This window comes from Setaria viridis, chromosome 4 (assembly GCF_005286985.2).
Source record: "Setaria viridis chromosome 4, Setaria_viridis_v4.0, whole genome shotgun sequence".
Lineage (NCBI taxonomy): Eukaryota > Viridiplantae > Streptophyta > Magnoliopsida > Poales > Poaceae > Setaria > Setaria viridis.
In genome coordinates this window covers 3,475,479-3,614,322 of record NC_048266.2, presented here as the reverse complement: position 1 = coordinate 3,614,322, position 138,844 = coordinate 3,475,479, and the positions used below count along the sequence as shown (strand labels likewise).

At 46.5% G+C, this 138,844-nt stretch overlaps 13 protein-coding genes, 2 long non-coding RNA genes, 1 other non-coding gene and 2 pseudogenes across 19 annotated transcripts; 5 read left to right on the top strand and 13 right to left on the bottom strand.

The window, feature by feature from the left end:
• Window positions 1-4,596: 4,596 nt before the first annotated feature.
• On the bottom strand, window positions 4,597-10,692 carry LOC117852424 (ubiquitin carboxyl-terminal hydrolase 23). Its single transcript, XM_034734522.2, has 11 exons — window positions 10,210-10,692; window positions 9,812-9,926; window positions 8,390-8,500; window positions 8,107-8,279; window positions 7,699-8,025; window positions 7,450-7,575; window positions 6,333-6,932; window positions 6,126-6,251; window positions 5,406-6,000; window positions 5,203-5,296; window positions 4,597-5,065 (listed from the first exon to the last, which is right to left on the bottom strand). The coding sequence occupies exons 1-11, from the start codon at window positions 10,471-10,473 to the stop codon at window positions 4,888-4,890; spliced, it is 2,709 nt and encodes a 902-aa protein (XP_034590413.1). The 5' UTR covers window positions 10,474-10,692; the 3' UTR covers window positions 4,597-4,887.
• A 2,748-nt stretch (window positions 10,693-13,440) lies between these two features.
• On the bottom strand, window positions 13,441-17,435 carry LOC140222445 (uncharacterized). 3 transcript variants are annotated; one of them, XR_011897978.1, is made up of 5 exons: window positions 17,230-17,435; window positions 17,078-17,133; window positions 16,911-16,934; window positions 16,730-16,779; window positions 13,441-15,260 (listed from the first exon to the last, which is right to left on the bottom strand). It is a non-coding gene; the product is annotated as an uncharacterized lncRNA (long non-coding RNA). The 3 variants fall into 3 exon arrangements; XR_011897977.1 differs by having other exon boundaries at window positions 17,078-17,435; XR_011897976.1 differs by lacking the exons at window positions 17,078-17,133; window positions 17,230-17,435 and having other exon boundaries at window positions 16,911-17,071.
• A 943-nt stretch (window positions 17,436-18,378) lies between these two features.
• Window positions 18,379-22,104, top strand: LOC117854119 (formin-like protein 6). The gene is made up of 4 exons (XM_034736412.2): window positions 18,379-18,680; window positions 19,862-20,565; window positions 20,942-21,163; window positions 21,256-22,104. The coding sequence occupies exons 1-4, from the start codon at window positions 18,608-18,610 to the stop codon at window positions 21,859-21,861; spliced, it is 1,605 nt and encodes a 534-aa protein (XP_034592303.1). The 5' UTR covers window positions 18,379-18,607; the 3' UTR covers window positions 21,862-22,104.
• Window positions 22,105-28,190: 6,086 nt separating this feature from the next.
• Window positions 28,191-31,020, top strand: LOC117851280 (anaphase-promoting complex subunit 10). Its single transcript, XM_034733071.2, has 6 exons — window positions 28,191-28,836; window positions 28,934-28,994; window positions 29,081-29,173; window positions 29,636-29,706; window positions 30,264-30,368; window positions 30,590-31,020. The coding sequence occupies exons 1-6, from the start codon at window positions 28,631-28,633 to the stop codon at window positions 30,657-30,659; spliced, it is 606 nt and encodes a 201-aa protein (XP_034588962.1). The 5' UTR covers window positions 28,191-28,630; the 3' UTR covers window positions 30,660-31,020.
• A 3,214-nt stretch (window positions 31,021-34,234) lies between these two features.
• LOC117852471 (uncharacterized) lies at window positions 34,235-36,740 on the bottom strand (annotated as a pseudogene).
• A 14,944-nt stretch (window positions 36,741-51,684) lies between these two features.
• On the bottom strand, window positions 51,685-55,059 carry LOC117853232 (uncharacterized). Of its 2 annotated transcripts, none has more exons than XM_034735610.2 (4): window positions 54,820-55,059; window positions 53,024-53,954; window positions 52,274-52,586; window positions 51,685-52,180 (listed from the first exon to the last, which is right to left on the bottom strand). In XM_034735610.2, exons 3-4 carry the CDS (start codon window positions 52,571-52,573, stop codon window positions 51,827-51,829), a joined length of 654 nt encoding a protein of 217 aa, XP_034591501.1. In that variant the 5' UTR covers window positions 52,574-52,586; window positions 53,024-53,954; window positions 54,820-55,059; the 3' UTR covers window positions 51,685-51,826. The 2 variants fall into 2 exon arrangements, with proteins under 2 accessions (XP_034591501.1, XP_034591500.1); XM_034735609.2 differs by having other exon boundaries at window positions 52,274-52,602; window positions 54,820-55,041.
• Window positions 55,060-55,845: 786 nt separating this feature from the next.
• On the bottom strand, window positions 55,846-57,256 carry LOC117852761 (uncharacterized). The gene is made up of 3 exons (XM_034735003.2): window positions 57,132-57,256; window positions 56,641-56,947; window positions 55,846-56,544 (listed from the first exon to the last, which is right to left on the bottom strand). The coding sequence occupies exons 2-3, from the start codon at window positions 56,926-56,928 to the stop codon at window positions 56,185-56,187; spliced, it is 648 nt and encodes a 215-aa protein (XP_034590894.1). The 5' UTR covers window positions 56,929-56,947; window positions 57,132-57,256; the 3' UTR covers window positions 55,846-56,184.
• An 8,242-nt stretch (window positions 57,257-65,498) lies between these two features.
• LOC117852469 (cinnamoyl-CoA reductase 1-like) lies at window positions 65,499-67,072 on the bottom strand (annotated as a pseudogene).
• A 2,768-nt stretch (window positions 67,073-69,840) lies between these two features.
• LOC117852760 (cinnamoyl-CoA reductase 1) lies at window positions 69,841-72,979 on the bottom strand. The gene is made up of 4 exons (XM_034735001.2): window positions 72,655-72,979; window positions 72,368-72,522; window positions 71,506-72,050; window positions 69,841-70,304 (listed from the first exon to the last, which is right to left on the bottom strand). The coding sequence occupies exons 1-4, from the start codon at window positions 72,830-72,832 to the stop codon at window positions 70,118-70,120; spliced, it is 1,065 nt and encodes a 354-aa protein (XP_034590892.1). The 5' UTR covers window positions 72,833-72,979; the 3' UTR covers window positions 69,841-70,117.
• Window positions 72,980-74,760: 1,781 nt separating this feature from the next.
• Window positions 74,761-79,198, bottom strand: LOC117852759 (phototropic-responsive NPH3 family protein NPY1). Its single transcript, XM_034735000.2, has 4 exons — window positions 78,795-79,198; window positions 77,474-77,543; window positions 75,867-77,036; window positions 74,761-75,740 (listed from the first exon to the last, which is right to left on the bottom strand). The coding sequence occupies exons 1-4, from the start codon at window positions 78,854-78,856 to the stop codon at window positions 75,132-75,134; spliced, it is 1,911 nt and encodes a 636-aa protein (XP_034590891.1). The 5' UTR covers window positions 78,857-79,198; the 3' UTR covers window positions 74,761-75,131.
• Window positions 79,199-94,335: 15,137 nt separating this feature from the next.
• On the bottom strand, window positions 94,336-95,914 carry LOC117853952 (uncharacterized). The gene is made up of 3 exons (XR_004640157.2): window positions 95,595-95,914; window positions 94,711-95,232; window positions 94,336-94,613 (listed from the first exon to the last, which is right to left on the bottom strand). It is a non-coding gene; the product is annotated as an uncharacterized lncRNA (long non-coding RNA).
• Window positions 95,915-96,635: 721 nt separating this feature from the next.
• Window positions 96,636-112,456, top strand: LOC117853950 (ABC transporter C family member 13). The gene is made up of 36 exons (XM_072293038.1): window positions 96,636-96,818; window positions 96,988-97,028; window positions 97,151-97,238; window positions 98,238-98,402; window positions 98,505-98,636; window positions 98,850-98,950; window positions 99,732-99,801; window positions 100,367-100,621; window positions 100,937-101,006; window positions 101,413-101,473; window positions 102,018-102,105; window positions 102,745-102,863; window positions 102,964-103,061; window positions 103,431-103,497; window positions 106,149-106,266; window positions 106,348-106,464; window positions 106,552-106,632; window positions 106,718-106,972; window positions 107,248-107,349; window positions 107,435-107,502; window positions 107,659-107,790; window positions 107,868-108,015; window positions 108,201-108,487; window positions 108,586-108,733; window positions 108,853-109,028; window positions 109,124-109,235; window positions 109,327-109,380; window positions 109,818-109,940; window positions 110,114-110,212; window positions 110,339-110,431; window positions 110,556-110,666; window positions 110,742-110,903; window positions 110,981-111,168; window positions 111,285-111,474; window positions 111,661-111,828; window positions 112,164-112,456. The coding sequence occupies exons 1-36, from the start codon at window positions 96,789-96,791 to the stop codon at window positions 112,242-112,244; spliced, it is 4,398 nt and encodes a 1,465-aa protein (XP_072149139.1). The 5' UTR covers window positions 96,636-96,788; the 3' UTR covers window positions 112,245-112,456.
• A 361-nt stretch (window positions 112,457-112,817) lies between these two features.
• Window positions 112,818-113,586, bottom strand: LOC117853951 (low temperature-induced protein lt101.2). Its single transcript, XM_034736228.2, has 2 exons — window positions 113,262-113,586; window positions 112,818-113,167 (listed from the first exon to the last, which is right to left on the bottom strand). The coding sequence occupies exons 1-2, from the start codon at window positions 113,355-113,357 to the stop codon at window positions 113,036-113,038; spliced, it is 228 nt and encodes a 75-aa protein (XP_034592119.1). The 5' UTR covers window positions 113,358-113,586; the 3' UTR covers window positions 112,818-113,035.
• Window positions 113,587-116,497: 2,911 nt separating this feature from the next.
• LOC117854233 (PRA1 family protein B2) lies at window positions 116,498-117,445 on the top strand. Its single transcript, XM_034736534.2, has one exon. It carries the CDS (start codon window positions 116,774-116,776, stop codon window positions 117,089-117,091), a length of 318 nt encoding a protein of 105 aa, XP_034592425.1. The 5' UTR covers window positions 116,498-116,773; the 3' UTR covers window positions 117,092-117,445.
• A 1,294-nt stretch (window positions 117,446-118,739) lies between these two features.
• Window positions 118,740-118,826, bottom strand: TRNAS-GGA (transfer RNA serine (anticodon GGA)). Its single transcript has one exon. It is a non-coding gene; the product is annotated as a tRNA-Ser (tRNA).
• Window positions 118,827-121,486: 2,660 nt separating this feature from the next.
• LOC117851770 (putrescine hydroxycinnamoyltransferase 1) lies at window positions 121,487-123,080 on the top strand. The gene has a single exon (XM_034733669.1). The coding sequence runs from the start codon at window positions 121,575-121,577 to the stop codon at window positions 122,931-122,933; it is 1,359 nt and encodes a 452-aa protein (XP_034589560.1). The 5' UTR covers window positions 121,487-121,574; the 3' UTR covers window positions 122,934-123,080.
• Window positions 123,081-135,772: 12,692 nt separating this feature from the next.
• LOC117851630 (pentatricopeptide repeat-containing protein At2g27800, mitochondrial) lies at window positions 135,773-137,566 on the bottom strand. Its single transcript, XM_034733483.2, has one exon. The coding sequence runs from the start codon at window positions 137,564-137,566 to the stop codon at window positions 136,250-136,252; it is 1,317 nt and encodes a 438-aa protein (XP_034589374.1). The 3' UTR covers window positions 135,773-136,249.
• Window positions 137,567-137,792: 226 nt separating this feature from the next.
• Window positions 137,793-138,393, bottom strand: LOC117851631 (uncharacterized). Its single transcript, XM_034733484.2, has one exon. It carries the CDS (start codon window positions 138,264-138,266, stop codon window positions 137,913-137,915), a length of 354 nt encoding a protein of 117 aa, XP_034589375.1. The 5' UTR covers window positions 138,267-138,393; the 3' UTR covers window positions 137,793-137,912.
• Window positions 138,394-138,844: the final 451 nt, after the last annotated feature.

Genomic DNA, 138,844 nt, shown 5'->3' with positions numbered 1-138,844 from the left:
CATTGCACCGACCCGGACATCACTGTGGCAGCGGCGTTCCGCTCTGGTGCGCTGGTGCTGCCTATGCAGGATCGCCTAAGCGCTGCAACGGCTGATGAGCTTGCCGACCTGTCCTCCCGGCTCGCTGGGCTCTGCCTCGGAGGGGCGCCTAATGCCCGCCACCTCCTCTGGGGGCCAGAACGTGCCTTCCGCTCCAGGGCGGTCTACCGCATGCTGAAGCAAACCGGCTATTCCGTTCCTTCGCCAACATCAATTGGGCAAACTTCACCCCCGTCAAGGTGCGTGTGTTCTTCTGGATCCTGCAGCAAGGCAACACAAGGACAAGAAGCTTTCTCCATCGCCACGGTGCGCTAGGAGTGGAATTCTGCCCCTTCTGCCCCACCACGCCGGAGGATGCCGCATATCTTTTCTTTGGCTATCCCCGTGTTCTAGGCGACCATCTGCCCTAGGGTGCCCCTGCCGCACAACCTGGAGACGCTCGTGGCAAGTGTGACGTTGCCTCCGGGCACGCTCTGCAACATGGGCATCCTCCTCCTGCTCTGGGTCGTTTAGAAGAGTCGAAACCGCATGGTGTTTGATGAGTGCAACCAAGACCATGCGACGAGGACGGCAGCTGTGGTTTCCCATTCGCAGCTCTGGACCGTCCGCACTCCTCACCGGCTGAACTGCGCTCCACTTGACTCCTGGTGCTCTGCCATTGCTGTGTAATGTCACACTAGGGCAAACTTCTCCCTCCCCCTGCTGTACCTCTCTATCGTGTTGTGCCCAAAAGATCAATTGAGTTCAGGTGGGCGATCTCCGCCCCCCGTTGCCACCTAAAAAATTATTTTAACTAAACGAAACTATCCATCCTATTAAAATTTATAGGATGATCCGTGATGGACCATTCTATTGTGCATGAGTTTCTAATGGGCCAATGTTGCTTCCTCAGAAGAGACCCTAAAAGTTTTGTAGTCCCTTTGGTCACACTAGCTAAAAAGAGACGTTTTTGCTAATATTTTGGTTGTAACATATCTATAAGATATAGCAAACTACTCATATGAAACTATTTTTCGAGACTAATCTACCCAAATCATTTTTCAGACATCCAAACCCGACACACACTTGAGTGACAATTTGTAAACAAAGTTTAGAACGGGTTTACCACTCGCAATCTAAAGTATCACTTATTTTGACTGGGTGAGGTATTGGTACATGGGTCATGAAAATTGTTTTTAAAATAGATGATGCGTATATAGCTGAAGGCCTGAAGCAAAATTGTTTGTGTTTTTTGTTCTTCTTATCGTGGCCCAGTCGTTTTCCCGTGGCCACATGAATCGATTTGCCGGAGTAAAAGCTTCAATCATGCATGGCCATACCGAAATTAACCACACACCATAGCGATTAGACGTACGTACTCTCGTACTAACACCCCGTGTTGATTACTGTACCATCATGCGAATTCAAATTGAAACCCGTCGAAGAATTAAATGGAAGCCACGGATCATTTTACTCCCAGGTTAAAATACTCTAGGAGTAGAACGGAGGCCATCGAGGCTTTGACCGTTTGAGTTCAAATTCGGTCGCCAGCAACAGTAGCCAATGCCCAGTCAGCTGTAACGGCAAATTAAACCAACTGGTGCGTACTAAACGATTAGGGCGATAAATACCTGTCGTCTGACTGACAACAGTTATAGCCGAGGGTAAAGCACGCACTGCAGGTCTGCAGCCCCAAAAGTTACGGCGCATATTTGCCTGTCACAGTAAACAGATGAGTGGCGCATTACGTACACTCCTCCGTAACACGGAGTATCATCACGTAAACTCTCGATCAGTCTTGACTGTATCACTAACAGGGGAAATGCATTTGCTTTGGAAAGGGAGACCAGTTCACAGTACGTAGTTGCAGTTACATCTCTTTTTCAATCGCATTACAGCATACGACATGCAACCACTACAACTCGTACTTTCCTAGGTCGCCTACGCTACAAGAGGTGTGATCTTTCTTTCGAAGTGTTTTTTTTTTTGCGAAAGAGAGAGCTTAATTTATTGCTTAAGGGAGTTCATTACACACGAGAGTGTTAACACACTCAGGTGCAGAAGCGAAAGAAAATCAACACTGACCCGAGCAATGGCTAGATGAGCAGGCTCATGCGCAATTTTATTCTGCTCTCTTCTAATTTTGACGAAATATAGACTCAGCTGTCTGCTATCCTGCCGAATATCGAGGATGACATGGGATACAGAGAATTATACTAGAAATTATCGTGAGATTAGAGAATTTTAGACCATTGTTATATTATATACAGTAGCTATCCAATTATACTATATTATTAAAAAACTGTCGGGAGAGATTAACACTTTTGAAATGCTAATGATGGGGCATGTACCGGGCGTGCAGTGCAGCGTGTACCGGGCGCCCCCAATTAACGATGCCTAATCAATCAATCCGCGCGCATGCAGAGCGTACGTACGCGGGAGAGGGTTTCCATCCGTATGGCGCGACGTTCAAATTCCCCCCAGATGGATGGTGAATTGGGGTGACGCGTGATGGGCACCGGACCGGAGGACCCCCTGGCTGATGAATGCTCACTTCGTACTGCCGGCCGGCCAGCGCGGCGCCGCCGCCGTTGGCCACGCCACTCGCGCCGGCCGGCCTCCGATGATTGAAACTAGCTTGAAAGTCCTCTCCCCCCTCGCTCGCTCCGGATCGAGATCATGTCGGCCGCCATGGCTCCACCTCCAACGTGGAGTGCGTGCGTGCGTGCGTGGCACAGAGCGCAGCAGCGACACCGCGCGCATCACGTGCATGCAATTCAATCGTGAGGAAAAGCCCCTGGAGTTTGGAATGAAGCTCTGGTTTTCTGACGACATTTTAATTTTCAATCTTGCATATCGCGTTGCTCCGATCCGGCAATCATACGGCAGTAGCCTGCTGGCCGACTGGCGCCGTCGTCGGATGGATCGGTGCATGATCACTCATGCTAGCTGATCATCATCACATTCGCATCCATCTATGCGCGCAGCGTGAGCCCGTCGTCCCGAGTGTTTCACGACGCTCGCGGTATCTAGCTGTAGGATTGCCGTACACCCACGAAGCAGGAGACGAAGAACTAGCTGCCGTCACGGCAGGTGCGTAAAAATTCTGCCACCGCGCTAGCTACTAGCTGCTGTAGCTAGACTAGGAAGTAGTAGCTCTCTTGGGCCGGCCGTCGTCGCGCTCGCGCCCAGCTGCCTGTTGGGCCGGCCGTCGTCGCGCTCGCGCCCAGCCGAGGAGAGATGAGCCCGGCCGGCCGGCCGGTCATAGGGAACGCGTGACTCATGAGGCCGGGCGCCACATTTACTCGTGCACGGGCACGGGGCGGTTTAATAATACGCCCCCACCCGGGAAGGGGAGGGATACTTGTACTGTACATGCGCGTGCTATACGTATACTACTCCAGCTGCTTCATGATTATCGTAGCTGGTGAGCAATAAATCTGGGCGTTTTGCTTGGCCGGAGACCAGGGCGCGTGCGTGCATGCATGCTTGCGATTGCGAGCTCATCATCATCATCATCATCATGTCGAGCGTGAGCCTCTCTCCATCGAACGCGACCGCGGATCGATCCGGGCAGGATGCGAGCTGAGCTGCTGCCGATGGCGCCACGATTTCCAATTAGAACGGTCGGGTCCGGCTGTTTCCCGGAGGCGGAACACAGTTGTAGGAGCAGTACGTACGTGCACCGCATACATGTTCAGTGTACATAACAAGTACGTACGTGTGCTCGAGTAGCGTGTAACCATTAATACGTGCGAGGGCGGCGTCGAGGGGAAATGTGAAAACGTATGGTTTTTCGTGGATGGCGGGTCATTGGAATTGCAGTACATCAGTAGTGGACCTCAAGCGAGATTCAAGCAACAGAAGGCTGTTCTGTGTGCTACCTCGAAGGGCACGTGCACGTATATCTGCCGATTCACGTCGCAAGAATGATTGGGATCGAAGGAGATTAATTAAACTTGGGTCGTGTTCACAACAAGGCTCGTAATTCATATGATGCATTTCGTCACCATGAGTCTGGAAGCGCAGCCCAAAGGGACCTGTAGCTCCAAGTCTTCAGCCGAAACCGGCAAGCTCAAGCTCGCGTCGCGTGTCCGGTTGAAATTTCTCAAAGCAGAAGACCTTTGCCGCGCGCGCGCGCGCGCCACGGTGGCGGTGGCGTCGCTGGCGCGACACGGAGGCCCAGACAAGATCGCGCATTCAACGCCGCGACCCGAGCCACCGTACCGGAGCTGAATCCTAGACGGATTCCCCCCTCCCTTCCCTTCCCCCACTCGAAGCCGCAGGGACCAATCCGTCCGTCCGTCCGTCACGCGACCACCGTATCACTATCCGTTGCCGCAATTACTCCCCGGTCGACAGCGACACAGCATCCAGCTTGTGAACTGCCGCGTACTCCCCCTCGCCATTAACGAGCCAGACCTAGCACAAGCAGCCTCCGGTCTGGACCCGCCAAGATCAACGGCAAATAAGATCGCAGGATCTCGGTCGTGCAGGCTCTAGCCCAGGCAAATTTCGGCATCACAGCACCACCATATTTACATGCATATTGCAACAGGTATTTTCAGCATATAAAAATGGCATTGGAAAGCATTTGCATCATACTATAACTGATCATATTATTCGGTAAACAACAAACACAATAGGTATTGGGAAAAAGAACCATTGCCTCACTATGTTTGTTTTGCTACAGAACACGTTACTACAGCTGGCTGGGACACAGCGGTTCAAATGTCTGTCAAAATTGCTAAATTAAACAACATACATAGCCACGGGACCAACAATGAATGGTTTAACTTAATCTTCTTCACCAATGAATGGGGGCTACAACATGTAACAACAGCAGTCTGTGCGCCTCGGGGACGTCTCTCATATTCTCAGCCGTTCTGTCATGTTAGGCTTGTTCCAGGACTTGCCTTGGTAAGATTTTTGTTTCGACCTCCGCTGTGATAGGTAGTCTGCCTCCTCCTGGAAGGGGTTCGGCCCGCCGAAATCTTGCTTTGAGTTCCGGACTTTCTTCGTCTTCCCTCGGTCATACTCCTCGTCCCTGGAAAGATGATAGGCACAGTTAGCTACTTCCACTTGTTTCCTTCAACAGAAGACTACTACAAAATAGGGAACAAAAACCTGCAACATGGAAAAACATGACTAGTGATACACTGCGAATACCAAGTACAAACTAACCATTCATCTAAGACGTAACCAATGCTTTTGCGCTTTAAATATTGCTGCGCTGCAACCTTGGTATTTGGCATGTCTATGCCATCCCAGGACGGAACTGAAAAACAAACAAATAAGCAAATCACAGGTAAGAATTGATGGCTGGACAGTAGTTTCCATTTCATCTCTAGAACAGAATGTGCATCACACAGAGAAAATGTGCTAACCAGTAGCTTCCATCAGGTCTGACGCCCAAATACTGACAGGCTGGGGCGCTCCCAACTTAGCATCTACATTTTTCCTTGATTGTGTCTGATCTACGGAAGAGCTTGGACCGGACTTTGGAACGTCAGCATTAGCAGAAGGTGCACTTGTACCAGTACCAACACAAGCTCCATCAATCTTCTGCATGCTTTTTGAGGATTGAGGATCATCTTCAGGCCTGGAGCTAGCATGCGAGCGTTTCCGACGGTCGGATGTATGTTCCACGGTTTCAGATTGCGCAGTTGCCGATGTTGATGTCAGCTGCTCATTCATACTGTCACCTAAACAAGATATATTTGCCATGTCCTTGCAAACCACAGCACGTCTTCTAGTTCTCGTGTGTTTTGTTTTCTTCCCTGGCTTTAGTGAAGCAACCAATAGTTTTTTGGAACCTAACCACATGTTCACAACAGGATACCTCACAAACTTCTTTGACTTCAAATTCACCTTTTTAGCTGTGGTGCCATTGCATGAAGCAGCCACAGCAACCTGCACAGAACCACCAGAGCTGACCTGTTGTCCACAAGTGACTTGTGCAAGTTCTGGTGCAGTGTTGTCCTGCATATAGGCACATGTGACAAATATAGTAAATATCAGCTCATGTTTAACAAAATGATGGTACTATATGATTTAGTTCATCTGCAGAAGGAGCAAAGAGAGGAAGGAAAAGTGGGGTGTTATGCCTGGCTCATAGGAAGTGCCTTTGCAATGGCATTAGCTTGCTCCACAGATCCTGGCAAGTCCTTGGTTTTCTCACTGGAAGTAAGAGATCCACTGCCAGGCACGATGCCATTCGAAACAATAGGATCCTGAAATTTTTCACGAAATAAATAAGCTATGAACTATTCAACACTATTTTAAAAAAATGCAGTAAGCATCATAGAGCAAACCTTCTTTGATGGAGTTTGCACAGCAAACCCTGCAGATGTGTCATTTATATGGGCAGCTGGCTTCGAAAATGGAGTTGTTGGAGGCTGAGAAGTTAGTTTGTCTGCCTTGGACAATGTACCAACACCATTGACCATGGGAGAGGCAACAGAAGTATTCCCCCCCGCATCACCCTTAGTTTCCACTGCCTTCTGGCCATTTACAGAACACTGCATAGATTTGAGGGGCAAGGTAGCACCATTGTTTCGAGATTCAAGAGCTTGCGTGGAAAGCGGGGCATTGCTTTGGGAGGCTGCTACATCTTCAGCTTTGACTTCATTCTTCGAGAAATGGCCTGCTGAAGACTTGCCAAGATTGCTAGAGTAGCCGCTGCTTGTGTTGTGTGTCTTATCACCAAATGGAGATGAACCATTCAAATGTTGTGCTTTTACACTACTTTGGGTGATGCCATTAAGAGTTGAGATCTTTTCAGGGGTTTTCTTTGTGGGCAAATTAGCAGTGCTATTATCTCTGCGCACCACTGGGTTCCGAATACTGTCACGCACATAAAATAGCATATAAGCCTTCTGCTTCAATACGTCTGCCTCACGAACTTGGCGCACCTGCAGTGAAAGTAGCTAAGTATTAGCTAAGAATTAGTACGAGGAAGACTAGAGCCTGCCAAAAGAGCTAAGAGACACAAACTGAAAGTAGAATACATGACACATGTTAGCTCAAAACATGGTAGTACTACTCATTTTTTCTCTCTAGTAATGCAAAATGCATAATTCATACTTAATTTGTTGCTGATCTAGCCAATAGGTTCTTGTCATCATAGTGAACCCAAGGTAGTAATGTATGAAAACAGGATAGTAGGAATCCTCACTGCTGTAAAGAGAATTCTGAGGATTCGATGACAACTTAAATTGGTGTATTGATTGTGTAAGAATGAAATTGTGGACAAATTTTTTTGCAAGTCCACGAAGTCTTGCATATGAATATGTTACTTGAGTCATTGAGTGGTTTGAGAAACATTAATTACATGGATGCAAAATGAGTCCACAGGCTAATGTAGCAGTAGCACTGCGAACTACAAACAAATAAGTAAAGCTTAATGGAAAGACTAATGCCGTAGTAGACCTGGTTATCATCAAGATTGTGCCACATCCCACTGGACGTACGAACGAAGCAATAGTAGTGACCTGATTGAGTATTCCAGCCAGCATGAACTAAGACACCATAAAGGCTGTATTTGAAATCTGTACCCTGCACCAACAATGACAATGATGATACAAGAAGCTAACTGAAAATGCTAGCGAATAAGAATAGTAAGAAAAGCTAATTGAGATTGTACAAGGTAAAACAAGAATTCCAGAACAGGTTACTCACTTTAGAATCACTAACAAATGGTTTCAAGTCAAGAACTGGTTGGAAATCCACTTTTTTGTCAATCTTTTCTCGGGGATTGAAAGGGCTGAAGCGCTTAAGATGAACTGTCAAGACATTTGGAGCCTTATCAATTGTAAACCTCTTCTTTGCTACAACTTTCTGCCTGCAGCGGTCACACTGGTATTGCTTTTGACCCCCGTCTAGTAGCTCTTCCTCGGTAAAATTTTGAAGTGCACGCACTAAAGTTGTGGCCTTGGCAATATCAAGACTGAGATCCAAGAAAGGATCAAATTTATTGGAACAATGTGAGCACCGTGTGCATTTCACCTGTATGTGGCCAAGCACAGAATAAGGGAATGGGGTTTCTTGCACCAGTCCAGGTGTAACTCAACAATGCACAGAGCATACCTGACTTCTAAGCCGGCCACCAAATATTTTGTGAACTAAGCTTTTGTCATAAGCACTTTGCGACTCACTTGGTACCCCAGAAGGTAAGCAGCATTTATGCATAGATTCGAGCAAATTAACCATTAGCTCATGTGCATCTTCTTGCCTTGAATTACGGAAACTCCGAGAAATGCCTATTTCGCAGTCAAAGATCACATTCTGATAATACAATAAAAGCTAGATTGAAGAATTGCCAAAAATCTTATAGGTATTTTTAATTCATCTAGATAAGATAAAAGGATACAGCGTAAGTTTTTGACGATAAGTGATGGTGTCACTATTTTTCCGGTTGATTGTAGAGCAGTCTTGACATGTTTCTGCAGAGCACATAATGCACAAAATCCAGAGGTACGACCTGCAGGGGAAGAGAAAAGAAATTAGCAACAACGACAAGATAAATACTATGCAGTAGCAAAATAAGAGTAGATTTTTTCTTGTTTAACAAGCTTGATAGTAGAAAGAAGCTTTCAGTTTTCCTAAACAGCATACAAATGCATTACAGTAGCATCATTCTTGCTCCATACAGACATGCATCAAGGAACCAACAGCTTAATGGAAACAGTTAAGGTGATCTTAAATATTAGTAGATACTGCCATACAGTGGCGTTTTTCACTATACAGGAAACAATATGGTTTGGCATCCTGTGAGAAATCTGGATATAGCAGTAAAGATTAAGCATCAGAGAGCACGTTTCCTGTCGATTTCTGCAGTACAGGTACAAGGGCAAAGCATTGTCTCACGGCCTCACTATCTCGTAACCAAATGGAGAACAAGGTTTACAGCCAATAACGCGATTACATCATGTCCATAAAAAAACTACCTCACACCGCTAGTAAACACGCATACGAAGTACATGGTCAACATAAAAAAAATATACCCCATGTTACTGTAAACAGCATATTCGGAACTAGAGGCGTGTCTATAACTTTGGAAATACAGGAAGAGCAATTAATTCATCATACTTGAGGTCAGGGAAACTTTGAATCTCTACATTAAATACAGTTGACTGCTTCCCAAATCCTTCTAGAGGGTACACCAGAAAAGTAAGATTGCAGTATGAACTTAATGTTGGATCCATTGGATGCGGCTCGTCAGATAGCCAGAAACAACACATTTATGCGAGATTGGATGGTCTTGAAATGTATCAACTACTGTCTGACATAGTCCATAATATGTTCAGACTAGTGAACAACATCATGGTAATTTCTTTTTGATGAAGAGTGGACTTCTTATCCATCATTTTCGCTAAAATAAGGATTTTCCAATCCAAGCCACATAACTCATAGCTCTAGCCTCTAAAGTTGAAAGTAGAGTGAATAGCCTTTACACAAATTTTCCAGTATATGAGATGTCTCAGCTGAAGATGGGATTGGATCCCTTCATTGATGAACGAGATTCAATCTAAACAAATTGAGAATTGGCCAGGGGTGTAAAATAGAATAACCTTGACTCCCTTGAGTCTTACGAATGTATTATTTGAGGTATTGTTGTCTTTGGTATCACACCACTATTAAAAAAGAAAGTAGCATGTAATTGGTAATAGCTCAAGTGTTAGTTGTGTATCATAGTCAGCTCAGTACTTCTGAAATCCACAAGCTCATATGCAACATTATCATCTGATAAAACGCGCTGAACCGACCAGTTGACAGCAGCAACAGCACTTACATGAGGACCCATGCTTCCCGCTCTGCAAATAGGCCGCAAATGGCTCCGTGTACGTCAAACATTGCAGCACCGAGTTGAGGTAGCAGGTGTTCCCAAGATTTTGCAAACCAGCACCCTGCAAGACATCAAGGAACTGCAGTTTAACAAAGCATGCCCAATTGTCCACCACACTAAAACCTCATGAAATGTGAACAAAACAAGCAACTTATGAACAGCCAAATACACTGGCAAACATACTCGACAATGCCAAAATCGCAACTACTTTCACTTCAATTACCCAAATTGACAACTACACTGGCAAACATACTCGACACTACTACTCCAACGCCCAAAACCCCCATTACAAAACGAAACTTAAAAAGCTCAAATCCTCAAAAAGACTAACTTTGGGCACTCACAATTCTCCCGAGGTAGATCCTGGCGACGCTGAGCTCCGGATCGATCCCGCCGGCGTCCCCCTTCTCCGGCCTCCTCGCCTCCCCCTCGCTGCTCCCCGCCGCCGCCCCGGCCCCGGCCTTACCCGCGGCGTCCGGGTTCAGTGTCTCCATCCGGAACCCGCCTCCCCCCACGGTCACCGCGGCGTGCGGCCTCCGCGCGAGGTGGAACTCTATCCTCCGGTGCAGCACCCCCTCCGGCGCCGCCGCCGTCGACACCAACGCCATTCCTTAGGGTTTCTCACCGCAGCGGCAGCAGCACTTAGCCTCAAGATCGGGCAGGCGAGGGATTAGCACTAAGACTGAATTCCTGGACAAAATTGTCGGATCAAAGCTCGCGGGCTCGATCGATAGGGTAGGGGAGATTGGTGCGGCGCGCTGTTGTTTTTTTTTTCTTTTTTTCTGGCCGCCGCTCGCGACGCGATGGCGGAAGAGGGGGGGAGCTGGAGGTGGGAGGCGGAGCTAAAAACCCTATACCCCTAGCGAATGGACGGCCGGGATCGGAGGGGTAGGGGCGATGGGACGATCTGGAGCGTCCGGCTGTGGAGCACGTGTTTCTTCTTCGATGAGACTGTGCAGTGGCCCCCAGAGGAATGCGGAATGGGCGCCACTGAAGCCCTGCAGTTGCTGCTCGAACTGCACCTTTTGCGGTTGGACTGGTATGAACAAACTCGTGTTTTTTGAGCTAGAGTGAAGGATGATATTGGAGCGAATTCCTTCAATGCCACTGATTATAGTGCTCCCTTGTTACTATTCAAATTCTTCAATTCCCTTCCACGCAACTAATTATAATTTCGCTTCTCTTGGATGCATCTCCGTTAGCATGTGCTAAAAGTGTCACTCACTAAATGAGCCCACGGTTAAATCTGTCAGTTTGCAATACCTGTGATTTTCGTTAAAACGTGTGTCACTAACTAAATAGGCCCATGGTCAAATTCGGCGGTTTCAATACCTGTGACGCCCCTCCTCCAATGACAATATGACTCCACAACCCAACCTTATCTGTTTAGGCAAGCATCGATTCTCCCAAATGGACCTCTCTCGACTCTACCCGATCCACCCAAATTGATTCCCTGGAGGGAGTAGCTGGCCTCTGGGCGAGATTGCCGACATGGAGGACGGGAAGTCGGGGAGGGAGAGGCCGGGCGCAGAGGCTCGAGGTGAGCCTTACCTGGGCGCGCGCGTTGCGCACGACTAGCACCATTTAGGCACACGCGCCCGGCAAGCGCTGCTAGGATGCCGCCTCCACACCTTCTACAAGTTCCATGATACCTAGATGTTCAAAAAAAATGACACATAGCTACCAAAAAATTAGAAAAAAGTCTAAATTACTACCCTCATGTTAAAGTTTGCATTGATAGTTGCACAGAAAACTAGAGCTCTATGCAATAAGAATGAGGTAAACTTTCAAATAAATATGCAACATAACATATTCTCAAAAAAACTCCAGTGGTATAGAAATTGAAGTCTACGGAGCTTTCTCATTTTCTTGATATTTCAAGCATTGTGGAAGAGTTTTATGAGGTCCAACACTTTTTCACGTGTGAAGGGTTATTAATCTCATTGTATTCGCATTCAAAATGATTAGAGGGAACACCAATGATTTTTTTTCTATAAAGGTTCTTTCAAAGTACAATTAGCCTATGCATCAGAGCCTGAAAAATCAACCAGTTGTGATTGGATTTGACATTTTCATATGGCAAATGGCATTTTCCTTACGATGATTCACGTCAGACCAATCAATATGAGGGTACCGATCCAGTAGACAGGTGACTAATTATTGTTACAGCCGTACATGTTGTTTCTGCTTTTGTGTGTGCAAGGACATATGTAACATATATCGATAGGTAGGGGGTGTTTGGATCCTAGAGCTAAAGTTTAGTCCGTGTCACATCGAATATTCGGATGCTAATTAGAAGGATTAAACATGAACTAATTACAAAACTAATTGCAGAACCCCTAGGCTAAATCGCGAGACGAATCTATTAAGCCTAATTAATCCATCATTAGTGAATGTTTACTGTAGCATCATATTATCAAATCATGGACTAGATAGGCTTAATAGATTCGTCTCGCGATTTAGCCTAGGGGTTGTGAAATTAGTTTTGTAATTAGCCTATATTTAATACTCCTAATTAATGTCAAACATTCGATGTGACAGGAGCTAAAATTTAGCCGGGGGATCCAAACACCCCCTTACTCAACATCCAAACAGATATAGTATTGACTTATTGTCTTGTGCAACAACTCATGTCCGGCGCATCTGCTGTAAAAACTAGCCAAGTGTTAAGTGCTTGAATATATTTTTTTCTTAGGAATGTTAGTTAGAACAGTTTTATAACAATGGTGAAAAATATTCACCATCCATTGTGGTTTTTTAAAAAAAGACAAGTCTACGATGGATCCCATTTGCGATATAAAAAAATACCAAATTGTGATTTTAGCATAAAAATCGAGCAATATGCATCCCTACCCTGCAGTGATGGAGAAATGAGTGAAATAACCAAGTATTCAAACTAAGGCAAAGGCATATGAAAGATTTGGTTGTCTCTTTAAAGTTTGCACACCATCAAATTGGTGGAATTATCAAACATCGCCCTACGCCACGCCCACGTGCAATCGAAAATTGTAAAATATGTTGAATTTTACTTATACAACTAGGTATGAAGACGTAGGGATAAAAGTCTTTAATAAACTATGTAAAGAACATAAGAATATGTGGTCCTTCCACGATCAACTTGCATTGAACGATGAACTATAAAAATAGGGAAAAAATGTACTCTGGAATACTCAAAGAAAAAGAAAAAGGATTTCTCAAGAAAAACAAGATAATAAAGAAAAGGACACGACTATATTACAGCCGGATGTAATATAGTCCTGTCGGGCAGCCTGTCCTTTTTTTGGCATCTAGAGAACCCCCTTTCCCTTTTTTTGCTTCCGCTTCCTTGTTTCCTTGGTCGGCAATGGCGGAACGCGCGTTAAAAAGCGCGCGCAAGGCGCGCGTTCCTCCCCGATGTCGGTCCCACATTAACCTGTATTTACAGGAAAAAATATCTCGAAACCTAGGCTCCTGGTGGCGGTCTGCTCCGCCGACGAATCTCCCAGGAAAAACAGGGGGGCGAAAAAGCGAAAAGAAAGAGGGATCCAGGCGAAAAGCTGCAGGCAGTTTAGATCGACAGAAAAAGACGGTGCGTGTACATATTCACCTCATTTCGTTGATGAATTTCACCGCACAAATTCACAGATCTACCAGAGATTTTGAAACCCAGAGATCACCAACACATATCACAGCTTTATGATACACATATTTGCTTGGTTATATCAAACCCATGAGATCTGGATCTAAGAACCGAAAAAAAAACTACAGAACAATCCTCCAAATTCCCAACTGCCCACAAACACACAGGAACGCAAACCACAAATTTGGTATTTTTTTTGCCTGCACGATTTGAATGTTCTGCATACATCATCTGCTTTATGATTTCCTGTGCTGTTACCACCATCCGTCCCTGCTGGTTGTGTATTTAGCAAAAACAAAAATGTAAGACTTGAGTTAGTAAACACAATTGGTTAGTGCTGCGGAAAAAATAAGTGCTGGTTTTTTAGAACATGGAGAAAAATTGCTAGATTACTGGACTATTATGCCTTCATCTTGTTATATTTTTTCCTGTTAAACTAAATTAAGTTGCTTGTCATTAGGTACAGTCATTATGGATTTGAACAAGCTACCGCCAGACTTTGATTTCCTGGATGTTGACGCTGCAAATCCTTCCTTCTGTACTCAAGCAGATTTAGCAGGGGCTGGGTTGGGGTCCTGTGAGCAGGTTCAAATTGCAGATGGGAGAACCCTGCTAACTGCTGGTGATGCGCAAAACCTGGTGCAGAGTAGTCCATTTCCTGACACCAACCAAGTTGCTGCTGCTAGTACAGAATTTGCTGATGACAATCAAGTTTATGGTGTTGCTGATGAGGTTGTTGAAGAAGTTTGGTGTACACCTCCTGTCCCGTACACTGGACAGACTTTTGCATCTAAAGCGGAAGCAAAGTCTTACTACAACACATATGCAAAGAGGATTGGCTTCTCAATTCACATTAGTTCTACACGTCTGTCAGGTTTATCAAGGGAGCAGCACAAAGTGACATGTGTGTAACAAAGAGGGCTATGGTAAGAAGGCTAAGGAAGAGGAAGCAACTGCTGAGTCTGATGGGTACAATTCTTCTGAACATGATTCTGAACCTGAGAGCAACAATGATGAAACAAAAGAGAAGAAGAAAGTTGATGGTGGAAAGAAAAGGAAAAGGGGGAAGATGATTCACACAGGATGCAAAGCCACGATGGTTGTGAATCTCATAGATGAGAGGTGGCATGTGGCCTACTTTATGGCTGACCACAACCATGATCTAGTTGTGAAGCCATCTCTGAAAAAATTCCTAAGGTCTCACAAAGGGATCCCGCAGCAAGAGAAGGAGTTTATTACCCTGCTGCACGGATGCAACCTGTCCACAGGGCGTATAATGCAGCTGATGAATGAGATGTATGGTTCAGCACAGATGGTGCCATATGAAGGGAAAGATGTCAGCAGCTTTCGGTCCAAGATTAGGAGGGGAAAAAAGTACAAGGACATGCAAGAGGCTATAGACCGCTTTAGAGAGATACAACAGGAAGATCCTAATTTCTTCTGCAAAGTAAAGTTGGATGATGAGAACAGGGTGGAGAGCTCCTCCTGCGGGTCTGCAGTTCAATGTTCGTGTTTGGGCCTTCCAATATCCAAAGTCCGGGCCCAATTCCAACCTGTAGAAAAACCCTTCAATTATGTCGTATCTCCTGTGATTTTGCAATATGATCCAAAACACAACACATGCGAATATGGGGTTATTTCAGGTGCCAAGTGGCGGGTTAGTATAAGAATATGCATGAAAACACTAGTTAAATGGCACTAAAAGTGTGTCAATAACGAGCGTCAACACTCCCCCTTCCACCTCCTTATCTTCCAAACTGTAGCTCCCCACCTATGCTGCAATGATAGCAAAAAAAAAAAAAGATAAAAGCCGTTAGATAGCTCCCACCATTGTGCTGCTGAACTACACTGAATGATTTCTACTGCAAACAATATACTCCCTCCGTTCCAAATTATAAGTCATTCCAACTTTCTTGGAGAGTCAAACCATTTTATGTTTGACCAAAATTATAGAGAAGATCACAAAAGTTTATGGCACCGAATAGATATACTATGAAAATATATTTAATAAAGAAATTAATGATACCTATTTGGTATCATGAATGTTAGTACATTATTGTCTAAATTTGGTCAAACTTGAGATGCTTTGACTCCAAGAAAGTTGGAATGACTCATAATTTAGAACGGAGAGAGTAATTCTGAAAAAGAAATTGCTATGGGGCTGCACCTAACGCAATCACAACTCTGAATCCCCTCCTAGAGTTTTTAAGAGTTGCCTGATAATTGGTACAGGTATAATCGCCACTGGTATTACCACTGTGATCGGTGACCACAGGGCAGGTCTTAAATATAGTGCGTAACTACTATGTATGGGTGCTCTGTTTGTATGAATAAATAGTGTGGGAGCTACCTCAGAAAACAAACATGGGATTATCTCTGAAAAAACAAAAACAATTATTCAACAGCACACCGTGAACCTTAATATCCAAAGATACTAGGTAGAATGTGTCATGGATGCACTAGCTGCGCAGGAGATAAGCTAAGTCGGATCAATTAAACACCTATGTTTGTTTTAAGCCACAAACATCTTTGAGGCACCTATGTTTGTTTTTCTGGGTTAGATTTTTTTGTTATCAAGCATCTAACCCAGCAGGTGAGCAACTAAAAAAGATAATTAGATCCTAAAAAAATACCAACTAGACACAAAAAAAGATACATTGAGCAGAAGCAAAACCGAATAAAAACTCAGCCCAAAAGAGGAAGGATTAACACACAAAGTGTCTGACCATGGAATACCTACCTAGTTAACTGAAGCTAAAAATTCTAGAACATTGAAGAGGATGTAAGTTTTAACAGAACTAGGAATCTGCAATGGGTTTCAGAGCAATGTTCAGACAAGAACAAAAAACAGTGAGCGATAAAACTTCACACCAACAAGGTGAACCTAGCTCAGAAAAAATGACAGGGGTGCTGTCTCTGAAAAAATAACATGCATAATATTATGGTAGCTAGAACAGGCAACAAACATGGGGGGCTGTCTCTGAAAAAATATATACATGCATAGCTCAGAGGGCAGACAGGGTGCATGTGTCTGGATAAACATGCATAATAGTATGAAAATTAGCTCAAAAAGCAACAGTGGACTGCTCTGAATACAAGCACATTAGTGTAAGGACCACAAAAACACATTTGTGTTAACATGCATCACAGCAGCTGGGGGTATCTCTAAAAAATCCAACCTACATAACATGCATCCAAGCAAAAGGGGAAAAAATAGAGGGCACTGGTGGTGAAAAAAAACTCACCTCTATGTAGCTGACCAACTTATCAACCGCTCCAGATTTAGGCTCCCTACCTACCATCAAAATTAGGTGGAAAAAACAGTAGGCGAGAAGAATCCAAATCAGTTCGTGTTTTGGAGATCTCCCTCCCTCGCGAATGAAAATTCATGAAAAAATGGGAGCACGTGTCAAATGGATGCCTAACCTTGTGCGCGCAGATCATAAGCAGCTGGGTTTTCGACAGGATTGGGCACGCAGTTGAGAAATTCGCCAAAACCCAAATGAAACAGAGGGGGACGATCGCGAATCAGTCAGATTTCGAGCACCCATCCAACATCAAATTAAACGAGAACTCGAATGTAGATGTCTCACCTTCGTGCCTACCCCTCCCCTCGCTCCTCCTCTACCACCGAATCCTCAAGCCCCTCCTATGAATTGGAAATCCCACGAGGTGCCCACAAAAATCAGTACGCATCCGGCCTTCGTGGTGTAGAAATCGACGCATATGAGTAGAATGGGCTCACCTCCGTGCGCGCTCCATCGCTTCGCCGCCTTGGATATGCGCTTCCCTTCACGCGGAATCGTCGGATTTGCAGGCCTCGCCTAGAAATCGCCGGGCGGAAGAGAGAGAGAAACCCTAGAGAGAGAAAGCGGAATGGAGAATGGGGAACGATGCGAACCGAACAGGCGCGCATCCCGGTGATTTGAACAGTCGCTCAGAAAACCTGCCCGTTCTCTCTGACTAGTGGACCCCGCGGCGGAGGGGATGCGTCGTCCGTGAGAAATAATAGGTGGTGATCTGTGCCGTACGTTCCTGGACCGACGGCGGATGAAGCCGGCTGTACCAACCAACAAATTTACAGCCTGCTGCCATAGAGTCTTTACCTAAAGAAAAAGGGAAGAGGAACAAACAAGGAAATAAAGGCAATGGTTTGAAAGAAAAAGGATAACAATAATAATGAAATAATAAAGGAAATAAAGATTCAAATTTTGAACCCATTCCAACTTTTCTTTCTTTCTTTTTTTTTCCTTGAAGGCCGAATGCGGGCCTTCCTGTTACATTGGTGGAACCAACACATTACCCGCGGGCAGAGGATTTACAAACCCGCGCCTGCGAGGCAAACCTTCATCACCTGCGGGCACACCCATGCCCGTGGCGACGGGGGGCAGCGGGCGGCAGAGAGGTGGCGGCGGGGAGCTGGGCGTGTGGAGAGGCGGCGACGGGAAGGTGGCGGCGGGCAGCGGGAGAGGGTGGCGGGTGGCGGCCAACAGTCGGCGGGGAGCAAGGGGCAAGGGCGGGCGGCGGGGAGGTGGTGGCGGGGTGCGGGAGCGAGCGGGGGTGCGGGCGTGCGAGAGTGGACTCCGGGAGGATAAGGATAGATAGAAATGTATTATATACTTTATAAGGTCCACATGTCAGGTGCCGGTTCGCGGGTTCACGAGCATGGGTAAGATATTTTTATACTCGTGGGTACAAACTTAAACCCGCACACGTGCTCGCGGGCACAAAATAACACCCGTATCCTTGTACTACCGCATTTTTGCCCGTAGGCACGTGTGTAATTTGTGCCCGTCAGCGATCCCTGCTCCGCACCTGTCTCGTGCTACAGCGGTCGCACGCACGCGCCCACAACGACCTGTTAAACAAACCAAACGTCCAGACCATCACCAAAACCTCCGAGAAAACAAATCCACCGGCGCGGAGCTCCCACCGCTGCCAATATATCTCGCCACCACGGGCTGCCACCCCCCTCCTCCCCCAACGGTCTCCGCTACTGCTCGTCACGTCTCCTCCCTCTCCGTCCCCGTCCCCCTCCATCTCCTCCACCCCACGGTTCGGCTACCCGGCGGCGCGTCGCGCTCTGCGCCGGTTCCTGCGGCGGCGGCGGCGCGCGCGGGCGGATGGCGCTGTTCCGGCGGCTGTTCTACCGGCGGCCGCCCGACGGGCTCGTCGAGATCTCCGGCAACATCCTCGGTGCGTGCCCTTTCTCGGCCCGGTACTCGGCAATCTTGCTATTTTAGCTGGGTGCGTTTGTGCGAACCTGCTCGTTTGCTCGCGCTGGGGCTGGGCTTGTTGGACCTGTTCGTCGGGGGCTTCTTGGAAGTAACGCGTGCCACGGTACCGAGAATACTGCCCACACAAGCCACTTCGCACGCACCTTTTCTTGCTTTATTCCCCATTTCTCGAGGGGGGAAATTATGTAAAAAAAAAGAAGAGTGCGTTTATTTTGATCTCGAGGCGGGGATTTGCTTGGGGAGTGGAGATAGCTTTGCCCAGATTTTGTGGCTTTGTGCCGGTGGGTTCGGTTCATGCTTTGACTCGCGGAAAGGCCGTCGCTTAGCTGTTGTTAAACTATGCGCTTGACCAAAATAGGGGCACAGAAATTGACCAGAGTAGTTGGCTACCGCGTTGCCATTGTCTCTCTTTTTTTTTATATGAACTATCACATCTCCATTTTGAAGTGAAACTGTTTTAGTTGGGTGTGATTGTTTTCAACAGCAGTTAGTTTAGTTCATGGGATTTAGCATTTATATGATACTAAATTAAGTTTTCTATGCTTGGTGGATGGGATGGACCTTCCAATTGTTGGATTGGAGAGTGGATGGGATCAGATGCACATTTGCTCATTTATGTGAAAAATGGCAACCGTTGAGGCTTACATTCTCATATTAGTGCCAAATATGTATTTAAAGATAATATATCATGCCATTATTTGATCTTACTGTGTTTTTGGGGAAGTGATTTTATCGAATTGTTGACAAGTGTCACCTTGATGTTGTTGTTCAGGCTTTTTATAGACGAACCTGTTGTTCAGACTTCATCCACTACCTTATCAATTTGATTTGAATTTTTTCATGACTTCTTCTGATAAAACTAATTGCCCAAAACTAGGTTCATTTCCCCCATTTATCATCCACCTGTGCAGCTTAGGTAGTACCTACTACATTTCCTTTTCTCAAGTATACACTGATGTTTCATTGTCTAAGTCGACGCTACTTCAAATTGAACTTTATTCCCAACATTCTTATGCAAACATTCACCTATTTCAACTGGTCATCCTTTGTACATTATTTGTAATCATACTGTTTAATAACGAAAATAGCATTTGCTCTCTGTTTCTGATGCTGACTATTTATTGCTTCTTTACTTGCCAGTATTTGACCACTGCTTCTCCACGGATTTACTTGAAGAAGACGAGCTGATGCCATACATTGGAGGAATCTTAAAACAGCTACTTGGCCGCTACTCCATCGACTCATTCATGCTATTCAACTTTGAGGGAGGCAAGAAGGACAACCAAATTGCCAGCATTTTCTCTTACTACGACATGAGTGTGATGGGTTATCCACGTAACTATGAAGGATGCCCCTTGCTCACCATGGAGATGATTCACCATTTCCTGAGGTCTAGTGAAAGCTGGCTCTCATTAAGCCAGGACAATTTTCTGCTTATCCATTCAGAACATGGGGGGTGGCCAGTCCTTGCTTTTGCATTGGCAGCTCTACTGGTTTACCTCAAAAGGTGTAGTGATGAGAGGAAGGCTTTAGAGATGGTTTGCAGACACGCACCAGATGGGCTAGCTGAGCTATTCTCACCAATTGACCCAGTGCCTTCTCAGCTGAGATACTTGAAGTATGTGTCAAAAATGCACACATCACCAGAATTGTGGCCTCCTGTTGACAAAATGCTGAATTTGAATTGTATAATAATCAGGAAGGTACCGAATTTTGATGGGCAAGGGGGATGTAGACCAATATTCCGGATTTATGGCCTAGATCCCCTTGCACCTAATGACAGGGCTACTAAAGTTCTTTTTTCGATCCCAAAGACAAGTGATTTTGTCCAGCTTTATACACAGGTATAACTTTGTTTGGTTATCAACTATCATGAATCGCATATTAGTATTTATGGCATGTCTATGCTGTTTGTCCATAATGCTTTGGCTCAATAGTTTAATGTTTAAACTTGTACCGATCTATTTAAAATATACCATTGCAACCTTACAAGTTTAATTAAATTTATTTTCTATTGTTATGAATAAGTCCAAAGCTCAAATTTCGAAGTGCTTAATCTTACCTTTTTGTTATTTATTTTATCAGCCTCCCAATTTTTTTCCCCGAATTGTAGGATAGGTGTATATTTGATGTAAAACTATATATATGGTATCTTAAGACATTTTCAAGCCTGAAGTGATGAACTGATGCGTATTAAACTGTTCTTGTTTGCAAATTCAGGAAGAATGTGAGATAATCAAGGTTAATGTTCATTGTCCTGTGCAAGGAGACATTGTAATTGAGTGCATCAGCCTGGATGAGGACTTTGAACATGAAGTTATGGTGTTCAGAGCCATGTTTAGCACAGCTTTTATTGAAGACAATCTGTTGGTACTTGATAGGGACCAGATTGATATTCTATGGGACACAAAACACCGATTTCCTGTAGACTTCAGAGTTGAGGTAGTTGGATATTTCTTATATCTTATTGCATCAACTGCTCGCGCCATTTCACCTTTGTATACATTTACACATATTTTTCCTGATAATTGTAGGCTATATTTTCTGATATGGACATGAGTACAACAATTGGCAAATCTAAGTTATCAAGCGAGGAGAAAGAAAGCCTTGCAAAGGTTGATGATGCCTTCAGTCATCTGGATTGGTCAAGCAAAAATGATCACATCACAAATCATGAACCAGACCAGAAGGGATTACACAATGAACATGATGGCTTTGATGCAATACCTCTAGAGGAAACAGAAACCAGCAACAAAGCAGCTGAACATAGCTTGCTGGATAGCAGATCAGTTCAGATTCATCATATAGAACCAGCAGATAACCATTATTCTACGCATTCTTTACCAGAAGCAGAAGCTCCTGGACCAAACTCTCAAGGAGATCAACTGTTCAAGGATACATCAGCACGGGATGAGCCAGAAGTGGATGGCACTAAGAATGAACCCAATTCAGAAACACCTAAAGATGCAGAAGCTGGTGGTGCTGGAGCTGCAGAATGGTCTGACAACAACTCAGATGTGTTCCTGTCAGATTCACCCTCAAGCAGTGCTCCATCTAGCCCGCCAAAGTTCGACGAAGATATCCTGGAAGAAGCTGGAATGGTTGAAACTCGATCACAACTGACTGAACTGAAGATATAACGGGTGTGCCAATTCCTTCTACTGTAAATTGGGGCTCACCTGATCCAAGAATAAATGGATGATGGAGATACCGAAAATGTACTTGAACAGATACGTTTACACAACACTATGGGAAAAAGATGGTCGGTCAGACCATAAGCATGTACAGTTCATTTTTCTCAAACATGTATGAAAGATTTAAGATATCTTCAAATTTTGTTGAAAATGTGCGTACCGGAGTAGAACTTCAAATTCTTCCTACTATCCTTTATGGCATTCATGAATTCTTGATGGTTCGGGGGTTGAGGCGCAACAAATCTGGAGAAAGTTTGGCGCTCATCATATCGGACTCTACTCGCAAAAACAAAAAAAAAATCATATCGAATCGGGAGAAAACGCCGGCGTGCTTGGCCAACACCGTGGGCGGCATGGAGGCGGCGGTGCGGCGAGAATGGCGGTGAGGTCAGACGCAATGCTGATCTCCGTTCACTCGGCCGCGGCGCGGCGCGATGCTTACCATGCCAAACGGCGCGCTGGGTCTATAAAGGCCCAACAACGAAGCCCACCCACTGGCCACACACGGCCCACTGGGTCTATAAATACCTGGGATCGCAGCTCCGAGTCTGACAAGCCCGCCACGCCCGCACTGGGTTGTCTACAAAGCCCGCACTTTCCTCTCTCCCTCCCTCCACACAGACACGTGAGATGACACGAGAAACAAAACCAAAAAGGGCCACCTCCTCCAGATCACGTCAGCACCAAGCACCCTAGCTCGCGACGATGCCCACCATAACCGCAGGCTGCCATCCCGTCGGCGGCGGCGCGCGGAGCATGGCGCCGCACAGTGGCTCGGAGATGGCGGCGGAGGCGGAGGACCCCGAGGAGCGCAAGCGCAGGAGGGCCAGGAAGAGCATCCTATTTAATCGCCATCGTCGCGTCCTTGTTCTTCGTCGCGCTCCTGCTCCGCGGCCTCTTCATCCCCGGCCTCCCCCGGTGCCGGTGGGCTAGGGAAAGGATCTTCACGCCGGAGATCGCCGGCTTCTGCCTCTTGATGGTCGTCTTTGGCTTCGGCTTCGGCTTCGGTTACGTAGCACAGTTCGTGTCGTGATGGTTCTGTAGCTTCCTCGTGCGCGTGGACAAGCCGGTGGCCTAGGAACGTGCCGAATCCTATTTGTAATTCACAAATCACAAATTCACAATGTCTCAGTGAAAAATTAATTAGCTTTTATACTCGTCGAAGACTCCAACTTAGTAAGAACCCGAACAACCATTTTAAAATTTGGATCCGTCAAATGTACATGACAGTACCAGGATAACTTCAGATTTTTGTCATTGTATGGTAACAAGGCCCTGTTAATATAGTTGTGACGCTAGCTTCACAAATCTTGTATGCAAACGCTCGTATATATTGATAATATATCTTCAGGTTGGCATATCTAGCCTGTTGCAGTTCTTCTAAAAAAAAGTTGTGACATAGCCACGTGGGCCCGTGACAAGTATATTAGTATATACGTGTCGCAAGGACAAATATTGGACTTATAAAATTATAAACATTATACGAACTGAACTCATCGTAGGTACTTGTATTTTTCTATTTTTTCAAAATAAACTATTCAAGTAATGACCCCAGACATCAAACAAAAATACCTCAATACATCACATATACACAAGTTCCTGGCTCGTGAAAAAGATCATTGACATAGATAGCTTTGATCCTTGGGCTCAAAGTCGGCGTCTCCAATAGTATAAGTTTATAAATTAGTTGATAGCTCATAGTTGATGTGGGTCCCGTATACATGGCAACTTTGAAGATCGTACTGTGAGGAGAGCTGCATCGAAAGGTGAGCGAGATTAGCTCTTCACTCCATACTAATCTCATACTTATTGCATCGTTTAACTTGTAAAAATTGATTGAACTAGCTATAAGCTAGACTATTGGAGACACCCCAAGGCTAGATCAATCCACAGTTCATTCATTTATTACAGTTACGTAGTATTTTGATTCTCAATGTTCTTGGAAACATGGAGAATGGACATTGAAGAAAATTCTAACACCCAACGAAAGAACAAGAGAAACTTCGAAGGCTGAATTTGAATTCTTTCCGCACCGACGAATCTTGGGATGTACTGGTTGCCCGATGATTCAAAGGATGCCCTTTCATCAGAGACTTGTTGCCAGCAGCTTTATCACAACTTTCCAATTTCTTCCCTCCCCACTTTAGCTCACCCAAATTTTTACTGCGGAAGAGCGTGCAAAACCTCACATGTCAAGAACGCAAGCAGCACAACGCCTTGCTCCTCGCGAGGTGCGCAGCTTTGCCCGCTCTGGCCGCCTATGCGGTTGCTATGCGCCCGCTGCCTTCTCCCAGATGGCAACGGGCACAAATTACCCACGTGTCCACAGGTAAAAACCCAGTAGGATAAGGATACAGATTCTATTTTATACTCACGGGCACAGGTGCAGATTTGATTTTGTACTCGCGGGTAAAAAATTAGCGGATATAAAAATATCTTACCCATACCTGCAAACCTGCGAACTCGCCTGACATGTGGACCTCAATCCTCCAATCCTCCCAGCACCCATCCGCACGCCCGACCGCCCGCCCCATCCCCCACACCATCCCTATGCACCAGGTGGCCGCTGCCACCTCCTCGCCGCCCGCCCTCCGCCCTCGCTCGCCGCCGCCACCTCTCCGCCCACCCACCTCCCCACCGCCACCTCCCTACTGCCCGCCCTCGCTCCCCACCGCCCGCCTCCCGCCACCTCCCGCCGCCGGAACGAGATCCTCTGAAGTCGGTCTCCATGACTGCTGCTGGCAGTCACTAAATTGCTGCCGTTCATTGGCATCCAACGAAGCAAGTTGCGCCCAGGCACTCTACCTCATTCGCACATTGTGTGGCCCAACAACACGGCCCGTTAAGCGTAAAAAAGCAGCGGGCAGCCCCTGCCGAGAGCTCCCCATGGATAGGGAAATCGCCGCCGCCGTCTTCTGCTCGAGCATCGCGCCATCACCATCCCGTCATGGAGAGCCGCGCCGTCATCATCCCCTCGCCCAGAGCCGCGCCGTCGCCATCCCCTCGCCCAGAGCCGCGCCGTCGCCGTCCCTTCGCTGCAAGCTGCATCGTCGCCGCTCCCTCGTCGAGCGTCTCGGCGTCGCCGTCCTTCGCTGAGCATCGTCGCCATCATGGACGCTGCCGGCCTGCAGCGTTTCCACCTCGCCCATGTCCTGCACGCCTTCTACCCATGCAGAGCTCGAACTCGACTAGCTACAGACACGGCTGCTGACCTCCATGAGCTTTTTCAATCTCTAATACTCTATGTACAGTCTACAAACCATGCGTGTAAAGTGCAATTTGTGCAAGAGCTTGCAAACTATGTAAATTGTGGTTGTACCCAAAGCATCAAAATCAAAATCCATGACGGCGACGACGCTCGGCGAGGGACGGCGACGCCGAGACGCTTGATGAGGGAGCAGCGACGATGCAGCTCGCAGCGAAGGGATGGCGACGAGGCGGCTCTGGGAGAGGGGATGGCGACGGCGCGGCTCTGGGCGAGGGGATGATGACGGCATGGCTCTAGGTGAGGGGATGGCAACGATGCGGCGCTCAAGCAGAAGACGGCGGCAGCGATTTCCCCTATCCATGGGGAGCTCTCGGTAGGAGCTGCCCGCTGCATTTTTACGCTTAACGACCTCATGTTGTTGGGCCACACAACGAGCAAACGAGGTAGAGTGCTTGGGCTCAGCTTGCTCCGTTGGATGCCAATGAACGACAACAATTTAGTGACTGCCGGCAGCAGTCATGGAGACCAACTTCAGAGGATCTCGTTCCCCACCGCCTGCCCTCGCTCCCCGCCGCCTGCCCTCCTCCCTTTCTTCGCCGCCACCTCCCCGCTGCCCACCGCGCCTCCCTGGCCTGTGCCCTCCGCCCGCCACGGCCCTTCCCTGGGTGTCACGCCGCACCGCACCGCGCTCCTAGGTGCCGCGCTGCGCTCCCAGGTAGCCGCGCCGTGCCTCCCAGCTAGCCACGCCACCTGCACTGCAGCCTCTATTCTTCGCCGGCACTGGAGCAGGAGGCACCGGATCTATTGGGGGAGGCAAGCACCGGAGTTGAAGCGACAAGATCCTGGGGAAGCAGCGGCGGGAGGAGGAACGGGAGGAGCAGGGGCTCGGTGGAGGAAGAGGAACCGCTCGGTCGCTCCCGCACCCCGCCGCCGCCTCCACTGCCCGCAGCCCCCTCCACCACCCGCTCCGCCGCCCCCCGTCGCACAACCAGTGGCGTAGCCAAGAATTCAACATAGGGGGGGCGGTCAAACACGACCGATAGATTGTAACAACTAAAATCTCGAGAAATATATAACAATTAATGATTCCAATACAAAAGAGCAATATCATTGAAGTCTCTGACTAACTAATGATTCAACTAAATATGCAGATCTGATTATCTTTTTCATTTTAGTCTTACTCTACGGGTCTTTATATCATTGAAGTCATCAATAAGTGTGTCAGATGTGAACTCCATTGCAATCTTCTTCTCAATGTAGATTATCAAGCAATTTCTTAGAAACTCATCACCCATTTTATTTCACAACCTTGTCTTAACAAGTTTCATTGTCGAGAATGCATGCTCTGTAGTTGCAGTTGAAACTGGCAGGGTTAGAACAAGACGAATCAACCTGTAAAGGAAAATATTTAGTATTATTCATATACAAAAGGAATAGTAGTAAGAGAATAAGTAAACTGGGAGCAGCATGTTATATAACCTGTCGATCAAATGATAGTCATCCGATTTTCCAGTTTCCACTAGCCGACAACATAGCTCAGAAATAGTTGACAAATTCTGAAATTTTGGATTTGTGGGCACATTAAGTTCAAAATCTTGTAATCGTTGTCTTAAGTTATTTCTTTCCTGTTCAATAAAATCAGCAGGATAGAACTTTGAAGCCAGCAAGCAAATATCATCAATTTTAAACACATCTTGGAGTCCATTCCACTCTCCTTGCATGTTACTAGCACCGTCATATCCTTGTCCATGAATATTTTGAACATCCAATTTATGATAAGCTAAAACAGAGAACAATTCTTGTTTAAGAGTTGTAGAGAATGTATCATGAACATGAATAAGGTCAAGAAACCGTTCTCGGATAAAGCCTTCTTTATCTACAAAACGAACAATAACTGCCATTTGTTCTTTTCTTAACTCATCTCTTGATTCATCAACAACCAAGCAAAACTTAGCATCTCCTATTTCATTACGAATTGATTTCTGCACATTACAAGCCATAAGATCCAAGATTTCTTTCTGAATTTGTGCTGAAGTGTATTTAGCATTCTGTGGGGCATTAACTAGAACCACTACTTTGACCTCATCATCATATGAAGCTAGAAGTTTTACCATTTCAAGAAAGTTACCTTGGTTCTTTGAGTCAGCAGATTCATCATGTCCGCTGAAGGGGCAAGCCTAGAAAGCTAACCATCGGATTGCATAAATTGATGTTTTAAGATGGAGTCTATTATTCTTGATATCTTCATTGGTTTGCTTCTCAACGGCTTGCTCAATATGACATGGCTAGTTCTTCAAATTCTCGTAAAACTGAACATTGTATTTATGAGCTGAACCACAGTCTTTTCCCATGTGAGTCAAGAAGGCACATTCTTTTCCATTATTGACTTTTTCCAGCTTCTAAACCCTTTCATTGTAAAAGTGTTTGATCCTACTTTTCCAATTGGCTTTTTAGAAAACTGAAAGCATGGAAAGCAAAAGGCTGCACCTTTTGTAGGTGAGTACTCTAACCAAGGGAAAGATTTGAACTAATGAGTCTGAAATCTGCGTGGGTGTTTCTTCGAACCAGAAGAAGGGTACTCATTCTTAAGAGATTGGTATGGATCATGCTTCGTGTACGCTCTGACAACTTGGTCTTGTTCATCGGGAGGATAATCCCAAATTTGTTGATGTAAACCTGGATCTCGTTCCACCACTAGGGCACTAACACCTTTAGGATTGATTCTTTGAACTTCGGATGGTGATTGCCTTGGAGTTTCGTCTTCAACCTCTTCATTTTCATCCTCCTGTTGCTGTGCAGCAAGCCAGCTAGCATATGAACATCTGTCTCAGAGTCAGCATTAATCTGTTCAGGCACACTGTCTTCCCTTTGGAAAAAAGAATCAAGCATCTTTCTTTTTAGTACCATGATTATCCTTAAAAAATAATTGCTCAATTAGCATCTAGCCATCTACAAGTAACAAGCTATTGAACCAACTAAATCAAAGTAAAATTAACCAAACAAAATTATCAATGGAGTGTCGAAGTGCCACTATTTACCTCGGCAGTGTAAACTGCAAGAAATAAAATAAAGATCTTTCGAGCCGTCGGCTGCTGTGTCTTGATCTTGAGATTTTGTTGATGTCTCGCGTGATCAGGCGATGAGGCGTCGATCTCCGATGCTCGGGAGCTCGTTCGCGATAGGTTTAGAGATCTTGAAATTGGGGACTGGGGAGATGAGAAGGTGGTGCCGGTGAACAGAAATGAAACGACGGTCGACGAGCCTGGGCTTGCGACTGCGAGGCTGCGATCATAATTGAAGGTCTCGATCGACGAGACTACCGCGCGCGGCGTGCATGTCCTATCAGTTCGGACTTCGGAGCCCTCAGTGGACGGTGGTGGTGCGAACCGTGCGATTGACCGATTGCGCTCCTCAAGGGGTGCTTTTGTTAATTTTTCCTTTTCCGTTTTTGCTTCCCCGCACAACCCGTCCAAAAGCTTCCCCAACATTTCCCCTCCCACCGCGCCGATGGAATCCGACGCCGAGGAGGAGGCCGCGGCGACCCCAGCGGCGGCGCCGGCGCCGGCCGCGGGGCGGCTGAAGGGAAGCCCGGAGCTGACTGTGGAAGCGGACATGCGGGAGATGGCGAAGACGGCCGCGTGGAGCGTCAGCTCCTGCAAGGCCGGCAACGGCGTCGCGGCCCTCCGCGACGACAGCCTCGACACCTACTGGCAGTGAGTAGCAATCACCCACCACTCGTTTTCCTTTTTTACCTCTTTCATGGGAGTAATCGAAATTAGAAGCCTGATTCGGATTTGGCGACTTGGTCAGGTCGGACGGCGCGCAGCCTCACTTGGTTAACATTCAGTTCCAGAAGAAGGTGCAGCTGCAGGTGCGTGCTTCAGTAGGGATGCTATTCCTTTTGGCTTGTTTGATTCACGGGGTTCTGGATTAATTTGTTTTGTGTTGCGCGGGCAGCTTGTTGTGCTCTACGTGGATTTCAAGCTCGACGAGAGCTACACGCCGAGCAAGATCTCCATCAGGGCCGGGGATGGCTTCCACAACCTCAAGGTACTCTTTTTTCTCCAGGAAAAATCGTTTAGCAATGCTCAGATGCTTGTCAGGTATTGTAAAATTTAGGCAATTTTATACATGTTGATTGGTTGGTCCAACTTATGTGCAGAGAGCTGTGTGTGAACATACATTCTTGAGTTTAAAAGCCTGTGAAAGACTTCAATGATTCGCGGATCTCCTGTGTGTTCGGATAAAAGAAAAGCCTGTGAAAGACTATATTTTTCTTACTTTATCTTGTTATTTATGTTGGTCGAGAAACTGAAACTGATGGTAATACTGTAACTTAATTGTTTGTGTATTCCATGCCTTATTTAGGGGTTAGGTACAGTTACATGACCTGGCATTTCAGGAGAAAGTTGCTTCCGCATTGCAAGTACTGGTCCTCGGAATGTTGAGCATACTGATTGACAATATTGGCATAATATCAATAATTCGCGATATCTTTTCTCATGATTCCAGGAAATTAAAACTGTGGAGCTTGCAAAGCCAATTGGATGGGTCCATATATCATTATCTGGGGCTGATCCACGGTATGCATTTTAAGTTGAAGATGAATACTAGTTCCCAAAATTGTATTCTGCAATGGAAGAGTCTGACATAAGTTCTAGGATGACTTTTATCCAGTAAATACTGTTGTACAAATATATAGCTTACAACCATGTGCTCGCATGCTTATCTATTTAGGTTGTACTCCATAATTATGAGTATAATCTCTTTATTTATGTGGGAGGACTAAAATATGCAGACTCAATCTGGCATCCTTGGTTTGTTATTTTGGTGATAATGCTTATTTTTCTTGAATCTGTCTATTGACTTTGAAAAGATCTGGATATCCTGTCAGGTTTACCTGATACTGACTCATTTGAGTCAGATAACTACATCTGTGTTTTTGGTAGGCAATTAATCCAGCCAGCAATACTCTAAAGAATTTAAGATAGTTTAGTGAAATGGTACAGGAATTTTACCATCTTAATATATTAGGAGGTGAAACTATTTCAAAGTAGTGGAAGTGATGCTCTGTTTAAACATTGTACTACTCGATTTTAGTTACTTCACTGCTTACTGTCTGTCTTTCTTGTGTATGCAGAGAAACATTCATTCATACATTTATGCTCCAAATTGCTGTTTTGTCCAATCACCTAAACGGGCGGGACACTCATATCCGACAGATCAAGATCTATGGGCCAAGACCGTAAGTTGGATACCATCCAAGCACTCACCTACCTGTCTGCTCATTTTTAGTAATACCCGAGTACATTTGACTGGATTGAGTTTTACGTGCTTACGAAGTAACAGTCTGAGTTCATATAGAAGTTGACGTCTGTACCCATGTCGCATACTGTGTATGTTACATGGCCTAAATTAAATTTGTACTATAAAATTCTCCATCCTTACGTTTTTTCTTGTTTTCAGGAATCCTGTTCCCCTCCAACCATTTCATTTCATTTCCAGGGAGTTCATCACATACTCCACCATTAGATGACAATCAGCGAACCTAATTGTGTGTAGTCCTCCATGCTGGAGTTGTCTGCTGAAGATTGGAGAGTGTTTATACGGTTCAGAGTTAAAGGTTTCCTAGCGTGAGCTTTGATCCGTGCACAGGTTCAACACTGAAAGCACCTGTCAAAGCCTAAGCCTGAGTTGCCCCTGAATACCTGGACTGGAAAATTCACACTCCGTACGAGTTAATAATCTGTTATTCACCTCCATGGGCATGGGAGCTGCTCCGGGAGAACATCGTCCTGGAAACTCTCTTGCACTTTATTTTTAACAATTTCTGACACCTGTGATTCATTTGATATAGACTATTCATGACGATTTTTAAGAAAATTTTATTGTGGTTATTTGAGAAGCAGCTATATGGTTGTTATTTACGTGGGCCTTGAGCCCGGAAGGACTGCTGTGACACTTTTGGAAGCCCACGAACCCTGGGCTGGGCCATGCAATGCACGCTAAGAGCAACTCCAACTCCAAGAGTCTAAAAAAATTTCCTTCGAAGGTTTTGCTAAAAATTTATTCTTCCAAAATCATGTCATCCCACGTCAGATCTCCAGTAATAAATTTGTCAATACTTCAAAACTGATCCCATCAAAACTGGTCATGTCACCACGTGGACGCCTCTGTCATCTCACTTCACCGTCTCCAGCCGACCTCGCTCAATCTTGCTTGCAGGTTAGGTTCCCGTCGCGTCTCAGCTCCTCTCTGATGGAAATGGAGGCAGCGAGAGAAAAGAAGAAAAAAGAAGAATAAAAAAGGAAGATGGAATGGTCGCACACATACGCACAATGGTTCCAGACTTCCGGGACGTAAACCTATACCGCTTTTCAGCGTTGTGGCGAGGCCATCGTCTCCACCGCATGGATCCAGCCTGGTACACACGCCGCCCGAGCTTCCTGTCATTGCTGAACCACACGTGCCCCGCCCCCGGCCGTCGAAGCCTCGCCGCGCGCCGGGACGGTCCTTCAACCCTGTTGCCCGCAGGCCGCCCGCCGCTTGCAGGCTCGCCGCGGCCACTCACCGTCGCCCCCACCGAAGTCGTCGTCTCCGCGCGCCATCGGACCTGCCGCTCGCGTGCTTGCTGCCCCGCCGCCCCTGCGCGGAGCCCTTCCTCCGCACAGCCGTGGAGTTCGCGCCGCTGCCAGGCTGCGCTTCTCCACCCCCGCCTGGGCTCATCCGCGGCCCGGCTGCGCTCCGCCTCGCCACTGCCACCCGGCCGTGAACCAAGCCCGGGTCATCGTGCCGCGAACCAAGCCCGGGTCATCGTGCCGCGAACCAAGCCCGGGTTATCTTTGACATTGGACGAATTGGAATGGAAACAGGATGTTCCGATGGTCCTAGAAAGATGTTGGAATAAGCATAAGAGTATTTGGTACACCCGATAGTCACTTTTTTATGGCGTCGGACGAAAGGCTTGGAAGATAAAGAAAATCCAACAACACTGGATGATCCGATGGTATACGACAAGAGGAGCGTCGGACAAAATATATTTACTTTGATTCCTAACAGAAGGTTTTGAACTAAAAACCCTTTAGCACCGGATGTTCTGACGGTATCATTAAAAAAATATCGGAGCAATGACGTTAGGGAATTCAACGGCTACGTGCCGTGCCTAGTGGCACCGGATGATCTTGGTTTGGATCGTGTTGTTTCTCTGCTGCTTTTCCTCGTCCCTGGCTCGTTCAGGAATTAGGAACATTGGGCTCTACTGGATCGAGATAACCGGCGTCAGCGGTGTCGAGTACTTCGTGAGGATGTTCGGCTGCTCGTGCCTCCAACCGATCAGGAACAGGAGGATGCACCACCAGGTCGACAATGGCGATGATCTTTGCCCCAAGTTTGTAATCCTATTTGTAATTCACAAGGACAATTTTGCCCTATCGCGAGGACAAAAATCGGGATTAAAATTAAATGTTAGGCAAACCGAACTCAGGACATGTACTGTACTTGTATTTTTTCTAGAAGAAATTATTCAAGTAATGACCGCTGACATCAAACTAAAAACATCTGAATACATCATAGGTATAGAAGTTCCTAACTTGTGAAAAAGAATCATTGGCATAAGTAGCTTTGTTCCTTGGGCCCGAAGTTCTAATTAAGGGCCATATCAATCCACAGGTCATTCATTTGTTACAGTTATGGTGTATTTTGGTTGATATGGTGGTGGCAGGTAAAATTAGTGTTCTTGGAACATGGGGAGTGAATATTGAAAAAAAAACAACCAACCAAAAAGAGAGAGGAAACTTTGAAGGCTGAATTTGGCTTCTTTTCCCACTGATTTGTAGCCTGATGCTTGAGACGAAGCCCCTTCATCAGACTTGTTGCCAGCAGCTCCATCACAACTTTCCAATTTCTGAGTGTGCGCCTTCACCTCTTGTAGAATCTGCACCCCAACCTCTTCTTTTGAGCTGCTATTGCAAGTGAGAGAGTTCCTCCATGGAGGTGTTGCCGTGTTGGTGCCACTGGTTGTGCTTGTGCCATCCTTCTGGCCGTTATCTAGAAGGCCCAGGAGATCTTCCAGCGAGAACATGCGGCTCTCGTCGTACTGTTCAGCATCAGGAAGAATCTCTCAGTCCTCCTCTTCTTCAACTCAAGCCTCTTCAGAGACTAAGCTGCCTTGGAGGAGCGTCTACAATGTTAAGTGGTTAGCATTTTCTCCGACTCACATGAATTGCTTAAAATTAGTACAGGATATGCATTAGAGGGATATTCATTAGAAAAATTCGTTCAAAAAAAAAGATATTCATTAGAAAAGGTACACATGGCTACGTGTGTTGATTTCTCACCAAACCGTTCATTTAAGAGTAAATTACTTTTGTTTATGTCATGTGACCTAAAAAGCTATAAGAGCATCGTTAATATCCTGAAACACACTGTTCACAGTAGTAGACTATGACGGGCAACAGTTGCATGCCCTCAAAAAAAAAGGAACGGGCAAAAGTTGTAAATAAACTCCCATAATCATGTATGGTAAGTACAAAGAAACATGAAACAAGCTGCTAACAATGTAGCTCCAGATCTCATTATTAGCTTGCCAAATTCATACTTCACTCAACAAGTATAATTGGCAAACCAAATTCAAGAATACTGTAAATCACAAACTAATTTTCTGAAAGATCCCATCTACTCGTATCTTTTTTCTCTCCTATGCAATAAAATATAATGCCTACTTAACGTGGTTTAACCAAGGTCTCACAATTGACAGTTACCACCATCTACCAAAGCAATCTCAATCCGCAGTGGTAATAAGCATGAAATTTAAAAGCTAAATATTACCTCTTGAGTGTGGCGGAATACTAAAAATAGTTCCCGCATGGAGAGAAGCCACACACGCATTGCAACCTCGATGGTGGGGTAAGGAAAGTGATTAGGAGCGAGGGTTGAGGCTTTGATATTTATGATTCTGGGTACTTTTGGACAGGGCCGAGCCGGCAAAAATCGAGGTCCTGTACCAAATTCTAAAATAAGATCTACCGTCTAAAAAAATAGAACTTTAAATAAGATATATGATATATATCACAATAAGATATATCAAAAACCGTACCTATTCGACCTTTGCTTTCATAATCTTTCATTGAAGTACTTCATTCTTTTAGTATTCCTTAAAATGAAATCTTCAATGATATGCTCATAATCAATCTTCTCCAGTAATCCACTTTCAAGTGCTATTGTAGCCAAATCATTAAGTCTTTGTTGTGTCATTGTCGAACGCAAATATGACTTTAATAGTTTCAATTTTGAAAAGCTTCGCTCTGCTGATGCAACAGTCACAGGAATGGTCAACAGAATTCTATATGCACTACTTGCATTGGGAAAACAGTCATGCCGCTTTAGGAACTTTAGAATTTCAACAGGACCTATATTTTCTTTAGGAATGAAATCTTGAAGAAACTTTAACTCCACATACAAATCATTGGCATCAACATCAGATTTTCTATCTTTTGTAAGGATAGCCCCAAGATTATCACAAGAAGATTTCAAACTTGTGTCATCCAATGACTGTAATGTTTCAGAGGTAAATAGGAAACCAAAATTTTGTTGGTAACTCTGGTACTGTTCAAATCTTGTTGTAAGTGAGGAAATTGCTTGATCAACAACAGGTAAAAAATAGCTTATTCTAAATAGCTCCTCGGCAGACTGTGTAGCAGCATTTGTGTCATCTAGGTTCTCATCAAAATATTTCTTTCTTTTAATTTCTCTTCTTTTATGAAACATTGTACCAATATCCATCTAAAGTGCAATCCCTTTGGCAATCTCTAATGCTTCTGAGAAACCAGTTTCCCTATAACCCTTGAAGAAAGAAATCAACCCTTCCATTTTCTCAATGGCAACATCAATAAGCATATCTTTTGCTCGCAAGTGTTTGCTTACTAAATTAACGGCATATAATACCTCATACCAAATGACGATTGCCCCTATAAATTCATATTCTCCAAGTTCATTGTTTGCTAAGCCCTTAGCCTCACTGCTTATTTTTGGATCATTATCAACATCAGATACCTGAAATTGAAAGGAAGAAAATATGTGTTATAGTTGGAGATAGCCAAAATAAGTACATCATTATCAAATATCAGTACAACAATATTGGGTACCTGAAGTAGAGCCTCTCGAATGTCTATGCACTGAAATCTTATAGCTTTAACACTTTCAACACGACTCTCCCAACGTGTAGCTGATACTGACTTGAGAGTCAATCCTGATATGTTATCTTTCAGAATCTGCCATTTCTTGGTAGAATTAGCAAAAGTTATATAGATGCGCCGGATGATTCCAAAGAAATCCTTAGCTTTACCACAAGTCTTAGCCATATCACAAAGTGTTAAATTAATGCTATGGCAACCACAAGCAGAATAGAAAGCACGAGGATTTACATCCAAAAGTTTCTTTTTTTACCCCTTTATGTTTCCCTTTCATATTTGACCCATTATCATAACCTTGTCCTCTCACATCATCTATATCAAGACCAAGGAGCTTTAGTTCATTCTCTAGCACATCAAAAAGTCCTTGCCTAGTTGTATCATTGACATCCCAAAAATCCTATAAAGGATTCTTCTACGCGAACATCACTTGAAGATGAGTCAACATATCTTATAATTAAAGACATTTGTTCTTGGTGGCTTGCATCAGGAGTATAATCAAGTATGACAGAGAAGTACTTTGCACTCTTTATTTTCTTAATAATTTCAGACTTAATAGCAAAAGCAAGCAAATGTATCAACTCATTCTGAACCTTAAAATCAAGATAATGAGCTTGAGTTTCCTCACTTGTAATACGACAAACATGTTCTTGAATAATTGGGTCAAATTCAGCCAACATCTCTACCAATCCCAAGAAATTCCCATTGCTATCTTCATACATTTTGCTATTAGTCCCACGAAAAGCTAGATTATGCTTGGCAAGAAATTTAACAATGCAAACAATTCTGAACAAAACTTTTCTCCAATGGTCCTTTTCTTTCTCGAGTTGTTATTGAGCACCTTTATCAATAGTTTGATCCTTTTGCAATCTACTACGCAACTCATACCAAGTTGTCATACTCAAAACATGATTTGTACTTGTCTCATGCTCTTTAAGTCTAATACCAAGATGTATCCAATCATTAAACTCCTCATTTGCCAACTGACCTTTTCGATGGCCTTTTGTAAATAATTTACAACCAAAGCAAAAGACCCTGTCGAGTTCCTTAGAATAGACAAGCCAATCTCTATCACAATGCTCCCCATTTGAAAAAATTCTTGTATAGAATAGTGCAAAAAACCTGCTAGAATATCTATCCTTAGGACCTTTTGTAATTGATAAATCTCTTCTAGGTCCCTTTTGTGCTAAAATATCAATTTGTTTATGATCAAGGGAATCCCAATATCTAGGATCAAATATATCAGGCTGAAAGGAATCATTAACATCTGCAACAATATTGTCATCATTAACTTCCTCAACCCCAACAATATTTTCTATCTCTATCTGACCATCTGTAGGATCATTGTCATCATTATTATCAAGTGCAGCTCCCTGTCCCTGACCAAGTGATTGATTATCGGTGGACTCTTTTCTAACAAATTTATCCATAGCACCCTTTTGAGATTGAGTTAAATCCTCTATTCTTTGTTTTTTCTTACGCTTTTGATAACCAGATTCATACTTTCTAGACTGATTTGCAGAAGACATGACTACAACCTCAAATTGGAATACTAGATAATCCAGAACCTATACAAAAATAACCGAACACCTAGATTAATCAATATTATATTAGTCATCACCCATCAATATTGATGAAAATATTGAAAATTTATTGGATCAAATTAGTATACCTGGAGCAATCGATCACAATTGACAGACCGATTGACGAATACCGGTGTCGATCTCGATTCGTGACGCCGCACGATACACGCCCACACGCAGGACGCAGCGGTAGTGGGTACTAGCGCACCGGAGTCCAGAGGCCAGAGCTGACAGACGGACACGAGTTGCGGCCTACGGTGGCTGCGCCACGAGCGAACAAGGCAGGGCACTAGGGCAGCAAGCCAGGCAGCCAGCGATGGGCGACAAAGGGACACAGGCGAGGCGTCACGCTGTCACGGGACACAGCGACGGGCCACAATCTATAATCTATTCAATTTTTCACCTATCATCTATCGGAATTCGGATGGACTCTGTCAAGCAGCCTGGTAGGGCATCAGGTACTCAGGTTCCTAGAGTCATGGGCTCCTACGAAACAACAGGCCTGCGAAACAATTATGCCCAGGCCTGCTACTGCCTAATGCCTATACCTACAGAAGGTGCGCTCCTTGGGGGGCCTTCCAATTTTGGGGGCCCTGTTCATGCGCATCGCTCGCACATGCTCAGGCTTGGCCCTGCTTTTGGATTAAAAGGCTTGACCAAGAGAGTAAGGTTGATGGACACCATGGTGGGGTGTCGCCGGCTTAGGCGATGAACTGGCGGTGGATGGTCAGTGGGGAGGATCAGGAAGGAGGCTACTAATTCCTCCATATTAACATGGCGGTAGCAGATATGATGGCTGGAGCCATCACAAATAGGAGAAGGCTGAGGCAAGTGTAAGGGCTAGGAGAAGAAAGAAGACCGATGAAAGAGGAAGGGTAGCGGAGGAAGAATATATAGCGGTGGAAAAGTTTTGCTTGCATCAGATGGAATACATGCTAACAGCTGTGTCCAGGCAGTCCACTCGCGCCACAGTATGCGGGCTACCGATAGCAACACATTCACGCGTTAGTGTGGTTGTGTGGCACATGTAGGGCTGGACAAAAAGATCATTAGCTCGCTCGACTCGATGTTGGCTCGGCTTGTTTGATTTTACTAATGAGCCGAGCTAACTTTTTATCTCGTTAGGCCTCCTCCATTAATAGTTAGAGTCAAGTACTAGCTCATACACTTAAGAGATAATAGAAGAGACATGATTTAAGGATGTGTGTATGAGACTACCTCTTAAATAAGAGATAGCTTGGGCAAAAATCTAATGTGACATACTTATGAGCTAGCTAAGTTGGCACTATTGAAGGAGGCCTAACGAGCTGAGTTTGAGCTACTCATGAGGGGCTCGCGAGCCAAACGAGCCAAGACCTTTAGCAGCTCAGCTTCGAGCACGCCAATAGCGAAGCAGCTCAAGAAAGGCCCAACAAGCCAACCCTAAACCCCTCAGCAATTGTACGTACTCGGTAACGCGACATTGTGAAGCAGGATGAAAAGGAAAAAGGAAACAATGCCCAACAAGGCAACAACATTAAGGTCATGTGGATTGGCTTGTTGATTCACCTTAGCCTGCTTTTCTTGATTTTTTGATGTTGTTATGCGGCAGAGATTGGGGTTTCTTTTTGTTGTACCTTTATCATGTATGCACAAATTTATTGTCTTCCCTCTGATTAGTGATTTCTCTACAAATTGGATTATCAATTTGGATCTTTTCTTGTTCAGCTTTGAAGCACCTAGGTGCCATCTAGGCCCTTTCACACCTTTGGTAAGGGTGTGTTTCGGTGATAGATGACAATCTTATGCTTGCGACTAACCGTGTGTTTTGAAGCGGATATATCATTGGTTATCTCGTCATGAGTATATTAGAATGTGGACCCCTAATTTAAATTGAAATAACGGACATGGAGCTAATGCGATAAGGCTAAGGACCTTTCTAAAACTAAGTGTCACAAGGAGATGAAGGACACTTAGTGTAGTATAGGTTTTGCTAGTTTGTAGCTCATGAACCGTACTATTAAGAGGGGTTTCGATGATAGTAGCTTGATCATGTGAAGCTAGCCATAAAAATGATGCACACTCAGTACTCTCTGGCACTTGGTAGCTCAAAGAACTCATGGAAGAACTCAAGAAGCGAAGAAATCGATGAAAAACTCAAAGGAGATTGAATTGGATGAGTTGTAGAGGTAAAGGGACCGTCAGATGATCCGACGCCCTTTTTTTTAGTTGCATCGGATGAATTTTCAAGGGCTGGAATTTCTGGAGGGAGGCATCACTTGTTCTGATGCCACCATCGGATGAATTGGTACAGAGCATCGGACAACGCATATTTTCAATTCCAGTTGACAGAAGGTTTTTGAGTTTTGAGCCTTCATCACCGGTTTATCCAACACCCTGTGAATGACCGTCGGATGAATGCGTCGGAGGAAGCATATTTTCAATTGAAGCTGACAGAAGGTTTTGGGCCAAACTCTCTTCAGCACCGAATGATCCGATGCTTAGCTCAAGACCATCGGAGCAAACGTCGGATGAACTTTTCACTGTTACTTTTCTAACTGCTAGAATTTGGACATGTTAGTGACAGGATGTTCCGATGCCTCGGGGATGGAGACCATCGGAACATCCCATAGTGTGCTTTTTCTGCAGCACTTTTCTAACGGCTAGCTGGTGTTCTCGAGCATATTTATACCCCTCCCCTGGGTCATTTGAGCTGCTCTTGACACCCTGGAGCTTCAAGCAGCTCATGAGCAAATGAGAGTGTGCTAGAGCCAAAAGTGATTTGTGATATACAATATTAAGGACTTCTCTTAGTGTTTGAGAGTGATAAGTGTGCATCTAGTTCGTGGCTGAGCTTAGTGCTGGTCAAGTGAAGCATTGAGGCTTATTACTCTTGGTGGTTGACGTCACCTAGACGCTCTTGGTGATTCGAAGGTTCTTGGTGAGCTCTTGGAGATTATGGGAGCCCCAAGAGGAAGATCTTGTACACGGTTTGAAGTCTGTCGTTCCAGAGATGGAGAAGGGACATTCTTAGTGAGCACTCAAGTTTTGGTGGCTTGAGGGGGAGCAAAACCCTTAGTGGGTGCTCCAACGTGGATTAGGAGGGAGCATCAACTCCTCGATACCACAGGAAAAAATCCAGTTGTCTCGTGTCCTCTCTCCTTATGTTTCAGCACTTCCTTTGAGAATTTATTTCCTGCAATTTACTTGTTATTTTTCTCTAGTTCTTGTTGTGTTTGTTTTGCTCATATCTTGCCTAGGTTGCAATATATATCTTAGTGTGCTCATTGCTAGGTTTTATCCTTGATAATGTACTTAGTTCATAGGTTTGAACCTTGTAGTTTGGGCATCACTAGTTATCTAGGTTAAGATAACTAGTTTAAGGTTTGCTTTTCTTATTCTAAAAATTAGAAAAAAAAGTCCCAATTCAATCCCTTCTTGGACCACCGATCCTTACAAGCTTGCACTTTTATCTTTTATATTGCAATCTATCCGTCGTATGCACGGAGCTGTTGTGCTGTTCTGTGCTGCACTTGCTCGCGATCTGGCTCGAGCTGCTAACGAGTCAATCCGAGCTCAAGTTTTTGCTTGTTCTCTTAACGAGCCGAGCCGAGCTAGCTCGTTATGTTAACGAGTTGGACCGAGCCGAGCCAGCTCCTTAGATAAGCCCTAGGCGCATGTGCTTGGCCTGCAAATCGTGATATGTCCACGTGCGAGAGGCGATCGGTCCTCCCTTCCCTGCACAACGCACAACTTGCTCCCATGGACCCAAAAAATGCTAAAAAATTCACATCCTCCAGCTATGACAAGGAAAGTCATTGTATAGCTGGAGCTGGCCCGTGTAAGAGATTATGACACTTCTTTTAGACAAAACCATGGTGAAGGAGTGGGATGGGGGTGAAGGAGACGCTTCAAACGATGAAGTGGGATGCGAGGAAGAAGACAATTAAGTTCATACCGATTCCATTTCTAGGAACGTTTTGACCATTTAGAGAAATTGCCGCCAATGATTAATTGTTATATGGCCTTATGGTTATTGTCAAATTACTATCCAAAATTGTGACATGGACACATGGTAACAAGATTATAGCAACTAAGTTTAAACATAATGCTATGGTGGCAACTTATGTATCGTATACGTTATCTATTGTTGACATATCTGTAGTATCTTGCCACATTTCAGTTACCAATATTGGAGTAATTTGGCTAACGAGATTTTTAATCTTCTCCAAAACCTAGTTGGTGGCCCCTTTGAACGAAGAATTTCACATGAATATTTGAAAAAAAGTCAAATTTTAAGAGTACTAGCTTTTTCTTCTTCTAATTTGATTGCTACATTTTTATATTTCTATTATATTAGGCACTTAAGATAGATTTTATAAAAAACATCATTCCATGCCGCCGTAGCCGGCCCTGGAGTCGGACAGCACAGCCCGCCTCCATGAGCCACGGGAAGATCGCCGACGAGTAGGAGCAAAAATGTAGGCGGAGCCACCTCCTGCCACATGGGGATGACACCACCCAACTTGCCTTGCCTCTTGGCTCTTGCCCGTTACTTTTCAGGTACTGCTGCGCTCGTTGACATGTCTCCATTTAGCCCTGCTCACCGACTCACCAAGCTCATGGAGCCATGGAACCAGGCCACCAGTAGCAGCCCACCCCAGCGCAAAGCGAAGTCCTCGACCGCGAGCAGGCTAGCGTGGCATGCCACAACCTTCCCTCCCTCGCGCGCCACGCCCATGCCCCGGGCCAAGCGTGATCGGACGGACTCACGGACGGCGAGGATCGTGTGCAGGAGCGGGAAGGAAGAGACGGCCTGCACACCGCAACTACAAGTAGCAAGTAATTAGTCCACACAGCGTAGAGACAGAGGACGTGCGTCCGAGGGCACACCCTGACGTCCTCGCTGCTGTCACCGTGTTGCCGGAGTCTTGTATGTATAATCTCAGCGTTCACACGGTCTCTTCCACGGGGAAGAGCAGGCAAGATCTCCATCAGGTAGACCGGGAGATGCTGCCTTGCTATCATGATTTGCGGCTGGCGAGGCACATTTGTAAGGCCGTATATGAACTGTAGCAGGACAGATGTCGATCCACCACTCTACAGTGGAAAGAAAGCCAATTGAATCTATCATTGTTACTGCTTTCCAAAATTAAAATCCACCCACTAAATTTGTTGGAACTATAGAACCTCGGCAACTCTAAATTTGACAAAGAAAAAAAAAGGTTATTTGGACATGACCAACTCGGGCTTTTTCCCTTTCGAGACAATGAGTATAAGTAGGACATTTCAGAATGGCGTATCTCAAGATAACCGGGATCTTTTTAGTGGTGAATATGATACTTAGATGAATGGAACAATTTTAATGTAAAGATATTGTTAGGTCAACAACTATAATTAGACACTATTAAGTAAAATCAGGAGGGAAAAGAATATAACAACCGGAAGTATGACTTATCAGAAATTAGCTTTCTAAATATTGTGGGCAACTGTTGATTCAACTATATATTCACACAGAGGAACTAGAGGCAACTTGACCTTGTATTTTTAGCAATATGTATTGATAGATGTGCAATTTACTATTCAAACATATTATAGAAAGGGGTGTCTAGTGACTTGTATTTTCACCTTGTATTTTTAGCAACATAGTTTTAAGAACGTAAAGCCTTAATTGTATTATGCAAGAGCAGAGAATAGTGATACTGACGTACAACTTAGAGGTACATCTAGTGTCAGACTCCCTGTATTCTTTTAGGTGGCCTAGGTAGTTAGAATATGCGGGGAGTCCGTATACAGGTTGTAGTCATTCTCGTTCTGCAATTAAGGTAACAAATAGCTCTCTTTTGCTCATACAAGTTTTTACAAATGTAAGGCAATATCTAGCGGGTGGTATCCATATGAAATGTTTTGCTTTTGCCAAGACTTGAGCATTTATTGGTTTAGTAGTATTTTGTAATATTAGGAAGACCTATATCATAAAATCCTTAAAGCAAGGTTTTCCGAAAAATCTTTAAAGCAAAGCTGTCTATTTTTGTTGTGATTCACGTATTTATAGCTTTTGGCAGTATATTGTAAGTAACGGTGCTTAGAATGACGCTATCATAAGATCCTAAATTAGGTTATGTAACGTATACAAAACTTTACGTTACGCACAACCCGATGTCCTTTTTAATAGAGATGACGCTTTCATAAGATCCTGTAGATGTCCTTTTTAATAGAGATGACGCTTTCATAAGATCCTGTAGATGATGTACGGAATGTTACGTTACAAATCGCCATCATCTTATTTAATAGCGACGACACTACCATAATAGCTAAAAGCGAAATTTTGTTTCATATATCTTTCTGCTGCCTGGTTAGCACATGCAACTTTGTGTTTCTTGTATTAGGTTTATGTGTGACTTTGTGAGGCTTCCTATTCTTCAGAGTTGGTATCATGCAATCCATTGCATTAGCTCACTATTTCATTTGAAGGATAAGCTTAAGACATCTCTACTTTGTATATGGTGCGTGCAATCGATCTTATTCTTCCACGGATTTTGTTAGACGTCTTTCACCTGTTTTCAATAAGCGAAGTTTTATTAACTCAAGTTACTCAATTCATCGAGTTGATGATACAGTGATCTTGAAGCCATTGGGTTGAAGAAGCTAGCCTAGTCTGTTGTTTCACTACTTTTGTATGTCTGCTCGTGCTTGTTTTGTTATGTGTAGTGTGGGCGTGCATCTCAGTGGATAATGGTCAGTCCCAATCGTGTAGCAGATGCTACCTGACATTCTCAGCTGGGTGTAGATCAGCTTTGGACTTCCATGCACTGTGAGTTCAGAACAACCGGGACCAGCAGCCAATCATCTCAGATCACCTGAGCAGAAGATGTATATGAAACTCTCCCTGAAGTGTAGAAAAGTGTTCTCTCACAAAGACAACACATCAACTTAGAACAAACTTAGAGAGATACCACAAGAAGAAATCAATCTTCAGAATGCCTTCATTATTAGGGAAACGCTTCCATTCTCCACTGGAAAAGAAAATTTGGCAGATCTTACATAGAGCTCACACTAGAGGCGACTAGCTAATCAGAAATACATTAACAGAAACTCACAGACGCCATGAAATCCACGCGAATTCCTTTCTAACAGTGGACGGAATCACTACTCGCAGAGAGACGAAGTCGATAGCTAGCTAAAGCCTTGAGATAGATCTCTGCCCTCCACAAGGCACGCTCTTTTTGCCGTGACAAACAAGAACCCACCGCGCGCCCCAGGCCGCGTCACGGGCCCTCGACGAGGCGGCGGCCGCCGGTGCCGCCCAACGACGGCTTCTCGCCGTTCTCATCGCCGTTGAACTGGTCGGATGGCCCGGACGGAGGGACGGGCGGCCTCTGATCGGCCTCCGCCAACAACGGCTGCGCGGGTGAGCTGATCACCTCCGGACCCGGAGTGGCAGTGATGAACAGGCCGGCGGCTGCCTCCGCCGGGCCATGCTTCACGTGATCCTGGGCTCCCAGGACCAGGAAGGCAAGGCCGGCGACGAGGACGAGCTGGCCAAGCGAGGCCATGCGAGCACGCCGCAAGCAAGCACTTCAGACGCGGTAGACGAAGAGGACGAAGAACCCCAAGCAGGCAGGCAGTGATGTGAAGAACTGATGCGCGCAGGCAACCAGGGGCTGCCAGTGAAGCCCTTAAAAGGAGAGTGCGAGGAGCCATGGCATTTACTCCGCTTCTTGGATGCATGCTGCACCAGCATCTCTTTCTCCGATCCAGAGAGAGTGACGAAATCGAAGGCTCAGCTCCATTGCCACCACACAGCTAGCTCCATGGTCAAAAAGGTTTCAGGAGCGGACGAAACGGTTGGAAGAGCCATTGATGATTACTGACGCCACGCAAAGCCATCAAATTTAAGTGCTCTCGATCAATGGTCGGCCCCTGAAATCATCCAAAGTATTGATTGCGGCAGTGAGGGGGTTGATGCTGGATGTTCAATGAGACGTAGACATGTAGTGAGGAGGTGAGATCTTGGCTTCTTGCTTGGACAAGCATAAGAGGGTTTCATCATCAGAGAGGAGGTAAAGGGGGCATGGATGAGTGTATGTTGGATTATTCATTCATGGAGGGTCGAGGAGATAGCTGTTGAAGCAGTGGAGATTACTGGCACTAGCATTCAATTGCAACAAACATGTCATGTCAGTTACTTCGAGATTTCCAAGACTTGGTTCCCTTAGCCTGGTCAATTTTCTCTTCCTCTTTTCAAATATGAGGCGCCATTTGACATGGGTATGGCCTTGAAAACTAACTTTGACCCAGCAAAAATAAAAACATAACACTAAACTATGACAGTTTAATTTGTACACATATGCAATCTATAGCTCACAATGATATACACATATAGCGTTCAAGACCATTTGTTCCTTCTTAATTCTTCAGTCATGATTATAGCTGGGAAGTAATTTAACTTGAAACATAAACTAAATGACAATCTTTAATTTTTATATAGAAAATCCACATAATCTAGACTACCTGCAGATCAAAGATTGAGAAGTATGAATAGTATTGAAATGCATGTGCATCTTAAAAAGGACACAACACTCCTGCATGAAATAGCCTGCAGATATTTGAAAGAAAAAATGCCATGCTCCTCAAAGGTGTATATTCTTTTTTATATATAATAAAATAAAAATAGAAAACCAAAAGAAATGGTCCATAGATAGCTGGCTAGCATTTTGAATTCCAGACAGGACAATCAAAGACGGTTTGCTTGGTTGTAGTGGTCAGTGTAGTGCAAACAAGATGATGTCACAACTAAGAGGTACTTCTCTGTAGGAATTCTAATGCATGCCTCTGTTTTCAAGAATACAAAACTCTCAAGATGATGTAGATGGAGATCATGCGATCAACGATCGATGCATCGTGCCTCATAAAGATAAAGCACAGTACGTACGAACAAGTTTATAAATAAAACTGATGGATAAGATAGCTCATAGTGAGGTAAGCTGCACACATCGATTTTTTCAGGTGTGATCAAGCCAAATATTTGAATCCTCAAAGTTGAAAAGGTTTATCAGATTCGTAAGTCATGAACCCCAAATTTGTGCCACGTTACCCAATGATTGTATTAGTAAAATAAATATGCGAAAAAGATATAATGATATGAAATCAAAGTATGCCATAGGAAAATTCTAACATCATATAATAGGATTAATTTTAACATTTCGTGTATATATTAGTGGTCAAAGTTTCTCTATCTTACTATTACTAATTGGAGGCTTCTTTTGAAACCTCCAAAACCACCTAGTATCCTAGGTGGACACTCTAGAAAAAAGAAAAAAGAGAAATCCTAAAAATTCTCATAAAAAAACAAAACATCTAGCCATCAATAAGTAGACTCAAATCATAATAGCCATTGGATCTATTATATTTTGTAAAAAATTACCCACATATGCCATTAAGAAAATAGCTTAAAATAACCCCCTAAATCTATATCTAAATTACCCACCTCCGCCATTATATAAAATAAACTAAAATAACCCCCTAATCTTCATCAAAATTACCCACTTATGTCATTATAAACAATATTTAAAATAACCTCCTAAGTTTGCAACTAAATTGCCTACCATTAATACTATAAAAAATAAATTAAAATAAAACCTTAAATTTGCATCTATATTACCCACATATGCTATTATTAAAAATAACATGAGGTAACCCTACATTTGAATCCAAATAATCTTAATTAAAAATATATACCAATATATGATTTTAAATTATTTATTTATTACACTATTGGTATATGATATAATAATTAAGGTATATACTGTGTCACTATTTATAAAGATACAGAGGAAGTGATGGGAAAATAAATTTCTATGTTAAAATTATAGCTCAAACTTAGGGTCCATTAAAAAAATTCAAGCGCATATTTGTGATGCAAAGTGAAAAGTTAAATATTACAAATATGGATGAAAATATTATAGTGTAATTAATAACTAAAATCTATTATAATTGGATGAAGATAATAAGCAAATATCTTTATAAGTATTGTGTTTGAATATTTAATAAATGAGAAGTAGCTCAAGGTAATAGTTTTGTAGGAATGTGATCTCATTTTTTTAATTGGAGACTCCACGTTAGTTCTCACGAGTCATGCTAGAAAAAAAAAAGATGAATCCTCAAAATTCTCACAAAAATAAAAAACATCAAACATCAACTCTAATAATGAGAGTCATTGGTCTATTATATTTTCTAAAAAGTTATCCACCACTGTCATTATGAAAATATTCTAAAATAAACCTCAAACCTATATCTAAATTACTGAGCTGTCATTATAAAAATAATCTAAAATAAACTCATAATCTTCATCCAATTTACTCATGTATATCATTATAAAGCATAACTTAAAATGTCATTCTAAATTTGCATTTTAAGTTACCCACGTATGTTGTTATTAAAATAATCTAAAATAAACACCTAAATTTTAATATATTTATCATCATACAGAAATGTCCAAAAGTAAACTAATATATTATTCTAAATTACCTATTTATGTCATTGTTAATATATAAATACTAAGTTAAGGTATATAGGCATGATGAGTGTCAAAATGTAGATCATTTATACATGCATGTGAGGAAGTGATGAAAATATTGATTTTTATACTAAACACAATGTATGGAGGTACGATACAAAATGAAAAAAGCGTGAATGTGGATGAAAAAGTATATAGAGTAGGTACTAATTAAAATCAATCAAAAACTGGACAAAGATAAGTAGACATCTATATGAGTATTATGTTGCAGTATTAAAAAGGAGAGAGTATAAGGTAAATAATTTTGATTATTAGCTAGGAGTTTAATTTCTAAATAATTTTTAAATACAATAGCTTTTAAAAATATTGGGCAGTGCGGGAGCACGGGTTGATGGACTAGTTAATATAAACCAAGCAGAGCTCCTGCCCATTTTAAATGCTTCAAAAAAAATAAAAGCTTGAGTGCACCCATTTTAAAGCTAAATGATATATTTGAGGATGAATATATTTTTTTTAATTTGAGAGTTTTTAAAGTCTTGTCATTCCAAAACAAAATATATTTAAAAATTGAGAGAATATTTGATAGCATGTACTTGATGAACTACTCTGGCCTATACCTGCTAGTTCAGCATGCACACAGAGATGTGCAGCAGCAAAAAAGAAGTAGCTTTACATCGTGACAGCAAGCTAGCCAACTTTGCTGCCACACTAAGCCCTGTATTATATTGCTGAATGCAAACTAGTGGTGATTAATTCACACACTTGCAAAACAATAATATATCGCTGCTTAGCCGCATGCCGCATTTGGATAAGAGCTCTGTCGAGCACTAGCTGCTGGTGGTAAAGTTTTGGAAACCACGAGGTTTATTTTTTCTCGAACATGCAGGAGAGCTGCGTATCTTCAATTAATAAGAGAGAATAAAAGTTCAAATTACAGGACATAAAAAAAACGCACACAAGGACCTGATCAGACTAAACCCCTGTTTTAAACTCTAGATCACCACCCTTTCTAGGTGTAGGGCAGCGAGCTCCTTGGCTCCAGCTACGTGCCACAAATGTGGTTCATCTTTGAAGGCCTGAAGAGCTCCATGTAGATTTGGAGCAGAACCATCAAAAACACAAGCATTGCGATGTTTCCAGAGGGTCCATGATCCTAGAATGACCAGGGAATTAAAGCCTTTTCGATGCTGTTTATGAACTTTCTTCCATGACCTTCTCCACCAATCTGCCAAGGATTTAGCACTGCGGCTAGGCATCAAATCAGACAAGTTTAAGGGATTCAAAATATAGAAATAAAACTGCCGTGCGAATACATAGGTGGTGAGGATGTGTTGAACCGTCTCCTCCTTCTGATCACAAAAGGGGCATTGGTCAAAACCACGAGGTTTTCTTTGTTGTAAAGGAGATGCATCACGGCATTAGGGTTGAGATGCTGAGTCAGGTGGTCTACATGCTGGGTGGCATTGATTGCTTTTGGGGGGAAGACAGCAAATGGCCTCGCTAATTGATCGGTCTGGTCAATGGATCGGAGCAGGCTGCACGATCGCCTGCTCTGAACTCTGATAGAGCATTCAGTGTTTTTTTTATGGAACGACCATTCAGTGTTAGCTGTACAAACTCTTCTTCCTTGCTATAGATACGGCAGTTGGGCAACTGCTTGAAGAACTCATTTGACGGCAGTTGGGGAACTGCTTGAAGAAATAATTGGTAGTGCAACAGTAATGCCAAAACCTGTTATGAAACTCCAAGGTGATCTAGCATCACTACTACTTCCCCAATCTCCTCTAGATAACTCACTCTGTAAATTTGTGTTTCAGTTCACTCAGATCATAATTGGTTTTGCTTTTTGGTTTTGTTGTTTAACCTAATTAGCACATAAACACAGGATGTCTTAGCCTAAACCACAACTAATCTAATAATGCGCAATTAGGCGGGATCAATCTTATACCAGCGTTAGGAGCCGCCATGGATGCCTCTTGAGTTGGTGAAGACGTCAGTGAAGATGTAGTAGAGTTGATGCAGAATGCCGACTCAAGAACAGAGGGTGTTCTTGATCCGCAACTTGAGCTTCTTGTCGGGTAGCGCCTCCCTTCTGGACGCCAAGGCACTGACCCGGTCGTGGACGTGGAACTAGAGCTTCTCCCTCCTCCAGCTCCCTTACCAATCGGTGTTTTAGTCTTTGGCTAAAAAGCTTAGGATTTGATGCATCGAAAAGCCTGGCTGACCCTTAGTTTTATATGGAGGTGCGGAGGCAGGGCCTAGAGTCCTGTTAGGAACTAATTGTGTTCCTACCGATTACGGATCGCGAGTCCTATTCCCTCACGTAGGTGAAAAAATGTGGAGAACAAGTTCCTCTCGGTAAGATCACGTTAACAAATATTTCCAACATTGATGTTTTCACAATGGAAGATAATACATAGCAATTTTGAATTCATACTCAACTTTTGAACAGTGACATGTGTTTGGCATGCATGTTAAACTTGTATGCCTGTCTACTGAAATAAGATGGAATTAATTTAATTAGTGAATAAGAAACTTATGGAACAAGGGATCCGCATGATCACGACCAGGATGAACACTGACGGCCAAACTTAAACGTTTGGCAGATTCTCGGACTTCATCAGAATAAATGCCATATAAATGCACTTCAACACCAGCTAACTTGCTCTGATATTTGGACAGCAGGTCAAGAAGCTCACTGTATTCCCTACTCCATACCGTCTAGTATTATGCATGCCCCTTTTGTAAAGGCTTGCTTCCTCCCCACTGTGCAGCTGCATCAACTTTAGTTTGCCTAACTCAAAATTTTTGGAATAACGCCATGGACGTTGCATTGCATACAACAGATCTGGGGAGATCTTGAGTGGCACATGATAATCTGTATTAAGTTCAGAAAAGGTTAGTATATGCCTTAATCAAACAGGGTCGGATGACTCAACTAGGTGTTCAATTTTCCAAATCCAACAGTTTATAGAGAAGCAGCAGAAACTCAGAAAGAAAACCAGCAAATGCATCTATAGTAAAGATTAGCGTCACTGACAGGCTGCCGCTGCCCCCCAGTTAGAGAGATTTGCAAGTCGGACGCCAGTAGTAGCTTGCCACATTGTCGGCTCATCATCATTGTAGTGGCAAAGAATCGTCGCCTGTTGCCGGCTGTGGGCGCCAAACTCATCCACACGGTACATACTTCTTGCAATGCTTATACTTCTTCTAAATTTTAAACCTGTTTCTTAAAATTACTAGGCTGTGCTCTGATGGACAAACATTACAATGGCATTCTACCACTTCAATAGCTTAGCTTGTTAGGTATGGGTTTCCCCAATAAGTTCAGTGAAATGGACATTGCATTGCATTGCATTTTGCACATAGTTGGAGGTGGTTGCTACCATTCCACCACTGCATCGCATGTGCACTGCACTGCTATTTGCCAAAATTGGAGGCGAGGGACAAAAACCCAGCACGGCTCTGCATCCGCTGCGTGGTGCTAGCTCGCTTGCCTTGCCTTGCTGGTCGCAAAGGACACGACTTGGATCTCTTTTTTTCCTGAAAGATTTGCAGAGCACTGCATTATCATTTAAGAGAAGTAGCATGCGAATCTTTACAATAGCCTATTACATAAAAGATACATGATCATAGAGCTCTCATACATCTCAAATGAAATTGTGCTTAACTGGTAACTAAGTAATCTCAAGGCTCCCACAAGGCATCTTGCGAGTCTGAACTTCTGCCTTAATCTCATTCAGGACTTAGACCGGAATCTATCATGCTTCTGTTGTCAAACACCCTGCGGTCTCTTTCTTTTTCTTTCCAGATATTCCATATGCATCTCCACGATACTTAATTATCGACATCTTTTGCCTACTCACTTTCAGCTGCCGAATGCAGGTTCCAGAGAGAGTACATAACAGTACTCCCTCTGTCCCATATTGGTATTCGTTCTGCACATTTTGTTACAGATTAAGGAAACCAAGGAATTGTCACTTCTACCCCTAGCCACTACTAATGCTCTGCAACTTGCCGCACAGCTGCAGACACTAGCTGTCAAATTTAAAATTCACGACCAACCAACCAGCGACCCACTGACGGAGAATGTGCGAGGATATTTTAGGAAAATGATAAAAATGATTGGCCTGTGGGACTTAGGACGACTAGTATTTTAGCAAAAATGACGGAAGCTGGGAGGGAGGGAGGGAGTACCGGTGAACACCATCTCAGACCAGTACACATACTAGTCGACACGACGACGCACTACTACACTGGATTGATCACAATCAGTACCTCATGAGCAAACAATAACACGCAAGTCCCTTAATTTTATTGAGCTCATCCATGACGGAGCTTCCAGAGATCGAAACCATCGAGCAGCTAGCTAACTCTGATCTACGTCGGCTTCTTTGCAAGGCATGCTTCCGCCGTTCCCCTGCCCGGACCGGGGCTACTCCTCTCCTCCGCCGTCGCCGAGGATGAGGAGGCAGAGGAAGCCGATCAGGTCAATCAGCGCTAGAACGAAGCCCATTGCGACGTCGAAGGCGATGTACGCACCCCCCGGGGCGGCGGCAAGGAAGATGCGGTCCACCCTGCCTTCCATGTAGTGGCTGGCGGCGGTGGCCGCGAGCGCCACGAAGGCCAGGGCCCATGCCAAGCGGCTCCGGCCACGGGCCGCGAGCAGCAGCGCCAGCGCCGCGGCGACCGCCTGGGGCGCGCCGCACCACAGCTGCCCGCGCCACAGGGCGCTCGCCTCCGCCGCCGCCGCCGCCGTCAGCTCCACGCACTGGGAAAACCACGTGGACTGCACGTTTGCGTGTGTATATGTTACGGCAACGTTTTTGTATGTATCCAAGAATCGGAGGAGTTATGAGGAGTTCCTTGCACTATTGTTTACCGTGGTACACGGGTTGCGGTTCATGATCAGCTCGGCGATGGCGCCGCTGGCGAAGATGACGGCGTTGAGGAGCGCCCACAGGCAGACCAGCAGGACGGCCGGAGGCTTCTCCTTCCTGTCCATGGACGCCGACGACGCCGGCGATGGAGGAGAAAGCTCCACGTCCACGACCACGGCCAGCGGAAGGGGAGGTTGCTTCTTGCCGTCCATGGACGACGCAGGCAGCGGAAACGACGGCTCCTTGTCCATGGACATCTCCAACGGAGCTGCAGGCTTGCTCACGTTGTCGGCCTCGGCCATGGGTGATTCAAAGCTACACACGAGAAAAACTTCGCACACGGCCGGTGAGTTCTTCAATTAATTTGGTTTCGACCCAAAAAGAACGGAAATAAACTTCCACCCGCTCAAAATAAGGACTACTAGAATAACCACTACTTCAACTTCAGTTTCGGCACATGCCGTTCAGAACTTCAGATCATCCAGCTAGCTGGAAGCACATAAACGAACTAGTAACTTTATGTTTCAACGAAAAAGTATATAATCTCAGCTATAATCCTCCATTCTTCGAAGCAAGCAGAAATTTAGAGAAACGGCGTTTATTTTCAACTAAAGAATCAGTTCAGGTTGAAGTTCCAACGCATGCCTGAACAGTAGTTCCTGATCGATGAGCTAGTGATTACCGGAGGATGAATAATACTAGCTAAAAGGTCCAGCCAGGCATGGAAAGGGGAGGGAGAAGAGGAGACTCACCGGCAGCCGGGACGAAGGCGCTTGGCTCTTTTGCCTGGATCGGGTTCTACAGGAGGTGATCAAGCAAGAGGAGAATCAGCAGAGTGAGAAAGCAGAAGTGAGGCCAGGAAGAAGAGTGAGAGGGGCGAGACCGCGAGACGGTATAAAAGGAGAGGAGCAGGAGATGGCACGCGCGGACCCTACAATCCACTGCCTGCTCCTCCCTCCCTCCCTCCCTCCCCAATGCACACACCGGTCGACACGCGTCTATGTATGATCCAATGATCCATCACTTTCCCTAAGACCTCTCGCCGTATTTGATTTTTGCCACACCCTGAAGCTGAACTCCTGAAGCCCTTTGCCACACCCTGAAGCTGAACTCTCCTCGATCTATGCATGAGGCATGAGCTGCTTAGTCTTCCACGAGGTAACGCATGCATGCATTCAGCTATACATCTCCACTAGAATAGATTGATATTCACCAGGCCTTTCGGTAGAATCTTGCTACCTTTACCTGGTAACTGGAGTAGACATGGCTATCTACTTGTTGTAACTTTGCTTTCGTTCTTTATGTTCCTTCTCTCTCTCTCTCTTTTCCCTCCTTTTGTTCCTTTTACTGATCAGTAGGGGCTTGGCCCTTGTGTTGTTTCCTCGAAGGAAAACTGGAGTAGGTAGGAGTAGATCGAGTGATGGGTTATCACTGCAAGCGCCACCCACCTTGCATTGCCCACGAAGCAAAAGCAAGCCGTCAGATGGTAGCACGCGTTTGGCAACATGCATGTGCTCTATCTTTGCCACAAGTTTGAGGTGGGGATACTTCGACATGTTACGACGGTTGAGCACTTGAGCTCGCCTGGCTCTTGTCGATGAGCTAAATCCAGCAGCTCGCCGGACGGTGAAAAAGGCCATGACCCACGCCTCTCGTTATCCTGTCTCGCCTCCATGCGGAAACCTGCAAAAGATGAACCATTATTCAGAGAAGCAGGAGCAGAAGCTCCCGGACGAAACTCTCAAGGATGGAGATCAACTACTCTTCAAGGATACATCAGCACGGGATGAGCAAGAACATGGGCGGAGCCAGCATGATTCCTGGGTATTCCCAGGAATACCGAAGAATCTTGCCCAAAAATCTAGTGCATATGAGCTATACACATGTATATAGTTACTAGATGGACTTATATCTCTGATTCTTCTCTCAGTCAAGCAAACTGATCTCAATCTCCTTCCCACATCCAGGCAGCTAAACCGCATGGCCTTCCCAGGACCGTGCTTCCCATCCCCTAATTGATCAGGTTGATTAGGTGAGGCCAATTCCTACATTCCAGTAATCCTTTTTTTAAACAACTATGGCAGTTGGCAGGTGCTCTGCCTTTTCATTACAGTAGAAAAAACATTGCAACATATATACGAGAATCTAGGCATTAGGGCCATCAAAAGGAAAAGAAGAAAATTACTGGAACACGCCCTGTGTCTGTCGCTACTCTTTTCTGTCTCCTCCCAGTCTTCAGTCATGAGCCATGTGTGCCTGGCTGAATGTCTCCCCAGATCATGCAGGATGATCAACGCTAATTTTTCCGTTATCATTATCGTTTTCGAATGTATCGTTTCCGAGTAAAAAAAAATATGGTAGGAAATGATAATGAATTTCTGACCAATTTCATCCCTAAGTGGCCCGAAGAAGTTCGAGCAGGTTAGTTAATTAGGAACTACTAGTTCTCTAGAGTTGGGCATAGCTACAACAAGTGCTTGCCGGATCGGAGGTTGAACAGTACTAAAAGGTCAGGCCGGGCAGAAAAGGGGACGGAGAAGGGACTCACCGGCCGCTGGGACGAAGGCGCTTGGCTCCTTTGCCTGGATCGGGTTCTACAGGAGGTGATCAAGCAAGAGGAGAATCAGCAGGGCGAGAGAGCACAAGTGAGGTCGGGAAGAAGAGTGGGAGGGGCGAGGGATTAAAAGGGGAGGAGATGGCAAGCGTGGACCCTACAACCCACTCCTCTCTCTCCATGCACACACCGGACTTACATTACAATGGCATCCCACCACTTCAACAGCTTAGTCTTGAAGATTAAGGGGTGGATTTGGGAGGAATTTTAGATCGGAGATAGGAGGGAGAAGAACGTGAACAGTAAAGTTGGGGAAGACTAATGGATCGATACTCATCTCGATCCTTCTCTGGTTTTATTCCCTCCGTCCTATTTTAAGTGTACTCCTAGGATTTGAACGTGAAATTAGTGTGGATAGAAAATGACAGTATTGCTCCTATGTACAGGGAATAGCTGGCCCCTACGAGCGGTTCTGAACAAACCAGAAGCTCCAGGACCTTTCAGTTTTCAATAGTTTTATAATAAGCAACAACCGTGAAAGCAGTTTGGCTCGGTAATTTTTTTAAGAGCTGGGATCCACCTGCACCTGCACATGCATAGAGATATTTGGATTCTTGAGCATTTAATTTGGGACAAATTTTGAACCTTACAGGTACATTTAAAATGGGACGGAGGGAACGGAGGGAGTACCTATCTAGTTTTGGTACTTCACACTTTAGTCCCTACGAAATATCTATTTTACAACTATACATCAACACTTAGCTTGTTAGGTATAGTTTTTTCCTAACAAGTTCAGTGAAATGGACATTGCATTGCATTGCACATAGTTGGAGGTGGTTGCTACCATTCCACCACTGCATCGCATGTGCACTGCACACTGCTCTTTGCCAAATTTGGAGGCGGGGGACAAAAACCCTGCACGGCTCGGCTACCATTCCACCACTGCATGTCGGCATCCTCTGCGTGCTAGTAGCTTTGGTTGCCTTGCCGGTCAAAAAGGACACGACTCACATCTCCACGTACTTATCGAAGATCTTTAGCCTAATACTCACTTATTAAGCTGCCAAATGCAGGTTCCATACACAGTACATCTGTACATGGCAGCTTATTAGTACTGGTGAATACAATCTCAGACCAGTACACATTATTCTACTCCACACGACGACGTACTATGAGTCTACGACACTGGAGACTGGACTGATCACAATTGGTACCTCATGAGCAAGCAAGTCCCTTAATTTTATTGAGCTCATCCATGACGGAGCTTCCAGAGATCGATACGATCGAGCAGCTAGCTAGCTCTAATCTAGGTACGCTTGCAAGTTGCAAGGCATCATGCTTCCCCGGCCCGGACTGGGGCTACTCCTCTCCTCCGTCGCCGAGCTGGATGAGGAGGCAGAGGAAGCCGAGCAGGTCCAGCACCACTAGAAAGAAGCTCCCAACGACGTCGGCGGTGATGTACGCGTCCCCCGGTGCGGCGGCGAGGAAGATGCGGTCCACCCTGCCTTCCATGTAGTGGCCGGCGGCGGTGGCCACGAGCGCCAAGAAGGCCAGGGCCACGGCCCAGCGGCTCCGGCGCCGGCCCCGGCCCGTGAGCACCAGCGCCAGCGCCGCGGCGGCCGTCTGGGGCGCGCCGCACCACAGCTGCCCGCGCCACAGGGCGGTCGCCTCCGCCGCCGCCGCGTGGGTCACCTCCGCGCACCGGAACCACCACGTCGACTGCACGTGCGTGCGTGGGCATGTATGTTACTGCAACATCTATAAATCCAAGGATCGGAGTTGTTACTAGTATAGCGTTCATTGTATTGTTATTACCTTGGTGCAGGGGTTGCGGTTCATGATCAGCATGGCGACGGCGTTGCCGGCGAAGGAGATGGCGTTGGCGAGCGCCCACAGGCAGACAAACAGGACGGCCGGAGGCTTCTCCTTCTTGTCCATGGACGCCGGCGTTGGAGGAGAAAGCTTCACGTCCAGGACCACGGCCATGGCCAACAGAGGAGGCTGCTTCTTGTCGTCCATGGACGGAACAGGCAGCGGAGACGATGGTTCCTTCTCCATGGACACCTCCAACGGAGCTGCAGGCTTTCTCACCTTGTCCGCCATGGGTGATTCCGATCCCAAGCTACACACACGAGATGAACGGTGATGAGTTCTTCAATTAATTCGGTTCCGACCTAAATAGAAAGGAAACATAACACAACACTAGAAGAAAGATAGCTACAACTATGCTTGCCGGAGGATGAACACAACACTAGAAGGTCCAGGCGTCCAGCCAGGCACAGAAAGGGGAGGGAGAAAGGACTCACCGGCGGCGGCCGGGACGGAGGCGCTTGGCTCCTTTGCCTGGATCGGGTTCTACAGGAGGTGTTCAAGCAAGAGGAGAATCAGCAGAGAGCGCAAGTGAGGCCGGGAAGAAGAAGAGTGGGAGTGGCGAGGGTATAAAAAGAGAGGAGATGGCACGCCTGGACCCTACAACCCACTGCCTGCTCTCACACACCGGTCGACACGCGTCCAATGATCCATCGCTTTCCCTCCTCGGTCGTATTTGATTTTTACCACACCCTGAAGCTGAACTCCCGAAACCCTTTGCATCTTGTCGATCTCCTGTATGCTTGAGGCATGAGCTGCTGAGTTTTCAACGCGGTAACACGTTCATGCATTCAGTTATATATCTCCACTAGAAATATTTTTAGATTAAGGATAAAATCCGGCCTTTTATATTCACATGGTGGATATATACGGCAAAAGGTTACAAAAAATTCTTAAACTCTAATCCTCAATAATGAGGAGCTCAAAAACACAAGAAAGAAAACTCCAAGACAAAGAAAAAGATAGAAGACTAAGCTTCATTCTTCTTATTCGTCCATGCTTCTAACTTGCATTATCTTTATGTAGTACCAATCCATCACATCTTTCGTCTGCTTAGAAACTTGATGTCGGACTTGAATCTTTGTCTTCTATCGTTCGCACAACAGACTCCACCTTAGGTAATGAATGTTAGGCTAAAAGGACTTCCAAGGCGACGCCTCCAAGAAGGACACGACGTCGGAGACATTGTCGTTGCCCATCCAGTGAGCCGGAGTAAGGTTTTCACCTAGAAAACTGCTGACCTTGCATAAAGCATCACAACAAATGCCTCAAGGGAGGGAAACGACACCGTCATTGCTGACACCGACACAACAGTCGGGTAAAGCTTTCGCCTGTAACTCCTGCACGACCATATCATCACCACAACGAGAAATCTATCGACCTCCCGCCATACAGCGCGAAAGAGGTATCAAGGACCTGCCGGAGGCCGAGTACGTGGCCATATCCCAAGGACGGGCCGCCATACCCACAACCACCAGATGGCGGCGGGCAGGCCCTCGCGAGGATGAAGATCACAGCAGGCACAGTAGAGATGATCACGTCCACCGCACATCGACTACACACGGTGACGAAGAAAGGGTCGGGTCCTCCCACGATGGCACCGATGGCGGCCACTGGACCTGGGTGGCGGCAGCCACTCGATAGAGCCAGCAGCACTGCCGCACTGCCCTCAAAAGCAAGGCCCCACATGCCAATTTTAAATTTTGAAATGTCAATTCAATTTTAAATTTTGAAAAGCAATTGAATTGTGAATGTCAATTCAATTTTAAATTTTGAAATGTGAATTCTCAATAGGGATGCATGCATGTGAATTATTTGGCAAATTGTGAAATGGTAAATTGTATATTGCATGAGAAATAGTAAATACAAACTCCATATGGAAATATTTATAAATTTATCGCCTTTTAATTTATATGTAGAACTCGTAAATGGGTTCCTCACCATTTATACACCAAAGGGATGCATCGAATGAAGGTGATGTGTCCCAAAATGAAATGGACCAAATAGCATCCCAGATGCCGTCATGGGAGGACGAGGCAAACATTGGTGTAGGATCTAGGGACGAAAATAATAACGGACCGGAGATAGGAGCAGGGGTGTGGGTAGAGGGCGTGTGGCAAGATCCTCTAGATCCACACCCTTTGCCTCCAAGAGAAGGCCGTTCAATGGTGGATTTTGATCCGGATTACAATCCGAATCCAAGTGAGGTAATGACGAATCTATTTGCCGCCCAATATTTAGTGCACATTTCAATGTACTAAGTGTAATGACTTTGATTTGCTTAACTTTATGATTCATGTAGATGGCTCCCACCAGAAGGAGTAAACACCACCGCCGACCCCCTACCCCCAAGAAGAAGAACTTGAAGACAGTGGCACCTCGGCTCCCAAAACTGAAACTACAACCTCTGGGAGTCAAAGTAAAAAAAGACGGGGTGAGCGAGGAAGAAACCAATACCCTGAAGGCAAATGGAGAGTCGATGTTATCAGCCCAGCAGGAGAGCCCATAGAGCCTCCGATGGTGCATTCAAAGTTTCGGAACGCAATAGGAGCAATAATTAGAACAAAGGAGATTTTGGATCCCTCGATCTCTAATTGGCTCTTGGTTCCTGAGAGGAGGAAAGAAGCGATGTGGAAGCTTTTGAAACAAACATTTATTTTGCCTAGATTAGAAGAACTCAGGAAACGCGTAAAGCATTATGCCAGGAAGCAGCTCAGTGAAAGTTTCCGCTGGTGAAGGGGTGAGCTGAATGACAAGTATGTCAAAAAGAGCCTAACCCCCTTTAATGAATACGGGAGCATCACACCAGCCCAATGGGATGAGTTCGTAAGGCAAAAGAACTCTCCGGAAGCTTTAGCCCTAAGCTAGAGGGATAGAGAACTTGCGCTGAGCAACATACATAAAGTTCACCTTGGGCTGGGTGGGTACTGAGGGAAGATCAACAAGTGGCGGTAGGATAGGGAGGCACCAATAGCCGCAAGGGCAACCCGACCCTTTTGAAGGCTTAGATGAGCGTGGTTGGCAGTGGCTTGCAGCAAGGAAGCCTACAATAGTAGATGGTAAACCTACGTTCAACATCCAAAACAATCAGGTGGCAGAAAAGATATACGATCTTTTCGAGCGTAAGAGGAAAGGAGAGTTCATACCAAATAGGGATAAAGATGTGCTTAGTTTGGCCCTTGGGACGAAACAGCATGGAGGCCGCATCAAAGGGGTTTCCTCGAAGTTGACCATCAAGGATGGGTTCGAGAGGGGTAGGGCTACCTACAAGAGCCACTCCCGTTACAAGGACGATCTAAGAGAGGCGATAGAGAAAGCACTAGAAACTAGGTTTCAGGACTTTTTGCTAGCAACACTTGCAGAGCAGCAATAAAGCGGTGAGCCCAATATACAGATGTCGATGGTCATGATGTCACATCCGCTATTGGGCCAAGCGAGTACACAAGTTTATGCTTCGAGCAGCGTCAGCTTTATGATAGCACAACCATATCCGATAGATTCTATACGCATCAATACTCCTTGCTCGTTGCGCGTTCTGGTTGGCAGAGCTGGCAAGACAAAGGAGATTGCCAAGGGCCTTGCAATTCCGGTTGGCGGTTTGTTCAAGGGAAAAACTATCCCGCACCATTATGCATGCGTAACAGTGATTGAAATTAATTCAAACTATGATGATCACGAGATAGAAATTCCTACTACGGAAGGTATCCATTGCCTTGGACAAAGCATCGGCAATACCATACTGTGGCATAAACGAGATATCATACTATCTTTGGTTCCTTCTGAGCATGCACTTGTGGACTCGACACCGTCGGGTCCAGCACCAATGCCTACAGCATCAGAAGAACAACGGGTGGCCATACCACCAGATGTAACATCAGAAGAACAACGAATATCTACACCATCGGATGCAGCATCAGAAGAACAACGGGTGGCCACACCACCGGCATCCCCGGCTGCAGCATCAGAGCCGATGGATTGGCCGGAAGACCATCCACCACCTGCTCAAGTATCACCATAGCAACAACAGGTGGGCCTACTAGAGGAGCCACAGCAACAACAAGTACACCCGCAATTAGTGCCTCGAGTCATACGGGCTTACAAAAAGGAAGGATCAAACATTGCAGCAAGATGGCACACGAGCAACAAAGCAGCCAAGACGGCAGACAAGACGCAAGACATCCAACGGCTGGGATATTCCAAGCCCCACACTGGCACAAAGTACAACTTGGTCATTGGAGTCGATGACATACCAGATTTACTGGATTGTCCTTGAAAAATTGAGCATGGTAAATCGTTACTACCCGACTAGGCAATCGTCGGGATTTCAGGTGAAATGCAAAGGATGCACAATTGGTACACGAGGACATGTAGACTTGCTCAGAACCATATGAGCACGGTACCCACGGATGTGTTCAGACCTCTATTCGATGAGGATTTCAGCAAAATCTTCTTTGATTTTCAAGACATCCATGATGTGTTCTGTCTCTCAGAGCTAGAGTTACAGCTCGTCAGATTGTGGTGCATGTAAGTGCTTCATCGATGCTAATATCTTGTATATATGCTATGACCTACACATGTACTATGCATAACTAATTAATTGCGATACATTGCACTGGATGCAAGAAAATGGCGTGCATGTTGTAAAAGAGAAGGCCGGATATCTTGATCCTTATGCTATTTGCAAAGTTAGGAACAACTTCCCGAGCAAGTGGGGAGATGACCATGAAAAGCTAGGACAACATAAAAAAGCTACGAGGAGGGTTTCAGCCTACATAGCGTATATGATGACTAAGTGGCAAGATAGGCATTACATATGGGCGCCCTACAACTTCCAGTGAGTCTAAAGTTCTACCATTTGTTATAATATATACACTTGCTCCTTCGTGCCTGAAAAAACCTTATATAATATTTTTGTAGGGGTCACTGGATTACTTTTATGATACAACCAAAGAACGGAGTTGTGACCGTATTTCACTCATTGGATTATGACCAGAACACCTACAAAGAATTCATATTCATCCTACAAAAGTTAGTCTTATTGTGTACACTTACATTGTGCAAATTGCCCCCCTCCAAAGATTACATATAAACTAACTTCTAATTATTTTCAAAACAGGCTTACCAGCACTACATTACCAACGGAGGGATTCATAACCCCGAGAGACCGGTAGAAATGGTTGTATGCACAAACTTTCCATGCCACAAGCAACCATCTGGTTCTGTACACTGCGGGTATTACGTGTGCGAGTACATCAGGATGCCTGGGAGATACACAATTGATCCCGAATATGAAGGGGCTACCTTTCATATATAGGGATGTATATATATGTACATGGCATTCTTTTCCACCTATCTAACACTTCCTTAATTGTTTCGTGGATTTTAATTGCAGATTAGGCCTTGACTACATGATTCACGTCTCCAGGAGCAACAATTTCTAAATATAGATGCTGATTTATGTCATTTCATTTTGCGTGAAGTGGTAAACCCGATGGGTACCTATTATCACCCAAAACATGAATTAGCACAAGAAGATGAGTGGGAGAATCAAGAGTACCGCCAAGGCTAGCCTTCGTGAGTGGCAGAAAAATATGTTGTCAATGTGCACTCTAATGATGTATATATATGGTTCTATTTCCTTATTATTATTTTGTATGCTTAAATTGAATTTATGTAACATATATTCTATGTCGATCACTATAGCTTCTTCAATTCGGTCGCACACTAGACTGTTAGAGTGAAATTAGTGGGAACCAAAAGTTCTAAAAATTGGTGGGAAACAGATTCGACAAATTTAAATACCAATCGCTGAATTTTTTGGCAGGATCAATATTTCCAGGGGCGGGTGACGCCATCACCCGCCCCTGGAAACGGCTTTACAAGGATAAGCCTTTTACCCGCTCCTGCAAACAGCTATTTGTAGCTGCGAAAGCTAGAAGCGGGTGGCGCGTCCGCCCTTGCAAATGCCATTTCAACCGGTCCCTGGAAATCCTTCTGTGATAGTGTTTTCTCTCTCATTTCCACCCCTTGCTTGTTCCTTTTACTTTGGAGGGAGACTGATCAGTAGGGGCTTGGCCCTTGTGTTGTTTCCTTGAAGAAACACTGGATGGAGTAGGTAGGAGTAGATCGAGTGATGGGCATGTCCATCACGTTATCACTGCAAGCACCCACGCACCTTGCCCACGAGAAGCAAAAGCAAGGGCGCCCAGGCAAGCACGCCGTGCAGATGGTAGCACGCGTTTGCCAAAACATGCATGTGCTCTATCTTTGCCACAAGTTCAAGGGTAGGGTAACATCCAAAACACTGCACGTACGGTTGAGCTCGCTCGGGCCTTGTCGATGAGCTAAATCCAGCAGCTCGCCAGCCGGTGAAAAAGGCCGTGACCCACGCCTGTGGCTATCCTGTCTCGCCTCCCTGCGGAAACCTGCAAAATACAAACCATTATTCAGAGGACATGGTATGTACATGCATCACATGCATGGATGGTGTTCATATGGTTGGTAGGTCATCAAATTCACAACTAGCTATTTACACTGCTGCCATGCATGCATGGATGCTGCATCAGCAATTTAGAACATTGTAACAGTATATAGTGGCATGTTCCTAAATTTCGGTCGAGCTAGCGAGTTTTGTAGTGAGCTTTGTTCAAATTCAGAACATTTGGATTAAGTACGACCTTATTCTTGTTTAGTTAAGAGTGATTCCATTATCGAGCTAACAAGACGAGTTTTATCTATGCAAATTAAGCGTATACCTCACAATTCCAAATTAACCATTTTATGCTTTGAAGTAAAAAAACCCCCAGAAATCTTGAATAAACAAGTTCGCCTACCATTTCAACCAAAGAAAAAAAAAAGGTTGTGTCTACCAAGAATTGAGTTTCCTTTTGGCCAGCCCTCGCACGTATTCTTCATCAGTTACATTTTATTTTGTTTGCGTTACAATTACAACTCCGAACTTAGCTACACAGTTACAATGAACCCTTATATTATTAGAAGAATATACGTTTTAACTTACCTGCTTCTGTTGAAACAACTCGATCGGCGCATGGCATATACTTGAGCTAGCTATGATCAAGTAATGACAACGACTAAGCGATGGCCGGGCGCCTTCAACACTGCTAGCTGGCGCATGTTCAGATCTCCGGAAGCTCTCTGGATCGATCGGCATCACACTAGGATAGGCGTATATCATCCTATTCGTATGGTAATAAGGACAAAGCTAGCCGGAGAAAGATATATGTAGCTATCTTTTGCACATTTCTGGTAACACGCTATGGCCATTTCACTTCGGGTGCACATGGCCTGACGAACTGCGAAGCAGACATGGACGGCCACCGACTACACGCGACCAACTGCGCAGACGTGCATATGTAGAGAGTACTATGGTGATTTATCACACGATGGCGGAAGCAGCTTCATTTTAACCCGTGCTCCCAGCACGTATGGGCTAGCAATTTTATGAGACATAAATATTTTAAAATACACATAAGTTCTAGAAACCCATGGATAAATTTGTAGCCCACGTCCAAAATCAAAATGTCTTAGCAATTTTGCTCTCTCATATGTTCATTTTCTTCGTTTAAAAAACATAATGTTCATCTTCTAACATAAGACCCTTTGTTCATCAGATGCTTTGTAATAATCTTTACCATGCTGTGATAGACTTGGCTACCGAATACTTTAAATATTTCCATACTCATTGTCCTTTTCCTTTTTGCATCGCGCGATCATGTGTGTTTGACGTATGCTTAAACTAAAACACGTTAGATCTTGTTGCAACTAGCTCGTATATTGTGACTCTCTAGTTTCGATCTTACATCCTGCAATTAGTAATAGAAGTTATTTCCTCCCCATGTTAAGTTAAAACTCTAGCACTTTGTGTGCCTATTGTCCCATACCCTTCTTCTATCTCGCCCTCTCCCAGTGCACTCCTTGCCGGTGCACTGATTGGTGTGCTGCCGGTTTGGAGGTTGGTTTGGAGCGGTGTGTCTTGGTGGCGGTCAGTCACGCATAGCGTTGGCAAAATTCGGTGCCTGGACGTATGTCTTCCTTTGCTTGGGTTTGTGTTGGTGCTCCTACGTGTGCGACACGGTATTTAGTTGTTTTCTATAGTTTATTTTCGGTTGCCTGATTATGGCCTCTTAGGGATATAATTTTGTATTTTTTTCTTCTATAAAAATAGAAATGCACTCGTCAAGTATTGTTCGTAGTCAAGTGTTGTTCGTTAAAAAAAAAGGATTGTCGGTCCCAGATTACACTCTTAGTTAGAGGCTCTTTGGTGGTGCTCCGCACACTTGACTTCAGCTCCTAATTCACTACACAAAACTATAGCACGGGGTGAAAATGGCTCCAACTCCTTGCAATTTGACCTAGGGGACAGAAGGAGCACCCGAAGCCACTTTCTTGGCTCCTTTACAGTTGTACAGTGATGGAGCCATAGTCACGAGGAACCTAGCCAAACAAGACCTATATAGTCACATAAATAAGCATTACAGTTTGCACCATACAGTCTGAGATCTTGAATTCGCTCCGTCAAAGAACTTTGTTGTTGAAGACGAAAATTGGCAAGGACCAAATGTGTTGCAGCAAAAATTAAGGCATATTTGTGTTGCTTTATGTCCTTTATTGGGGAACAAGGACCGACATACAAGTTCACATTGCTGATTACTTTTTGCATTCTTTAATGCAACTTTCAGTACTTAATTTAGGAACATATTATATACATACACACACATTATTCTCCACCCATGCGCCACCTGCAGTTTTACAACGTAAGCCACTAAAGAGTAACAAGCCATATGCTAATGGACTGGGAGGATGCCCTTCTGGAAGCAGATGACGGTTTCGTACAGGGCCTGCCTGGTTGGGTATCTTGCATCGCAAGAAGGCTGCTTCCTGAGGTTCACCTCGTCAGAGCACCTGCGACGCAACGCAAGAACGGTATATACACTAATCAAGCTTAGCTAAGACGCGTGTAGTATATGTTCCGTGATGACGGCAGGAATGGCCGAAAATTTAGAATCTTCTTAGGAATCGTTCAGATTTTTTTTAAGAAAAAAGGAATCGTTCGGATGGAGTTAAACACACGAAACCTGCTGACCTATGCATTGGGCAGAAGGATCATCACTGAACTATATATTCACACATCATTACCATTGAAACTATCATGCACGTACTTATCCGTAATTTGGTACATGTACACGTGTGGCGTGTGTACTGCTGTAAATAAGAATTATTCCAAGAGCAGCAAGAAATTCTCCAAACTCCACTGTCACCCTCATTTCCTAAGCAAAAAAGTCAAATTAATGTTCAACTATAGTCCATAGACGTGCCACCAGGAGGAGTCGTCACAATCACATCAGCCTCGTACCGTATCGCACGAAATCGACATACTCGGCAACAGATTTCACGATCGGTTCAGCAGTATGTGAACTCCATTGCCAACACTTTCGTCAGCCTTGATAGCACGTGAGCATCATACATTGACAAATTCTCATGCTTTTAATTAAATTTTCCTTCAAACTTTTGAAAAAATTATAAACAAAACAGAGAAAAGCCTGAGAATAATCGAGTCAGCGGTCAACCCTACCGACTGAGTTCTGAGTACTGACCTATCGGGGACGGCGGGTACCCCGGGAAGAAGCGGCGGAGGATCCCGACGACGTCCCCCTGAGAAGCACGGCGTCGGAGCAGGTGTAACGGCCGGCGGCGCCGGGCGCCTCGAAGACGAGGACGTGCGCGCCGGCGGCGTCGCGGACGTGGACGTACCCCTGCACGGCGTTGGCGAACGTCGTCATCGACCCGTCGAGGTACTTAGCACGTGCGCCAGGCTGGCGTTCACCGCCGGCTGCAGCGCCGGGTCCTGCACCAGCACCGGCACCACCAGTCCACCACCACCAGGTCCACCCCGCGCGCCGCCGCCTTCCCGTAGCAGTACCAGTTCTGACATGTGACATCACAATTCACAGCGGCGACGGTGATCGAGCATATGTATGCATGCGAATCAGCGGCGCCGATATCCTCGATGATGGAGATGGTATAGGATTTCAAACCTTGGTGTTCTTGCAGAATTCGAGGTCGCTCCAGCACGACTCGTCTCCGACGGCGTCCGGCGAGCGGTTGGGATCCACGGCGACTGCGCCGATGGACGACGTCAGCACGGCGCGGCGAACCGTGCCGGCCTCTGCCGCGGCATCGATGACGTAGGGTTTTTTTTTTTTTGAGGTCCTGGCAAACCTGCGTAACCAGGCAGCGCCCTCAGGCATTCGATTACAAGCGCATGGGGCTAGATCGAGCTGCCCTGGCTCAGTCATCTCCGCCCAAGCTGAAACCAAACAAGCCCGTAGCGTGTGCCCTGCACCACCGGCTCCAGCATTTTTCTCCTGCGTGTGGATTTTATGAGCTACAGCCGTGCGGTGTGGCTAGATGCGGTAAAGGACTAAAGGTTTACTGAAGAGCAGTGGTGGGCCCAACTGCAAGCAGTGATTCTCATAGAAAGTTGGGATATATATTGTCCGATAAAAAAAATTAGGATGCACTCATAATTCTGGTTTAAATATATAAACCCTCTGTTCCAAAATGTTAACCATTTTAATTTTATCCTAACTCAAACTTCTCTAACTTTGATAAAATTTATAAAAAGATGCAGCAAAATGTACAATATCAACTTAATTTCATTAAACCCTTAGCGTATTTATTTGGTATCACAGATATTAAAATATATTCTTTTATTTTTTTTTGCATAAATTTGGTAAAAGTTAGAGAAGTTCTACTTAGGATAAAATTAAAGAGTCTTGCATTTGTAAAGGATGTAGATCACTCGGTTGGCCTTAAGCTTATACATAAAAACCATTTAATAAAGCAAAAACCTTATACATATGAAGATGCTAAAGAAGACGCGAGCATAGCATTTCTCCTCTATCGTGTTCTATATCGGGTTTGGACTTTGTAGATTAAAATAAAATCAACATAAGTTTATACTTTTAGTCTAACTCAAAACTGGGGGACTTTTGCTTATCTCTAGGAATTCTTAATTTGAAGCTCTGTCCGACAGGCCCTTCAATCGAGTCATCGGCATGCCACCTTTTCCCTCGTAATATTAATAAGTTCTCTTTGCTTGATAAGAACCAATATAAAGCTTAACTCCAACTATGCCTTTCTACACCTATCTGTTGCTGGATCTGTGTCGTCTCAGCTCGTAAGCTTGGGTTTGGCGGATTGTTGCTAAGCATCTTTAACGATCCCCCGCCACTACCTTAGCATTGCTCTCTTAGCCCTTACTGTTAGTTTAAACCACTGCGTTCTAGCCCTAGTGGACCATATGAAACCCAAATCCTCAATCTAACCCCCTGCACCCCCTCTCCCACCTTGCTCATGCCAATAGCAACTAACTTATCATCGCACTAGCTTTTTTTTTTTTTTGCTAAATTCATACCTCTGATATAACATCTTTAAAATATTTCATGCATCCCAATTGTGCCTTTCTTAAAAAGGAGACGTGTCAGGTTTTTTTAAGGTAATTTCATCATTTTGAGTATAGTAGTCGTAGTACTATAGCCTAGATTCAAATGGACAACTCGAAATCCTCCCAGCAGCTGACGGGACGTTTTGTAGATAATGGATAAAAATCCGGCATCTATATCCACATGTGGATATACACAGCCAAATTCTAGCTCTGATTTCTATATAAGCTGCCTGGACTATTTCACCCTAATTTTCCTGAAGCACGTGCTTTGAGCCTTTGACGAATAAACGTGCTAATGTGATGTACTAAAGCAAACTCTCTAGCTTGCAAGCATGTAACTTGTGTATGTGATTCACCTTTCAATTTTTCCGGTTATAAAACTTGTAAATGGTCACATCCTATACCATCACATGAAGAATTGACTGCTTTAGTTTTTAGCTCAAATGTTCTCAATAGCTATGACCTATTGTGACTGATTCTCAATCCTGCGGTAATCACCACGTATTTATTTCCGTGATGAACGAAAACCGGCTGTTAATGTTGACAGGTTACTGTTAGTTGTTGTGTACTACTCAAGGTCCTGCAGTTCTTTCTCTAAAATCATCTAACATCCCAAAGCATGTATCTACAGATGAACGCGAACGCATCATCATTTCCTTTGTCACTCATCTTCTTTTTAAAGGCATACTCATCTTCCAGTCTTGCAAGCAATGCATCATGGCCTCATGGGCAGGACAGCTTGGAGTATGACAACGAGTAGTACTATTGTTTACTGATCAACGGCCGGTGACGCCAGTCTTGCGGCGAAGTATTTGGCACGACATGTATGCGTATAAGGAAGAAGCTAATGGTGTAGCGGCCTGTTCGCTTCAGCTTATTCAGCCGGCTTATCAGCTACCAAACAGTGTTTTCCTCTCACAACAAATCAGCCATTTCAGCTTTTCAGCCGGCTTATAAGCTGAAGCGAACAGGCCTACGACTATTTGAGGATTTGAAGTCATTGCTAGAGCTAATCAAGGAGCATTGTATGCTGGGGTATACCGGCCGGCATCTCCAATCAGGAAAGCAACTGAAACGAGGCTTCGGTGATAGCTGTGGATAGTCTTTGGTCACACTAATTAAAATCAAGCATAAATCCTTTGAGGGAACACCAAGGAAAATAATTAAAAGAATCTCGCATCAGTCTTACATACTCTATCTCTCTCGAAAAGTCTCCGATCAGCTGACCGAAAACATTGAAATTTTCAGTAGATGTGTGCATCCATCTAGCTCATGAGGTTCAGGAGGTGAGCACAGAGGGCGTTAGGCGCTGGAAAGAAGGAAAGTAGCTCGACCAATGGATGGAAATCAGATGAGTGCTCGACACTGAACTTCTACTGAATAATCCTCTCTAGTTTGAAGTCATGAGTCATGACTAGGCTGGAGACATGATGTTCCCTATATACATGATGGACAACTGGACATGAACTCAGTAATTACTTGTAACATTTGAATATCGAATATTTAGCAGGAAAATGTTCTCTGATCATCTAAAAAAGCATTATTCCTTACCATGCAAACAAGGTCAAAAAAAGAAGTCGGCAGTCTTAAGACGAGGGTGGCCAACAATTTGTTGGTGCATAGCTGAAAAATTGCGGCACATTAAAGTTGTGGCACGAACCAAGCACTACTACTCATGATAAATTGGAAAAAGTTTGGCAAACGGTTGTACTCAAACAAATATAGTAGTATCATACTACATGCCATCTCCTTTCATTTGCTTATTTAGAGACCAAACCTATCTACAGACATAGAAACCCAATTGCTAATTACTGTCGAATCTTAACGCTCTGATCACTTGAGCCCACAATGGTACATAATTCTTTTTTTAACCAAACCGATCGACGAACTGAAATGATAGTTTGCATGCCATATGCTGATTGTTTCTGCAGGGCCAGCCTTGCTGGATTGTGTAGATCAGGGCTGCGGGGATGACGACAGGGCAGGGGCAGCAGCAGGGACTGGCAGGATGCCCTTCTCCTGGAAGCATATGACGGTCTCGTACAGGGCCTGCGCCGTCGGCGTGAACTCCAGGCCCAGATCCCTCAGCCGCTGGTTCGATATCTTGTACGGCTTCTTCCTTGGGTTCACCTCGTCAGAGCACCTGCAACGCAATGCAATCGAAGAACAGCTAGTAAGTAATACACTCCTACCAGCTTAGCTCTTCGGTTGGTAGATGAGATGTTAGCAACATCTGTCAAGCAGGTGCAGGAGATCGGTATCATTCATTCTTCTGAAGATTCATTCAGAATATATATATATATATATATATATATATATATATATATATATATATATATATATATGTATGTATGTATGTATGTATGTATGTATGTATGTATGTATGTATGTATGTATGTATGTATGTATGTATGTATGTATGTATGTATGTATGTATGTATGTATGTATGTATGTATGTATGTATGTATGTATGTATGTATGTATGTATGTATGTATGTATATGTGTGTGTGTGTGTGTGCATATATTTGACTAGAGCATAATTGAAGATCTTGAATTCTTAATCCTGAAATATTTTTTACTCATGTTTCCCATTTTATAGATTGTGCATGATTCATTATATTTCAAGGAAAAACGAATTCAAGCGTATTTTTTGCGCAATTTTAAGGGTTGCTGCTATATGTACAACCACGTCAGCTTAAATGACCATCTCGTTGTTGGTTCATTAATAAACTAAAGGCATTTGATTACTTGGTTAAAAACGTGCTTGTACAAACGGATTGTATACATGAATCATTCCCTAATTTTAAAGTACTGTTTAGCTAGCTGCATAAAGTTTGAAAAACCAAAAAGGTCCTGCAGTTTCGTGTGTCAAGCAAAAGTCAGATGTTTTACAGCAAAAGGAATTTACAATCCCTGATTGATTGATCCTCATCGTTGATCGACGAAAAAGGCGAAAAATAATGGCAAAAGCGTCTCAATAAGTGTCAAATATGTAGCCAAGAAGTGCCCAGCCATTGGACTCCGATACACCAAAAGAAAGACTCGGCCAAATATTTCACCATCGTTTTTTGAAGTATGTCCTACGTAACTCTACCGCCAGGAACCAGCACTTTCATCCTTGACAAAGTGACGCACCTGCACTTGCTATCCAAATCCGCAGCCCATAAAATTCAAACAAAACTCGCACGTGAGCACTATCTATTGACAACTTGACACGTTTTTATCTTTCCACTTTGCCATTTGAATTCTAAAGCGATAGACAGCGACACGCATGCATTAATTATTCACCTCTTGAATGAAATTAACTTGAAAGCAGCTAGCTATCTCAGGTGCGTCACTGACCTTTCCGGGACGGGGTACTCGGGGAAGAACTTGCGGAGGGTCCTGACGACGTCCTCGCGGTGGAGCACGGCGTCGGCGCAGAGGTACCGGCCGGCGGCGCCGGGCGCCTCGAAGACGCGGACGTGCGCGTCGGCGGCGTCGCGGACGTGGACGTACGCCTGCACGGCGTTGGCGTACGTGCTCACCGACCCGTCGAGGTACTTGAGCACGTGCATGAGGCTGGCGTTCACCGCCGGCTGCAGCGCCGGGCCCTGCACCAGCACCGGGTTCACCACCACCAGGTCCACCCCGCGCGCCGCCGCCGCCTCCCACGCCGCCTTCTCCGCCGCCGCCTTCCCGTAGCAGTACCAGTTCCTGGTGGCCTTGCAGAAGTCGAGGTCGCTCCAGCACGACTCGTCCACGACGGCGTCCGCCGCGCGGTTCGGGTCCATGGCGACGGCGCCGATCGACGACGTCAGCACCACGCGGCGGACCGTGCCGCCGGCCTCCGCCGCGGCGTCGATGACGTGGCGCGTGCCCCGCACCGCCGGCTCCACCATTTGCTCCTGCGCGTGGGGACCACCTTATCATCATGTGGGGCTACATGCATGCATGCACGCCATGCAACTTTGGATTTGGATGAGCACGGAACAGCTATCGATCTACAGGTCACTGAGGAGTGGGCCTAAGTGCACAAATCTTGAAATTAAATTTTGAGGATTTCGTGATCTCGTACATAATCTCTTGCCTCCTTCGGCGGATTCCGTGTTTAATTACCAGCTAGTAACCGTCCCTACGGGCCGGGATACGCGACACGTTGCGGACGACTACAACGGATCGATACAGCTTTCCGTTTCACAAATCATGTCTACGTGGCACGTACCGGGTCGTCGGTCACCGGCGACGCGGTGTGGAAGACGCCGTGGCAGCCGGCGACGGCCGCCCTTATGGCGTCGTAGTCGAGCAGGTCGGCCCGGCACAGCTCCAGCCGCTCCGCCGCGCCGGGGAGCGCCCTCAGGTGCGCGTTCTTCGCGTCATCTGTCTCACCATGGAGGGAAAGAGACAAAATATACCAGCTCATCAATAATGGCAACAAAATAAAATAAATCAAGCACGGGAGGTTATCACTGCGTCGTCGATGATGAAGGAGAACGTCCGTCCGATGCGTACCAGGGTTGCGCACGGTGCCCCTGACGGCGTATCCCCGCTCGAGCAGGAGCTTGACGATCCACGACCCGATGTACCCGCCGGCGCCGGTCACGCACACCGTCTGCCCGCACCCGGGCGGCGCCGCCGGCACCACCTCCTCCTCTGCCGCCGCCGCGTCGCCGCCGTCGACGGGCGTCATGTCGATCACGCGCCCTCGCCCGCGGCCAGCCGGCTACTGCGTTGCTGTTACTGGCAGGTGAAATTAAACAACCCTCCAAGGGGTTAGCTAGGCTATCTTTCTCCCTCTCTCCCTCGGCTGCCTCTCTCTATCTGTGTGTTTGGTGAGGTATTTATAGGTGACACTTCGGGTTGTTTCCGCCGAGAGCCTGGCTGGAGTTGGTGGCGTGGTGGTAGCGGACTAGCAGTGGTAGTGGTAGGGGATCTCTCCCCCTGGGTTCGCCTGTTTCCGGTGCGCGTTCGTCATGGCATTGACACGGTCAGGTCTAGTCTTAACACAGTCTGCCCTAGTCACTACTCCGGAGACGCAGCGACGACGGGCACCTGCCTGCCAATCGACATCGCACATGTTTTAGGTACACTCACAAGAAGGATGTTTTCTGGCTTGCTTTTCGCAAAGACTTACCGGCAAAGCAAAGTGCCATGTTGCTCAGGAAAAGAAAAAAAAAAGAAGCAAAGTGACATGATAGAACGCGTCATCTGTCTATTAGATACTCGCTGCATCTTCGAACAACGATTCCTTGATTCTTAATTGCATTACATATAGTGATGATCACCGGTGTACATGAATCTCGTGCTATGATTCTCCATGATCCGGCGATGTCGGTGCGACGGTGCCCTGCACACGGTTCATTCGGAGAAGGACCCAGCTAGTACTAGTATAATCATATCTGAACTGCTTTTGTTGTACGGGGATATACGGTACGGTGCATCATGCAAAAATGGTACCTGATCATGTCTTCAAATGTGCTGAGCATGCCTGCACGATTTCGTGCTGCCGCTAAGCATCTCAAAGCGCAGCTTGACGTGGCGTAAACCGTAAAGCTGCCCCTAAATGAAATAAAGAAACGTGGTGTGAGGCAAACCAGCACCAGCTCGATCGATCCACTGTGATCAGCGCTCAGGTGCTTAGCTTGTGAAAAGGGAGCTTTTTGTGGAAGAAGTTGCTCCTTATTTTCTGGGCTTCAAGGTTGTTGCTTGCATGCGAACCATTAGCGTACACATACATGATACATTCATGTACCCCTGCAGGACGTAAAGCAGCCTAATTTTGTACCGCGTGGAAGAAGAGTAGCACAGCTTGTACATTTCGTCAAGGCTAAACCACCTCCATTGCTTATCGAGTTATCATCACGCGTGCGTTATACGGTGGTGGTCCCGGTAGTTTTCGGCTCCAGAGATTCGGAGACACGATGCCGTGACCGTCACTGGAACCGCCACGCCTGGTGCCGTCAGCGATCGCCGATCGAGACGTCTTGGATTGTTGTTGGGGGGGGCGCACGGGGTGACCAACCCCCGCGCCACCAACCCCCGCGTCGCCGTCGGCCGCCGGCCGGTAACCGGCACCTGAAACGGACGGAGTGACGGACCTCTGAGCCCGTCCCGTCGTCGCCTCGTCGGAGCCACTGGACTGCCCCCCGTGGCGACCTCTATTCGATGGGCCGTAGTCCGTGAGGGCAGGCCGTGGTGGGTTGGTAGGCCGTGCGTGGTGCGTAATGGCATGGCCCATCATGATGCTGCGCCCGCGGCCCGCGGGGGAAAGGCGCCAGAAGCCAGAAACCGCACCGCGTCCGCCGAGCCGTCCGCGGCCAGGGCACCGGCTTTCCGTCCGCCGCCGCGCCCTACGCGACTCGGAACCGGGCTGGACGCTGCCCGCCGCCCCGCGCCGATCAGCAGGCGGGCACGCCCGGCGGCCGGCGCCGATCCATCGGCCAGCGAATCAACCGGCGTTCCACTGCAACGGGCGGTGAGCCGTTGACCGCCTGACCGCGGTGGGGGCGTGCGGCGCGGTTGGGCACTGGCCTGTTGCGATCCTGTGCGGCGACTTGCAGACGGCACGGCCCAAATCCATTCCACACGAAATCCACTGAATCCACGAGTCTTTGGTACTGATACGATAAGTCGTGAAGGTTCATACTCTTAACTAATCTTGGAATTTAGTACAGGGCCTAGTCCGATCGCTAAGCTTCATGTCACGAGTGACAGCCGTCAAACAGAGCCACCAAAAGGACTGGACTGCCGCCAGATCTCCGGGTCAAGCATAATTGCCAAGTCTGTTACAGAGAGCAGGGGTCGTCCCAAGATCAGAGCGGCCGGGGACTGGGAGTCGTCTTGGACGGAACAAGGATTTCTAGCTGCATACAGCACGGATAAGCAGAGTCTCTGAAAGTTAGCAGCAGTTCATGATCCTCCGCGTTGGGCTTGGACCAGGCTCCTCCTCCTTCCTCTGTACAGGCTCCGCCGCCGGCCGGCCGGCCGGCCTACGAGACCGAGTACCGCCGGTTCCTCGACGAAGAGCTGGACGACTTGGACTCGAGCGGCTTCGCCGACGACCGCGGGCTCTGCGAACTCCCGGACGTGTCCGACGACCCCTTCCCACCGACGGTCGCCTCCCCGGGGAGCTTCGCGCCGCCGACCCACAGCTTGTCGAAGATCCTCCGCGACCGCGACGACAGCGACAGCCGGCTGCTCTGGTTGGCCACGCTGCTGCTCCTCGCCACCAGGCGCCGGCCGTCGTCGCCGGCGCCATGGTCAGCCGCCGCCAGCTTCAGGCTCCCCAGCTGCTTCCTCAGCGCGCCGGGGGTCGGGGGCTCTGGCAGCGCGCGGCCCTCCTTCCAGCCGCCGTCCTCGTCGTCCTCCTCCTCCTCCAGGCGCGCCATGCACCGTGCCACGCTGCCGTTGGGCCCCGCCGCGGCCGAGGCGGCGGCTCCCGCGGCGCGGAGCTGCTCGAAGAAGAGGACCTGGACCACCACGCGGAGCGGGAGCCGGTCGTTCTGCGCCGCGTGGATGCACGCCCCCTTGGAGAGCTTCTTCACGTCCATCAGGCCGCAGATCTTCCTCTTCTCCGTCTTGGGTAGGCCGGGATGCAGCTGAACATCGCAAGCAAACGATTTTTTTAGGTGTCTCAGTTTTCAAAAAAAGCGTTAAAAGCATAATGAGCGTCATATGATGAAATATGATAATTCAAAATCAGCTGATCTTGCTGTGAGACGTACCTTCAGAAACACATCAACAGCGGTGTATAATCCATCGTGTGTTGTTCTAGCAGATTCAGGCATTGAAGTCGCCAAATCCACAAAGCTTGAAACTGACAGATTTGGATCAGAGGCGACTTCAGCTAAGTACCTGTCGACCAGCTTGCATAGTGCTACCAGAGACTCGTTGTCTACATTCGTCTCAAACATCTCCTGGTCAAGGTTGTTGAGAAAAATCCCATCTTCAGCTACTCCGGCGTGCCTCATGTACCTACTGATGAGTGTCTGAACTAGCTGAATATCATAAATTGTCTGTGCTGGAGGCTTGTAAGGGATCAGAAGATCATTGACTGAAGCCTTGTGGAGCTGCAAGACAATCCTATCCATCAGTTCTTCCTTCAGGAGCTCTCCAGCTCCAATCAGGACAGTGACTTTCAGCAGCTTCAGGAAGAAACGACATGGGATCCCTGAAGATCCCTTGTCCGAGGGCAATAGCCAAACAATTGTTTCAAGGAGGTGCTTGTATGATTCAGTGTAGACATCGTCCACCAGCATGTCGCAACATTCAGGAAGCCATCTAGCAGCATATGCCTTGAGTGCTTCTCCAACAACATCAGAGGGGATCCTCCCCCTTGACTTCACTGCAACCATGACACGCCTGTATAGGTCTACATCCAGTTCACACAGATCTTCAACCCACCAGTCCTTGGGAACTGAATGCGAGCTTTTGCGAGCTTCAACTATCTCATCGGAGGATGCAGATTTCCTGTTGTAGGTGTATGACCACATTACATTCGATGGGTTAACGGTAGCTTTGGTAGCAATGGAATCTATGCATCTTCCGACCAACTTTAGCTCCTCTGACCAAGGTAACAGTGCATCAGTGGTCTGGAGGGCTATGATTGAATCCTTCCAGCTTCTGAAGATGCCAGAATTCAGGAACACCTCCATCTTAAATATCAGATTGCTCTTCTCAACATCCTCGGTCATCCCAAGGTACTCTGCTGCACACCTTGTAGCAACAACGTTGTATGCATTGAGGGTCACCACCATGCCATAGCAGAACTTTGCGCAGATTTCAAAGGTTTTCACTCCACCAGGAATGTCTTGTATGACAACTTCGTCAGTGCCGTTCTGACTGGCCTCAATTATCAACCTTTGTAACAAGCTACTCTTGGAGAGAAGAGGGAACTGCAAATAGACAGCAAAACGACCAAAATTTCAGAGAGTAATTCATCAAAATTCTTACAGCAAAATGGTTATATAATTGATCAGTAAACATGTGTCGATTTGCTGTAGCATTAAATCTTTCATCAGATTCAACAAGTGGAATTTTTTTAATTTGCATGATACATGCATTGCTGTCACCTAGCAGAATAGAAGGTATCCATGGAATTGAAGCATGATCTAATGAAACCGTGGGAAAGATTCTGAAAGCAACAAAGATCCAAACTACAACTGGCATTCTGACAAAAGATGTTACTATTGCAGCATCTTCTAGTGTGCTGATAGCTGTACATTGGCGGATTCATTGTTTTAATTCTCAAGTACAGGAAGTGCCTTAGGGCACAACAATCAACAATGTAACCTACTTTGGTCCGTAACTTAGTAAAATTGTATGGGATTACCTTGTGCAGATAGAACCTTGCATCGTCGACATGGACGACGATATCTGACGGAAGGTCCGACAGCACATATCTGCATGAGAATATGATATTCACTTGGTCAGCATTACATAATTGCTAATGGACACTGATAAGAAGAGAATATTGCACATGAAAGAAGGGAAAAAGTCGAAAAATCCTTGGGAAGTAAGAAGAGTTAGGATTTCCTGCAAGTCTAGAAGGCTAAAACTGGTGTTCTTGTCACTAGGTCAGTAGTCATTCCTAGACCACGAAGGTTACACAACACAATTTGCAGGCATTTATCAGAACGTGCAAAGCAGGTAGCTGGTTAACATACAGAAACAACATCTCCGAGTCAGCACAGCACAACAGGTAAAACTTTCAGTTGAAGTGAATGTCTCCTGCTTTCCGTGAGAAATAGATACAGTAATTCAAGTAACCGATTTTTTTTAAAAAAAATCTTCCTCTGGCTGAATATTCGTGTTGAAGTCAAGAAATACTCACATACAGATACACTTTATCAGAAAAATAAAGAAAAAAATGAAGACAAGCCTTTGCAGGTTAGGAATAAGTCCAAGATCTCTTGGCTATGGGCCATGGCCATGTGGTTTGAGACAAAGGGGAAGAACATTCCCTTTTTTTAAAAGACAAAGGGGAAGAACATGAATCAAACATACACTGGAATCTCGTGGTCCGCATCACAACCAGTAAAAAACATGTAACCTCATGATCCTCATCACACCAACTACAACTGCTGCGCTTTGTTTGTGCAGCCAAAAGGGACTTTTTTTGGTAGCAAAAGGGTGGGCGCCATGGTCAAATCAACTGCCGCGCAGGGAAACCACGTAGCTCACGAGTACTCGAGCACTCCAGCAGCAGCCCCCACATCGCAAAAATAATCACCGCGGAACAGTTCGATTCGACCAATCAAGAACTCACAGACACGCGCCGAAAGATTCGTGCTTGCAGAGCAAGCCTTTTTTTTCTAGCTGCAGAGAACGCAGCAGCACTGTTTCTGGAGATAAGAGAGGTGAGACCAAGGGATCGACCGAGAACACATCTGAGTGAGGCCTAGAAAATCGAGAACAAAGCCTGCTACTGCGCCAAACCAACTGACATTGCATTGCTCTGGTTCCTAACGAAACAGGAAAGCGAGATAATAAAGGCATGATGTTTCCTCTGCTTGCAAGCCATCTCTGAAAGACAGGATAGCAGGAGAGGAGCTGGGCCAAGAACACGCGTTTCCCTTCGATCACGCCGGCAGACAAGGACTTTGCAATGGCGCAGGTGGAAGAGAGGAGAACGGCCGGGCCGGCGGGCTCACCTGGAGTCGCTGCCGTCGGTCTGGAAGGCGTCCGGCTTGGAGCCAAGCTTCATGAACTTCATGGCGGAAACAGCAACGCAAACGCAACCCTCTTCTCACTACCTCTCTCTCCTTGGACGACAGCTTCTCTGCGGCTTCAGCTCAGCGTGTCCCTTGCTTACATGTCACGCCTCCCCCTCCCCTCCCTGCCCGGGTTCTCTCTCGTCGCTCTGCTCGGGGAGCAGTGGAGACTAGCCCAGGGCCAGCAGGTCGTAGTCCCAAGAAACACGCACGGGAGCAGAGCAGCGGCCGAGCCGAGAGGAGAGAGGCAGGCGAATGAATTGGCTTGGTTTGGTGAGAGGAGGGGGTGGCATTTACTCGCCTCTTTACTACTGCTACGCGTGCTCGTCTCCCTCTCGGCTACCTTGACCTGGGGCTATTTCTAGTCTAGCTACAGCTACCGGCCGGCCTTGATTTTTTCACCAGCTTTTTTTTATCCAGAGTTATTATTGCGATTTGTTTCTTTATCAGATGGGGAAAAAAGTATTTTCATGGTACTTTCATGTAGAAGTCGGCTTTTTCATTTATCTGAATTTCTATTGGATGGGTGTATTTACTTTTCTGGCGCTGCTAAGATCTTATCCGGCCAGAAAGCCGTATGCCCGTATAGTGAAAAGGTGAAAACCATGTGTTGACAATGGTGCTCAAAGCTCATCATGTTTTACACGCCACGTCAGCTGTCAGTTCGTCGCCGTTAAATCGCATCACAGGTGAAAATGTGAAATGATTCAGCTAGTGGTTGGTTGTCTTTCAGGAACCGGATTGAGAGTTCAGTGTGATTGGTTTCGGAACTCATAAAGGAGTATAACTCTCGCCTCACGACCAAATGGTCCAGTTTTTACACTGAAGGCAGATCGGAAGAAAAGATTTTTTATGCAAAATTTGATTTTTGTTAAAGTTTCAGATTTCTGAACTGGAAAAGCTAAATCTCACCCAAGTGAAATATGGCCTTCCCTCACTCAATTTTTTCCTCACCCGGATTTGAGCTCCAGCGAGCAGCTCCAGCGAGATTAGGGGGTTCGAGGGTTAGGGTTTCGAGGTTTCCAAGGTTAGAGTTTCAAAGTTGTCAGGTTTGGGAACCCACCGGCGGCCTAAGAGGGAGGATCGGCGGCGAGAGGCCGGCCCGGCGGAGGTGGCGGTCGTGGGGGCGGTGAGACGCGGTGGCGGAGTAGCATAATACCCTACATCTTGTTTGGGGTGCTGTATATTGTGCCTTGCGCTTGAGTGTTGTTTGGTATTGAGGATTTGGTCCTCTATTGGTTCTATGAGGTCTTGACTTACTGATCTAGGGACCCCTACCCTCCTTTATATACTCCAAGGGGCGGAATTACTAGTCGGTTACAAGGTAGAAGTTCTACGAGTCCTAGTAGGATTACAGAGGAATCCTAGTAGGAATCCGTCTTCTTCCTTTCTTGCGGGTAATGGGGTTCTATCCCGAACAAGCCCCCGAGTGCTTCATAGTCTAATGCAGCAGTCTTCGAGTACTTTTCAGATCCTCGTCGAGTAGTTTAGTGCTTCTCGAGTACTTTGTTTAGCTGAATCTTCAAAGTTTCTCAAAGCTGCCATGAGGTTATGGTGTGCTCAAGCCCTTGATCGTCTTTGGTGTGCTCAAGCCCTTGATCGTCTTGATTTTGTAATATTCATCTTTGGAATCTGCTACGGAGGGTGGCGAAAGTCGCACTCCATATGGAGTAGCTCCCGAGCCTTAGGTTGAATCGAAGAATCAAGCTGAGGATCAATAAAATCTCGAATCTTCTTTCTTCGTCTTGAAAAAATCAACTGTTGGGTTTAACTTATCAGCCCTCGAGCATTGGAATAATTAAATAATCAATCCGAGAGTCTTTACTCTTCATGCAAGTTATCATCCGAGTTGTATTGCGGTGTCCAACCCCCGAGCTTATGAGCCAGGTGAACCATAGAAGCCACGTCGAGTAGTTATTGGCACTTAGCCCTCGAGCTTGGAAGCTAGCTGAGCCACTAGAGATATTTTGAGTAGTAATTGGCGCTTAGCCCCCGAGCCTCGGAGCTAGCGAAGCCATTATAGGTATGCTGAGCATCCTGAAGGGTCGTCGCTGAAGCTTGACCTACAAAAAGAGATGCATACATTATGTAGCATATTTGTAGAATATTGAAACTACTGAAATTTATTCAGTGATGAATGTAATGTAATTGTTGTGTGTCGTGCTCTTGTTTCAGCTATATTTTTTCGAGTAGTTAGCCTATTATGTTTATGCTCCCAATCCCTGTTTAGCCATTGCCACTGCGTGTGAGATCTTTGTCTCGTGTATGCATACTGGCATTGCTACTACGGAGATCTTTGTCTCGCATCCTAGCGTTTAGGCATGACAGAAGATCTGAGACTTTCATGAATTGAGGTGTGTTCTGCTCGACGATATTGACGACTGCTAAGAGAAGATATTTAAAATAAGTAGTCGGCATTGTGACAAGAAAATTGCACGATTGCGCTTAAAGTAGACATTGAGACTTTTCTACCTTTTGACGAGAAGAGCGCGTGTTGTCGCGCATAGTATTTGTGCCTCCTTAGGGTGTAGCCGCTACGAGCCTCTAGCACTCAGTGCATCAAACTTTGTGGTAGAGCCTCCTAATTTGGTGTATAAAGCCCATGGAGGAGCTTACGGGACTCGGTGCACCAAACCCGTGGCAATAGCCTCCGTAATTCGGTGTACCAAGCCCATGAATATCGGTCAACATGTCCCAGGAATAATTGGCAAAGTGTAGTTGTGGAGGGTAATTCCCGTCGAGAAGCGTACACAAATAAGTAGTCGGCATGTTGCCCTACATGCAGAAAATAAGCCAAAAAAATTATAAAAATAATTAAAAAGGTGTCTTAGCTTGATTCGTGGACGATTGTCGACTAATCCGTGTCGATTGTTGATGAAGCCAGCTAGTCGGAGTCGATTCTAACTAGTTGTTGATCATGTGGGGACCCGCCCTCAACTAGTTCTCTAGTTGTGACGAGTAGTCGAAGTAGACCGTTCTCGACTAATTTTCTAGTCGAGACAAGTAGTCGAAATAGTTGTCGGCGACTTGATGCAGCCAGACGTTGGGGTAGTAGTGCTCGCGTACATCTTCTATTACGTTAGGCTATGATTTTGAGGTCTTGTGGTAGCCTTTCATGTGGCACAAATCTCTCAAAATTACTTTTCACAGAGAGTAGTTGGAGCTGATTATTTGCCTCAATCTGCGCGTGACTGTAACGGATCTTTATCATCTTGGAAATTATGGTGTGGGTCCCTCGGTCTGCCTGATCTCCCATCTCGAATCGAATTTGCCTCTGTCTTAATCGACGAGCCGTATGTAGTAGCATGCGGAGAAAACTGACTCGGTCGGAACTCTGACTCGGCGACTTACTTCTTGTCGAGTAGTTTGATCTTGATGATGAGGTCCTTCAAGCTCGCCCGATGATCTCGACGATCACCCCTAGCTAGCGCGCCAGATGTCAGTGTTTTATACTCAGCAACCTACCGAGGGGTATCCCAAGGTAGAATATTGGTTGGTGGGAGATAGCCGGACCTAGAACTTGATGGTAAAAGCGAGGACACAAGACACAGATTTATACAGGTTCGGGCCGCCAAAGTAGCGTAATACCCTACGTCCTGTTTGTGGTGTTGTATATTGTGCCCTGCGCTTGGGTGTTGTTTGGTATTGAGGATTTGGTCCTTTGTTGTGGTTCTACGAGGTCTTAGCCTACCGATCTAGGGACCTCTACCCTCCTTTATATACTCCAGGGGCAGGATTATAGGAGTCCGTCTTCTTCCTTCCTTGCGGGTACTGGGGATCTATCCCCGATAGCCACCGGCCGGGTGGTGGTGGAGGATGGTTGGGCGGTGCCGGGGCGGGGGGTGACGTAGCCGACGGTGGCGGTGGCAGGGGCGGCGGCGGACGGGGGGGGGGGGGGGGGAGGAGGGGGGAGGGAGGGGTGGCGGTGGGAGAGCGGGCCTCGCCGACGTCGGGGACGGCGCCGGTGAGGCATCAGCGGGGGTGGAGAGGAGGGAGAGAGAGGGGCGGCGGTGGGAGGGCGGGCTGCACGGGCACCGCGGACGGCGCCGGTGAGGCAGCAGGCAGCGTCGGGTGGAGACGAGCGGATAAGGTGGGGTGACCGGTGGAGGAGATAGGAGAGGCCGGTTCGATCTCGGCCATCAATCTCGGATTGTATGGTAAAAAATTAAGTGAGAGTAGGCCTTAAAATATTTACCGACGGAGAAGAATGGAACATGAACTTAGTACAACAATTTTGATTGAGTGCAACTTACACAGAACAGTTATATAATGTACTACGTCTTTGAGCTTTCTATCAAGTACTTCCAGTCCCTCCATTCACTAATACTCGACTTTCTGTACAAACAAAACAACAAACTAACTTGTTTTCTTTGTTTAGGCTAGTCCCAGTGCAAGGTTTCATTGCACTGTTTCCAAGGATGCCATATCATCCCATGAGGTGTATTCTCATGAATGAAACAGGGAGTCCCAGTGCACAGTTTCATTTCACGATTTCATAGGATGCCCATGACATTTAATTGTGAGGCATGTGATTGGATATGGTTAGATGAAATGAAACTCTATAGCCCACAATGCAAGTTTCAATAGGTTTCATAGTCTTGGAAACAGTGTATACACAGTTTCATCCTGATGAAACTCCTTCCCTCTCTCACTTCATAACTACCATGCCATGTCATCACATATGCTGATGTGTCATCGTATTTAATGTGCATAAAACCTCTATGAAACTTCCACTAGGATTAGCCTTAAAACACCATGTATACATGACTGGAGCTTGGATCTCAATTGGTAGCACCGCATTGGTCAAGTACCAGGACTTGACCACGGTCAACGCACCGAGTCACACACACTGACACCCGGTCCCACACCGCCGTGGGCACCACCGTGCGTCCACCCCAGTTCCCAGCACACACTAGGGCCTAGGATCCGATGCGAGGCACGTAGCTGTTGCCAACCATGTGGCTGGGCACTGGCCGGTCTATCCCTGACACTGTAGCTGGGCAGTAGCCTCCCATTCTACCTCCTGTTGCAAGGCTGCCGCCGCTGTTGCGGGCACAGTGGCTGCTGTGGATGCAAACGGGAAAAAGGACACGGAAAAAGCTACAGGGGTTGCTTGGGAATTGGGAACCGGGCTGGTCCCCTGCTGCACTGGGTGGAAGCCAAGCCAGTGGGTAGGGCACCTCGGGGCCGGCCGGCCAGCCGGGGCTGACCATGGAGGCAGCAACGGCCGTGCTCAGTTGCTGGCTGGTTGCCTCGCCAGCTCACAAGAGCACGACGCATGCTCTGCAAGTCTGCATGCATGCATGCCGCGGGGGGGGGGGGGGGGGGGGGGGGGGGGGGGGGGGGGGGCTGCTGGCTCTCGGTTCTTGCCCTCTACATCCCGAGCACGAAAGCATTCTGGAACGACGGGGCCCTCGTGTCCTTCTCCTTTTTTTTTGTTTTTCTGTACCACTACGAGAGTGCGAGTACTTTTTTTTTATGAATGGTCACCAAGAGAGGAGAGAGCCATGTACGTACTTAAGAATGATGAAGCCATGGCTAATACAGTGTTCTCGACCATATGATGTTCATCACGACGACAATGCACTGTCGAGAGCAGAGATCCATCACTTCAAGCTGGAAAAGCTGAGAGCAGGGAAGGGTTGCATTGCCTGAGACGGTGCTCTGGACTTCTGGAGGGAGGGTGCTAAGCTTTGGTGATGTTGGCCAAGCCGGGCATACCACCAGCAGGCCGGACGGGACTAGCGAAAACGAAGTAGAAAGCGGGGTGTCCTCCGCAGTGGGGGGCTCGCCGAATCTCTTTTCGGATCACGCAATCGCCACCAGTAATCATGGAGCCGAGGGGAGGACTCGCGTGATCCATATCTCATCCATATGCATGGTACGGTACTCCTCCCTAGGCCTCGTGTTGTGTATATGCGTGCACGGTGCACACTTTCAGTTGGGAAATATCGATGACGTTGTGCTAGGGATACGGATATGTTCTGTCTTCCTCACATGCTATTGTATTTTTCAATAACACAAAGACATATTTGAGATGAAATTGAACTAAATTGCTCTTAAAAATATGCCAACTCTAACGGCCCTGCTCCTTTGTATATCAATAACTAACGATAATTTAATTGTATTCTTTAACAAAAGAAACAGGTTAACGCACATGTTTCAACTACTTTCTCAGATAGAAAATACATGTCCGTATGTGCTTGACTATGAACATCTAAATTAAAACAAATCTAGAATTTTACCCCTTTTTACGTTTATGCTAAAAACAGATATTAAAAATCATACGAAGTTCAACCTTTTAATATGACTAAAAATACTTTTATAACATATATCTTTAGCTTAAATAATATATTTTTAATAACTTCTCTTGTGTATAGAAGTGTCGTTGTCACAGTGGACTTATTTCTGCTCGGAGGGGGTGTAGCTCTCATGAAAGGGAAAAAGGTATGTGTCGGGAACAACCACCGCAGCAGCAGAAAATGGAATGCTAAGCATTCACTGGGGCCGGCGATAAGCTAGACTGCTAGAGCCACTAATCCATGGGGCCGTGGCGATGAGCCTGACGCATGATTAACGAGCGAATACAAAAGCATTCGATCTGGGAAGCAAAACAAATCGCGTCAAACACGCTGTTCCACGCACGTACAGGCAGCAGTCGTCACCCTATAGATCTTCGGATCTTCCGCCGCCACAATACCGCCGACAGGCAGCTTAGCTTAGCTTAGCCTTAGCTTAGCTAGCATCAAAATACGGCCACCTGGGCCCTGCTTACATGCCGCCACTCATGTACGTACGATTCCTCCTCTCAAACTACTCAAAAATTCGTTTTTCTTTTCTTTTTTGGTTAAAAAAATCACTAGACAATCCATTAACCTACCCCTGGTTAGCTTCTCCACGAACATGACTTTAATTAGCATCCAACGTAGGCACGCCGTGTCGACGATGGCACCGCACCCATGTGTCCGTAGCCTTTAGCAGCTACTGGTGCTAGTGGCTAATCACCGGATAACAGCAGATTAACGGGCTAAGACTTAGATTAGTGCCGGGTAATCTCTAGACTAATCAACCCAGTTGGAAGAAGAATCCCCCCTGGACCACAGCTCCAATGAGAGGTGTAGCCTTCTTCCTTGTTTCCAAATGATCCATGATTAGCGCCTGGCCAATGATTGCCGCCGCTCGCTAAACGTGGCGGACATGGTCCCTGACCTCGGCCGTTAAACAGTCAAACATGGGATTAGCGTCTGGACCACGGCGAAGTGCAGAGCTTTTCTGCCTGTCTCCCCCGGCCTGCTTGTGTGCTTCTCTTTCGCAAAAGGAGGGTGGTGGCAAACTGGCAATGTGGCATGTGGTGGAGATCAGAGCTGACTCTCGGGGGTTGCTGGCCGTGGCCTACCTAGGCGTACCGTGTCGGTTAGTGTGGTCGCAAAAACTTTATCTTGCCTTATTGTTTTTAGTTTTTATTTGTATGCCTAGTAAAGTTGGAAGAAAGGTAAATGCATGGTACACAGATTTGAAACTACGGGAGTTCTGTCTCGAGGGAACAATGCAACCTCGGAGAAGATCACGCAGTAAACATTCTCTCAGGGGAATTTACAGTATTTTTTCAGGCCCCATGAACTTGGCAGTAAAACAAGAGCATCAGAGCACGGGAATAGACGAAGGGGAATATTTGCAGAGGCTCGTTGTCAGCTCCATCCTCCATGTTTGTTTTTACCCGTCGACAAGACACTGCATGCACCAAATGACAATCTCAACAGGACCAAGAAATTCCCCCTGCTGCCACGGTGCAACGTAACACACGCATAGGACACGCACCCTGCCTCTGCGCTCTGGCTCTGCGGCGCCTCGCGCCTCGCCCCGTCGCCAATAGTATTATCTTGGGTCTGGCTGGCCGGGGGGTAATATTCCCGCGGCGCGGCGGAAGCACATGCGCGCGCGCACCCGGCCGGCCGCCAGCCAGGGTCCTGGCCGCTGCCGCCTCCCGCGCACCTCTTTTGAGGCCGCCAGCCAGGTCGCCATACGCATGGGGCGACGGCAGCGACGTGGCCTCACCTCTGATGCTCGTTTTGGCCGGCCGGCGGCCTCCTGGGCGTCGCGTGGCGTGGCCTCGCAGCTCACGACGCCAGCCGCTCGCTGCCGCTGCGCCCGTGCATGCATGCCTCGCTGGTCGCCGCTGCCTTTGTGCACCAGCGCAGCCAAACTATTCCGTCGCGGCGTCGCGGTCGCGGAGCCCCCTTTTCTCCTCCTCCACCTGCGCCACCAGCCAGCAGCGGAGCAGCCACTGGCACGCGCGCCCGCGTACACGAATCTTGGCGGCAGGGCGGCACGCAGGCACCCCACCATGGCCTGCTGCTGCGTGCCGACTGCCGAGCCGAGCGCTGCTGGCTGGCTCTGGTCTGGGTGGGCGCGTGATCTTTGACGTCGAGATCGGCCGAGCAGAGCACCGCAGTGAACGAAAGTAACTTTTGCAGTTTTGCAGTGACGGTTCGTCACTCGCATCCGGCGCTGTCGACTTCTGCTTGGTGCGCTCTGGCACGGTAAAGTAGAAAAAGGAACAGTGAAGAGACGGGATGAGAGGACGCGTGCGACGGCACACGCGTACGTATTGGCTCGGGATACTGTAAATGTGTGTACACACACATAATATATACTGTCCCGGGCGAAGCGTGGAGTGGCAGAGATAAAGGCAGGAAAGGGCGTGCGCTGCGCCCTGTGTGAGTGGGCATTGTGTATGTGTATTCTTGTACGGGACAGAATCTCTGCCGTCTGTGTTGTGTTGTGCTTGTGCCACACCAGCTTTGCCTAGTATTCAGTGTCCTTTGCATCCGCTCCTTTCCGTTAAGCTGCCGATTGCCAGTTAAACTCTGTCCAATGTCCATGGCCAGCTTAATTAAACAGCTTTCTTCGTTTCATGCCATGTCTTTCTGATCTGCGTCTGCCCTACTAGTGCTATGGTACGAAATGGCCACGAACTTGGCGAAGCCCGTGGACTTGTGGTCTTGGGGTGAAGTACAGGCGAAATCTTCAGAACAGAGCTACTTGATTTGATCTTGCAGAGTTGGAAGCAAAATATAATGCACCCCGCTGTACTTTGGTTTCGTGTTTTCTTTTTTCCTTTTGAACCACGGCGATGTTGTAGTCACATGCATCTCGGGAAAACATAACATGGGTAAAATATTTTTAAAAAAAATCGAGGCGAAGCAGTAAGCTCTCCTGAGTACCGGCTACTCTGCGAGTACGGTTGTATAGCTTTGTATAATTCTGATTCTATGGCTCAAAGTGATTCTTTTTAATTCTTTAGCATAAACTTTTAAAATGAGGATGGAAATCACTTCACAGAATTAGGAGAAGCTATTTTTTCCAGCTCCCAGTATCTTATAGTTCATTTCAGAGAATTATTTAACAGAATCAGCAGATAATCATTTCTCTCTGAAAAACTGTTTGGCAGAGCTCCTGCTAGATTCAGTAGAGAATCAGCTCTGGGAACGTTACCAAATGCACTCCAGTAGTTGCCTAGTATTTTATTATTCCAAGGGTAAAATTTAGGCAGGTGGAAATCCAAACACAATTTCACATGACTTTTTCTTAGTGTAGTAAAAGAGAGAGCTCTTCTCCTTATGCCTCCACTTAACAATAATATTACTTGAAACGAACTTTTGAAGTAGATAAAAGATAAATAAACAGAAAATGCGCATAGAATTGTTGAGTGCGCGTCCATCGCTGCTATTGGTACGTACTGCTACGTACTAGGCCTGCCCTTGTTTCCTCCCTTTTTGGGTGCATAATGCAGGGGCTTGCCACTCCTGCAAGAGACAAAAAGAGCTCCCTACCTTGCCAACCTAGCGGACAGGGCAGGCCCGCCCCGGCTCCTCTTCCCCAAAGGCCAAAGCATCACCAGCCCTGTGCTGATGCTGATGCAGCAGTCGCCAACTTTTGTCACTCGCAAGGGATTCACCAAAAACTGCCAAACAGCTTTCGCTGAAAGCTTTGCTCTTGGGTTTCTCACTTCTGTGCTTGTAACTTTCTTTTGATTTCTTACCTATATAGTATTATATACTTTCAATAAGAAAACGTTGTCTACTGTTTTTTTTTTTTTGTGAGTTCGCGTGCGCAAACTTTGCCTTTCCATGTCAAGTTGTCAACACCATCCAAAATCTTTTGTGGATTCGACCTCATTTTGACGTGTCATCTGCCCAAACGAGCAAAAGATGGCATTTTGTTCTTAACCACAATGTGCGTCTTTATTTAGCTGCCAAAGTTTTTTTTTTCTCTCTGAGCAAAAGGTTGAACGATCTTTGCTTGATTCACATCGATCTTTCCGTAAAGGAAATGTGATGGTGCGCATGGAATGTATGCTTGGTTCAAATTTTCATGATCTGGTGGGTGTGGCCACTGTGCTGCTCGAGTTATACGCTGTTCGAAATTATGCTTTGAAAAAGGTAAAACGGCCTGAGTTACGTATCGTTGTGAATTCAATCCAAGTTTCAGTGCGTCATGATGGTGCAAATCCATTGGAAAGCGCTGATAATGCAGTCAAAACCTTTAGAATGACTGCAACGGTAGACAAATAATGGAGGGAACCTTTACCCGTCCTGGCAAAAGAACTAGCACACCACACCAGTAAAGTTAGGTGGTTACAGTTTATAAAAAAAGAGAGAGAGAAGTTAGGGTGGTTACTCCGACTCTCCCGAGGAAAATAAGGCCATCGAGTTTTTCTCGCTGAGTTTGTAATCTTATAGATTTACTATAGTGTACATATATGTTGTAATACTAGTAGCTATCAAAGTTGCACGTTGAAGATCAAAAAAAGTACCCCCGTACCCCCGTTACAAATTGCAGGTCGTTTTAGATTTTCTAGATTTATAGATATTATTATGCACATTGTATATCTAGATGCATATATAATAATATCTATGAACCTACAAAAGTTAAAACGACCTACAATTTGGAACGGAGGGAGTAGAACACATTAAGTATTTTTGACCGGATAGAGTATTATTGTGTAAAAGAAAATAATTCGAAGATAGTAAGGGCACCATATCAGGTATGCTTCTATGTTACTAGGCTGGTTGTTGACTTTTCCCCATTTTACAACTATCAACTATGGTCTGAAATTGACTTTTAACCTTCAAGGGTAGAAAATGTTTTACTAGCCAAGTTTTAATTTTGGCTTAAATTTAGAATGACTTTGGGTTTGAGTGACATAGCATTGACGTTGCATTATAGCTGGTGGTTAAAATTGGTATTTTTAGCTTTAAAATTTGTAAATAAAAAGCTAAATTCTCACTATTTCTAATCTAAATAAGTGAAATAAAATATAACAAGATGCTAAAAGTAGTGTTTAAAACTAAGTGAACCATTATCGTTGTGCTTATTTCTTTAAGGAATAACGAATCCATGGAGAGATCGTCCAACTAACATTTCATTCAAAGTAATGCACGGAGGTTTTTGGGAGACTAAATTTTAGTTGACTCCGTACCAAATTAATTTAGGCACGAGTAATGTTACGTGCAGTTATATATTTTCTAGAGTTATTTAAAATCGGAAACCATGGTCAATAGGGATTTTTTTATGAAACAGTTGGGAAGGTCCCTACTAGATTTTTTTATATTATATAAAGGTGAATTGTACGAGATTACATAACCAGTTGGTCCGGGTGGTTTTTAGGGAGGGTTTTGCATGCGTGATTGAGTTGCAAAAACTCCTCCCTAAAGTGAACTTTCCATCTAGCTAGAGTGAGAAGATCTAAATCAATTTGTTTCGGTGTGAAAACTATCTCGTAACTTTAATATGCATAATAACATTTTTAGTCATGGCCATATTACTACATTACCATAAGAATTTACAAGGAGTGTAACATCCCCATTTTTTCCTATGCATTTAGAAATATGGATCCCAAAATTTTTTCTAAAATTTATATAGCAACTTAAGCTCTAGAGGCTTGCATTTGAAATTATCGTATCAAAAAAATAATTTCATAAACACATTTGCTTTTGTTTGAGCTAACAATTTATTTTACTCCAAAAATATATTATCTCAAATTTCCTTTCAAACCCCCACATCAAAATCCTTTCAAATTTGAACTCAAACTCCAACTCAAACAAATAGAAAAGGGTTTAAACACCGACAACGTCAAAGATGGCCTACCTTCTCTTCTGGCCCAGCTCCTACCTCCTCCCCACGACCGCATACGGCCCAGCTGCCCCGGCTTACTCGGTCGTTCGGCCCGGCCCGCCAACGCGATGACGTCTGCATGACGTCATCGTCTTCATCCTCCTCCCGTTCACCTCCCGCTTTCCGCCTTCCTCGCCCACGCGCGACGCTGCCGCGCACCCGCCACGCGGGCCTGCACCCCTGACCACCCCGCTGCGCGCCACCATCACCTATGCTATCACCGTCGCCTGCGCCTGTCAGAGTGCCCCCTCTAGCACGGAAAGCCACCGCCCCAAAACCACCCGCACGCGCACCAGTGCGCGCCGGCGGCGGCATATCGCCTGATCTCCTCGCCCCCGGCCGATGAAGCCCCCCAGCCAAGCACGCGGAAACTGCCTCGTTTAGGCGCACCTCCCCGGCCACCCCTCGTTTTGCATCTAGTTTAGGCGCCGGAAACTGCATCTAGTTTAGTTTAACCTTGACTTACAAAATAATTTCACGCTACAGTAACTTATTTTACGCAAAATAGGTAAAGTCAAAGTTAAGATAAGTCCTACCAAACGATGCCTTAGAGAGCTACCAAGTACGAAAAAAACCATCGACATGCATATCTGAGTGTTAAGACCTAAAGCAGTTTTCTCGGGTCGAAAACTATTTCATAACTTTAATTTAAAAAATAATATTGAAGTCTTTTCAATATTGCCACATTAGCAGGATATCAGGCAAATTTAATTAGTGTAAGTTCAAGGTAAACTTAGAAGTGGACGGTTTTAATAGTTGAATATTTTAAAAAATGAACGGCTTCATAGGTAAATATTGAAAATTGAAATTAATCTCTAATTGAGAGGGTTTTTTGAGTTTGCAAAATATTCGTAGTACTCGTACTAGGATTAGACCAGTCTCAGTGGAAGTTTCATGGAGAGTTTCATGAGCATTAAATTTTGTGCCACATCAGCAATTTTGATGACTTGGCAAGGTCTTTACGAGGAAAGAGAAGGGAGAGTTTCATCATATGTGAGATGAGTTTCATCCCCATGATACTCAACTGGTATGGTAACCGGTATAGTTATTTAGTTCTAGTCTCCGTAATAGTACAATAAAATTATACACTGAGACTTGCGTTAAGGATTACGGTGCGAAGCTGTGACCCCGTTGCTGTGGCTACCGAATTGATTACGGTGTGAAGCTAAGCTTAGTCCGTTAGCCGAAAGAAGAAAAACGTGTAGGATACGGATAGGGTAGGTCAATCGAGGTGCACGCGTAGGGCGGTAGGGGATGGCCGTGGCCTGCCTTTTCGCCCGCCGAGGAAGGCTAGCTACTGGGCTACGAGCATGGCCAAGCTCTGGGGTCTTTGGCCTAGCAGCCTAGGGGGTGGCAATCATCATCACACTGCTGATCACTCTTCGGACTTTGGCTACCTGCGCAACTCACAGCTACAAGGACATTTGGTTTCACGACTAAAAGTTTAATCAGGTTACATCAAATACTTATATACTAATTAGAAAGATTAAATATAAACTTATAATTATAAAATCAATTGCATAGATGAAGACTAATTCGCAAGGTGAATCTATTAAACCTAATCAGTCGGTGAAACCAAACTCCACTCCATGCCCTATACTCGAGCTCGAGCCTATAGATTATCTTGTGAACCGTGGTGATCTCATGACCACGTCATCCTCCACTGCCCTCGATTGTCTCACGGCGAAACGCATCACCCAGCCAGCAAAGAGTATCCAACCACTCGCGGGGATGGTACGTCCGCACCTCACGGGTGAGGTTGCCGACGAGGAAGGAGTGTGGTATCTACCCGCTCGTGTACGTATTTCGCGTACGGCCGGAGAGGAGATGGGAGATTCACGTTCACAGCCTTGTGTTTGTTTACGCACCAAACAGGTATGTGATCAGATTTTTTTTTGAGAGGAGGTGTGTGACCGGATAAGCTCGGGGTCGGCGGGCAGCCGAGTGCCGAAGTGGACCGCATTTCGGCCTGCCTCCAAGTGGGCCACGAAGCAGTTGGTTGGTCGTTTTGCGTGTGAGAGAGAGACATGCATGGGGCTAGGCCAAGAAAATTGTTTGGGCCATACATACTGAATGCGCCTCTCTCTCTGGGCGCCCGTCAAAACTCGAAAGTTCGAAACTGGGGGCAGGCAGTTGGGGTATGATTGGATGCTGACCCCAAGCTGCCAGGCCAAAATTTGGCCATAGCCAAAGTTGGGGGCTTGGACAAAATTCGGTAGAGTTTGAGGTGTTTGGTTTATGGCCAAAGAACAATGCCAAAATTTGGTAGGGCAGCTTAAGTGTGCTTGGTTGAATGCCAAATTGGTTGCCAAACTTTGGTCGGGCAAGGTTGCAGCCACTTGGTTTGATGCCAGATTATATAGGGTCACCTTCCCAACTCTTTCGGTGAGATTACCCCATTCTTTCTCCAAATTAATATACAAGTATTCATTTCAACATACACCAGAAATTGGTCTTATGAATCAGCCATTATATAATAGATCATTCCATTTTCTAGAAATAGCCATTTTAATAAATATATGCTAAATCAGTTAACTGCTTACAAGCAACATCCAGAACACAAAATATACACTTGGGTGGCATCCTATCCCACCAGCCCATACCATTAGCATCTAACACAAAATATATACTTGGTACTACACCAGTTCACCTGCAAGTAGCATCCATCATAGTTACAAAAGCTAAGTCTGCTATAACTCAGTGATATATATATATTAAGGTGTCCATTGACACCTACAGCAGTGTGTTGCTGCCAAAATTCCACTCACACCTGCATGCATGATCAAACAGAGCCGAAACCATCAACATCACCATATTTGCGGCCTATAAAATCTATAACCCAAGCTTGGAAAGTTGTTACATTGCAGTCTTAAGGAAACCTCGGGAGGTTTCTTGGTTAGGATTTGAGAGATAGGCTGCAATGCCAATTTTGTCCTTTGCTGTGATGGTGAGATCTTCTATACGCTTCCAAAGCAAAGCATTAGGATCTGATGGCTCATCATTTTTGACATTCTGGACAGGTGCAGCAGGATTACCACAAGCAAGAAAGTCTGCCAGCCGCACAATACTATCTGAAACCTTGTCATTCAGGCTGCCACGGCTTGTCTTTTCCTTGGATGGATTCCTTGGATGGACACGCTTGCGCTTCCTACCAGAACTAGTGCCTTCAGTAGTTGGACTGTTTCGAGCAATAGTGTCAGAGTCATTCCCTCCATCTTCTGTCATTTGATAGTTCTCCAATTCCTTCACACCCTCACTTTCATCACTGTCACTTGAAACATTAACAGTGGACTGGTCCATAGCAAGAGAACTTTATAGGCCTTGTCAGATAGTGGAAGTGGGCAATGTCTAAATACCTTGAGGTATTTTCAGGCCATTAGGACGAGAAAGGGCATCTTGTAAAACAAGAGAGTCATGAGCAGATCCCTCCCACCCTGCTAGGACGTAGGTGAAACGAAGATCAAAGTCAACAGCTGCTAATACATTTTGTGTTGGGTATGACTTGCGACCTCTAAATCTATCCACCATTTTAGCAGGCATACATGCTCTGATATGGGTGCCATCTAGTGCTCATATGCATCCCTACGATAAAAAAAATCAAGAGAGAGAAGCAACAAACAATTTTAGCATACTTAATTCTACTGGATATACAATGTAGCAATATACTATTTTGCATTACCTCAAAGTAGGGGTAAAATCTGTTTGGGCTGCTGATTATCTTAACATGTGTTTCGGTAGATCTCACATGGATTAGTTCACGGGCTAACTCTCCCATCGCATGTAGCACAACATTGAAATATCTGCTCACTGTCTCACCGGACCGCCACATGGAAAATCCTACAGCTGAATTGGTATGATGCTATCCAACCATCTTCAGAAACATTGCAACTTGCTCCTCGACAGAAACATGAAAGGTATCCCCTAATAGCCCTTTTTCTCTAAGGCGACTACACAACTTGTAAAATAAAGCTCGACACATCCTCAATTGACTAATGCATATCCTATCCGAGGTGTCAATTAACCTAATTAGTTCACTCCTCCATACATCCCTAGTAACCAATGGCCCATACTTCACACCACTGCCTCTACGCTTCCTACCATCTAAATTCCTCCACCACAGAACCACCATAAGAACAAGAGCAACTAGTGCCTTCTGCCTCCACATGCAGTAGCTATGGTACTGCTGTTGATTGTTGTCCATCTGGATATGATACACAAATAAGCTTATATGGGAAAAGGCACTGACCAAAAGACAAATCGGAAACTAAAACAGAAATCAAATAAGCAAACTGGAACCTGCGTACCCATATTTCGGTGGGTAAAAAAATACTAGCATGGATTCCTAATCTATTACATATACATGTTTCAAAAGCAAGGGAAAAAGTTTGTTTCCCTTCCAGCACACAAACGAGAATTGCATTACCAATATGCTCTTCTACTGTCTAATTACGAAGCATTTATCTACACATTGGAGAAAAAAAACAATGATTGACCAACACACAGGCAAGCATGATGGATTCGCAAAATAATACCTAAGAATCTGACAAGATGAGTAAGGCAAACCTCAATCGATTGCTCATTCAACTCAAATCAGCCTTTTCCCAACTCGATCTGCCGTTCCCCAACTCGATCCGTCGTTTCCCAAGTCAACCAAGTTTCTCCCCTCCATTCCCCAACAAAAATCCAACTAAACTACTACCCCATGGGACTAGCAGCAGTGGGGAACACGGGAAATTGCAGAGCTGACGGGGAGGACAAGGGATTGGCGAGGAATCTGGCCGGTGAGCTCTCGGCGGGAAAGGGATGACCGGATGAGAAAAGCGGCGGCAACAATATTGAAAGGCGGAGGCGGAGGAACCTACCCAGCATTATGTACGCGGTGACCGCAGCAGGCGTGGCTCGGCCAAGCCAAAATCGGGCGGCCGATTCGCCCGCCCAGAATTGGGCCGAGAATTGGCGCGGGCTTGTACAGGCGCGGCCAAAATTTCATCAGCAGCGCCAAAGTTCGGCCCTGAACCAAGCGAGGGCCAAATTAGCTGGGCAGTGCCAAAATTTGGCCTGGCAGCTTAGGGTCGGCATCCAAACGTGCCCTTGGAGAGCCTCTTTTTTGCCCCCACTCTATACTTTCATTTCCTGATCCCTCGCGCGTGCGCGCCACGTGACTTGGACAGAAACGACAAGGACCCAAAGCGGGGAAGCCCAAAAGCTAAAGCAAGCCCACTCCCGCAAAGTGGAGACCAGTCACGCGCGCGCGCGACGCGACGACGGCTTCATCAGCCGAACCAGACGATCCACCATCCACGCCATGCTGACACTCGGCCAGCGCCGCACTTTGGACCCGCCTTTCGTGTCACCGCTCCGGCCGTCCCGACGCGCTGCGGCGCCAGTGCGATCACCAACTTATGTCAAAAGGGGAGCTCATCTTTACATCTTTATTATATTATGCGATGTAACTATGTTCACCGACTTCGTATTCCACTGACACGACGGCCCCACGAGTCTGTTGACCCCACTCTTCAGAAGCACGGAGCTGCGGCGGGGGGTCGGGGAACGGCGCGCCACTCCACGACCGAGTTAAATGACGACGAGACGACGTGCACCACTCCACCCGGCACCACCACTCCCCTCCCCGCCCCGGCGGCTCGCGCCACTCGCCGCCTGCTTCGAAATCGGAACACCGATCGAGCCGCGCTCGCGGATCCTCCGCTGGGCCGGGCTCGGCGGCGTCGGCGATCCTCCGCCGCGCCGCTTCTCCCCATGGATTTCGTCTGCCCCGGCGATCCCGCGGTGCGATTAATTCCTAAACCCCCGCCAAACCCCTGCTCGTCCGCGTTACTCAAAAAAAAAAAAAAACTGCTCGTCCGCCGCGCCGACTTGTTTTTTTTTTTCTGGCGCCGGACGCTGCTTTTTTTTTTTTAGAATTCTGATCGAAGATGTGGGCGATCTCTCGGTGCAGGTATGGGATGGGAGGCGTTTCGGGCCGTGCTTCGCGGATTTATATCCTTGCTCTTGATTTTGATCTCCAGTGGGTTGCAGTTCCGCAGCGTGGCGGTCGCGCTTGTGGTTTGTTTGTTGTTGATGTCCTCAGCTTTTCCTTAATCCTTACCTCGTCGTTGCACGGTGCTGGGGTTAGCTGGGAATGCGATCGCCGCGGTTGCTGTCATCTGCCTCTTCCTCGCCAAGAGGAACGCACCGAGAGCTCAGCGGGTACTTGGTTTTACTCTGCTTCTCTGCTTCTTCATTTAACAAATAACCTATGTAGTACTTTGCAATTACTTCTAGGAGCATTTCGCTGTTTATGTTCAGGCTGTGTCGAAGTCAATTTTACGCTATATACAGATGTATGACACAGAATTGGTAACAATGGGTGCAGCAACGACGAGTATATATGTCTGGTGCGGTTTGGTTTGGTTTTGTTTCAACTGCTATTAGTTACAGGACTAGCAGTTCTGCTAGTGTGGTTAGTGTGGTTTGGAATGAATAGGAAAGGTGGATGCTAGCCATCATTTCATCGAGATGGAGCATTATATGGGTACATTGCGCATCAACTTTTATTTGGCATGGCAGTCAAATAAGTGGTTAGATAGAAAAAAAATACCTTTTCCTGTTTCTGTCAGGATACTTTGACCTGATGTAACTCACATTAGTTATCGGTGGTAGTTCCCTTTCTTTTTTGAAGGCAAGTGGCAGTTCCCTTTTGCAGTAGAACTACTAGTAGTCTGGGAATCTAAACGTTGCTACGTAACTGTGTAGTGCATATAGGGGGGTTCAAATATAGGGGACATATACTATACTGCTGCTATTTTGATAAGTACGTCTAGTGCAGTTTGGTTTTGTTTCAGCTTCTAAATAGTTACAGGGCTAGCAGTCTTTACTGTGGTGTGGGTTATGACGGACTGACCACCGTAGTGTTTGGAATGAATTGGGAAGTTGAATGCCAGCCATCATTTTCTCTGGATGGAGCATTATATATATGGGTAAATTGCACATGATTGTTGCTTTTTCATGGCAGTCAAGTAAGTGGTTAGATAGAAGAGATACCTTTTCCAGTTCCTATTAGGATACTTTGACCTGATGTTACTCACATTAATAATACTGACAGTTCCCTTTTGTTGTAGTAGTAGAGAGGATAATAGTTGTCTTATTTAATTTATGTTCTTCATTATTTATACCGTGTTATGTATAATAATTATTCTACTGCTTTAGAACGTCAGGAGAGGTTTATCGGAGAAGTTGTTTGTATTCGGTGTGCCTGGTTTTGCAGTCTGCCACTCTTTGGTTGGACTAACTATGCTAGTTAAGAAGAAATTTGAAGGGAAGGATGTTGAAGACCATGAACTATTTTTCATGTGCTCACAATTTATTGCATGGGTAAGAACTCTCTGACCATAATGATCTTGTTTTCCCTTTCGAGTCATATAAATGTTTGAACAAAACGTCCTTACGGTTGGTTTTAAATGTGCTTTCTGATAGATGTCTGTAAGTATTGTCTGTGTCACTGGGGCTTGGTTTGAAATCCTCTACAACCCAATCATGTGCTTTTGCTGGATCTTGAAGATTCTTCTAGAGATACCTCATTTGCAATACAAGCTTACAGTTCTAAAGGTATCCCATTATTTACAAAATGACTTTCTATATCTCTGACATATGCTTCTTGGCTGTTAATACGAATGTGGAAGACTTCTATGAATTTCTGCTGTTTTATTATGACTGTAATAAATCCCTGTTTCTGAATATTTAAAAGAAACATCACTTTATTATTTAAATCAAGCACTTTATTATTTAAAATAAACAGAACTTTTGGTTTGTAATCAACAGACAATGGCATCTTTTATGGAGATCATCTCATTTTGTACTGCGACCACATTTGGACTCTTTGTTGTTGTGGCTGCTGTAGTGGGTCAGCTAGGAAACAAGAGGTACCTGCTTTGTTGATTTTCCTATGCTTCTGCATATTTCGTATCCTTTTCATTTTCTAACTTTCCTTTGTCAACTATGTTAGACAACCTGTATTTGTGGTGTATGCGTGTGTGTATTGGCCCTGAGCCCAGGCGCCTAGTGCCAGCCGGCCCTGGATAGCTAGAGGGATATGAGGAGATCTTGTTTGGTTCTGTTTTCATAAACCTCAAGATCTCCGCACCCCTATATATATATATGTACACCTATCCCTCTATCAATCCAATCTATTATTCCATGCATCTTCATTGCTTTCATGGTATCACGAGTTCGGGTTTCTCCATGATTCACCTTCTGCACCCTAGCGCGCAGCCACCAGGCGCCGCTTCTCCTCTCCCGCATGCGCGCCGCTCGCGCGCTGCCATCCGCCAGCCTCGTGCGCCCAATCTGCTAGTTGCTGCAACCATGGCTGGCGCCTCCGTCCCCGCCCTCGGCGCGATCGCCGACGGCGCCGTCTCCAACCTTGATGACTCGGCTCCTCTTGATCCTGCTGCTGCCAAGAGCGTCAAGGAGGAGCGCGCCGCCCAGGCGAAGCTCGCCCAGGAAGCCCATGACGCCGCGATAGCTCGCGCTGAGGCGGAGGCTGCTGACAAGGAGCGTGACATTTATCATTTTTGTTTAGCAACTAGTACATATTTCATTTCATTTTCTTTTCATTATCATAAAATGCATGAACAGTAATTTTTGAGTGCCACATTATCTACAATTTTATCTAAAGGAGTGTGTGACTCTATGCTCTGTCAGGAAAATGAACTCTATTGAAGCCCCTCTCATTCTAAATGACGAAAAAGCTGAGTCTGAAATTACAAACATGGTATGTGATTTCGGTAATGATCCTTTTGGTTTTCCTGTTGTACATTCAGGATGGTGCAATTTCAGTCTATGACCTGGGTAGTAGTTTTATATTGATCGTGGTACTGCCGTGATAATCTCATCTGATGCATGCTATAAAGTTGCTGCTAGCTTGTTATTTCAATACATGATCTTGTAATACATTCTGTTGCACGTGATTTGTCTGATACAATGGCATCCTTAGTGTTGCCAACCAGACAGCTGAAAACTCGTTGGCAAGGCTTGCCTTTGTTTTGGCTTGAATGCTTGATTGTGTTGAAACGTCTCCTAAAATGAATTTGCATGCATGTTCCCCAGAAACAAATAAGCATCTTCCAGATTTCTGTGTGCCAACAATTATCACCTGCAAATTTACAGGATCTGTGATAACTACCACATGCATTAACTTTCTTATTGTTGGCTATTTGGAATTTGAAAATCGATCGACACCTGGATCCTTTCCATTTTGGTTTATTATTTTCCATCACCAAGAAGGAAGGAAGTGATTCCAGATTGTGAGTTAGTTCCTTAATGTTCTCTTTTCTCAGGTAAAAAAGGGCCATACTTTGTGGGAACTGTTGACTTTCAAGTTTGTTAATCCCATGATGGACATTGGTGTCACGAGACAACTTGACTTCACAGATCTACTTGAGTTACCCCCTGAGCTTAGAGCTACCTCCTGTTATGACAGACTTCTGTCTTCCTGGACTGTTGAATATCAAAACCACCATGACAACTCATCTGTCCTTAGAGCCATGTTTTGTTCTTATGGATGGACATACTTGCGTTTGGGGCTCCTTAAGGTATCCTTTTCTTTTTATTGTGGTTCAACTGAGTAAAAGGATGTTGCTAGATGCGAACTCTGATTCATAGTGTCCTTTTCTGCTTACCACTTTATGGCAATCAACAATTAATATTTCCAATGATGACCATATTAGACAAATGGCCTGAAACACATTATCATAGTATTACCTGAAATTCCATGAAAGGCAGCATGTAATTACTTATTTTACAACAAGAAGTATATTATATTATTATCCTTACCTGCAAATTCAAGCATTCATAAAATTAAAGTTCGCACCGATTGCCTTTAAGTTTCTAACACTCTATTCATGTAGGTGTTAAATGACAGCATCAATTTCGTTAGCCCTCTGCTACTCAACAAGTTTATAAGATTTCTTCAGCAAGGTATCATTTCTTTTTTTTATCTGGAACAAAGGTATTATTTCCTCAAAGAGTAAAATGTTCATTATTAAAAGTTCTCCAAGGAAAATATATATTCTATTCAATATAGTGTCACTTGAAGCCTATTCGCTATTTGGGAACAAAAGACCAACAGAAAAAGTTCTAACATGCCTCCTTTCAGTAGTTTCTAGGATTCTTGTGTAGTTCATTTAGAAACTTTGTGTAACATGCAGACATTTCATCTAAAAATATATAAGTCTTTGTATAAAACAGCAGGGCATACAGATAGTGCTAATTATCTGGTCAAATCCATCCTACTGGTGAATCTTGATTCAATAAGCTAAATCTGTTTTTTTCAGGAATTTAATAAACTAATCTGTCTTCTTTTGGTTTCTGCGTTACTTGTCAGGTTCTGGTGGCATGGATGGATACATTCTTGCCATTTCCCTAGGATTGACTTCTATTATCAAGTAAACCATCCTCAGTACACGATTCATGCCTTTTTCTTATCCATTGATGTATTTATGATTTGTTTTTACTCAAACTTCAGATAATGATCATGCATCCCCTTTCTGTATCATTTATTTTTATTAACATTTAACAGACTAAACTCATATACTGGGAAGTATAAGTTACATGATCTGTGTTAAACTGGTGTTTTCATGCTGCATCATGCTCTACTCTTGTACTAATGTTACATGTTCATGTGGTTGCAAGGTGCAACATATCTGGATTAGTTTCCTCCTCATGCAGAGCAGATAATGCACTTAGTCATAACAGCAATTGACTCTGGTGATAATAAAGATGAATTAAGCAGTTACATCTTCGGGCACCTTGTTGTATTGTTGTTATAGTATTTTGTTATTATAATATTGACATTCTAACGCTGAAACAGAATGCAATATTAATGGACCTTTGCCAGTTGGAAAGAGAATCATACTGGCGGTTCCTTGATGTCTATCTTCTTAGTATTAGCTAGTATTTGCTTCTTCAAAATTTTGTTTGTTTATGCAGATCGTTTTTAGATAGCCAGTACTCCTTTCGTCTAGCAAAGCTCAAGTTGATGTTACGATCAAGCATCATGGGGATAGTTTATCGGAAGGTATGACCATTCAGTTAGTATTGTTCTGTGAAGAGTAACTCGTAATGCAACACTGATTGGTTCCTTAGCTATTATGCATAACAACATATTCACAAGGACAACTCAAACTTTCCATTACGAATTATACAAATTGACACCTAGGAGGTCACCTAACCCATTGGTTATGGAACTGAGTAGATATTGTATTCTAATTCATATACCTTCTATTCCCAGATAAGATGTCATGCAGACAATCAACACGGTCTCCTTTGCTTAAATTCGACAATTGCTTTTGCAGATTATATGTTAATATAATTGATAAAATTGAATCATATGAATATTCTTTTAATGAAATATTTACTGGCATAATTTCCATTTGAAAAGTACAATTGATTTTCCATATGGTAGCTAACAATGTTTTTTAAGTTTGACTGCGATTCAAGAATGGCATGTATTTGCAACAGAGGAGTAATTGTTTAGAAGAATTTGATATAGTGTAAAACTGCTGCTCAATATTCTATATAGCTCCTGTGACAGGTCATTTTGATCCACATTCGACATTGTACTATGTAACAAATTCTATTCCAGACTTGAAGCATGCTATAACTTTGCTTGAATTTTATCTGTTGCTTTTTAACTTTGGATGGACCTTAAAAACAGTGCCTATGTCTCAGTCTAGCTGAGCGTTCTAGGTTTTCTGAAGGTGAGATTCAGACCTTCATGTCTGTTGATGCTGACCGCACAATAAACCTATGTAACAGCCTTCATGATGCTTGGAGGTATTTCCCATCTGTCTCATGTTTGTCTATGAAAGACTTGAATTATTATATGTTTGCACTTCATTATCTAATTCTTTGCATATTTTGGTGTTTGCCTTAGCTTGCCACTGCAGATTGGAGTTGCACTTTATCTACTGTATACACAAGTCAATTATGCTTTTCTATCTGGGCTGGCAATAACAATCATACTAATACCAGGTATGTTCACCTTTTGCTTCCTTGTTCTGCATTAGAGGCTTAGTGTTTTTAAGATTTGCTAGGTCAGGTTCGGTAGAAGTTTTTATACTTCCAAAAATGTATTTGTGATCATTCTTCAATCTGTCAATTCGCCATTATTGCCTTATGAATATAAATGAACCGATTGACAAAGGCACGCTTTTATACTAGTCCAAATAGATGTATATTATAAGAACCCTGATGGTACTAGGGACCAAGATTATAGTGTGTAATGCTACCCCATACTTATAATCTAATCATAACTTCCTCAAATTAAAGTTTATTTATGCTCATATTGTTTACTTTTAACCATATTGTCTCTTTTGCCTATAACCACGTACACATGCACAGTGAACAAATGGATTTCTACAAGGATTGCTGGTGCAACAGAAAAAATGATGAAGCAAAAAGACAGGAGGTAACAAAATCATCCCTCCATCCACTTAATGAAGAACGAAAACATCCTTTGTTTCGTTTTACCACATTCCCGTATTGTTGCAGTACTTTCTTTTTTTTTTGAAAAGAAGCAGGAGCACTGCTCATTCATTTAAGTGGAAAGAAGTGCATGATTACATAGAGTTCAATATTACAGATATGAATAAAAACTCATCTCTTGAAACATGGAAATAAACTAAGATACACTACCCAATTCCGGGTATCCACAGGCTCTTCGTCTCAGCCCAACTTCTTCCTGAATTCTGTGAAAGGCTTGCATTGGCCGAAGTTTTTGTCCTTGGAAGATTCTTCTGTTTCTTTCGTTCCAGATGTTCCATGCTGTTAGTGTCAAGAAGGCCGCCTTAGATCTTCTCTTCTTTGCATTTGCCGGCTGCAATGTTCTTGTCCACCATGCTTTAATGTCTTGTTCTTCATTTTCTGGAATGGAGACCCCCCGTCCAATTACTCACTAGGAACCAGACTTCCTTGGAGTAACTGCATCGTAGACACAAATGAACTGTTGTTTCTAACTCTTGATCGCATAGTGGGCATATGGTGTTACACTGCCAATGCCTAAGTAACAATTTATCTGCTGTCAATAGCTTGCTTTGTATGAGCAGCCATGCGAAGAACTTAAGCTTAGATTCAATGTGGGCCTTCCAGATTGTTGCTCCATAAAATGAGCTGTATGTTCCTCTGAATTGAGCTTCATAGGCAGATTTGGCTGTGTATTGTCCAGAAGCAGTCCATCTCCATCTAATTTGGTCATCTTCATCAGTTAAATGTACTTCTTGCACCACATCCCATAAAAGTATAAACTCTGCCAGCTCTTCCCCAGATTGCATCCTCCATAAGCCTCTGGTCCAATTATGGTCAGTGATATCTTGTCTCAGTGTCCTATTCTTTCTCCATGCCAGATTATAGAGTCTTGGAGCAATGTCTCTCGGTGCTCTTCCATTTTCCCAGGAACAATGCCAAAACGTGGTCCTGTTTCCATTACCCACAGTCACAATTGTGCTTGCTCTGAAGAGTTGTTTATCTACCTCATCGCATGGAGTATCTGATCCCACCCAAGGCCTCTCAGGTTCAGTCCACTGAAACCATAACCATCTCAGTCTAAGTGCCCTACTAAATGCTCCAATTTCCAGTATTCTCAGGTCTCCAAGATTCTTTGGCAGTGTTGTTTTTTGCCACCTGACTAGGCAATGGCCTCCATTTGCTTGGTCTGAACCTGTCCATAGAAAACTTCTTTTGATTTTATCAATCTTCTTGAGTGCCCACTTCTTGAGTTTGAATACTGTCACGAAGTATATAAGTATGGATGACATGACTGATCTAACAAGAGTAAGACGTCCAGCTTTGTCAAGTAATCTCCCTTTCTGGGTCTGCAATTTCCCTGCCACTTTATCAATCAGTGGCTGAACCTGCACTCTTGTTAATTTCTTGAGGCTTAATGGCAGGCCCAAATATTTGCATGGGAAACATTTGATTTGACAGGGGAAACTTTCCATTACTGCCTACACATCCAAACCTTCACATCTGATAGGGTACACAGCAGTCTTGCTCAAATTTATTTTCAAACCTGATACTCGGCCAAAAGCTTGAAATATTGTACTGATAACATCAATTTCCTGTCTAGTTGGATTTACAAAGACAGCTGCATCATCTGCATAGAGGCTCATTCTGAATCTTCTTGTTCTTCCTTGGATCGGTGACAGTAGTTGCTCAGTCTCAGCTAGGTCTAGCAATTTTTGCAGTGGTTGCAGGGCTAGAATGAACAACATAGGTGACAATGGGTCACCTTGCCTAAGCCCAGTTCTGTGTCTGAACTTTTGTGTTTGAGCTCCATTTACTAACACTCTTGATGTGGCTGTCTGCAATAAGATGGATACCCATTCTCTCCACTTTACCCCAAACCCCATCTTCTCCATGACTTCCATCAGGTAGTCCCATCTCACACTGTCAAAGGCTTTAGCAATGTCTAGCTTCAGGAAAAGTGTAGGCCTTTTTGCTTTGTGCATATCCCTGATGAAGTTCTGTGTGTACAAAAAATTGTCATGTATGCTTCTCTTCCTCATAAAGGCACTCTGATTTCTTGACACCAATTCAGTAAGCACTGTGGATAGTCTTGTTGCAAGGAGCTTTGATATTAGCTTAGCTATACTGCTTGTCAGGCCAATGGGCCTGTAGTCTGTCACCCTTTTTGCTTCATTGTTCTTGGGAATCATTACAATCTGGGCAGTATTCAGTAGGTTGAAGTGCTGCCCATGTTGATTGTAGAAAAATTGCATTGCCACCATGAGACCCATTTTTATGATGTCCCAGCATTTTTTGAAAAAAATCCCAATGAAACCATCAGGGCCTGGTGCCTTTTCTGGTTTCTGGTCCATAACAACTGCCTTTTACCTCCTCTTCTGTGAATTCCTCTTCTAAAGCCTGCAAGTTGTGGCTCTGAATGTTTAAGGCATCCCAATTGAGAGTTTCATTGGGATTATACCTCAATTTCATTGTTATATGCTGTTGATTTGTTTTGGATAATGAAGTAGGAGGAATTATGCAAAAGTTTGCTACTCAACACAATAATTATAGAACTTATGCTCCAAAAGTTATCCATGGGTATTTTTCCATCAACAGGATAAGCTGTGCAGGGGAGCTCTTGGCACATATTAGAACAGTGAAAATGTATAGCTGGGAGAAACTATTCACTGAGCGTTTGGTGGAAAGAAGAGAATCAGAAGTGAAGCATCTCGCGGTGTGCATCTGCTCATGATGACTTTACAATAAGTTTGACATGGCACATTGGAACTAACAAGAGCCTCCTATTTCCCAACAGACTAGAAAATATCTGGATGCTTGGTGCGTCTATTTCTGGGCAACCACACCAACATTGTTCTCCCTTTTCACCTTTTCCATTTTCGCAATAATGGGACACACATTGGATGCCGCCACGGTAAAACAATATCCTGAATGATATGTTTATTAAGATCTGCCTTTGCACAAACAAACTTCCTACTAATATATAGAATCCTTATTACAGGTATTTACTTGTGTTGCACTCTTTAACACATTAATATCACCATTAAACTCATTTCCATGGGTTATTAATGGGCTGATTGATGTAAGTGGATAATTGGTTTATGTTATTATACTGCTGGATAGATTTACAGCTGCGCTAACCTTACTTCTATGCTTTGGTGTTGCAGGCTGTTATCTCTAGCAGACGGCTGAGTAATTATTTATCTACTCCAGAGCATCACTCATCAGAGTTAACTGCCTCTGCTGACCTTTTAAAGCACCAGTTTAAGAGATATACCGAAGTAACTCACAATCCAATGGCTTTCGTTCTTCAGAATGTATGCTGTTGTTGGTCTAGCAGCTCTGTTGCTGAGCCGAACATAATTCTCAGAAATATATCATTGCAGCTACAGAAAGGGCTATTTATTGCAATTGTAGGCGAGGTAATTATTCTGACTGGCATATTTTCGTTCTTCTGGGTGTTTGGGGTCTTATGTGATGGAGATAACACAATTTTGTTCATAATTTTGTTGGAGAAATTGAATAGCTGTTTGAGAAAAGAAACTGAATAGCCTGTCATATACTGTATTATTGGCATATTATATCTCAATTTGCATGTCCTTCAAAAGAAATGCGGCCAGTTCCTTTTTATACTGTATAATCTGATGCTGTTGCTATTTTTTCCTGTTAATTAAGGAAGATAGTATGTCTATATCAGGTTGGTTCTGGTAAATCATCTTTGCTGAATTCCGTCATTGGAGAGACTCATGTCATCAGTGGTTCCGTTAGCTCATGTGGTTCAATTGCTTATGTTCCACAGGTAGCACTTATGATGTGGACATTGCTTAAGATTTGTAGTTGAAATGTTTGGAATGTCTGGAGACTCAGGAACTGATGTTTTGTAGGTACCATGGATCCTATCTGGCTCTGTACGAGATAATATTTTGCTTGGGAAAGAATTTGATCCAAGAAGGTAGGTTATATATCTTAACGGATATTACCACGAGTCTATTTCTAATGTCGTGGCATGACATTAGAGCAGCTGACATGAACTATTGGAGACGCTCATACTCCATAGAATTTACGGTTCCCTTTAAAATCAGCATTATGCATCACAAAATTTATGCAGATACGAAGAAGTAATACAGGCATGTGCACTGGATGTTGACATATCAGCAATGGCCAGAGGAGATATGTCATATATTGGAGAGAAAGGTACCAACTTATCTGGTGGACAGAGAGCTCGTCTAGCATTGGCAAGGTCATGTTTTTAGCAACTTTGTGCACCTTAAATCCTTCTTCAGTTCACTAGCTGACATTATGATCTAACACTTGCAGGGCTTTGTATCAGAATTCTGATGTATACTTGTTTGATGACATCCTTAGCGCGGTTGACTCCCAAGTTGCTTCATGGATCCTGGAAAAGGCCATTATGGGGCCGCAGTTGATGCAGAAAACAAGATTACTAAGCACGCACAATCTTCAGGTAATATTTATTAATTCTAATCCAAACAAACTGAGGAGCATGTTGGTATTAAATGTATGAATTATGTCTAAGGTTATACCTGCACTACTAGGCTGTACGCATGAAATAAGCATTTCATTTATTAACATGACAAAGAAGGATGCTCAAATAACAATGTATTTTTCTTTTCCTTTCCTTTTTCCCAGGCCATTTCTGCTGCAGATATGATTGTAGTCATGGCAAATGGTCTCGTTAAGTGGTTTGGGACACTGGAATCTTTCTTGGCAACTCCATATTCAAGAATCGCTAAGCCAGATAGTTCAAGTCCTACCTCATTTACAGTTTCTGTGAAAGACAAAACACCAATGGTATCATGTGAACTGAAGACTGATGTTATACTTGAAGATGATTCAGTGGTTGCTTATGAGGAACAAAAAGATCAGGTTGAAGCAGAGGCAAGGAAAGAAGGCATGGTTGAGCTTAGCGTCTACAAGTGAGTTATTTTGTGGACTGGAGTGCACTGCTCATTAGAATGATAAAGTGTTTCAGTCATTTGTGCTCTGTTATTCATAAATGATTATTGTTTAACAGAAAATATGCAACATTCGCGGGGTGGTTAATTGTTGTTTTAATATTCCTAAGTGCAATCTTAATGCAAGCATCCCGTAATGGGAATGATCTTTGGTTAACTTACTGGGTTGATACCAGCACAGGCACCAACAACACGAGTTTTTATCTGGTAAGAGTGCCTTCCATTTAAGTGAACATGAATCAGAATAATCAGTATATTGAATATATGGTGTTCATAGAAGAAATATCTTCAGTGCATTTATGCTCATTCAAACCTTGCCTGTGCAGATTATCCTTGCTGTGTTTGGCATAATAAATTCTCTTTTCACGTTGGGAAGGGCGTTTTCTTTTGCATTTGGTGGCCTCCGTGCAGCAATCCATATCCATGCATCTCTTCTTGAAAATATTATCAGTGCACCGGTTTGTTTCTTTGACCAAAATCCCAGTGGTCGGATTCTAAACAGGTTGGTACCTTAGTTATCTGATGATTGCCTCTACTTTCTAGTAAGCTCTGAAAGGTTGAAATGCCCCTTGGCCTTGATGATTCTTCATGACACAGATTATCATCAGACCTCTACACCGTTGATGATTCTCTTCCATTCATCCTCAATATATTTGTGGCTAACTTCTTTAGCTTACTCGGCACTCTGGTTGTTTTGTCTTATTCACAGGTAAATAATGAACAAATGTTTAGACCAGCCTTATATTTAAGAAAAGAAACTAAATCATGTTTCTTGTGTTTCATGAATGTTTGATCTGCAGGTTTCCTTCTTACTCATCTTACTTCCACTCTGGCTTATCTATAGGAAGCTGCAGGTACATATTCACCCATTTTTTTTTCATGTATTGCAGCTTGGTTATTTAACAAAGCACCGTAGTATCCATTTTCTTCTTCTTTATGTGTTTATTGGTTTAGTCTGTTCTTGATCTGTCAGTTTTCTTCCAATATTCATCAATCATGATATCTAGGCATAATGGACTTGGCTTTTGTTAACAAGTTATATCGCATAGTATGCCATTTGGAAACTCTTTCATGGAAATGAAAAAGGCACCAGGGAGCTATCAATATGCAATGTGCACAAGGATAGAACGAAAACATCTTCTTGATAAACCAAATCCATCGATAGTTTGACTCTGTACTCCTTTTAATTTAGGCAATGTGCAGTTAATCCTCTTTTACCCCTTAGTCAACACCGTGCATCACATATTCCTATGTTTTACCTTATGGAGAAACAAACTAATGTTCTGTACAGTACTATTACAGGTCTACATCACGTGAAGTACGGCGACTTGATAGTGTTGCTCGTTCACCAATTTATACATCTTTTACAGAGACGCTTGATGGTTCATCAACAATAAGAGCTTTCCAGAAAGAAGTATGTCTTTTTTTCTTCATGGGGAAGGAAGCATTCTAGTTAGCACTTAGACATTCAGAGAAGGATGTTGAAATGCCATACTTTTCCTTTTGAACTTAAAGTATCACACATCAAAGGCCCCAGTGCCTAGTGCTAGTGTGGTTTGTTCAAAATACTGACAGTACACTACACAGGGGTTCTTCTTAGAAAGGTTCATCCAGCATGTGACACTATATCAGAAAACATCCTACTGTGAGCTGATTGCTAGTTTGTGGCTCTCACTGAGACTCCAGGTATATAGTTCTCTACATATTTCTTTGTCATACTATAATAACATTATCATGTACTTGGAATTAAGAATATTTATCCATCAGTAAGGCCTATAACACAGGCACTGCAGTGACCAGCAAACTGTCCAGTTGTTGGCAGGTTTTATCATTCTGTTCATCGCAATGATGGCCACTGTCACCTTCCATAGCAGTTCCCTTGTTAACCTTGGAACACCTGGACTGGTAGGTTTGATGGGAGATAATCACTGATCTTCTACTTAGGCCTTTCCATCCTCTGATGGAAAATGAAAATGTAGTTCTGTTCCAATTACCTAATCATCAATCATATAAAAAAAATCTACTGCAGGTGGGCCTGGCTCTATCATATGCAGCACCTGTAGTATCACTGCTGAATGGCTTCTTAACCACATTTACGGAGACAGAAAAGGAAATGATCTCTGTTGAGAGGGTTGCTGAGGTAAAATCAATAATATCTGTCTTGATCCTTATTTACCATGTGTCTTTAGCTATAACAACGTAATGATGCTTGCAGTATGTTGGCATACCTCAAGAAGAACTCCAGGGATCTGAATCTCCATCCAGAAGCTGGCCGACAGAAGGGAGGATCGACTTTGTACATGTAACTCTGAGGTACAAGCCAGAGTTACCACCAGCTTTGGATGATGTTTCATTCCATATTGCATCCGGCATGCAGGTACCATACTAGCAAGGTTTTTCACCAAACCATTTATGATTTCTGGATCCATAATGAAATCCGCTATGGCTTATTAGGTTGGAATAATAGGAAGGACTGGAGCAGGCAAATCAAGTGTATTGAATGCACTATTTCGCTTAGTTCCAATCTGCAACGGCTGCATCTTAGTAGACGGCATTGATGTGGCTAAAGTTGCTGTTCGAGAACTTCGTGCACATTTTGCAGTAGTTCCACAGAGCCCATTTTTGTTTGATGGGTCCTTGAGGTAACTACTGGCTGCTCATATTTCAGTGTTTCCAGGCTGACCATTTTCATGCTTGGGAAAGAAATATAAATCCTATGTTCAACATTCAATATTTTAATCGTTAATATCCACGGCAGGGAAAACCTGGATCCATTCAATACAGCAACAGATCTCAGGGTATGGGAAGTTCTTGAAAAATGCCATATGAAGGGAGAGATAGAATCAATAGGTGGACTTGACATCCATGTGAAAGAAAGTGGTGCATCATTTTCAGTAGGCCAGAGACAGCTCCTCTGCCTTGCCCGTGCTTTCCTAAAATCATCAAAGGTATGGGCTACGGCTACCATATCATTGCAGAATTGCTTATAGCAGATACATTACGCAAAAGCCTAATCACTCGTTTGGTTAATTCTATCAGTTTTCAACTTTTCATAATCAGCAATAATCAATGACAGCTTTGTATATATATCTCAGAGCTGATCAAATAATTTGTAATTGTTAATGATTCTATAGGTGCTTTGCCTTGATGAATGCACAGCCAATGTTGACAACCAAACAGCCTTCCTGTTGCAAAATACTATCTCCGCTGAATGCAAAGGGATGACGGTTCTCACCATAGCACATCGAATTTCAACAGTGATGAAGATGGACAATATTCTAGTTCTTGATCAAGGCAAACTGGTATGTAGTGGTATTATGCTTAAGACCATTTTGGACTACTAGTGGGCAAAAACAGAGAGGATAAGGGAATGAACTCAGACTATAATGTTTTACAAGAATGATATGATGGCAACAATACAAATGAGAAACTCCACATTTGTTTGGAAGAGTTATTAAAACACAATATCACAAAAACATGTGTTAAAACAAGTGGCAAACAAAAAAATCAATTAACGTTTTAAGTCCAACGGGAAACAACAGGTTAGGACCTCCAGGCCATGGGTAAGCTCTTTTTAGATGCCTTCTTATCCAATTAATGTTAGATATTATCTAACTCGTTCATTGGTCCAATCTAGGTTGAAGAAGGAAATCCAGAAGTTCTTCTGAATCACAAGTCCTCAAGATTTGCTCGATTTGCCAAGGCATCTCAGATGTGATTCTGAGAACATGCTATGCTACTATGTTATATGCTAGGCCTCTTATGTGTTAACATTTAGTTTGATGCAAAGTGTGCCACCTCTGTTGAGCTTGTAAGATCAGCTTCAAAACTTACACTACTAACAAACAGCTAACAGAAGCTCTGAACTTCTAGATATGCGATGTACGGAACACAAGCCAAGATTTTCTGATCCTCTAGATATTCGAATCTCATGCTCTGTCACTAACAGAAGCTCTGATCAGGGAATGTGAATCACTGAATCGACTGTGCAGAACCTAAGATGATCTGAAATGGATCGGCACTTGTTTCTGAAAGAAGTAGCATTCAAGAAAACCTGACTGCTTTTCAGGACTTGGTTTCGGCAACTGTGAAAGTGGGTACCTAATGCAAGTGTGATATTTTAATACTAACATAGCGTTGATTACAAGTCCAGGCGCCGCCAGGATGGAATTCCACTACATAACATTAGGCTGTCTCGAATCGATCTAAACTTTGAATGAGGCAAATTACTCAAGGACACAAGAACCATCCTCATTCAGAGGAGCCAATTCACAACCGCAACCGGACCAGGTACCAAAATTAACCCAATTGACTGCACAAACTCCACAACTCCAGATCTCCACCAGATGAATTCGTCCAGATTGTCAGATTGGATACACCAATTTACAATTTACACATGGGCACGGAAAGGATTTAAGTCTACGAACCCAACACAGAGACGCACGGGCGTAGATAGGTAGGTAGGGAGCACACCAGAACACCACGGCGGATCGGCGACGCATCCGGCGGTCAGGCGACGTAGACGTAGTCGTCGGGGTCGTCGTGGCGGTGGGGGTCGACGGAGCAGATGACGTAGATGGCGTAGAGGACGCCGGGGAGGTAACCGAGGATGGTGAGCAGGACGCTGATCCAGAACTCCAACTGCGCCACAGAAAGGGAAACGAGCCAACGGTGAGAGCGGATCGAGCAAGGACAGGGAACAGGGCGGGCGGGGGAGGGAAGGGGCGAGACTGACGGAGCAGCAGCCGTGGCGGAGGCAGACGCCGAGGGGCGGGAGCAGGACGGAGCACAGGAGCTCCAGGCACCGGCAGCAGCACGAACACAGGCCCATCTCGTTCCCCTTCTCTTCCTCCTCGGATCCTCGCGCGCTGCTCTGCTCGGTCGCTTCGGGAACAAAGGGAAGGGGAACGGCTGGATATTTCTTCCCGTCGAGCGGAAGGAACTCGAAATTCAGCACGGCACGACGCGGCGGCACTATCGCCTCCAAAGTCAACCAATAATGTGAGTTCTACGTGTCAGCTTGAGGTGGGGTCTCGAGGTTAGGATCCAGATCTGATCTGGAAATGAGGTTGAGCTAGCCGGCCTCGAACTTGAGGGGCAGCTCCAGTGTCACGTTGATTTTGCTCTGCAAAATCAGCGATCGATGCTCTGCAGAGTTCGATAGCTACGTATTGTTCGATTCGTTGGGGTCCATTTTTAGATAAAAAAAATAGAGAAAACAGCTTCCATACTTCACTAGTCACCTAAAGTTCACAACCTCCGACGTCCACTTCACAGCCTCAAGTACTATTATATTCAGCTCATGGTTCGAACTTTACTTGGAGATCGATTTTCCTGTCTGACATACAACAGCCGATGTCCACTATGTGCAAGATTCGTTTTTTCCCCTTCAAAATCGATTTTTACCGCACACTGGAGCTGGCCTGATATGGAATTTTTTTTTGAAGGGATTTTCTAGCAATCTGTCGATGGATTTGTCCTCTCGAATCACTGACTGACACGTTGGCAAATGAAATTGAAAGATATCAATTACTGACAGCTGACCATTACATAATGGGTCCAATAACAACCCAAAATCCAATAAGAAACTAACACTAAATCCAACTTCCTATTACGGTGATAACAAAATGCAAACAACTTTTGAGTTCATGGTAACAAAATGTCCACTAACAAAGTAGGCCACGGCCCCCTTGATTTTCTAAGTTACTTTAGAGCAACTCCAAAAAGCTGCTAATCTTAACCCTAATATCTTTTTTTAGGAAGAAAAAGAGAAAAAACGAACTCCAACAGTCCACCCAAATCTTTCCTAATTTTTTAGCGACGTTAAAAAATAGCCTGCCACCGCGTATATTTTAGGGTTGGTGTTTCTCCCCCAATCTTGATTCCCACACGCCCGCGCATCTCTTCTGATGGGCCCAATATGATGACGTGGCCTGTTTTGAAATATTGGGGGCAATTTATTAGCGATCTGCTGTGGATTGATATATTTTTGGGGGAAATTTTTTTAGGAGAACCCCCAATACATAGTTTTGGGGAAGAATTTTTTCGGATACTCTTGGAGTTGCTCTTAATAAACCCTTAATTTCACCGTAGACAGTGCTATGAGGAGAGAGGGATATATTTTTTTCCTGAGCGGGGGGAGTATAATCTCGCACGTGCTGGGTAGTGAGGGATAATCTCTTTCTTTTTTCAAGGGAAGGGATAATCTCTTTCTTTTTTCAAGGGAAGGGATAATCAGTTCGAAAACAAATACGGGGACACCTTCACGAGAGGAGACCCCCGAGAGAAAATCGGATGGTTAGTTTCACTCGGTAGCGTCTTTTAGCGATATGGAGTGCCCATACGTCGGTAAGAGTCATCATCTCGGGCGGGCAAGGGCAGCTAGAGATTGCGATCCATGGCGGCGGGCGGCGCCGGCGCCGGTGCTGCCGCGTGCGCGGCGTGCAAGTACCAGCGGCGCCGCTGCACGCCGGACTGCCCGCTGGCGGAGTACTTCCCGCACGACCGCCCCCGCGTCTTCCGCAACGCGCACCGCCTCTTCGGCGTCAACAACATCCTCAAGACGCTCGCCCGCGCCGGCCCCGAGAAGCGCCGCGAGGCCATGCACTGCATCATCTACGAGTCCCATGCCTGGGACATCAACCCGGCCACCGGCTGCGTTCCCATCATCGACGACCTGCAGCGCCGGATATGCCAGGCGGGCCTCGACCTCCGCCGCGTCTACGCGGCCATCCGGGCATACCGCGCCGCCGCCGCCGCCGCCCAGGGACGGCCCGTCCCCGACTCCGACGGCGGCGACCCCTCGGCCTCGGCCTCTTCCCCCGCACCGCCGCCGGCGTTCCAGTTCCAGCCCGCGATGGGCAACAACTACGACGAGGCTACTGCCGAAGCATACGGCGGCGGCGGCTTACCATTCCTGATGTACGGTGGCGATCAGCAGCAGATGATGATGAACGCCGCTGCTCCCGACAACGAGAACATTGCACTGCAGATGCCGCCGTGGATGATGCAGCCGCCACAGTACGACATGGCAAGCGCTACTGCTGTCGCCGACATGGCTGCAGGCAAGGTCGTCCCACATCTACGGCAACAAGATCATCGGTTCTTGGTCGACGCAACGATGGCACACCAATCCCGGAACCAACAGAAGCCCATCGTCCCCATCCAGCTGCCGGAGGAGTTGGACGACGAGATGAGTTACTTCGTCGACGGCATGGACGGTGACAGTGAGATGCATCACGAATCTACTAGGTAAAGTGTTGTTAAATAAATGCATCACATACATCATCAGTACTGGTCCTTGCTGCCTACTCCCTCCATCCCAAATTATAAGTTAGAATCTTGGAGAGTCAAAGCATCTCAAGTTTGACTAAAATTATACAGAAAATTATAAAGATTTATGACATCAAATAGGTATACTATGAAACTATAATTGATGAAGAATCTAATGATACTTAGATGACGTCATAAATGTTATTATATTATCATATAAATTAGGTTAAACTTGAGATACTTTGACTCTCCAAGTTGGAATGACTTAAAATTTGGGATGGATGAGTAGTTAAGTACATCTATATATAAGTATATAACACGTCATAGATCAAAACTACTTTTAACAAGGTTAGTTAACCACTGTTTTAGAGTAATAAGTTCGATCGCCAAAATAAAATGTCATAGAACGTATCAAAATACGTTACTTGCCCAAGTACTTTCTTTTCTGACATTCTTTCATATTAGCTTAATATTTCATCATCTATAATATGGTCAATTTTAATGGAAAAGTACGTTTGCTTAAATTTGACCTTACATGTTGCCATCTGCGTGTGTATAAACACATCCTGGCGCCATGCACGGCATTAGTTGTTGCCTGGTTGTACCTAATAATAAACTGGAGATTTTTGTTCTGAAATTCTATTAATGATTATTATCCCTGCTGACTAAATCATTGCACATATGTATATCCAGTATGGATTCTTCAGAGAAGAAGGCGAGGAAAGCACCCAAGATGGAGGATGCCAATGGCTTCAAGTAGGATGCTAGTTGTTGTTTCTTGCTCCAGTCTTCTGGTTCAGCCAAAACTTTATCAGCAATGCGAGTTCATAAAATGCAGGAAAGGCATTCACGAAATAAATAGAGGAAAAAATATTTCTTTTAGCTTGCTACTGCAAGTATTTTTTAATTAGATTCAGCAATTTTCAGTAACACGGCGCGGCGCTCGCTCGCAGACCGGCGTCCCTGGATGGCTGGATGGAGCTGCTAGACCGGTCTGCCTTCTCCCGCCCGGACTCCCTCTCCGAGGCCACCTCGCGGCTGCGGCGCAACCTCGGCTACTTCCGCGTCAACTACGCCGCCGTGGTCGCCTTCTCCCTTGCGGCCTGCCTCCTGGCGCACCCCTTCTCCCTCCTTGTCCTCCTCAGCGTCCTCGGCGCCTGGTGCTTCCTCTACGTCTTCCGGGCCTCCGACCAGCCCGTCGTGCTCTTCGGCCACACCTTCACCAACCGCGAGACGCTGCTCGGCCTCGTCGTTCGCCAAGGAGCACGGCTGTCGCTCTTTTGCCAAAGTTGAGCTGCTGCCGTCCACAGTTGCGCTGTTCAACTGCTGCTGCGCCTGGGATATTTGTGCTGTTCGGCACCCGGTCATCCCCTTGTGGTGCGGCCCTGCCACATCCAGCATGGCTTCTCAATCAATTCTTCGATGATAGATGAATCAGCAGAGAAATCAACGTGATGGTACCTATTCCTTGCAGATTTTGATTCTCTGGAGGGATATAACAGCAGCTAGCTCAATCATTTTAGCCCCCGGTAGCAAAAGGTAGTCTACTTCAAATTAGTTGGAAAAGTTTTAGTTTCGATTCCGTGTCACTGTAAATAGCACACAAACTTCCGTGTCATTGTAAATAGCACACAAACGCGCAAGTAGGGAAAAATATGCTGTACATACAAAACATATAAAATTTAGAATGATAACGTGGTCTGTTTTGAAATATTGGGAAGTAGTTTTTAGCGTTCTGTTGTGGCCTGGTATGTTTTGGGGAAATTTTTTTTATCATAACCCCCAATACCTTGTTTTGGGGAAGAATTTTTTGGGGACCTCTTGGAGTTGCTCTTAGGGCTTGTTTGGATCTCATATACTCCCTCCGTCCTAAAAAGAATGCAACTCTCGCTTCTTGAGAAGTCAAACAATTTCAAATTTGACCAAATTTATAAAAAAAACTAAACATCCTTAAAAAAACTTAATGCTATGTGTTGATGCATGCATGCACGTACATAGAGTTGAAACATTCTTTTAATATCTGGATAATAAAAAGAATACAAATATGTTTATTGTGGCGTATGACACATTATAATGATTGGCTTGCGGTGGTCCTTTATCCTAAATACAAAACGTACTAATACTGTAAAATATGTTATTACAACACAAATAGAACGTAGTCCAACTTGTTGGTCTTGATGCTAGAAAACTTGAAGATTTGTGGTCGAATCCCCTCACGCACCCTTTTATTCAGGCCGTCTGCTGCTGCGGTTGGTTTTAGGCGGGTTCACGTGGTGAAACCTTTTATTTATGCTGTCTGCGGCTGTGGTTGGTTTTAGGCAGGTTCACGTAGTTTTTCACCGGTTGATTGGTTCAGGAAGGTTTTTTTGAATTTTTTTCTCGGTTTTGTTTCTTGTGCACCCGGTTATTTAGGCTGTCTGCGGCTGCGGTTGGTTTGAGGCGCGTTCAAGTAGCTTTTCGCTCGGTTGGGCTGGTTCGGGAAGGTTTTTTCTAGTTTTTTTTTTCACGATTTTGTTTCTTGTGCGCCCGGTTCATGTGGTTTTTTTCCGGTTCTCACTGACGGATGAAAATTTGGGGTAGAAGTTTTACTTGCTTCAATATTAGGTAAAGATAAATCACTTACAAATTTGGTATTTTCCCTCGATTTTGTATCTTGTGGCGACTTGAACTTAACGGGAAAAAAAGGAGAGGTTCATAGATTTTTTTCCTTCCCCTTTCCCCGAACTAAATCGACCTAAGGCTCTTAATTCGTATTTTCCCGTTCACCTAGCAGAAATAGATTAACCCTAGGATCCTTTTTTGTTTTTTGTCATTTCCTCGATTTTCCATACCACAGTAATTTGCTATAGAGAATTTCTATTAAATAAAGATATTATTGCTAGAATAAATTGTTATTTAATTTGATACATTGTGATCGCTAACATTGATGAATTAAGAGAAACGGAAAGAGAGGGATTCGAACCCTCGGTAAACAAAAGTCTACATAGCAGTTCCAATGCTACGCCTTGAACCGCTCGGCCATCTGTCCTCCATAATCTTATTATGGAAAATAAACTGAGTGAATAGCAAGTTTTCGTATTCCTGCAGTATAGGTACAGCCACAACGACTGGGGGATTCCGTGGCTCTATGGGAAAAATTCCTTTTCATCTAAGTGGAAGGATCCAGTATTTTTTTACTAGGAATTCCGCTCCCTCAAAAAGTTTTTTTTGGGGGGAAACCAAAATAAAAAGAGAATGGAAGAATTCTTCTTATTCCATAAGAAAATAAAGGAACCCTAGAATTCTATTCGCATAAGGAATCTAAATATAAAAAAGGGCATGGGGCAATTAATGACTTTGAAAACGCGAAATAGCTGATGAGAGAAGTTGTTGTAAGATTGAAAAAGGGACTTCGCGAAGAAATATCAAGACTTCCTAATTATCATACATTTTTCTTATGGTACATCTTACTACATACACTTCGTATATCTTATGCTACCTACATACACTAAAGTAAAAGCCATTGATTCTATCGAGAATTAGATTGAATAGGCTGATCAAAAATCAATTTTGGGATTGTGGATAGGGCCTCCTCACTCTTTCATCTTTCCATGAAGAGGGGGCCATGGAATACACTATTGTAGTAGTTGAAATGGCAGATTACCCGCTACATTACAATATCTCGCTCCTTGTACGGGAGCAACCCTACCGCGAACGGCATATTTTAATAATTTATGATGATCTCTCCAAACAGGCACAAGCTTATCGCCAAATGTCCCTTCTATTAAGAAGACCCCCTGGTTGGTTTTAGGCGGGTTCACGCAGTTTTTCACCGGTTTGTTTTTTTCCCTCGGTTGGGTCGGTTTAGGAAGGTTTTTTCTAGGTTTTTTTTCTCGGTTTTGTTTCTTGTGCGCTTGGTTATTTAGACCATCTACGGCTGCGGTTGGTTTTAGGCGTGTTCACACAGTTTTTCGATCGGGTGGGCTGGTTTGGGAAGGTTTTTCTGGTTTTTTCTTGGTTTTGTTTCTTGTGCGCCCGGTTCATGTGGTTTTTTTCGGTTCTTGCTGACGGATGAAAATTTGGGGCAGAAGCTTTACTTGCTTTAATATTAGGTAAAGATAAATCACTTACAAATTTAGTTTTTTTTCTCGATTTTGTATCTTGTGCACCCGATTCATGTGGTTTTTTTTCCTATTCTTGCTAACGGACAAAAATTTAGGGTGGAAGCTTTACTTGCTTTAATATTAGGCTCGCTTACAAATCATATTCTTATTTAGATTGTAAAACCTAACCACCCATATTCTTCTAATCTCACCATCTTCGTCTACGCCATTTTTCTAAAATTATAGATACAACCCAAACATTCCCCAACCAACCACGTTATGATCGGCTTTAGTTATAACAACTTCAGCGAATTGAAGCCACTCTTGATAGGTTATAGATCCTCATGTGCACGATGACAAACTGAGCACAAGTCTGACCATGGCATCATAGGATAACAACAAATTTCAACATCCTCTCTTAATCTAACATATTATTCTTCTCTAGATTTAAATTGCGCTTGAATTCTTCAAACTTTCCTTTAGAATAGCTTTGGTAAATCCATCTGCTACTTCATCTTTGAAAGGAATAAATCAAACTTACAATTGTTTCTTAACTACATGCTCACTAACAAAATGAAAGTCAATCTCTATGTGATTTGATCTTGTATTAAACAATGGATCAAGGACAAATAAGTTTACCCATCAATTAGCAAACCACAAACAAAGTCATTGTTCTAGATAAATCCCAAGTTCGGCGAGCAATGACTCCAACAATATTCTTAGTGTTTGATCTGGAGATGGTGGCTTGTTTTCTAGCACTCCAAGAACTAAATTGGGTACCAAAGATACAACAAAGCCACTTGATGATCTTCTTAGTCAACACACTCCCTACATAGTCAATATATAAAAAGGCACTAAACAAAGTAGATTTTGATCTTCATTTTTTTACCAACATTATACGTAAGCTTGACATATCTAAGAATTCTCTTAAGAAACGACAAATGAGCAATAGTGGAAGCATGCAAGAACCACAAACCTTGTTAACTAAGAAGGCTAGATCGGGGCGAGTTAGAGTAGGATATATAAGTGCACCTACCACACTCCTGTTCCTTATACTATCATTAGAACTCAACAATTCTCGTCCATACCTCTGAGATTTTTTCAACAGCTGAAAGAAATGTCAAGATCATATTTCTCTTGGGGCATTAAATATCCATCATCCTTTTATTTCTCTTTACTTCAATGCAAAAGACATGAAGTAGATCTTCCAAGTTTTGCAAGGCAAAGCATGCATATTTATATCTAAAGTAATGCTTTATTAGGCTCTTTAAAAGTACCAATAACAATTATATCATCAACATAAATTAGCATGAAGATTGTGACTTACCCTTTTATTATAAGTAAATAAGGGTGTATTAGTGTTTGATGGCCACATTATCTACTTTTGTCAAAGGAAGTATGTAGATGGGGAACCGATTGAAAAGTGCAGTGATAGAAAATTAGTGAGAGAGCACGGCGCATATTTTCATCAATACACCCTCGTCACATGCACGACGATCGCAGTGCCGAAGGCCGATGGCCTCATGCACGTGCTTCACACATCCAAATACACGTGATGGTGACAGGCTAACCAGAGATAGAGAATACGAAATAAATCGATCGGCATCAATCATGGAGAGTAAGTAAGCAGCAAATTAAACTTAGCCTCTCTACCCAGTGCCCACCGCGCAGCTTCGATTCTTCCTCGGAGAGAAATGGCAGTGGAGGTCGTTGAGTCCTGCATGGTGAAGCCCAGCGAGGCGACGCCCAAGCACGGGCTGTGGCTCTCCAACCTCGACCACCTGATGCCCAGGAGCCACATGACCATGGTCTTCTTCTACCGGCCTAGCCATGGCTCGGCGTCCTCCTCACCGCACGTCCTGAAGGCCGCCCTGTCCAAGGCGCTCGTCCCCTTCTACCCCCTCGCTGGCCGGCTCGCGGCGGACGGCACCGGCCGCCCGGAAATCAGCTGCACCGGCGACGGGGCGCTCCTCGTCATTGCCCGCTCGGACGCCAGGCTCGATGAGATGGGCGACCTTGCCCCGTCGGACGAGCTGCGGCGGACGCTTGTCCCGCCGGCCGACGGCGGCGGCGGCGACCACGCCGGCGTCCTGGCCATGTTCCAGGTGACGTTCTTTAGCTGCGGCGCGGTGTGCCTTGGGACGGCCATCTACCGTGCGGCGGCGGACGGCCGCGCCTTTGGCAACTTCTTGCGTGCGTGGGCTGCCATGGCGAGGGGCGTCGGCGAGGCCGAGGCCGCCGTGCCACGCCCGTGGCTCGACCGCACGCTGCTTCGTGCGCGCTCCCCTCCATCCGTGCGCTTCGACCACGCCGTGGCCGTGACCTCTCGGCGAGACGTCGCCGGCGGGTCCAACCCGAAGGTCCCGTTCGACACCGCCATCCTCCCCATCTCCAGAGACCATGTTGACGCGCTCAAGGCCGGCGCCGGCACAACCGCCGGCGGCGGGAAGAAGGTATCCACGTTCAACGCGGTGGTCGCCCACGTTTGGGGATGCGCTTGCAAGTCGTCGTCGCGCGGCGCCGCCGACGGAACGGAGGACGACACCCGGGTGTACATGACCGCCGACGCCCGGTCCCGCGTCCGCCCACCGCTCCCGGATGGCTACCTCGGCAACGCCGTCGTCCGCTCGCTGGCGGTGGCCAAGATGGGCGACATCGCCTCGGGCTCGCTCGCCACCGCCGCCGCCAGGGTCTCCCACGCCACCGCCCGGTTGAGCGACGAGTTCGTACGGTCGCTGGTGGACTACCTGGAACAAGCGACGAGCGGCGCGGCGGCGGAGTGGCCGGACCTGTGGATCGTCAGCTGGCTGGGTCTGCCGTTCTCCGAACTGGACTTCGGCTGGGGCCGGCCGGCGTTCGTTGGCCCGGCGACCATCACGCTCGGCGGCCGCGTGTACCTCGTCCCCGGCCCGGACGGCGGCGGAGTTGATGTTGTTGTTGCCATGGAGCCTGGGAGACTGGCCAGGTTCAAGGTGCTGTTCTATGAGGGCCTCAAACGTTGCGCTCTCATACATGTTCCAGATAGGCGTGTGGCCAAACCCTCAAAACTTTAGCGTTCAGATATGCATGCGCAGCTTTGTTCGAGAAAGGTTCTTGCCGATCTTTCAAAAAGAAAAGGGTACTTGTCATAGCATGATAACAACATCATGTAGTTCTTGCTGGTTCAGTTCATTGCAAAGAAATCCATACCATTGTCGCCAGATAGCACGGTACATATGTCCTTCGCACAGCCATCACCAATTCACAACAATTTAAAAGCTCACGTCATATAACAGAAATAACATGATAATATAACAGAGCCATTACTATTCCAGATCCATGATGAAACAGTGCGACAAAGCATCACCACAATTCCTACAGCAACGTACCCAACTACACACGGAGTCACGGACCATCATCCAATTGCTGCTGCCGCTACTGGTTCAACCAGATAAACTGAGCTACATCTACAGCACCACCGAACTACCAATTCAGCATATTGGGATAAAATCTTTGCTCCAATCCTCCAGAGGAGAAAAGATACTTGCACATAAAGTAGCAATTGCGTGCTCCAAGTCCAAGGCCGCTATTTTTTTTCTGCAATTCGTGCATTGATCCTGCAACCAACATAGGGTCATCCTCTGTTGCCTTCTTATGTTCTTCGGTTGCCTTCTTCAGTTGATTCCCTAGGTATGGGACAATCATCTTGTATATTTCATTTCCTGAACTTACATATACACTAATCCTTAAAAATGCTTTAAATTGGGTCGTCAATAGAGGCTCGCACTCCGACATCCCCAATACTGCGGCATCTGTTGCCTTCTTAAGTTTTTCAACGATGCTTTGTGCTTTCTGAATTTCAAGCTTTAACGAATCATTTGCAGTACTAAGCAGGTCGTCTAGAACTGAAATGGCAGAAATTCCGATGAGGATTTATCTACTTACTCATACTAATGGAACTAACTTCGGAAATCAGATTTTATACCTCCTATTCTCTTGGTGGCGTCAGCATAATTTTGTTCGATGTCTCCAAAATTGTGTTTAAGGGCAGTGAGCTCTTCCTCTTTCTTTTGCAGTGATTCATTCACAGTACTAAGCTGGTCCTCTAAAACTAAAAAAGTAGAATGCCTAATATAAGAATGTTATACATTAAAACAGTACTAGTAAAATGTTCACCATGATTAGATCTTATACCTCTGATCCTCTTCCTGGAACCAGCGTAATTTTGATTGGTCACTCCAAAACTGTGTTTGAGGGCAGTGAGCTCTTCCTCTTTCTTTCGCAATGATTCATTTGCAGGACTAAGCTGTTCTTCTAAAACAAGAAAATTAGAATGTCTAACAATAGAATTTATTTAATCATTTATGAGAACAAAACTAACATGAGAGATTATATTTATACCACCAATCCTCTTGTTGGCATCATAGTTCCGTTCAATCACTTCAAAACTGTGTTGGAGGGTGGTGAGCTCTGCCTCTTTCCTTATCAGTGATTCATTTGCATCCCTAAGATGCTCTTCTAAAACTAGAAAGGTAGAATATCTAAAGTGAGAATCTATCTATTTATTCATGCAAATGAATCTAACATGAGTGTTTTGATTTCATACCTCCGATCCTCTTGTTGGCATCAGCATAATTTTGTTCCATCACTTCAAAATTGTGTTGGAGGGCAGAGAGCTCTTCTTCTTTCTTTCTCAGTGATTCATTTGCATTACTAAGATGTTCTAAAACTAGAAAAGTATAATTTTTAAATGAGAACTTATTCCCAGAACCCACTTTGTATGGGAGCTTTCAATGTATACCCTTTTTTGTTTATTCCTGCAAATAGAACTAAACTAACATGGGCTATTAAATTTCATACCTCCGATTCTCCTGTTTACATCAGCATAATTTTGTTCCATCATTCTGAAATTACGTTGGAGTTCAGCAATATTTTCATCCTTCTTTCTCAAATCTCTATAACGTGAAAAGAAAATGACTTAGAATACTAGCCATAGCAGATTGAAATAAGGAGAAACATAGAGAAAGGATTACTCTTTCATCCTCTCCACTTCAGATGCATGAAAGACATTATTGTTCAACATTCCCTGAAACTGTGATCCTTCCCCCGGCTGAAGCAAATTCGAGGGATATGTTGGCAGAACATGATGAATGGGTTGCTGAGTTTGTGGCACCACAGTAGAAGATTCTTGTGGCATGACGACAAGAGCTGTTTCTTCAGCTTCTTTACATTCCAAATCTTTTGTGCTCTCTGGTCCTGTGGCACCATGATCTAAAACTGGATTCATAGATGCATCAGAGATACGACAGCCCATCATAGATGCATATATGCAATAATAGAAGTCAGATCACACCTTCCGCAAGTATTTATTAAGTGAGTCTTTGTTCCTCTCAAAAGGTTGAAAACCAGAACCTGAGGATGCATGCATAAAGGCATTATTGTTCAATGTCCCATGCAACTGCAACCCTTCCCCTGCTTGAAACAAATTTGGAGGATATGTTGTTGCAACAGAGTGGGGTTTATGAGGCTGTGGCGCGACAAGAGAAGCTTGTTGTGGCACACCAGCTTCTTCAACTGTGTCTGGGAGTTCGTTAAGATCAAATGGCATCCTTCCACAAGATAAGGATAAAATATCAGTAATACACATTAAGAATAAGGTTTTCAAGGGTGCTTGGATATAAGGGAACAAAAGGAAGGTGGAGCGTAAGTATATCGCATATGCTGCAAATGCTAGTATAGCTTCTTAATAGAGTAAGATGCAATAAATAATCGATGCCAAATAAACAATGACAAATGTGAAACAAAAGGTAAGGTTCATTGTTTATATGGAACTAATTCTTTACGGCATCTGTATCGTTACTTATTCTTACATTTGTAATTATAAAATTACTACAAACATTTACTGATTATATACGTAGGTAAGATATTTATCATTTGTCATACGTAGCACACAATAAGTTCATTGTTTACGGGAAAAAAAGATTTCATGTGGACTTTGGTACGATTAGAACTGCTTTGCAGTGGAGCACAAACTTTGGTTTGTTATTCATTCCCAGTCCTTCCCAGACAAAATGATTTTCCTATTGAACACAACGTACAGAATGAAGGGGATAAAGACTTAAAGAGGGTAAATCCGTGCATGTATAATCAGGTGCATCACCAAGGCTACTACATGCTAAAGGCTAGCTAAACGAAAGTTGAAGTTCAAATCTTATCCCTAAACATGACGAAAGTTACGCAAACTGAATTAAGAGCTACTAAAAACTGACGGACATGTGCTGGGCATATCCGGCAACATGCGCCCAATGCCGGTCGGGATCAGGCACAATCTGAGCTAGGCGCTTCACCTTGACGCGTCTTGAGTCAGCTGGTGGAGTGGGAGAGCAGCGCTGGCAGACCCGAGGGGAGGGGATTAGGTTTTGGGTTGGCGTCTGCCTCCGCCGGTTTGGTTGGGAGAGAGCATTGATGGAGTGATCATGCCACCTAGGGCTTGTTTGGTAGCTCGGACGGAGGTTGGGCTAGGCTCAATTAGTGCAACCAGCTGTGTTCGATAGCCTGGTCAGCCTCCTGGGTCAGGCCCGCGCGATCAAAAGAGGCTCCCCAGCTTGCACCACGTGAAACGTCAAAATCGGTCGTTCCACGCGGTGCGGTGACCCCTGGTGTCGTTGTCAAGATTAGCGGATCAAGACTACGACTAGTAAATTTCTTTTATGTGCGGCTTCGGATGGTGGTGTGAGAGGACACGGGGTTAGACTGGTTCAGGCAAGGAAAGCCCTACGTCCAGTATGAGGAGCTGCTCGTGTTAGTCACGCGTGGTCTGTAGTAGGGGTTACAAACGAGCGAGAGAGGGAGCTGGTTCCAAGTCTCTTGGGTGTGCACTGATCTCGAGATGAGAGTGTGTGGGTTCTGTTCGCTTGAGAGTCCTCGTGGTCTCAGGCCCCCTGGTTCTCCTTTTATAGCGCAAGGAGAGCTCAAGGGTGACAGGTGAGCCAGGTGTGAGGAGAAGTAAAAGAGATAAGCTAGGTAAAGTAAAATACAAGGAGAAGGACCAAGTCCCCGGGTCGCCGCCTCCTGCTCCGGCCTTCGGCTCCTGTCAGCGCAACCACCGGAGGAGGGCGGCTGCCGCCGGATCCTGTCGCCGGTCCTCCGGGCGACCGTCGCCGCCGGGCATGATGATGGTGTCCGGTCGTGGCAACTGTGCATGTTGGGGGAGACGGCTGACCCCTGTTATCCTGCTTACGTCCCGTGGAACACGGACGTCGCGTCCCTGTTGCCGGATACGCTGGGCGCGAGAACGGGCAGCGCTCCCTCCTGTGCCGGGCGGCGCATGCTATGAGTGCCCTATGGTGAATCAGGGGAGCCGCGGCCACTGTAGCCTGCGCGGTCGTGGCTACAGTGTTCCGCCCGGGTACTTGTGGTGGGTCACGTCGAGGGGCGCGGGCGCCTTTCTGTGTGCCGGAGCCGCTGCGCATTTATGGCAAGATCGGTGAGGGGCCCACGAGATCCGCGCCCTCGTCTACCGGTCTGCGCCCGAGGCGAACCCTTGTCTTGTGGGCCCGGATGAGTCCGACCCCCTATGCCTAGGGTCGGGCAAGACGGAGCCTTGCGGCGAGGGGTCGGGCGCACCCGACCCTGGGACCGTGGGTCGGGCGAGGTGGAGTTTCGCCATCGAGGGGTCAGGCGCGTCCGTCCCCGTGGCCCTAGGTCGGGCGAGACGGAGTGGGATGCTCCTTGCCCATGCCGGGTCGGCGGTGATCGTCATTACCGCAGGTGGGCCTGGGTCTCCATGATTGTTGTTTTAAGGGGCATCAGGAGGTTGTTAATATTTCCCCCCAACAGTAGCCCCCGAGCCTGTGGTGGAGCGAGGATGCTCCTCCAGAGGCTGTTTTCATCGTCCGTCGGGGATCTCTGCTCGCTCTGCAAGCTGCAGTTGATCAGGGATAGGGAGTGTTGTTTGTTCGGCTTGGTCGGGGAGTTTGATCAGGCGGGGCGTCCTGTGGATGACTTGGCACGGGAGGATTCCTTATTGTTTCGCAGGGCACTTCCGCCTCGAGACCTCAAATCGCGACCACACGCGTGGTTATTGGTTGCGATGCTCGCCCCCGAGCCCCTGCGCGTTGCAGGAGATCGGTCGGGAGGCTAGATCGACTTTTGATCGCTACCCCTTAAGCGTCCGTTCGCTGAGATGGAGGGGTTGAGCCGTGCCACGCTATCCTCGCTGGACGAACCGTGGTGCTCGTTGAGCTGCGAACGGGTAGATTTGAGTGGGGTCCTGGTCCCTGTTCGGGGGGGTCCGACTCGGGCCAAGTTGGTGGCCTACCCCATATTCCGACCGGCCAGTTCATATAGTTCCCGGGTCCGTTCGATAGGATCTGGGGGCTTGTTGCCTTTCTTCGGGGAAAACCCATGAACTTTGGTGCCGGTCCGGACTCGAATGTGAGGTTGGGACGCCCTAGGCTGTCGCTTGCCCGGGTGATGGCCGCTAGCGGACCCGTCTCTTCTCACCCCTCGCTCGGGGGAGTCCTGGTGCGGCTGTCAAACCCGTGGTGGGCCAGCCTTTGAACCCCTGGACCGTAATGGGCCGTAGGGGCGTTTTCAGCCCCGTATCCCTTTTTTACCTATTGGCGGGCCCTGGACCGGACGTGGTGGAGGTTGCGCGCGTGCGTTCTCCGGGAGGCGAAGTGGAGGAAGGTGCCAGCCCACGAAGCGAAGGAGGCGGAGATGTTTTCCTACATAGATCGTGCGCATGGATTCCAAGAAAGGCGGGCATGACGGGGCGTACCTGGCGCTACATTAACTGCGATAAGACTGTCCCTTTCGCTTCCCACACGCCCGCCTATAAGACAGGAGGTCTGCCTCGCCGGTTCCGTCCGCAACTGCTCCTAAATCTTTTCGGCTTCTCGCGCGTCCTCTGCCTTCCTTCGCGCTGTTTGCCTTCCTCCGCCTAGCGCAGCAGCTTCCCTCACCCTCCGCCGTCGAGCTTTCCACCCCTTAGCGATGGAGTCCTGGACGCGCTCGAACTTCAGGACCTCGCGCGCCGACGGCCTCATGAGGAAGGGCATCCTCTGTGAGAGGACCGAGAGGGACGAATGGCGGTTCCCCGGGAGTGAAGATGTGCTGAGTCCGAGAGGCGGCTACGTCGTCTCATTCGCGCACTTCCACGAGAGGGGGTTCGCGTCCCCGCTGAGCCACTTCTTTCGTGGGTTGCTACACTACTACGGGCTCGAGCTGCAGCATCTCAATCCTAATGGGATCCAACACATCGCGGTGTTCGTCTGCTGTGCGAGGGGTTCCTGGGTATCGAGCCCAACTTCTCGCTCTGGAAGTACTTCTTCGCGGTCAGCCTGTACCAGAGGACCGAGAGGAAGGGGAGCCAGTAGCGGGCGACCCCAGTGTCGATAGGGTGCGCCGCCATCCATCTCCGCCAGAACCGCGCCAAGGAATATATGGCGATGAAGACCGCGGCGTCCCACAAGGGGTGGCATCAACAGTGGTTCTACGTGAAGAACTACTCTAATTCCCCCCTGCCGGCGTTCACCGGCCGCGTCATCGAAGCGGCACCGGAGCTATGGTCGTACGGTCCGGTGGAGAAGAAGAAGAAGCGGATCGCCGGTCTGCTTCAGGCCATCGAGCACCTAAAGGGAAAAGGCCTGACCGGGGCCGGAGTTATCGGGGCGTACCACGCTCGGAGGGTGGCGCCGCTGATGCTCCGGGTTCGCTCGCTTGCCGACATGGTTCCCGACGCGTCGACCGAGGGCACCGTCCTTGCGATGGGCGCGCTTGCCGACACCGAGATTCGGCAGCGAGTTCAGGAGGCGCTGGACGACAAGGACGCCGATTACCCGTGCCCGGTCATCCTCCGATGCGCCCGGAGGAGAATTTTGTCGAGCTGGTGAGGACTTCGCGCTCTCGTTCTTTTTTCCTGCATTTCTTGTTTCGTCGCTCTAACGCGGAGTTCTCATGTCTGCAGGGCCACATTACCAAGGTCGTGGACTCGCGCCCGCCGGTGCTAGAGGATGCTGAGCAGCGGTAGCAGAACCGCCTCTTCGCCGAGAAGCAGAAGAGGCGCAAGGACAAAAGAGACGACGAGGAAGAAGAAGAAGGCTGCCAAGGAGCTCCAACGGCGGCGGCGGGGCAAGGTCATGTCGGACGACGACAACGATGACGATGAGGAGGAGGAAGACGAGGAGGAGGAGGAGTACATTCTGGCCTCCCGGCCGGGCGCGCTCGTCATCTGGGAGCAGCACCCCCAACCGGCCGTGGGGGACAAGCCGAGCGGACCGCCTGCCCAGGACCCGACCCCGCAGGGCTCTGGGACCGCGCCCCAGGGGTCAGCGTGGGTCGCGCCTCGGGAGTCGACGGAACCGACCCCCGACCCTCTGCCCGCGCCACGCGAGCAGAGGAGTAGCGACAAGCGGCCGCTGCTAGACGCCCCCAGGATCGGTGTCAAGCTCGAAGGCGAAACGTGCCCGTCGTCCTCGCGCTGAGGGGGTGTAAGTGGAAATTCCTCACGCATCTCATTCCTTCCCCGGCATCGAGCCGTTTTTGATGATGTTGTTGTTGTTTCACAGCGCCGCCCCTCGGGACTTCGTCCCGCCACTGGCGCCGAAGAAGGCGCTGTGGGTGTCGTCTACCTCCGCGGGGCGAGCCGCGACCCCGCCGGCGGAGAGCGGCGGTGTCGTCGGGGAGACCACGGGGTCTATCGCGGAGGATGCCGGAGGAAAGGTGCCGCAGTCGGGCACGGGGCAGGGCCCGACCCTTGTTCCGCCTTCTGCCTCCGTGGCCAACCCTGCGGGACAAGGTGTTGCCCCTGGGGTTCCTCCGGCCAGCGAGGTGATAGACCTCGACGACGAGGTGGAGGAGGAGCCTGCGGGGGTGGCGTCGACCGCGAAGGGGGCTTCGACGGCGACGGTGGAGATGGCAGCGGCGGATAAGGGGGCAGTTGCCCCAGTGGCCGCGACGGGCACAGCGGCGGCGGCGGAGGAGGGAAAGTCTGCCCCGCGGCCGTGACGGGGGCAGCGGCGGTGGTAGAGGCGGGGACACCCGCCTCAGTGGTTGCGACGGGGACGGCGGCGGTGGTGGAGGCGGGGTCGCCAGCTCCGGCGGTCGCGACGGAGGCGGGGACGCTTGCCCCAGCGGCCGCGGCGGAGGTCGCAGCGGCGGCGGGAACGGGAACGTCCGCTCCAGCAGCCGCGACGGAGACGGTGGCGGCGACGACGGCTGCGGTGATGACGACGAAGATAGCGGCGCGTGCGCTGGGGTCGTCGACGGGGTCGTCGACGTCAGGGGCGGTGACGCCTGCTGCGACGTCGGGGACGGCGGCACCAGGGTTGGCCAGAACGGCCTCCGCCCTTGCCCCGGTTGGACTCGACCCCAATGTGTGGGGTGGGCCGACCCTGCGCTGGAGGTCCCGCGAGGACCCGCAGAGGCCCCTCTTCGTGCTGGACGATGTCGAGGAGGAGGGTAAGTAGCGGGCGGTGCAGGGCGGGCTTGCGAATGTCCGCGCTGCCTTGTCTTCCGCGATGAGGGAGCTGGACGGTGTTGTCGTCCCCGGTAGCCAGGTACGCGCTCTCCTTGATGGTTATTTTCCTCCCATTTCTCCGTCTCTCTTCGGCGGTTCTTGAACGTAAATTGTTTTGCAGGCCCTCCAGGAGTGTAGCCGGGGGAAGTCCGAGTTCCTCCGGCACAAACGGGGGCTCTGGGATCGCTTCTCCGCGGAGAGGCAGCAGACCGGGGAGCTGATCGGGAAGCTCACCGCCGCCCAGCAGATCATCGCCGACCTACGCACGCGCGAGCAGGCGGCGCGGGAGGACGCGCGGCGGGTGGAGGATAAGTTCCAGGCCATCGTCGAGAAGGCCCGTCACGACACTGAGGAGCTCGCACGGCTGAAGGGGGACTATGAGGCCCTTCAGAAAACCGTCGAGCGTATTCGGCGCGAGCGGCAGAAGGCTTGGCAGGAGCGGAACTCCGAGGCGATCCGGAAGGCTGAGGCCAAGAAGATGGTGGCCGACCTTGGGACGGAGGTCAGTCAGCTCCACGTGCAAGTGTAGGGGCTTCAGACCGCCGTGACCCAGGGGCTTGACCGGGAGCGTCAGCTGAAGGCTCAATCCGAGGGTAAGGCTTTTCTGTTTCCTTTGTTTTTGCGGTGTTGTGATGGTTTCTGACTTGGCGGACTTTTGTGGACGGGCCTCGCAGACGAACTCGCCTAGCTGAGGGAGATCCTCGATGCGGAGCGCGCCGAGCACGGCAACTTGCGGGACGCGGTCCGCGTTGTTTGCGATGGCCTCGGCATGGTCCAGGGGGAAGGGACGAGCTCATTGGCAGCTCGTGTCCTTGGGGCGTACCGGCGGGCCCGCGAGATTGCTTGGGAGGCGCTCCACGTCGGCGTGAGGTGGGCCTTCGGCGTCTTCGGCTCCCACTACTCCGGCATTAACTTCGCCGGGATGAGCGGGGGGTACGCCTCCGGCTACTCCGAGGCTGAGCTGGATGAGATCGACGCGTCGGTGCTCGACCCAGCGGAGGCCCTGGCGAAGCTGCTGGAGGATGAGGCCGTCCCGCCGGAGGACCCGCAGACAAGTTAGCTGTATCGGGCTTAGATGCCCTAGAACGTGTAAATATGTTAGACCACTTTGAACTTGCTTTTGTGATGGCCGCAGAGGCCTTTTCTATAATTTGTCGAAAAAAGTTTTTCGATCCTCTTTTTGTTTTTTGGGTTTGGAAAGTTTAGAGTGCGGGTCGGGCGCGTCGGTAAGCGCTGATGAGCGAAGGCACCGTAGCCGCTGGGGCGTAGGTTTTTCGCGGTCCTATCAGTCTTGCCTGAGCGTCGTTTGCGCACTCTCTCCTTTTCATGCCCAAACGTTTAGGAAGAGGGTCGGTTCGGAAAAATGGTGTTTTGAGAAGACGTCATGTGACTTGGGCCGGAGCCCCTGATAGCCCCCGAGGGATATGTGACCCTGAGGCAGAGCCAGGGTTGGATATTCCTAAGCTCGGGTCGAGACTCGAACAAGATCAACTCAAAACTCCCCTTTTCCGTGAATTAAACGGTTACAGAAGTATGTATGTACAAACTTGGAAACAATAACTAAGGGTAGAAGCGTCTTAGCTGCTCTATGTTCCAAGAGTTGGTGAAGATCTTCCCATCGGGGGTCGCCAACTTGTATGTGCCTGGCCGCAGTACTTGTGTGACGATGAAGGGACCTTCCCATGGAGGGGTCAGCTTGTGCCGACCTCTGTTGTCCTAGATGAGGTGAAGCACCAGGTCGCCGACATTGAAGGCTCGGCCTCGTACCTTGCGGCTGTGGTATCATCGTAAGGCCTGCTGATACTTGGCCGAGTGCAACAGGGCCACATCGCGCGCCTCGTCGAGCTGGTCTTGCGCGTCCTCGAGCGATGCCTGGTTCCCTTGTTCATCGTACGCCTTGACCCTCGGCGACCCGTACTCCAGGTCGGTAGGGAGGATTGCCTCGGACCCATAGACCATGAAGAACGGGGTGAAGCCAGTTGCCCTACTGGGGGTCATCCTCAGACTCCATAGGACCGTTGGGAGCTCCTCGACCCACCGGCCGCCAAACTTTTTGAGGCAGTCGAAGATCCGTGGCTTGAGACCCTAGATTATCATGCCCTTGGCCCACTCAACCTGCCCGTTCGTGCGGGGATGCGCCACGGCCGACCAGTCCACTCGGATGTGGTGGTCATCGCAGAATTGGAGGAACTTCTTCCCGGTGAACTGCGTGCCATTGTCCGTGATGATGGAGGGAGGCTGCCGCCGGATCCTGTCGCCGATCCTCCGGGCAACCGTCGCCGTCGGGCATGATGATGGTGTCTGGTCGTGGCAACTGTGCACGTTGGGGGAGACGGCTGACCCCTGTTGTCCTGCTTACGTCCCATGGAACACGGACGTCGCGTCCCTGTCGCCGGATATGTTGGGCGCGAGAACGGGCGGCGCTCCCTCCTGTGCCGGGCGGCGCTTGCTATGAGTGCCCTATGGCGAATCAGGGGGAGCTGCGGCCACTGTAGCCTGCACGGTCGTGACTACAGTGTTCCGCCTGGGTACTTGTGGCGGGTCACGTCGAGGGGCGCGGGCGCCTTTCTGCGTGTCAGAGCCGCTGCGCATTTATGGCAAGATCGGTGAGGGGCCCACGAGATCCGCGCCCTCGTCTGCCGGTCTGCGCCCGAGGCGGACCCTTATCTTGTGGACCCGGATGAGTCCGACCCCCTACGCCCAGGGTCGGGTGAGGCGGAGCCTTGGGGCGAGGGATCGGGCGCACCCGACCCTGGGACCGTGGGTCGGGCGAGGCGGAGTTTCGCCATCGAGGGGTCGGGCGCGTCCGACCCCGAGGCCTTGGGTCAGGCGAGACGGAGTGGGATGCTCCTTGCCCATGGCGGGTCGGCGGTGATCGTCATTACCGCAGGTGGGCCTGGGCCTCCATGATTGTTGTTTTAAGGGGCATCAGGAGGTCATTAATATTTCGCCCCAACACCTGGTGTTTTCTCGTCACGCACCAAAACACACTCACCCTCCTCTGTTCTTTGCCGGTTCCCCTTCGCCCGCGTCGACTGGCAGGCCATGGCGGGGAGCAGCTATGGGAGGGAGGAGAGAGCAAAGGCGAGTCCGCGACTGCCGAAGCGGTGGAGTAGGGCAGCATCTGCATCTCCCCGATGTTGGTGGCGGCGCCATGCTCATAGGTTGTCTCTGTCTTGTCCCATGCTCGGCGCCTCTTCTCTGTTCCTATCGCCGGCCCACCCACCATGCCCACCATTGAGCGCACGTGAGCACCTCCGTCGTGCGGGGCTGGGTCGACGAGCGGTAGCACCACGACGATGGGGAAGCTAGGCGGGCCCCACAGGAGCCGGCGGCCATCGCCGCCACGACCAGAGGGGAGGAAGGCACAGGGAGGAGGTGCCCGCGGCTCCATCCCAACGGCAGGTGCCCGCAGCCTCATCCCCCCAAGCAGTACTCCACCTCCACTATGGCAATCTCCAACGAGGGATGCAGCCAAGCGGCGGCGGCGAGGGCAAGGGCAAGCAGCCGAGCTCCCGCAGCGAGCTTGCCGAACTACAGCGGCGCCAAGGCGAAGCTACGGTGGCGCTCCAGCGCGTGCGGGAGGAGGCATGGTGGAAGGAGGGCGCGGCGCGCGGTGACCGGAGGCGTGGCGACTTGTGCGGGAGGAGGCGTTGTGGAAGGAGGGCGCGGCAAGGCGTGGAGGAGGCGCGGCAGTGCGTGCTGGGAGGAGGAAGACTGTGGTAACTCTACCACTTCCTCAATGTAAGGTAAGCCCATTTTGTTGTGCAGCCAACCAAACAAACTCCCAGCCCAACTAACATCATGTAGTGCAGATTTGCTAATCAATATCTCTACACTCTATGTGCCTAGCCTGTCCGACTCGAGCCTGACTCGTGAGCCTGGCTGAGAGGCCGCAGGCTGCCAAACGCGCTCCTAGGTATGCAAGCGGGGCCGGCTCGGCCTCGCGCTCGTCGGCTCGTGTGGGCTCATACGGCGGCCCGCAAACAGTGCGCGGGCTTTTGCGGTGTCCCACGTAACGCCGCGGCGAGCGTGCATGCCGCGTAGTGGGAGTGGCTGACAAAATCCACGAGACACTCAGACACACATCCACGAGTACAATTGTGATCAGCTAGCTAAACGAGTACACATACAATCCAAGTCACATACAATCGTGCCACACTCTGCCACCGCCGTAATAAAGATTGTGTGGCAAATGGTGGCTAGCAACTAAACATCCCTAAGAAGACGACGTTGCCGTTACCCCACGGAGCTAGAGTGCCTCGCCAGGTCCAAGGAGCCGTTCTACGAGAGATGAACGTTCCAAAGTCTAACGAAATGTCGCTGCGTTACCAGTGGCGCGACCCACCAAAAAAAAACAGCTACAGAATCTGTATTTTAAACACCAGAAACTAGATAACTATAGCTCCAGCATATAAACATGATTTCTTCCAATGGTACACTTCAAATCAATTCAGATGTAAGACACTGCAATCGTTATGTAGCTGTTGGTGCCATATGATACCTGGAACAACTTTTTTCTGAACGGACGTACAAGATTCAAATGTTGTCACTGACAGGAAAATTGGTCAGCTATTATCATGACAGTATCCACAACTTATAGAAATCATCCCCACAGTAGTAGCATCCCTACTGTGCAAGAGTTTTGATCGCACATTTCCCATGAGGTATTCTGCTGATCTTCTCTTTGCCTTGGCCTTGCATCAATTGTGCTACTGTAGTGGTAGCGTTAATGTGAGTTGGGGTGACTCTGCATCTATTCACCGTGAATGCTTGAAGCAGAGGTATGTAGTCAGTCTTCTCAACCAGAACCAGCCATGCATATGATTCATTGATTCTGGATGAGCATTATCACCACAACACATCATTTCAATCATCAGAACCCTTGTCATGGACAGTTCGGTTGTCCTTATGAGGCTGGGAAATCCAATGCAACCCATCAAGCAATTCTGAGTACATCCTCTGGTCCAATGGCCCTCGCTTCCTCCCTTTCAGTTCCTCCAGCACCTCAAACGCCTGCTCAGTTTGCCCAGCCCGGCACATCTCCTCCAGCAGTGTCCTGTATGTGATCATATCCGGCTTCCTCTTGCAATCCAACATATCCAGCAGCACCCGCCTCGATTCCTCGAACCTCCATTCCAATGCCAACGCCGACACAGCGATCATGTACACGCCTCCGGATGGCACAAATTCCTTCTCCCTCATCTCTGCAAAATACACCATGCCCTTGTCTGTCCAGCCCTTCTGAAACATGGCCTTGACAATGTACCCATAGGTGAACTCGTTTGGCTCGCAGCCATACAGCGGCATTTCACGGAACACCTTGAGCGCGTCGTCCACCTCCACGCACCGCGCGTAGGCCTTGATGATGAGGTTGAGCAGGAAGGTGTCCGGGACAACGCCGGAGGCCTTCATCTGGCGGGAGAGGGACCGGACGGCGTGGAGGTAGACCATCGACGCCGGCGGGCGGCGCACGCGGCGCACGACGGCGCTGAGGAGGAGCGTGTAGGTCTCGACGTCGGGGCGGCATCCGGCGGCCGCGGGCATGGCGCGCATCTTGTTGAACATGTCGAAGGCGAGCGGGAACAGGCTGCGGCGGTCGCAGCAGAAGCGGAGGCAGGCGTTGAAGAGGCGGAGGTCGGGCGCGCAGGCCCCCGCGAAGACGTCGTGGACGAGCGCCTCCGCGGCGGCGGGGCGGCGGCCGGACGAGGCCGCCTTGATCGCGGCGAAGTAGGATTCGGGCGCGTGGCGGAACCCCGGGCGCAGCCCGGCCCAGCGGAAGAGCGCGAGCGCGAGGTCCGGGTCAGGCTCGGCGGAGATGGCCGCGGCGAGGTCGGACGCGGTGAAGCCCGGGCGGAGGCGCGTGACCCACGTCGCGAACTGCTCGTCCGGCGGAGCTCGGACGGGGGACCACTCTGGGGTGGGGGTTTCGGGGTCCGGATGGGGAGGGGATGGGGAGGTGGTGGTGAGGCGGCGGGGGTGGAGCAGACGGAGGTGGCGCGGGAGGCGGCGGGCGGCGGCGGCGAGCAGCGCCATGGTGCGGTGGGCTCCGCCCGTTCCAGTTCCACTGGACTTCAAGAGGCTCGCAAGCCACGCGGGCCGAGGCTTACAGGGCTTTGTGCATGCGCAGCCATCCATGGAGCAAGGAGGCCCGGCAACTCGCAAAGCGGGCCGTCTCTGGACCATGATATGAGCCGAGCTCAGAACAAACTATCCAGTCGTCATGCCTCATGACGCGCACTCGTTTTCCGATAGGATTCCTGTTGATGTCAAGGCCACAAGCTATCGAACCCGAAGCAATAAAGTTCATCCACAAAATTTATTCAGATCCAAAATTTGCAGAGTAGGTGCAAGCAAAATCAGGGTTTTCCTTTTCAATTTGCACCAAAGTGTCAGAGAAATGTACGCGAAATCAAGCAAAAGAAACAACTTTTCCCATTGTTCGAATTGTCGTTACATCGATCTTGAGGTTAGAGATCAGTAGACTCTGCTGGCGTACAGCAAACGGAACCGAATAGATCGGAGCCGGCCGTCACACCATGGAAACGCCGTCCGGGACCCGGGCGTCGCTGTCCTCGCGCGCCTTCCTCTCGCGGCGCCTGCGGCGGACCAGTGCGAGGACGAGCGCGGCGGCCGCGATGCCCACGAGGTCCGCCGCAGCATCCTTGGGCGAGGCGCCGGCGGATCCGAAGAGGCCGGCCTCGTCCAAGGCCTCCTTGACGGCGCCGGCCGCGAGCGAGGCCGCGGACCCGACGGCCGCGGCGCGGCGGCGGAGCCCGGGGCGGGAGCTGCGGGCGGCCAGCGCGGCGGCGAGCAGGGAGATGAGGAGGCAGGCTAGGGCGTGCTGCAGCTTGTCGGGGGCCATCCACGCGTCGCCCAACTCCATTACTCCCGGCCGCCGCCCCGCCGCCGCCGGGTCGGTTGGGATTTCGGGGGATGTCTGTTACTGTTAGTTAACGGACGCGCTGAGGACGAGGCCGAGTACTTCTCGGCGTTTGTTTGGTTAACGGCGGGACGGAGACGGACGGCGATCTTTGGTGGGTTGGTGGCGAGGAAGGAAAAGCGGCCGAAGGAGACACGTGATACAATTTGGTTCCAATTCTTTTTGCGAGATTTTGCTTCCCATTTCGGCATCATCGATTTCTTGACGGCGAAGTATCTGACGCGCAAAGGTCAAGCAGTGCACAACATGTGCAGGTGCAAGCCGGTTAGCACAGCTGCACAGTGAACGCGGCGGCAGGCCGGGGAGTAGGCAGGCAACGGCGGCGCGAGAGTGGCCGGCCGGCGATGCCGCAATGGCATGGCGCTGACGCTCCTGGACAGTGCAAGCGAGCCCAGGATAACGCAGGCAAGACGCCATCTTCTGCATCGGTGCCTCCTTTCTTACGGCACAAATTGTTTAAGGTTTGATTGGTTTCTTCTCGAGTCGTTTCTCCGACGTTGGTCCATGCAGGTTTCTCTTCA

Bases quoted from the DNA above. Each gene is read 5' to 3' on its own strand.
- LOC117851630 (XM_034733483.2), bottom strand. From the start codon at position 137,566: ATGGTCCAGAGACGGCCCGCTTTGCGAGTTGCCGGGCCTCCTTGCTCC.
- LOC117852760 (XM_034735001.2), bottom strand. From the start codon at position 72,832: ATGACGCCCGTCGACGGCGGCGACGCGGCGGCGGCAGAGGAGGAGGTG. The intron at 72,051-72,367 runs GTACGTGCCACG...CCCCACGCGCAG, and splicing joins CGCCGGTGACCGACGACCCG to GAGCAAATGGTGGAGCCGGC. The intron at 70,305-71,505 runs GTCAGTGACGCA...ATTGCGTTGCAG, and splicing joins GAGTACCCCGTCCCGGAAAG to GTGCTCTGACGAGGTGAACC.
- LOC117853950 (XM_072293038.1), top strand. From the start codon at position 96,789: ATGGATTTCGTCTGCCCCGGCGATCCCGCG. The intron at 97,239-98,237 runs GTACTTGGTTTT...CTACTGCTTTAG, and splicing joins ACGCACCGAGAGCTCAGCGG to AACGTCAGGAGAGGTTTATC. The intron at 109,236-109,326 runs GTAAATAATGAA...TTTGATCTGCAG, and splicing joins TTGTTTTGTCTTATTCACAG to GTTTCCTTCTTACTCATCTT.
- LOC117854119 (XM_034736412.2), top strand. From the start codon at position 18,608: ATGGCGCTGTTCCGGCGGCTGTTCTACCGGCGGCCGCCCGACGGGCTC. The intron at 18,681-19,861 runs GTGCGTGCCCTT...TTTACTTGCCAG, and splicing joins GATCTCCGGCAACATCCTCG to TATTTGACCACTGCTTCTCC. The intron at 21,164-21,255 runs GTAGTTGGATAT...TGATAATTGTAG, and splicing joins CTGTAGACTTCAGAGTTGAG to GCTATATTTTCTGATATGGA.
- LOC117852759 (XM_034735000.2), bottom strand. From the start codon at position 78,856: ATGAAGTTCATGAAGCTTGGCTCCAAGCCGGACGCCTTCCAGACCGAC. The intron at 77,544-78,794 runs GTGAGCCCGCCG...ATTCTCATGCAG, and splicing joins ACCGACGGCAGCGACTCCAG to ATATGTGCTGTCGGACCTTC. The intron at 77,037-77,473 runs GTAATCCCATAC...GTCTATTTGCAG, and splicing joins CAAGGTTCTATCTGCACAAG to TTCCCTCTTCTCTCCAAGAG.
- LOC117853951 (XM_034736228.2), bottom strand. From the start codon at position 113,357: ATGGGCCTGTGTTCGTGCTGCTGCCGGTGCCTGGAGCTCCTGTGCTCC. The intron at 113,168-113,261 runs GTCAGTCTCGCC...TCTGTGGCGCAG, and splicing joins TCCGCCACGGCTGCTGCTCC to TTGGAGTTCTGGATCAGCGT.
- LOC117851280 (XM_034733071.2), top strand. From the start codon at position 28,631: ATGGAATCCGACGCCGAGGAGGAGGCCGCGGCGACCCCAGCGGCGGCG. The intron at 28,995-29,080 runs GTGCGTGCTTCA...TTGCGCGGGCAG, and splicing joins AGAAGAAGGTGCAGCTGCAG to CTTGTTGTGCTCTACGTGGA. The intron at 30,369-30,589 runs GTAAGTTGGATA...TCTTGTTTTCAG, and splicing joins AAGATCTATGGGCCAAGACC to GAATCCTGTTCCCCTCCAAC.
- LOC117854233 (XM_034736534.2), top strand. From the start codon at position 116,774: ATGGAGCTGCTAGACCGGTCTGCCTTCTCCCGCCCGGACTCCCTCTCC.
- LOC117853232 (XM_034735610.2), bottom strand. From the start codon at position 52,573: ATGGCCGAGGCCGACAACGTGAGCAAGCCTGCAGCTCCGTTGGAGATG. The intron at 52,181-52,273 runs GTAAACAATAGT...GCAAACGTGCAG, and splicing joins ACCGCAACCCGTGTACCACG to TCCACGTGGTTTTCCCAGTG.
- LOC117852424 (XM_034734522.2), bottom strand. From the start codon at position 10,473: ATGGCGTTGGTGTCGACGGCGGCGGCGCCGGAGGGGGTGCTGCACCGG. The intron at 9,927-10,209 runs GTGAGTGCCCAA...GATGTCTTGCAG, and splicing joins GGATCTACCTCGGGAGAATT to GGTGCTGGTTTGCAAAATCT. The intron at 8,280-8,389 runs GTATCCTTTTAT...ACTGCGAAATAG, and splicing joins TATCGTCAAAAACTTACGCT to GCATTTCTCGGAGTTTCCGT.
- LOC117852761 (XM_034735003.2), bottom strand. From the start codon at position 56,928: ATGGCGGACAAGGTGAGAAAGCCTGCAGCTCCGTTGGAGGTGTCCATG. The intron at 56,545-56,640 runs GTAATAACAATA...ACGCACGTGCAG, and splicing joins ACCGCAACCCCTGCACCAAG to TCGACGTGGTGGTTCCGGTG.
- LOC117851631 (XM_034733484.2), bottom strand. From the start codon at position 138,266: ATGGAGTTGGGCGACGCGTGGATGGCCCCCGACAAGCTGCAGCACGCC.
- LOC117851770 (XM_034733669.1), top strand. From the start codon at position 121,575: ATGGCAGTGGAGGTCGTTGAGTCCTGCATGGTGAAGCCCAGCGAGGCG.